General features: G+C 32.9%; 6 protein-coding genes and 1 long non-coding RNA gene across 7 annotated transcripts; 4 read left to right on the forward strand and 3 right to left on the reverse strand.

The window, feature by feature from the left end:
* The first annotated feature begins 271 nt into the window (after positions 1-271).
* LOC126750546 (vacuolar fusion protein MON1 homolog A) lies at positions 272-14,659 on the forward strand. The gene is made up of 4 exons (XM_050460187.1): positions 272-660; positions 720-908; positions 964-1,207; positions 13,870-14,659. The coding sequence occupies exons 1-4, from the start codon at positions 362-364 to the stop codon at positions 14,581-14,583; spliced, it is 1,446 nt and encodes a 481-aa protein (XP_050316144.1). The 5' UTR covers positions 272-361; the 3' UTR covers positions 14,584-14,659.
* Positions 14,660-19,890: 5,231 nt separating this feature from the next.
* LOC126750074 (WD repeat-containing protein on Y chromosome-like) lies at positions 19,891-24,846 on the forward strand. The gene is made up of 11 exons (XM_050459574.1): positions 19,891-20,028; positions 20,084-20,256; positions 20,309-20,475; positions 20,532-20,713; positions 20,854-21,160; positions 21,412-21,606; positions 21,661-21,849; positions 23,752-23,981; positions 24,084-24,281; positions 24,411-24,555; positions 24,607-24,846. Exons 1-11 carry the CDS (start codon positions 19,991-19,993, stop codon positions 24,844-24,846), a joined length of 2,064 nt encoding a protein of 687 aa, XP_050315531.1. The 5' UTR covers positions 19,891-19,990.
* Positions 24,847-24,869: 23 nt separating this feature from the next.
* LOC126750462 (neuronal acetylcholine receptor subunit beta-3-like) lies at positions 24,870-60,156 on the reverse strand. The gene is made up of 12 exons (XM_050460087.1): positions 59,994-60,156; positions 44,136-44,285; positions 43,904-44,071; positions 43,690-43,853; positions 43,508-43,639; positions 43,414-43,458; positions 43,253-43,359; positions 30,527-30,737; positions 30,312-30,468; positions 30,107-30,259; positions 29,890-30,056; positions 24,870-25,124 (listed from the first exon to the last, which is right to left on the reverse strand). Exons 1-12 carry the CDS (start codon positions 60,067-60,069, stop codon positions 24,888-24,890), a joined length of 1,767 nt encoding a protein of 588 aa, XP_050316044.1. The 5' UTR covers positions 60,070-60,156; the 3' UTR covers positions 24,870-24,887.
* A 656-nt stretch (positions 60,157-60,812) lies between these two features.
* On the forward strand, positions 60,813-95,476 carry LOC126750076 (phospholipase A1-like). Its single transcript, XM_050459576.1, has 5 exons — positions 60,813-60,977; positions 61,031-61,198; positions 91,783-91,986; positions 94,405-94,782; positions 94,844-95,476. The coding sequence occupies exons 1-5, from the start codon at positions 60,929-60,931 to the stop codon at positions 95,089-95,091; spliced, it is 1,047 nt and encodes a 348-aa protein (XP_050315533.1). The 5' UTR covers positions 60,813-60,928; the 3' UTR covers positions 95,092-95,476.
* LOC126750075 (uncharacterized protein K02A2.6-like) lies at positions 80,558-83,079 on the reverse strand. Its single transcript, XM_050459575.1, has 2 exons — positions 81,521-83,079; positions 80,558-81,014 (listed from the first exon to the last, which is right to left on the reverse strand). Exons 1-2 carry the CDS (start codon positions 82,554-82,556, stop codon positions 80,995-80,997), a joined length of 1,056 nt encoding a protein of 351 aa, XP_050315532.1. The 5' UTR covers positions 82,557-83,079; the 3' UTR covers positions 80,558-80,994.
* An 18,385-nt stretch (positions 95,477-113,861) lies between the features above and the next one.
* LOC126750117 (RNA 3'-terminal phosphate cyclase) lies at positions 113,862-115,131 on the forward strand. Its single transcript, XM_050459626.1, has one exon. It carries the CDS (start codon positions 113,928-113,930, stop codon positions 114,978-114,980), a length of 1,053 nt encoding a protein of 350 aa, XP_050315583.1. The 5' UTR covers positions 113,862-113,927; the 3' UTR covers positions 114,981-115,131.
* Positions 115,132-115,175: 44 nt separating this feature from the next.
* Positions 115,176-120,957, reverse strand: LOC126750118 (uncharacterized). The gene is made up of 3 exons (XR_007665628.1): positions 120,792-120,957; positions 120,530-120,723; positions 115,176-115,521 (listed from the first exon to the last, which is right to left on the reverse strand). It is a non-coding gene; the product is annotated as an uncharacterized LOC126750118 (long non-coding RNA).
* Between the last annotated feature and the right edge of the window lie 23,215 nt (positions 120,958-144,172).

Here is a 144,172-nt window from a genome sequence, read left to right on the forward strand (position 1 = left end):
TTGGCAGCGTCGCTTTATGTCAATTTCAGACTATTTTAAACCAATGAGCTTCCACCATCAATTGCTGCCTTAAAATATTTTGTTCGTAATGTGCATGGCGGCATCTAGACCTATGTTACAAAATCCCGAGTAAGAAATTCAAAATAATTCTCTATTTTATTTAGTTTATCATATGAATGACAGATGGCGCCGTAAACACACTTTGAAATTACAGGTTCCTTTTTAATTGACATGTCAAAAAATTAGAGCCAATAACCTAACTTTCGTCTTAATAAATAATAAAGAAGTAAACAAACATCCCCAAAAATCAAAGGGGAGGTTGTAAATCAGTAAATTTGAAAAGTCAACACTGAATACAACGATGTCGGAATTCGATGTGGAGCCGGGGGCCGCGAGGGACAGCGTTCTTGTAGCCTCAGGGTCTATTGATAATTTTGAGCAAATGAGTTCCAGTCTGGAAGAAATCAAAAACGAAAACTCTGTAGGATCTGGCGAGGATCCCAACACACTAACCAGCTCCAACGAGAACCAGGAGGACGGTGTGGATAAGCCAGAGAATGGGGCTACAGTCGAGGAGGATTATGAGGACTCTCTGGACTGGGCGGGCAAAAGGAAACATATATTTGTGTTAAGTAATGCAGGAAAACCCATTTACTCTAGGTATTCAGATTGGCATGTATATTATTTATAGGGACATACATACTATAATTTTTTTATAGACATGGTAATGAAGATAAGCTTGCCTGGCTTTTTGGAGTTATGTTAGGCTTATTTAAATACAGTCATGATAGTATCAAGAGTATCCATGCCGGAGATACAACTTATGTATTCTTGTCTAAAAAGCCTCTGATTCTTGTGGCTGTGTCAAAAACTGGAGAAAGTGTTAGTCAGCTTACAGTACAACTGAAGTAAGTGCTTAAGGGTCTTAAAGATTATTTTATAAAAAAACACTTTCTACTTTAGTTATGTATTCAACCAAATAGTTAGCATATTAACATTAAGAAGACTGACGAAAACTTATGAAGATCGAGCAAATTATGATCTCAGGAGGCTCCTACTCGGGGTGGATCGGCTAATTGACCATTTATTAGACTTTTCAGAGTATGAACCAGCTTTTATGTTGGGGGCCATTCAGTGCCTTCCTTTGGCCGCCTCAGAAAGAGACTCTATTAGTAAAACTATCAAAGATGCTTGTGGGAAGATTAAAGTAAGTTTTTCTCACTCTATTTAAAGTTCTTTGTGGTAACTTATTGGTAACTAATAGTCACATAATAATGCACCCTTATTTTGCCTTTTTCAATATGCTACTGCAAATACTGTTTAATCTCTCTTTTTTTATTTATTTATTTATTATTAATGTTCGGATAGCTGAATACATAATTTAACAATAGAATAGAATATTTATTTCCTTTGTAGGCTATTAAAAAGTAAACAATAATTGCAGAGTAGAAAAGCTACAACTAATTGGTGGTCTTCTGTCTTCTGTTAAACAGGACTTAAAGAGGTCATATTCAATATTTTTAATTCCAACATTTTTTAGTTTTTTCAATAAAATTGAATGGGATACATTATCAAATGCACATGCAAGATCAATAAAAAATACTCAAGGTTATATATTAACTGTTAACACGTTGACTGCCGCAATGCTGAAAACAAATCAGTTCTTCCAGCCAACTTTTCTTTTCTTTCAAAAGATAATTGTAGTGTTCTAGAACACTCATGAATATTTTATTTAAAAAAAAATGTTAATAGAAGCTTTTTGATAATTTTTTTATGAGACTCTTCATATGGTCATGCAGCCTCAACACATTAAACTTAAATCAATGGTCAGGTGCAACAAAGGTTGCGTCTCACTTCCACCTGTCTGAGGCTGTCATTTCGTGAAGCAGAGTCGTACGTAGCATCCGTATTAGGCATCCTTTTTTCTCCAAATGCACAATTTTGGAATAAAACTTTATAAGCTGTGCATCGAAAAAGGATATACTTACAGTATGTTGATTTATTGTGGGCAAGATCGGATAGAGGGCCAATGTTCATAACAAAAAGTAGTACTCACTCATGCAAATGACTTACTTGACAAAGGACATATTATTAACAACAACAAATCCTTTATTAAATCCATAAAACATGTAGTTACAACAATACACATTTTTTATTACCTATGTGAGGTGTGGATTTTGTCAGTAAAAAAATTCTAACTTAATTAAGTATACAATTAAAATATTTATAAAATTGAAAGCATTCAGTCACTTATCCATTCATACATCCATTCATGTCATGATTTATCAAAATATTAAATTTAAATATAAATAAAACGGCAAAACGCGAGTACACAAAAATTAAATAACAAGAAAATATAACATTTATTCACAAATTAACTCATGCACTAATACACAATACTAGATGAGAGTTTCATTTAAATTTTCAGCCATATACTCATGAAGAGAATAAAAGGTCTTTTCTTGCAGATATATTTTTAGATCTTTCTTTATCTGATTTTTCTCTGAAGTTTATTGGGAGTTTATTCCAGACATCTAAAATACTATGTAGCACATTTTTCTTAACAAATGTAAAATTTGGTTTATAATAGTAAAGTAATAAGTCTTGAAATTGTTTTTGAACCTAGTATTATGCGGATGTTGCCCTTTCAGATTCTCAGAAGATTTTATTGTCAAGGATAAACGAAACACATTCATAGATATAAATACAATAAAATGTTAGGATGTTATGATTAATAAAATATGGTTTACAGGATTCCTGATAGGGTAAATTGAATATAGTTCTCAAGCACCTTTTTTGCAAGATAAGAACTCTTTCAGAGTCCCCCGAATTCCCCCAAAGAATTATACCATATCTGACTCTGGACTGTATATAGGCATGATATGCTGAAAGGCAAGCCACTGTACCCACCTCCTGTGTTATTTGTCTCAAAGCGAAGCAATATCTGGACATATTTGCTGCCACCAACTAAACTTTAACCAACTGCCACCAGGCCGTTGTTTAAAGTTTAACATTTGCGTTTTGTTGACATTCAGCAGAAGATTATTTATGCTAAACCAGTCTTCTAGCAATCCAACAGTTTGGTCCACTTGATTTGCACACTCCTGATCTGTATTTTTGCTGCATATAAGACTTGTGTCATCAGCAAACATAACCATATCATCATAGACATTGGTGACATCATTGGTGTAGATTATATACAGCAATGGTCCCAGAACGGACCCCTGAGGCACACCTTTTTTTATTTCTTTGTAACCAGACTTGAACTGTCTACCATCACTCATTCTGTCAACTACACACTGCCTACGGTTTGACAAATAGGACTCTAGAAGTTTGAGGGCAACTCCTCTGATTCCATAGGCTTCTAGTTTTTTAAGCAGTATTGAATGGTCAACACTGTCAAAAGCCTTGGATAGGTCAAGAAAAATTGCCATTGTAGCTTTTCGATCATTCATTGATTTAATAATTTTCTGCAGTGCTTGATATATAGCCCTAACTGTTGATCTGCCTTTTCTAAACCCGTTCTGTAATTCTGTCAGTATTTGATGTTTTTCAAGATAAGTTTCAAGCCTGGTGTATATAATTTTTTCAAAAACCTTGTTTATATTGGGGAGCAGTGATATTGGACGGTAGTTTTTAGGTTCAGAGGGATTGTCTTTTTTGAAAACCGGTTTAACTAGAGCAATTTTGAGAAGTGCTGGATAGGTACCCTGTTGAATTGATAAGTTTATGACATGAGCTAGTGGCCTTGCCAATTGCCCTGAAGTCTGCTTTAAAAATGAAATAGGAATGTCATCATGACCTGTTGATCTCTTATTTTTTAGTTGTTTTATTGTGTTCTCTACTTCAGTTGGATTGGTAGGAGCCAAAAAAATGCTGTTTGGATGTCTCTTTATTTTGCTTAGATCAATATTACTGTTAAAGTTAATGTCAGGACAGATATTTAAGAAGTAGTCATTAACAGTGTCAAGAAAATCAGACTCACTATCAGATTTAGTATTTGAACATTCCAATAATGATTTTTTTTGAGACTTTTTGTTTGTAAATTTTTTAATTAAAGACCATGTAGCCTTCCCTTTATTCTCAGATTCAGCAATATATTTAAAGTTAATAATTGTTTTAGCCTCTCTAAATACTTTTTTTAAGACCGTACAATATTTTTTATAGTAATTTTTGCTAACATGTCCAGAGATCATTTGATGAAATAATTTGTGTTGTAGTGTGTCTTTTTTGATGAGATCTTGATACCTTGTGTTAACCAGAATCTATTCTTTGAGCTTTTTGATTTTATTTTTTTTATTGGAAATATATATTTGGGTGAGCTTAGTATCCAAAATACCTGCCAACTTATTAAAAGCTTTTTCAGCATCCGCCTCCCCCAGCACATCATCCCACACACAGCCAGTCATTTCAGAACATAAAGCCTGTAATTTAGATTTTTAAAATATTCTCCCCATTTTCCATGCACCAACTTCTTTGTTGGTGTTTAGACTTGTATTAATTGAGATCTGTATTGCATGGTGATCAGAAAGGGCTGTTTCCAATACTTTAGCATTGCTAAAATCTAAAAAGTTAATGAAAAAATTATCTATACATGATATTTTATTTAATAGATTTGGTCTTGTTGTATCAAATATTGTTTGATTAAAATTATAAGAGTGTAAAAGATCCAAAAATTTCTGCTTTTCCATCCCACTCTCATTTAGATTTTTTCTGGCGATAAATTGACATTAAAATCACCTGTCATAACTATCCTAAAATTCTTGAAAGCTGAACGTAAATTCTGACACAATTCCTCAAAGACATCAAGAAAAACATTAAAGTCACCAAGACATGACCTATATACACACAGAATCAATAATTTTTGATTTTTATTTAAAATTCCACATACTTCAATTTGTCCTTCAATGCTGTAGTTCTGTATATTAAGCATCTCACTATAATATTTTTTCTTCCCATCTTGGACAAGAATGCAAACACCTCCGTGCTGACTGTGTATTCTCGTATAACAAGTAAGCAGTTGGTACCCATCAATGTGGATGAAATTCTCCTCCCCTGGCCTGAGCCAGTGCTCGCTCAGCCATAAAATTTCATAATTTTTGTTAAGTTTATCTAGGGTGACTTCTAAGTTTTATTTCTTATACACTGGATATTTTGTGTAAATATTTGAACGTCTGGGTTTATTATTCCTGATATAGGTGGTTGTTTGGATCTCGTCTCAGGTGTAAAAAATGGTTCACCACTACACCTTTACCCCATAGCTGCGAGTTCATGATCTTTTTTTTGTCCTCAAGCTCCACTTCAACTTTAAAAGAGCTAAGAAATGTTTGCTTTTTTGTTTTCATTTTCTCACACTTACAAGAAACATTAGCATTTTCTTTCATGTACTTCTCAAGTTGTGCAAAGTCTACATCCACTCCTAGTCCAGATATGAAGATATATCCCTTTTTTGTGGCTACACTTAAGCTAAAAGTACAGTTTTCTCCAAGCACTGGCTCAGGTCTCGCCTGCTTTGGTCTCCTTTGTTTTCTATTTGTGACAAGTTGCCAGTTGTTGTTGCCCTCTTCTACATTACTTGCTGAACTCTCCTTTATTATGTTGTTTGCTCTTTATCTTAACAGATAATTATTATATAACTGTGGTTTTTGCATATGCTCTACTTGCTAGGAACACTCACTTAGTTGGCACCCTTCGATCAAATCGAAAAATGAATCCTAAGCAAATTGTTAACAAAAAGCTCAGGAAAGGAGAAACCGAGGCAGCTGAAAGCACCTAAGGTGTAATTGTCCAAAAGTGAAAGGACAAAAGAGATGTGCTTACCTTATCCACAAAACACACCGAAAACCTGCTGCGATTGTTGACTACAGTAAACATAAAGCCTACATTGATCTTTCGGATCAAATGAAGTCTTACACCACTTCATTACGCAGAGAGGTGAAGTGGTACCGTAAGCTTGCTATTGAGCTTCTTATTGGCAGTGCTTTGGTAAATGCATATATTTTGCATCAAGAAGTAGCGAATGAAAAACTGTCCATCACAAAGTTCAAGCAGGAGATCGTAAACAGTCTCTTAGGTCTTGATATTGAGCAACCCAGGCAAAAAGTTCCTTTGGAAGAGCGTCAACCTTAGAACATAGAAAGCCTTTCAATTTTCTAAGGCGTCAACATTCCTTGGAAGATGTTGGTAACAGACGTCGATGCGTTATTTGTTATCTTTGCTTTTGATTTTATGAAGGACTTATTTTTGAAACTATGAAGATCCACTTTCGAGTCTCAAATTCAAAAACCAAAACTAGGGTCAGACAGTTACAGCCGCGCTCTTTCAGTTCCATATAACTTATATAGGACTGAGACGCCCATCAAGGCTCACACGGCTATAGTACACAATTACCTCAGAGGCAGCACAGATGTCACGCGGCTATTATTGAAAGTAACATGAGACACCACATTTATGTCTCACGGCAGTTAACGTGTTAAAGGTATTTACTATATAATCTGTAAAATGTATTATTGCATCTTCTGTACTCACCCCAGGATGAAAACCATATTGAGAACTTGACAAAACATGTTTGTCCTTTAAGAACTATGCAGTCTAAAGCCGTCGTCCCACCAAAGATACACGACAGCGACGCCACATCTCCGCGATGTCGCCAGCGTGTATCTTTCGTGTCGAACCCATGTTTTAAAATCATTTTGTCCCCACCAACGCTGCGCCGAAGACACATCCAAATGCGTGTCGCCTTCGTGTTGCAGGGACACTGGACGTGTCAGTTGTGAAGCAACATTCAAGCTGTGTGTGTTGGCGTTTTTTTTTCATTTATCGAAGTTTTGTTTTTTAGTTTATTATGGCATAACAAAATGCTGAACTGGATTTTAATGAATGTCTGTGCAGCTCCTTAGCAGCAACAAACATTTTTTTTTAATTTTTCTCAATAAAAGGATGCACCCACCATTTTCTTTTTTTTGCCTTTTTATTTATTTTTTCTATTCCGCAAATACCAATACATTGCAACCACATCCTCGTCTTCACTCGATGACATTTTGAACTAAACTGAACAACTAAACGTAGGAAACACGAAACGCGTATCTTTGGTGGGGCAACTGCATGTCGTTTGAATGTGTCCAGGCGAAATCGTATCGTCTTCGCGTCGCCGTCGCGTATCTTTGGTGGGACGACGGCCTTAATTTTATGCATTTCCCCAAAAATGTGAACACACAACCTGTTATAGCTATTGACCTATAATTTCTAAACTGAAACAATGGTAGCCTGGGAAGGAATTGGAATGGTTTTAGTAAAGGCTTATGATTATTTTTTAATATCTTGGCTGTTGTTTCTGTACCTATTGACGTTTCTATACCTACAAAATTTTTCTTGAGCTTCAATATCATTTATATTTTTATCACCATATTTTTTAAAAGTGTTTTTTCTTTTTTATAAGTAGAATTTTTTGAACTTCCTGATTGTAAATAAAATGTTTGTTATTCATTTTGTACTCTCATATGCTCAATTCTCTTTGTGTGTTACGTCCATATTAGTATTTGTTTGTCTGAATTGCAGTTTTATTTGGGCTAATATGTAATATGATGAGATAGTAATCAATAAATCAACCCTGAGTTATTGCTAATTGTAGACTGCCACATTTTATTTTCTTGTGGACAAAAGAATGGTAAATGCATGATTTAGAGCTACCTTGCCTAGCAAGTAATTCCATTAATAAAACTAACATATGATATTCCAATGAAACAACTTAGGTAATTAGTCACAACAATAAACTTTTGAAAAAAATCCACATAATATTTTCATTTGGTTGAGGCCTAGTGAATGTTTTTTAATATCTGATTATGTTCCTATATCAAATTTTTGTCGTCAACAATCTATACATGGAGGAACCATGATCTTGGCTAGGCAAACAATTGAAACGATTTTTTGTAATATTGATAAGTATGATAATCTTCTGTTAGAGAATGTTTTTGAATTCTCTCTTTTTGTAAGCGTTTTAATTTATATATTCTTTGTGTTTATAGGCCACCTATAGAAGATATTGCTATGTTTCTGGACAAACTTGATTCTCTTTTATCCCAGTTGTCCCTACACTCTAAAGTTATATTGGCTGGTGACTTTAATATCAACTACACTGATGAAACATTGCCACGTACTTCTATTTTAAGTATTTTAAATTCTTACGACTTGAAAATGCACGTTCTTTCTCCCACACGAATAACTTCTTCATCTGCAACTACAATTGACTATTTCTGTACAAATTTTGACGACGTTTTATGCACAGTACACCCATCTGCTATTTCCGACCATGAAGCTATTTTTGCTAAAATGCCATATAATACTATATTATCTTCATCTCATTATATGGGAAGATTCTCATTATATTCAGCAGGAGAAATTTCAATGCTTTTTCTGCTGCTACAGCTTCGGTAAATTGGAATGCACTTGAAACGGCTTCTGACCCACTTACTTTATTTTTTCAAGTTCTGTGTGATAAGATCAATCAGTGCTTTCCTAAAATAAGGCTTAAAACTAAGAAACGAAAACCATGGGTTACAAGAGGCCTTAGAATTTCAGCTAAAAACCTCCGTTTTTTGACTAAATTGTGCAAATATACCACAAATGAAAATATCCTTGTATATCATCAGAAATACCGTAGTCTGTACAGAAAGACAATTAAAGCAGCAAAATCTAATTATTATAGGGATCGCTTAAATATGTCATCAAATAGGCAAAGAGAGTGTTGGTCGATTATTAATAATTTTAGACATTGCCATAGAAAAGTATCTGAACCGGAGTTAAGACCTGACATTTTAAACGACTATTATTGTGATATACCTAATATTTTGCTCAAGGGCATTCGTAGTAACATTGATCCCTTACACTATCTTCAACAAGTGTCGGTTGAGCATTCATTTTTCTTTCCTCCTGTCGATCTTACCGAAGTAAAAAATGAAATCAAACGCCTAAAAAACCATAAATCATCTGGAGCTGATGGGATATCTTCGAGGTTGCTACTCTTTTTGCCTGATTCAACCTTAAATGATTTAGTTTCTGCCATAAAGAATTCTTTACATATTGGCATTTTTCCTTCATGTTTAAAAGAGGCAGTGGTTATCCCTCTTCATAAGGGTGGAGATTTGAATCAGCTTTGTAATTTCCGTCCCATTTCTATTTTGTCTACCCTCTCTAAGATAGTTGAAAAACTTGCAAAAAACAGAATTTTGTCCTTTTTACATCATAATGGCATTTTGTCTACAAATCAGTTTGGATTTCAAGCCGGTACAGGGACTCATGATGCTGTTTTTAGCTTTTTGAAGAGCGTCTATGTGTCCTTGAATTCTGGAGAGTCATCGGCGGCAGTGTTTTGTGATCTATCCAAAGCATTTGACTGTGTGGATCATGGAATACTGTTATCTAAGCTCGATAAATATGCTTTTAGGGGCGTAGCGTTGCGATGGCTTGAGTCCTATCTATCAAATCGTACTCAGAAGGTTACAGTGTCTGGGCGTTTGTCTGCTTCTAGATCCCTAAAATGCGGCGTTCCCCAGGCTTCAGTGTTGGGACCACTGTTATTTTTACTGTATGTGGATGACTTGAGTTCATTGAAACTGCAGGGCAAGGTGGTTCAGTTTGCTGATGATACCACCATACTATGGAGCCATAAAAATTCTGATTATATTAAGACTTGTATCCTTGAAGACCTTCAGATTTTATCAGGGTGGTGTGCTTCCAACAGGTTCGTGTTTAATGTAAGAAAGACGTCTATTATGGGGTTTAAGTGCGATGTTCAGGGTCTGATGTTTGACGAAAATTCCCTCTTGCAGAATAAAGAGTGCTGAAAGTTCCTAGGAATTACCATTGATGGTCGCCTTCGGTTTGAAGATCATATTTTACATTTAGCTGGGAAATTATCTTCTGGATGTTTTGCAGTAAGAATGGCAAAACAAGAGCTGGGAGGGGTGGTTGCACGTTCAGTGTACTTTTCACTTATTGAATCTCTTATTCGGTATGGCTTGCCTTTTTGGGGTTTAACCAATAAGGAGCTACTTAACATTGTCTTTGTTATTCAAAAAAAAGCAGTTAGATACCTGTGTTCTGCTAAGTTAACAGATTCTTGCAAACCCCTCTTCATTTCTGAAAAAATCCTAACTCTTTTTTCACTCTTTATCTTAGAAACAGCTGCTCTTATTCACAAAATTCCCAAACTACCCTCTGACACTGGCCATTTGACTCGTCGTGTAAATGATGTTCCCCTACCTATTCCTACGTCTTCCCTTACCAAAAACTCATTAATTTACATAAGTAAAAAAATTTACAATCATGTTCCTCTATGTGTTAGACATATATCGGATGTTAAGGAATTTAAAAGAGAATTAAAGTCGCTTTTATTGGCTAGGGCATATTATAACCTGGATGACTTTTTTAATGATAGGTTTTAACCTTGGACATGTTGGAAAGTTTTTTTTTTCCTTTTTTCTTCTCTAGTTTTGTCAACAAGTTTACCTTTATTTAGTAATTGATTGTTTTATTTAGTTATCTTTAATTCAAGTATGTTCAAAAAGTTTTGTCTTCTTGTGTTTAAATTTGTTCATTGTTTTGTCAATTTTTGAAATTGTATTTTTGTTTTGTTTATTTAGCTTGTAGGATGCTTGTACACAAGATTATTCTTACGTAATATAGCACATTTTCTTTCTTTCATTGGTTATTTTAAATAAAGTATGCAAGTCATTCACAAACTCTATAGCACTTAATTAAAAATTTAATTAAATAATTAATAAATTACTATTATTGTCAAATATGTCATAACAATCAAGACAAAAGGATTATATTACACAATATTTGTTTTAGACAAAAACACAACTCCGAAGTGTCATAATTTTTTCTAATACTACTTATATTAAACTGTATAAAATTAATATTTAAATTTGAATCATTAAAAAAACTTAACTTAAGATTATCCAAAGTGCTACAAATCGATTGCATTAACAACTTGATTATCATCCATAATAGAATTCAGATCCATGGTTAAATTTAAATTAGCAATAACAATTCATTAATTCTATTAATTATCAAGTTTATCAATGTCTATTTCATTCTTTATTCTCAAGTAGTAAAGTCGAAATTATACCCATTTGTAATGACGTCATTTTTGTTTATCTTTGTTTAGCATATTCCAAACAGCGGCGACAACAAACTTTTGAAAAAAATTGGTGTCTGATTATTCATGTTTTATATACTAGGTTATGTGAAATATCCGTCACTGTCAATCAAAAATATTGGTTTGTTAACTTGTTCTTGAAAGTTAATTCGAAAAGTGTTAGATAATGCCTAAAAAAAGATATAATAGGTATAATGAACAATCGCAGCTGATGATTTTAAATATATTGGCTTTTTTTCAACTGGAAAAGGAACAAGTCCGAAACGGAATTGCACTTCAAATTGAGAATGTGATACAGCGAGCCGCAGATGCAACAAAATTGAGCACAGCAACGATCGCAAATATAAAGAAGAATGGGATAAAATCAGATCAGGATTACGCGCAGCCCGTATATCTTCCAAGCAAAAGACAGCAAAAACCAAAATTACAACATATTTGAAACATAGAATTCGGGACACAATTTATTGTACGCCAGAAAAGAATATGTAATATTGGCAACAATAAGAGAAAAGTTCAGGAAAGAAATTGAATATTTTGAGTTTTCTATTGACTCCTTAAGAAGATGGATCAATAGTATAGGCTTCAAGTGGAAAAAAATCAAATAACAGAAAATATTTGATGGACTTGCCAAATATTGTTCATAAAAGAATCAATTTTTTAAGGGAGTATATCAAAAATAGAAATGTAGGTCCAGAAGGTTTTAGCTGGCAAGATGACACCAAGCACACGGATTCAAGGAAAAACAGTGAAGGTAAAAATGATCTGGTTATTCGAAAACTGGTTTAAAACTCAGCTGGTTCCAAATCTTCCCCCAAAGTCATTTATAATCATGGACAATGCAAGTTACCATTCTGGTTTATTAGAAGAAATCCCGAGAAAATCTTGGACAAAGCAGAGACTGACCGAATGGTTTAAGAAAAAGAATATTGGCTTTCCAGAAAAAGCCATGAAAGATAAAATATGGAGTATTGCACGCAGAAACTGCCCTAGTGAAAAAAAGTACTTCCTTGATAAATATATTAAACCTTTAGGACACAAAATTTTGCGACTGCCACCATATCATTGCCAGTTTAATGCAATTGAAATGGTCTGGTCGGAATGTAAACGAAAACATGATCAATATATTTCCAATTTTAAGGGGTCACCTTCAGAAGTTCTGACTACATGGGAAAGGGTAATAAACGAAATTTCTATAGATCATTGCCAAAAATATGTTTTTCATACAGAAAAGGTGATTGAAAAGGCTTGGGAGGCAATACAAGTGTGTGATGCCTATGACATTCTGTCACTTGTGATTACGGCTGACGAAGACGACGATGACGAAGACAATATCTCTGATTTCAGTTCTGACTCTGACAATACTGACGAGATTGATTAAGCTTTTTTTGTTCTAGCAAATTTTATTTTATGATCGTCGTTTAAGTATTCAATCATATCGTTGTAAGTTTTATTTTTTGGAATGGTATTTTCATTTTTATGTGTTAACATATTCCTTCAAGCAGCATTTTTTTTCAGGAACAAGTAAATTAAATTGTCAGTATTTAAATTTTTCCCAGTGAGTTAAAATAATTTTATACCATTATTCACAATTTTTGTAAGCTCGGTTTTATTACGTCTATACTGCTCGTGTCGAATTCTACTTTTCAAATATGTTGTAGATTTGGTTTTTGCGGTCTTTTGGTTGTATATGAGCAGCGTAATCCTGATCTGATTTTATCCCATTCTTCTTTATATTTGCGATCGTTGTTGTGCTCAATTTTGTTGCATCTGCGGCTCGCTCTATCACATTCTCAATTTGAAGTGCAATTCCGTTTCGGACTTATTATTTATGATTAATTATAATAATATTTGTTAATTGTTAAGTTTGTTAATAATACAATAAATACTACAAGATTTTTTAATTTTTTTTGGGAATGAAGGCGATGGTAAAGTTTCTAACCTAATATTGATTGGCAAAAATATCTACGCCATACGTTTTTTCTCACCTGGATGACGTAACTACAAATGGGTATAATTTCGACTTTATCACGAAAATATTTTCCTTTTTTATCCAAACATATTTGTATCCTCTATCTTTAAGACCTTTTGCACTTTTAAATACTGCCCGCAACCTTTTGATAAATTGTTTGTTTTCATTTCTCTGAAAATCATTCTTTTTCCTCCATTTAACAATAACTGGGCAATTAGCCCTTTTTGGATTTAACAGTCTTACAACGACGTCACCCGTTTTTAAACCTGTAATAACCAAGGAAGAATTTTTTCAATGTATAGCAATGACAATATTGGCTTTTCGTTCCACTTCATTTTGCTCTGATACTATTTCTTTTATTTTAATAACTTTTCATTACTCGGTTGTTCTGCTTTAATTCGGCGTTTTCAAATGTTTAATTTTTTCTTTTGCTTTTCGTGTTGTTGGGCGTAAAACTTTACATCTCTTACTAGGTCTCGAATTTCCAGTTTTCTAGTCCTTTATAGATTGAATTAAATTATTAGGTCATCATAAGACTTCTTCAGAAATAAATGTTAAGTTTTGGGTATGAAAACAAACAGGCATCAACTCTTTATGACAAATGGAAAACTATTGACTTACAACATTGTTTATTGTTACATACCTACATATACAACAGTATTTGCATTGACTGTATTGTTTAAGCTTAATATTATCTAGGTGGATATCATTTATGTCTAAAACAAAACTTCTTTTTTAGAACTTAGTTTTTGCAATACTGCTTGGAAACAACCGCCTAATAACGTTAGTCCAAATGAAAAAATACCACTTGCATCCCGCAGATCTTCACTTAATCTTTAACTTGGTGGCGGCCACAGAAAGTCTCAAAAACTACGAAAATTGGACTCCGTTGTGCCTGCCACGGTTTGATAACAGTGGATTTCTTTACGCCCATGTGTCGTACTTAGCGGAAGATTGTCAGGCCTGTTTGATCTTACTAACGGTCGAAAAAGACATGTTTTATCCATTAAACAACGCCAAACAGAAGATAGTGGAAAAGCTGCGGGTCACCAACTGTTTGGAGCATATCAACACCTCTCTGTTAAAAATGGAGGAGAGTGCCATAGCCACAGGCTTTCCAGAGCTGAGACATTATTTATATAAATGCAAATCGACGGCTCAGTTTTACCAGCCGGCGATTTGTCCTCCGTATACAAAGGACAAAGTAAAATTGATGGAGTTGTACAAGAGGGCCCATCAGAAAATGCACTCGAGCACAAGACCTTTGAAATTGAGCTTCGAAAGGTCTTTAGAGGAGGCAGTTTTTTCTTGGGACACCAAAGGATTTGAATTGTATGCAGTCTTTGAGCCTCTAACTGAGACGGCCAGTGCAATAAATTGTGTGAGCAAACTGTTAAATTGGATTAAGAAAAAGGAGGACCGATTGTTTCATTTAAATGCTTACACTTTTTAATTTTTGTTGAGTAATTATTAAGGTTGTTAAGTATTAGATCTTATATTATAGGTTAACCAATAAATTTTTAAGAAGGTGTTTTAGTTTATATTGTTTGCGAGGTACAATGAAACACTTATTAAGTTCTATACTTTTAATGTGATAAAGTAAATTAGTGAAAATTAGAAGAAGTTATAAAAAGTTAATTTGATACGACCTAAGCCATTTTTTAGTGCATAGTTAGATGTCACACCAACACGAAGTTAGCTACGATTATTAAAAGACCCAATTTTTAAGCTGATTTTATACAGTATTTTTATTTTAAAACGAACCACCCTTAATAACTTCTTAAAAAAAAGTTCTGTCAATCACCTCCAGCAAACCTCACTTTGGTAGGTCAAATGGTTACCTCGTAGTGTCACACATTATTTTAAACGGCAAAAAGAGAGTAGTTTAATGGACACTTTCCAGGGATGTGGATTGGCAGGCGTGGTGCAATTGAATGGCCCGCGCCGTCGTCAGACTTAACACCACTAGATTTTTTCTTTTGGGGTATTTAAAAAGCAAAGTTTATAAAACCTCACCTGAAAATATCAATGATTTAAAGGATCGAATTACTCGCAATGTAGAGATTAGCGGGCAAACACTTGCCAATGTTCGTCAGGTATTTTAAAACAGACTTTATTATTGTCTCGCGAATAACGGAGCCCATTTTGAGCACTTAATAAAATAAATTCTATGAACTGATTAAATTGTTTATTTTTTTATAACCTTACTGTTTATAAGTCTATAAACTGAAAAGTTTTAGACATCGTTGGGATCTGATGTATCACAGTATAGGCCAGCCATTTGTTATTGTCCCCAGAGATTCATTATTCCCAGACATTTTTGGTCATTATTCGCTGGTACGTCAACCATTTAATTTTTTTTTGGCACTGTTGAATACACATTTTAATGCTTCTTACAATGATGTGTACAAGATGGGGGTTACCATTTGACATATCAAAGTGAGATTAGCTGGAGGTGAGGAAGTGATTGACAGAACTTTCTCAAATATAAAATTAAATGTCCTCTTGTATATCTAAATTGACATTTTAATTTTTTTTAATGTTATTAAGGATGAACGTTTTTAAATGAAAGCACTGTATAATAAGTCGGATTGCTACATGTTAACACCCTCCTTTAATCTTGCAATTATCATCATCAAACAACATTTATTACGTCTAAAACATTTAAACTTTACAGTTAGAATAGCTTTAGTTAACATCTGTAATTTGATCTGCAGTACTATTGTACTTTGAAATTAAATTCCTTTGAAGTGAATCTTTTAAAAATGATGTGTTACGTTTATCTATTACGTCGATCTATACGTTTTGTACGTTTCAAACGTGCTGGTCATGGACTGATTATCTTCAAAAATTTGAATTATAGATATTAATATTCGAAATTTCACCAATCAAAATAAAATAAAAATACATTTTGAAGTACAGCTAGAAAGAGATATATATTCAGCCTCTGCACTTGATAACGAAACTGTATTTTGTTTTTTGATTATTCAATAAATGATTTTTTTATAAACAGTTATGTAAAATCCAGATACACTTTTTCTATCTACCATATAATCTGCATCGGCAAATGCTGAGATAATATAATCATTATTTTTGCATTTGATACTTCAAACCTGTGTTAATTTAAAATATCTTAGCACTTGCTTTAAAAATACCCAATGCCCTTTTTTAAATTGACTAAAGTAGGCTTAGAACCTTGACAGACCTTTCAATGTTCTAAGAAAGTAGGTAATACTAAAACTTACACATGAGAACCAATCAATTCCCTATATAGTAGATAACTAGATAATTAGCTTTGTTACTGTAATTTGAATTAAAATCAATTATAGGTTGTATTCGAATAGGTAATTTTCTACATTCAAGCATCTAGACCATCTTACTTAAAAAATTTCTCTTTTTAAAAACTCTTTTTAGTGAATAAAAAGATATGACTCTTTTCTTATGATATTCAAACCTAAAAATTTCAAATAATAGTTCTTGTTATATGGATGAGTTCATTTTTACAGTCATTTATTGGCTTCTAAAAACCTATTCAACACTAAACCATCAACGTGAAGTACTAAAAACTTGCTCAAACCCCATAACAATCAAGTTTACATTCAATTTTTCATACCAACAATTAGGAGCTTCTCGGAGTCCATATAAAACTTTTTTTAACTTACACACAATTTTGAAGTTGTTATTCTCTACCCCCTTTGGTATTTTCATGGAGAGACTCTTTCACAATTCATAATTTCAAAAAAAAAACCAATTGTGACACAAATAAAGTCCTCAATATTTGAAGAGAAGAGTATTCTGCTTGTCATCGTCCCATGTTTATAGCCTCTTACAATTATTCGAGCTTTATTTACCCTTTAAACTAATAATATCTTTCTCCTTGAAAATCCACCCTAAAGAATCAATAATAGTTTGATTTGGTTGGATATGGCACAATTTCCCAAGTTCTATTCTTCACCAAGGCATCCACTTCGCTCTGTATTGCTTTAATTCAAACCATACCTACTCTTCAAGTTTCTTTAAGAGAAAAGTCCTTCTTGAACGTTTTCTTTGTTCAGGTGCAGTGACATCTATCTAACTCTATTTCGTCATAATTTTCATCACTATTTTCATCATTCAAATTTTCATGATTATCATCTTCCTCCTCATGAATATAGTTAATATTCTGATTTTTTGTCAAATTATCTTTCATATTTCTTATATATATTCGACAACTCATCAAAGACTATATTTCTTGCAGATCAAATCTTTTTATTCATAGGGATCCAGAATCGATAAACATTGACAATATAAACTACTAGATACATTGATACATTCTGGCTTCTTGCATCTGTCGGTTTCCCACTGAAATATGAACATATGAAGTGCACCCAAAAACTTTATTTAATTTTAACTAGGTTGGGCTTGTGACTATACCAAAGTTCAGGTGGTGTCATATTATTTATGAGCGTAGTTTACGTGTTTGTAAAGTATGTTGCAGATGACAGTTTCTATCCAAAATTCCCTTCTCATATCTGCTTCAAAGAACAAACAATATGTATGTTCTTTGAAGCTAGCAAAGGGGGATTGTATCTCTCTAGGATAACATAAGTTTTTAAATTTCCCTCCATTATCACATCGAATTCTCTCAGGAAAAAGAATAATCTGAAACTTTAATAAAGCCAAATATTCTTTAAATTTAACAAGTGCTTAACTTTTAGTATTCATGGAGGGCGGCAAATGTGGTCTTTATACCAAAACCGGGCAAGAAAGACTACCGTCAACCAAAGTCCTTTAGGGCAATAAGCCTGACTTCATTTCTACTAAAGACTATAGAAAGGCTTAAAGACAGGTATATACAGAGGAGATTCTAACAAAATCGCCACTACATAGGAATCAGCATGCCTACATTAAAGGGAAGTCGACGGAAACGGCACTTCACTCTGTAGTGAGCAGAGCTGAAAGCCATAGAGAACAAGGAAATAGCACTTGCTCTTTTCTTTGACGTGGAAGGAGCATTTGATAAGGCAAAAACAGACACTATCTGCCAAGCCCTCCTGACCAGGGGCACTCCGGCTCATCTTATCAGGTGGGTCAAAACGGCGCAGGAAGACCGGAAGATCAGTGCTGCACTGGGAGACTGTCGTGTCGAGGCCAGGGTGAAAGGCGGCTGCCGCAGTCTGGATTGAGAGGGAGGCCATGGCGGCGTATAAGAGGATGAGAATTGAGAGATAGCGGAGGGTGGCGCAATGTTTACTTAGGACAAGGCCATATGACGATTGTTCTCAGGATGTGTAAGAACATACTAATTCTGACATCCAGATACACTACAGAAAGTGGCAAACTAAGGTTAAAGAAGGGGTTTCAAGTCGAAATCCCGACAAGGGAAGAATGGTCGGCGAACCAAGTGGTTTCATTGGAAAGTAGGGGGGGGGGGATTTGCATCTACTCAAGTGGGTCATTCTGGGGTTGGCGAAAAGGGATTGCTCAGGCCTACTTGCCGAGCTCTAGCTCCCCCACCCTTACTACTACTACTACTACTTTAGTATTCATGAAGTATACAATGGCAAAGTGAAAAAAAAATGTCAATTAGAGTACTGAAATATCTTTTACAATCAATAGTTGCTGGTTTCATTGGTCCACATACATCACTTGACACCTTTAGGCATTCTCTTAGCCTTTAGCTCAGGTAGTAGGGTTTTAAAAGGCTGTCTTGACTGTTTCCCTTTCAGAAAAATTTCACAGACTTTAGAGTATGGAGGCTTTGATAAATGCCCCACTCTTTTAGGTATAGGAGATCCCCTTGCACTCTTATGAAGTTGGCGTCGATGTCTTCTTTAAAATATAAAATAAAAATTTAAGGCAAATCACGTTAATTGTCAGTTCTATATCATTCATGCTTTTGATGCTGATGGTTTTTCCCTCCAAAGACAACTCTAGAACCTCTTGCTTCAGTCTTATTCTTTACGAACAACAGATTGTGGATCAACCTTTTACACACTAACACATTTTCCAATCTTAGTTTTTCTCCCCTTTGAGTTTCCAGATGTAAAGTGCCCTTTGTGAGTGCTTGTATTGATTGACCCTTCTATGTAACCCTTGTATAGAATGACATTATGTCTTTTTGTTACTTAGATACTGCTCAAATTCACACTGTCACTAAATGATTTGTACAACCTGAGTCCACAATAAATTTTTATACGAGAACTGTTTGACAAATACCATTTAAATGGAAATTTAGCTTTATTAAATTTCTTATGAGTCACAAAAGCATCGCTTGGTTCTTGGCTTCCTTTAGTTCCACTATAAACCTTTCTTCTGCCTTTCTTCCTCTTGTAAAAGCTTTGACTTGACAAAATCCAAAGTTGTGGATAACAAGTGACGGGTAGTGATTTCAGTTTCACTGAGGGTTCCAGTTTTTTAAATCAGTGATCGATCGATGAGCCATTGTGATAGGATTTCACAAAGGTTCAAATACAAAAGGCATTCTTGTATACACCACAATGCATAATTCACTTTTTCCCACCAAATCCTTGAAAAACTTGCCTACTTTACCATCCAGACTTCCATAGTTATCAGGGCCCATAACCTGTTAAGGAGAACCAATGAAACACTTAAGTTCTACACTTTTAACGAGTTAAAGTAACTTAAATTAGTACAAATTTCAAGCTACACCACATACGCCATTTTTGATGCATGAGTCACAAGCCACACCAACACGAAGTTAGTTGCACTCAATTCTTAAGCTGACTTTACATAATAATAATTCGAATTGCTACATGTTAACACATATGTATTGTTATTGATTTAAAGGAGCTTGCCCCTTCTTTTTATTCCAAACTTGTTTGATCAATAACTTCTAATAAAAAATCTTCTTATAAATAATGAGTGTAATGGATAAATCTGAAATATACGACATAAGGTAAGTGAAACTATTATTTATAATTTATTATTTATATACTATATTATTTATATAGTTTAGATGCAGTGGAAGAAAATAGCAATCAAGCATGGCACAGTCTCCTTTATAATTTATCCAATTCAGACCTGGAAAGCCTTGAAAAAGTTTTCAAGAAAAAATTGAACAAAGACGGTCTGGAAAGTGGATTAACAAAAAACGAATTCTTAGAAGCTATAAGTGGTTCTTATGGTGCAAAATAATTCTAAATAATATCGCACATGTATATATAGTAATATTTTAGAAGGGCCTCAATATTCCTTGCAAGCAAGCCTGCTTTTTGACGAGATAAATCGAGAAACGGTAACTTGGAACGACTTGCTGGATTTCCTTATTAAAAATATGTACAATTTGCCTAAAACCCCTTTGCGTTTGGATGTGGGTGCTATAGAACACGTTGCACATGGAAAGGTACCGCATAAATTTAAAAAAAAAATAAAATTTGATCTTTTTCAAGTTGATTTTAGAACGAATCCATCGCCAAAATAGTCTTGATAGAGACCGAACAGTACTTTTGCTACGCCATTATTTTAAAACATGGACGAGTGGGCTTGTACGATGGCAATTTAAACTTTTTAACTTGTTATCATGCCATTATGACTAGGGAAGATCTTACGAGGCCTGAGGATGAACGACGAAGACGAAATAGGTATAGACAAAGCTCTCCTAAAGGTTTTGGTTGACCAATAACATGTTTTTGACTTTGAATTTTTAAGATTTTTTTATTCGGTCACTTCTGAAATAGAGCTTTCCCGAGATCACTCTTAATAAAATATTATGTTTTTTTAGGTGGATCACAGACGCCCTTTTTTGCCCCGACACTTTAATGTTTATTATAACCAATACGGCCCGGAGTCTTATGATCTACGAGGCGTCCGGATTAAATCATGTTCCTTATTGGTTGATCTTAAGCACCCCAAACATATTGGAGTGTTTGGCTTACGAGCCCTACGTAAAATTAGACAGCAATTACAGCTCTAGCACGTTGTACGCTGGAGATTGCTATGGACGAGTGCTGACTTTTACGTTTCGCCAGCCTAAAAGTTCGTTGCTGAGAAGGAAGAAAAACGATAGCATCACGTTGTTCTATTGGATGGTAAGATCAATTCAGCTGTCTGATAACAGTGTGTACAATGATAACAGCTTTTTGTTTTCATTGGATGTATTTATTAGAATATATCCACCATAATTCTTCCGCTCAAATATACTTAATTTTTTCTAAAATGCTAAATTTTCTGATACTAAAGATGCCTAACCCTGTTCTTCATATTTTTGGCGATTTCACCTTAACTGACAACTTTGTATTTTTTTTATATTCTATATGGTATGTTTATGGTTATTTTTAAGGACTTTTTAAAAGAAAAAGACTATGTGACAGTGAAAACTTACAATAAGGTGCACGAAGATTCGGTTAAAAGCATCAAATACTACAGAGACTTAAAGCTGCTGGTGACCTGTAGTAAAGACCCTAATAACTCCGTGATTCTTAAGCATATGACTGACTCAAAGGGTGGTAACAAGGTAGTTTATAAAATCCCCAGAGTGAGTAATTTAAAAAAAAAATTAAGAATTTTGAAAAAAAAAAAAAATCTTCAGGGTGTAAGTTGCTTCGCCTTAAGCCCCAAAAACAGATTGCTGATAACGGGAAGCGGTAACGGAATAATCCGGATTTGGAATATTTTCATATCGAAACCCGTTGCGCTTATTTCAGAATACGATTCTGAAGTTGTGGATATTCAGATAATCGAGGGTATGGATTTGTTCTTGAGTTGTTCGAGTAGTGCGGTAAGTTATATTCGACGCTACGGGGGCGGGTCAATAAGTCCGTGACTTTTTGGATAAAAGACAGGTTTTTATATAAAAAGATATTTTATTTTTTAACATAGTCTCCTTTAAGTTCTATACACTTAGTCCAACGTTTCTCCAATTTTCTTATCCCTTCGGAAAAATATAATTTGTCGAGGTCATCAAAATAGGCATTTGTTTGAGACATGATTTCGTCGTTGGAGTCAAATCTCTTTCCGCCGAGCCATTTCTTTAAGTTTGGAAATAGGAAATAGTCACTGGAGGCTAAATCTGGAGAACAGGGCGGATGAGGAAGTAATTCGTAACCTAATTAGATTTTTGTTATGGAAACTGCACATGTGTGGACCCTTGCATTGTCCTTGTGGAAAAGAACTTTTTTTTTGGCCAAATGTGGTCTTTTTTCTTTCAGTTCCTCATTTAATCTATCCAATAAGTTGGTATAATATTCTCCATTGATTGTTTTCCCCTTTTGAAGATAGTCAATGTGGATTATGCCGCGTGCATCCCAAAAAACGGTCGCCATGACTTTATTGGCTGACAAACCCACCTTTGCCTTCTTGGGCGCCGATTCACCCCGAGAAATCCACTGTTTTGACTGCTGTTTTGTCTCCGGCGTGTTGTGGTGGATCCACGTTTCGTCCACGGTGATGAAACGACGCAAAAATTCGTCCATATTGCGGTTGAATAACGCCAAACACTCCTGGGAAATTGTCACACGGTGGCGTTTGTGGTCGATTGTGAGCAAACGCGGCACCCATCTTGCGGAGAGCTTTCTCATACCCAAATGATCATTCAAAATTGAAACTACTGAACCATGTGAGATGCCTTTGGCTTCCACAATCTCTCTCATTTTCAATCTCCGATCGGCTAAAACCATATCGTGAATTTTTTCGATTGTTTTTGATGTAGAGACTTTGACTGGGCGTCCAGAACCTTCGGCATCTTCTGTGCTTGTACGGCCACATCGAAATTCAGTAAACCACTTTTTTACCATGGAAATGGATGGTGCAGAGTCCCCATAATATTTATCAAGCTTAGCCTTGGTTTGGGTGATGGTTTTTTTCCGTAAAAAATAATGCTTAATGAGCACACGAAATTCACTTTTTTCCATTTTCTTCTCAAAGCGAGTGGTAGTCTGCTATCAACAGCTGTCAAACACAAACTAAATGACGCAGCTTGTTCAAATTTTGACAGGCGTCTACTGACAGTTCTCTGTTGACAGGAGCAGAGTTGCCATTTCCATTTAAGGGCGGGAAATTCAAAAAGTCACGGACTTATTGACCCGCCCTCGTATTTTAGATTAAGGGGGTGCTGCAGATTTTTATGGTAATATGTGAACAAAATATTTTCAGATTTCCTAGGATAAACTTCGTAATTAACGGGATCAATTGGATGATTGAAGTAATAAGAAAATTTTATGCGAAAAAAATAGAATAGAAAAAAACATAAATTTTCATAAGAAGCTGAGCATCTATCCAAGTTTTTTTTCAGAAAACTTGAAGATTTGAAAATTTTATAAAAAAATGCGTAAATGTAATTTGATATTTTTAATTTTTTTTGATGTTTCCTTCGGTAGTAGAAAAAATTTTGTATGTTACACGTGTGTCAAATCCCCTTTTTTTATTCATGGGAATTGACAAGTTTCCCATTTATCAAGAAAGGCTTATTTTACACGCTTGTTACATAAATAGCTATTAAAAACAAAAAAAAAAGTTTTTTTTTACATTACTCTCAACTTTCCAAAAAGTTAAAATTTCTCCCCAAAAAAAAACGTTAAAAATTTCCCAAAATGCGCAGTGTAGTTAAAAACCGACAATATTTAATCAACAAAATTCGTATTATTTATTTCTCTTTCAAACAATTAATATATATCGCTTGTAGATATTCAAATTATGGGACCTTAAAGACCACACTTGTCTTCAAACGTTAAAGCTAAAATTCCCATCGTTTCGGGTCCAAGGGAAACTGATTGAATGGGGGAACGGTTGCATTTTTCCGGGTCCCAGGCGAAAACAACCGGAAGAATCCGGTTGCGATGGACCTGGAAAAACCTGCTTTGGCATCAGCGATATTAACGAAATGGTGCCAGAGCTTAATTCATCCAAGATAAGGTTTGTACGCTTCCTTCCATTTAATGTTTTCTTTCTTTGACTCGTTGACTCTCCCTGTACATTATTCCTGGTTATAGAAAAGAGTTTTGTATTACTTTTTAGAGACTCATTCAACGTTTGGCAACGTTCCTGCATACTGGTAACTTGTTGCAACTATGTGGCAAAATTAACAACATCCTTCAATGAAGCCTCACTGGAGCTGACCTTTTCCACCCCTATTTTACCTCCTCCTCCTTTACAAAACAGCGTATTGATCCCGATCAGCTGGAGGCTACAAGGTGACGCCTTGGATCAAAAAGAGTGAGTCTTATCTAAGATATTATCGCAGCACTTACCTTAATTAAGAATCAAAGTAGCATATTTATGCATTGATTTGGAACAAAAATAATTAACCATTTTTGCCCTGCTGGATTAATCGTTTTGTTGCAGTTTAAGGGAAGAAATGCCGGAGTTGAACATTGAAAAGCAACTTGAAGAGTTGAACTTTATTTTGAACAAGGAGATTTTAGAGGGGAACGGCGCCAGGAGCGATATTAATTACAAAATAGCTATTTTGGAATCAAAAAAGGAAAAAGTACAAATTTTTCCATCTTCTGACTCTAATATAAATGTATATCAATTTTAGATGCGCTCGAAAGTTGCTTTGGGGTCGCCATATTTGGCCCTGGACCTACACGATATTCCAGAGTTGCAACTCTCGCCCGACCTCAAACTCCATAACAAAAAAAAAGCGGAAAAATTCCGCAGTAAAATCGAGAAAATGCTTCAAAATGCCACCTATAAGGACGCAGTGTTTTCTTCTCCAGAACCTTCATCTAGTAGATCCAGGTCCAGCAAGAGTAGCATTATTGATTTGCCTTTTTAATGAAATCATTCGACAATGAAAACCTCGTTTAATTGATTTATTTAAATTCCTAACGTTATACACTTAATTACAACAAAAAGTACTATGATGGTACAAATCAGAAACATCACCCTATCAAGGGCAATCAAAAACATAATCCAAAAAGCGGAATTATTCCTGGAAACTTCCTCATTCCAGTCGTCGCCTTTTTGTTCAGGACTGGGAGTTGCGCGTTCCTCCCCTGGAGCCAAATTGGCGAACGACAGTGACACGCCCAAACCGCCATAATCTTCTGGCATCTAAAATGGATTATCTATTATACAGGGTGTTACAAAATTAGGTGCAAATATTTTAAGAGCGTATTGTTTGACTCAAAACGAGACTTTTTTTCCCTATAAGCATGTATCGTAAAATGCCTTCCTCAGAGCTACAGGACGCGCAAATTACTTGAAGAAAATTTATTAACGATAATTTAGAATCGTGACTATAGTTATGCATGAAATCTTCCGAAAATGTGCACGTCCCAATTTTTTTGAGTGTTCTTGAAATATCCCGTTTCAAAAATAGTGTAAACCGAATTTTAGGAAATGATTCAGGAGTGCTTACCTATGCTGTCACGGACCATTTTGTTTTTTATAGTTAGATAGTTTCATCGGGTTTATTAATGCTTCTCTTTAATTTACCAGCGATTTCGTGATTGACTTGCAAATGTTCACGAAATTTCACGCAAAACTGTTGTCACGGTTCCAAATAATTGATTTTCTTCAAGAAACTGTAGCTCTGAGGTGGGGCCTAACTCTTAAATCCATTTTCAGGAACTCCACTCTATTGATGCAAAAAATTATGAAAATATGTCAATTGAATCCCAAGTTATGCCCAAAAATTTGCGCTAATGAATAAAAATCTTGATATTTCAAAATGCGTTTTATAAACTTCAAATTCGGTGGTTCTTGGACTCTGGTGGACAAAACTGTCTCTAACTCAAAAAGTTTTTGAGGTACAAAAAATGCTCTTATACGAAAGTGTAGGGTAAAAAAACACTTTCTTTTGCTAAAGCTTTTTTAAAAATGTTCTTTTTATTTCGTATAAACTTTTCGAAAATAGTAAGAGTTTTGTAAAAAAAATTGGGGCAAAAAATTACTTTAGCAAAAACTACCGTAACTACCCAAAGTTTCATCCGAAAGTCACGTTTTTTTCCTCAAATCCATCCTCAGAAGCTTCACTATATTGATGCAAAAAATTATAAAAATGTTAATTAGATCCTAAGTTATATTCAATATTTATAAAAATCTTGATACTTCAATATGCCTTTCAAAAAATTTATTGGTTCTTGTGGATAATAAACTAGGGTTGACCTAGCCCAAAAGGTTTTTGAGATACAAAAAAAGTTCTTATATGAAATTGTTGGGTAAAAAATGCACTTTCGACGGCCGAAGCTTTTTAAAGAATATTTTAGTTATTTCATGAAAAATTTCTGAAAAATAGTAAAAATTTGTTAAGAATAATAACAAAAAATTAGCCTTGTAGAAACGATCCTAACTAGCCACATTTTTAACCGAGAGTCACGTTTTTTGCTTTAAATCTATCCTTGGGAACTCCACTATCTTAATGGAAAAAATTGTAAAAATATTTCAATTGCATCCTAAGTCAATACCTAAAAATGTAATGCTAACGAATAAAAATCTTGATATTGCAGTACGCAATATTTCAAAAACAAGACAAAATTGTCTCTAACTCTGAAATGTTTTTAAATTTGCCTTCTTATTGGCACAAATTGTATTCTGGTTTCAACATCCTGTTTTGTAAATGATTTTTGAATTAGATTTGCAATTCATTAAGCAATCTAAATAACCAGAATCATCTCTGTCTTTGTCTTCTAAAGTACATTTCTTTTTTCAAACTGTACATTTTAAAGGTTTTTCTTCATCTTTGGATTTATCAATACAACTCGTTTTTTTTATGGGCAGTAGATGAATTACTCTAATCAAGTTCATATTTCCTTAAAGGAACTCTTCTACATTCTTCAGTGGCTTTAGCACAATTATCTTTTTTACTGATAGATTCAATACAAGATCCACCTTTCCGAACTTTAGCAGAAGAAAATCTTTAGCTAAATTTGCTTTTCTTTTAAGGATAAGCTGATTGGTCAAAGGTATTAATGAATTTTTCAGACTTGCTTATCCAATCAATTTGTATAGATCCACATGGTAACTTTAGTTCCTTCCATAGTCTGATGATGGAAAAACACTTGCTGATATGCACGACTCCTAACATTGGAATTGGCATTTTATTTTTGCGTCATATTGTCACCACTTCCTTACTTAATAGTATTTTTAATCTTAGCTTGGTCAACGCAACAAAAAATTTCTTTATTCAGAATTTTCAAGTACTTGCATTGATCAGGATAGAAGAAGAAGATAAATTGTACTGACCTTTCATAAGATAAATTCAAAAGAGCTGTGTGAAGTCATGTGAAGAAAAGCCTTCAAAATGTGATTGTACAGTTTAAAAAAATAAATGTTCTGCAGAAGACGAATACAGACATGCTTTTGTACATTTAGATTGTTTAAGAATATGAAAACGCAATTCAAAGATATCATCTTCCAATTTATAACGAATAAGAATCTTGATATAACAATAATCATTATCATCAATAGCCGTTTTGAGTCCACTACTAGACATAGGCCTCCCTTAAATCATTCCATTGCTTATATTCTTCAGCACTTTGCATCCAGTTGTCGAACCATCTCATAGGAATTCAATATGCCACATATCTAGGTCTCCATACAAGGTTTTTGTTTATCTATCCTCCATGTCCATCTCTAGTAACATGGCTCACCTAGTTATATTTCAATGTTGTAATCCGCTCAACTACGTCCATAATACCAATTCTTTCCAATTTCTACTTATATGATTTAGATCATTGTCTCTGCTACTTAAATTTTATTTTATTACCCTCCTGGTAAGTGCTTCTGCTCCATATGTTACAGCCGGGAGCATACACTGATCAAAGACCTTCCTCTTCAGACACATGGGAATATCTGATTTTTATCCTTCAGTTTTTCGTAATCTGTCCATGTCAGTATTATTCTCCTGTTTAATTCTGCGGTCTGGCTGTCTCTTCCCAATGTCAAGGTACAAATATTTATAGCCATACACTTGTTCTTTTCTAAAGCAACGGAAAAGTAAATTTTTAGGCGAACTCATGATCTACCTGATCTGCAATAAGAACTATGTCACCTGCAAATCCTAATTCTTCAGATACTCCTCATTTATGTATTTCCATTTATGTTTTTAACATCCAACTGTTGTTCTTCGTGGCAGATATTATTATTCGGCAGCAGTATTTCCTTGCCTGATAACTTTCTCCAAAGTGAATTGACTTGACTTGATTGAAGTGACAAAGTGACTGCTGCTGTCGCATTTCTATGATCGATGCTGCACTCTGTAAGCGCCCTCAACTTGGAGGACTGAGTCAAAGGCCTTCTCGAACTCTACAAGCATCAGTATTAATGGCTTGTGGCATTCTATAGCTTTCTCTATCAGGGAATTTATTACTTGTAGGTAATGATCATTCGATCCAAAACTATTTTTAAATCCAGGTTCCAGTGGGTGGTGAAAATCTAGATTGGATCTCAGTCTATTAATAATTATTTTCATGAAGAGATTATAGGTTATAACAAGCTGATCGGTCGGTAGTTTGCATGTCTGTTCTGCCTCCCTTTTTATGCAATATATTCATTAAGATACACAAAATAAAATTCCAATCCTAATGATTTTAAGAATGGTGCATTTCGTTGAAGTACTTCATTATCATATCAAACTCAATGCTTTGATGATAACAACGATTTAGGATGATTAGTTACCTTTTCGAAATGCGTCACTCTTATAATTAGAATTGAAGTTTTCTTTTGTGGAGAAAGGAAAGAAAATATCTTCCGTATTTTTAGGCTTTTATTTTATTCTATGGTATTGTTTATTTCTTTAGTGTTAATGACCTTTGAGATGTCTTTGATTAATCTTCTTAGCTCTATCAGGTCCGTTCTGTGCTTTTTTTCATTTCCTGTCTTCTTTGTATTATAGAGGTTTCTTGTGTCGTCAGTAAGTTTATCATTTTTCCTTGTTTCCAATTTGAATTTGCATGATATTACCATATCAAACCTTTATCTAATGTAATACCAAAAAAATTTACAGACTTCTCCAAAGACTTTTGTTGAATATCAGCATTACGAACAGATGACTATCGTATGTGCAGACATCTGAAATTTTCGGTAGTATCATCAGCATACAAGTAAATAAAAGTATACGCAGCCCCAAGAATTAATTTCTGATCCAAACAGAGGAGCAAGTAGAATTCTACAATTCTACAGGGGAACTAAAAGTTCTTCATTGACATCTTTAGAGGTAGTGGCAGAGGTACTTACTTTACTTTACTTCTTAAAACTTTAACTAAATGTCGCGCTTTTACCCTTAAATCTATCCTCAAGAACTCATCTATATTTATGCAAAAAATTGTAACAATATTGCAGTTTCAAAGACTTCAAACTCGTTAAATCTTAGACCCTTCTGGATAAAACTATCTCTAACTAAGAAAGTTTTTGAGGTACACGAAATCTTCTTATATGAAATTGTTGGGTAAGAAATGCACTTTCTTCGGTTAAAGTTCTTTTAAGAATATTCTTTTTCTTTTCTGAAAAATTCTGAAAAATAGTAACATTTTAGTGAGAAAAGTAGCATAAAAAATTACTTTAGCAAAAACTGCTCTACCGACTCAAATCTTAACTGAGAGTCACGTTTTTACCCTCAAATCCATCCTCGTTTATATTAATGCAAAAATAAATTTGAAAATATTTCAATTGGATGCCAAGTTGTCTAAAAATATCCGCTAACGAAAAAAACTTGATATTGTGATATGCGTTTCAACCCTGAAACCTGATGCAAAATTGTCTCTAACTCAAAAACTTCTCCTTAAGTCAATGGGTAACAACCACTCCTTCCACACATTCTAAAAACATTCCCTCGACATTCAAAATATTGATAGATAATTGATCTCATATATCTTACTGATATGGCTGGTAAGCATAAAACTCTCCTAATAACTTTGGAGGTCACTATAAAGCAAATGACCCTGTGCAGTGGTCTCACTTGTTGCTGCCTGGATAAGTTAATTATTACCACCGCCATAGTTAATGATAAAATGGTCCCTAGGAGGCAGCAGCTGTAAATGATCACTAAAAACAAACTGAATGTTCCTTGGATTAATTATTGCTTCCTTAGTTACCTAATATGGGGACATCACCGGATCCAGGTGGAAGGAAATGAGCCAGAGATAGTAACATGATGATTTCCATAACTAACTGGGCGCCACCTAGTGAGAGCTTCATAGGTTTGTTGGGGGGGATCCAAAATGATAGCAGCAAACATATGGCAATTACTATAATAAGATGATGATCATTATGTCAGATTATTGTGCAATCTGGACTCACCAATAAAGGGGAGGAAGAACACTATATTATAAATAACCGAGGATCGTTGGATTTCGAAAAACAACTCAAACGCCCTTAAAAGTTCATCGGAATCGTTGTTATCAAAATGGTAAACGGCAGCATCCAAGATAACCCATTGGGAATCATCGTGTTGGTGCTAAAAATAAGAAGTTTTCCCGAATTTAGAATCTACAGTGTAGACTATTCCTACTTACCAAGCTGCTGCCATTATCCATCCATTGTAAGGAAACATTTTGTAGTTCAGGTGCTAGAGTAAAGACGACGAAGCAACGATGGATATCTCGAGGCCAGTGAATTATTTGGGAGTTTAAACATGGTTCCTGCACGTGTATCGAGGGTTGCCAGGTAATGTTACCTGTATGAGTCACTTCGAGTAGTGAGTCTTGAAAAAGGATTTGGGTTACACTAGAAAATCAAAACAGATTTGTCTGAAAATTGGTTCTTTAGGCAAACATCGCTGAAAATGAGCTTATTTCTAAGAAAGTTATGCCATCTTTTGAAAGGGGTTTGTAGTTACTGAATTGGAATGTTAGTATCATATTAGTTCGTCAAAAATAGCTGAATTATACCTATTACAATGTCGATATGAAAATTTGAATTCTTAGGAAATTTTTGTTATTCTTATTCAAAATTTTGACATGACGATTATTTTAGATGTTTTAATTTAACGGAGTCAAGCTTATCAAAAGCTGCGAATGACATTAAGAGTGAATATATATTTCGTATAATACGATAATTAAAATAATTAGTGGGTTCTTGCAACAAATTGAATCAACATTAAAGAAAATATTTTAATTTATTTACGGTCACTGTTGAATACGTCTATGATCATAAAAGAGTGACTAAATTAGAGATTTGCAGTAAATTTTAGCCATTTTTACAATTTTATTATATTTTAAAAACTGGTAAGGTACAAACTAACGTAAACGATTAAAATACAATATTAATGCTAAAGAGCTTTATTATACAAGTATATTGTATAAGGAATGTTTAAACAAAAAATAAATGGTTCAATATTAGAGTCTTACAGCCAAATGCACGCAAAATAAAAGATTGTATTAAAATAAATGCTATGTCTCCCTATTTTTTTTAGGCTGTAAAGCAATTTTAATAGGTATCTTACGGTTTATTCTGTATTTATATTAAATTAAAGAGTTGTAGATGTTTTATAATAAGAAAATCTCATCCATTTTTCACGAAGAGACCGACGTATACAACAGACGAAAAACAATGAAAAACACAAAGTCACGGTCTCACAACATTTACTTAAAGCTACACGTGTTTCGCTCTATTCAGAGCATCATCAGGCCTTAAAAAGCCACTACAAAAACAAAACACTAACGTTGGCAAAAACGTTTTGTTTTTGTAGTGGCTTTTTAAGGCCTGATGATGCTCTGAATAGAGCGAAACACGTGTAGCTTTAAGTAAATGTTGTGAGACCGTGACTTTGTGTTTTTCATTGTTTTTAAACTGTTTTATTTAAAAAGTGCTGTAAATCTGTAATTAATTTTAACGAAAAGTAATATTTAATAGAGACTTTAAACACCAGAATAATTTTTAACCTTTCAGTGGTCGCGCGCGGACTCTCGCTTCATTTTAAAATGTTTTTGGTTATTGACTAAAAGTTACTGCGCACCTCGGGCTGCGGTTCTCAGTACCTAATGAAATAGCATTTTTAGTGTCACATAACACATAAGAATTATGTGTGTATTATGTGCGTACATTCTTATGGGTTATGTGATTAGTGTACCGCTAAACTCGGGAGCGTTCAGTCGTAGTGCGTTAGAGAGATATTTATATTTGCAGAGTATCAGTCCGCAGCGACTAGCGGCGTGTCGAAAATCGTTTTTAGTAAATAATTATTTTATTGCTAAAAGGTATCTAAATATTGCCTATTTTCGATCTATTTACTAATAGTTTACTTTTGTTTAACCTTTAAAATGGCTTTGTATGAAAAGGAGCAAAACAGACTAGAAAAATTAATGCAGGAATGTTTGGAAAATGACTTTGAAGAAGAATTGCCTCTGGATGAATCTGATGATGAAGAAGAACGCGTAGTCGAAACAGAGGTTTATGATCCTGATAGTGAACAGGATATTTCGGATACTGAAATTGAAGTAAATTACTACAATGAATTTTTATAGGCAAAGACAAGACCACAAAGTGGCGAAAGCATTATCCAAAAACCGGCCGAAAATTTGGTTACGCATTTGCCTGGTCCCAAAGGAGATTTAAAAAATCAAAAATCTCCAATAAAAATATGGAAGCACTTTTTTTCTGAAGAGATAGTGAATACCATTGTCCAGTATACAAATCAGCATATTGAATCCGTCCGTGGCAATTATTCACGCGAAAGAGATGCTAAACCCACAGATTCTGTTGAATTGCTTGCTTTGATAGGTCTCGTTTATTTAGGTGGATTGTTAAAAAGCAGTCATTTAAATGCTGAAGATTTGTGGAAAATCGATGGCACTGGTATTGAAATTTTTAGGCTTACAATGTCCTTACAAAGATTTCGCTTTTTATTAAGACATTTACGTTTTGACGATATGGAGAGACGTGAAACTCGTAGAGCCATAGACAAGTTGGAGCCAATAAGTGCTGTTTTTGATAACTTCGTGCAAGAATGTAAATCTGGATTTACTCCATTTCACTATGTTACTGTGGATGAAAAACTAGAAGCCTTTCGCGGTCGGTGCAGTTTTCTCCAATACATACCAAGCAAACCGAATAAATATGGACTAAAAGTGTTCGCTATGTGTGACTCAAAGGTGTTTTATACATGTAGTATAGAAGTGTATGTGGGTAAACAACCTGAAGGCCCTTTTCAAGCTAGCAATTCTCCAGATGCTGTTGTACAAAGATTGTGTGAACCAATTAGAGGTACTGGTAGGAATGTAACAACTGATACAGCCTTATAGAGAATTTAAAGCAAAATTTTAGAGTAACTTTAATAGGAACAGTAAGAAAAAATAAAAGAGAACTTTTGATCGAATTTTTACAACCCATAAATCGTCGAGAAAAATCATCAATATTTGGATTTAATGAAACCTGTACACTTGTATCCTATATACCCAAGAGGAGTAAAAATGTTTTGTTAATGTCCAGTTTACACAAGGATGATGCTTTGGATTCTGAAAATGGAAAACCGGAGATCATTACAATGTACAATCAAACTAAAGGAGGGGTCGATACGGTGGATAAGTTATCTTCAGTTTATAATTGTGCCCGTGCTACTCGAAGATGGCCAATGGTCATATTTTATAGTATGTTAAATGTTGCCGGAATAAATTCATTAGTTGTGTACAAAGCTAATGATCCAGATGCAAAAATAAAGCGTAAAGAATTTTTACGTTAACCTTCATTCAAGCTTATTAAAGCTCAACTTAAAGCTCGTGTAGAGATTCCAAGTATATCAAAAGTTACCAAACTTAGAATCCACGAGATCCTTGGAACAGAGACTTCAGAAAATCCAGTTGAAAATGTACCAAATCGATGCGGACGTTGTGTTTTATGCGACAGAAAAAAAATACCCGATATTTTTGCAAAAAATGCAATGCAGCTGTATGCTTAGAGCATGCTATCACCACATGTCCAGATTGCTTTGAAACAGCTCAGTGGGAAATTGTACCTTTTAGTTTTAGGTTTTTTTAATCTCGTTTATTTTTTTTCTCTTGTATAATTACTCGCCAATTATGTTAAAATAAAAAACAAACAGTTGAAATAAATGTTACTAACGTTAAAATGTATTTTTTATTCAAACCAAAAATATTTTTAGTTTTTATTTTAAAAGAAATGATCTTTTTAGCTACAAGTGGTTGTTGAGGACTGAGTCCGCAGCGACCACTATTTTTTTGAAAATCGGTAGCGCCGAAACCTAAAAGGTTAAGTCTTAATTCAAGACTTAAAAATTAGCAATAGCCATTAGCAATATCCCTGCCATTCGCAGGGATATTGCCGACGAATAAAAGAGCCGTACAACCAAATAAGTTTGTCTATTAACGTTAACGTTAACTTTAGCATTTAAAGAAAACTAATTCAAATTAAAATATCAAATTCTTCTTCCTTTTTTCTATTCCTAACGTTAATCCCGTTAATATTCTCCAAATTCAAACGCAATTTTTATATAAAAAAATTTCTTCTTTTTTTTTCTTCTTTCTCTTCTTCGAAGTTTTTTATATAAAGATTTGTTTTTCCAAAAACATTAAGCCGAGGTATAATGGACAATTGTTTAATGGATACGTTAATTTAACGTAATTTGTAAGGAACAAATTATGAATAAAACCAATATAAGAAACGTCTTATTTTAAAAAATGCTATAAATCTTAAATTAATGTTAACGAGAACTGATTTTTAATAAACACTTTAAGCATCATAATAATTTTCAAGTCTTGAATTAGAGAGATATTTCCGATATTTAATATTATAGACAAATTAAAGAGCCGAAAAACCTATTAAGTTTGTCTTCTAACATTACCGTTAATTTTAGCATTTAAAAGAGTCTAGATTAAAATATCAAATTCTTCTTTTTTTCTTGTTTTATTCAAAACGTTAATCATGTTAATTTTTCTCAAAGTCAAACCCAATTTTTTTAAGGTTACTTTGTTAAATCCATAACTTTGAGAGGTTTATGTAAGCTATCCTTTTCTTTTTCTTCTTCTCCTTTTTTTTTCCTTTTCTTCTTTGATATTTTTTATATCAAAAGTCTTTTTGTTTTAAACAATAAGGCAAGTCCTAATCGAAAATTATTTAATGAACTGTCAATTCCATTAAATTCCAATGAACTCCAATCCAGATTAAAATGTCAAATTTTTAGAGTAGAGGTGTTTTTCTATCTTCCCTTTTTAATTTCTAACGTGAATGCCGTTAATTTGCATAAAAACAATTTTGTTAAGGTAACTACAGCTCACCCTCGCTTAATGAACGTTATCACGTTGTTAAATCCAGAACATTAAGAAGTTTACTGAAGCTATCTTTTTCTTCTTTATCTCTTTCTTCTTCTTTTTTAAAGTATTTTTCTCCATATATATGCTTGAGAAAGACAAGAAAAAGCAGCTTTAGCAAGTGTTTATCTGAAAATCTTCTTCTTAATTATATTGTCCTTTAGGCCCTCTTCTTTAACTTGTTTCTGTATTTTCATCTTTCTTCATATTATGGCTAATATTTCTTTGCCATAACTTTATATTCTTCTATTTCAGTCAGACGTGGTTTAAAGATTTTCGACTTTTACTCCATCTCTTTTTATTTAATATTTATGTTAGGAAAGGAAATCCAATAGCGTTGCCTCTTTTCAGGCCAAAGTACTACTAGTATTCGATCTGCTTAGAGCTCTTTCTTTTTTTCCATCACTTCTCCTTCTTCTTCTGATTGATAGTCCTAAGTGCCTTATTAGAAATTATTAATTTCCTATAACAACATAATTAAAATAATCAATGAGCTTTTGCAACAAATTTAATTAACATTAAGGTTAATATTTTAATTTATTTACGGTGACTGTTGAATACCCCTATGATCATATATAGGGTAACTAAATTAGAGACTTACAGCAACCATTTCTACAATTTAAATATGTTTAATATATGGATAAGATACAAACTAACGTCAACTATTAAAATACACTATCAATGCTATAAAGCTCTAATATATAAGGAATATTTACATAAATAATAAATGGTTTAATATTAGAGTCTTACAGCTAAATGCAGAATAAAAGATTTTTGTTAAATAAATGCTATAAGTATCTCTGTTTTTCTCATAGGCTGGAAAGCAAATAGTGATTTAACGCATTATTCGGAATTAGAGATATATTGCTGATATTTAATAGCATTCAAGTAAAGTACAAATTAAAGAACTATCTAATCAATTAAGTTTATCTTTTAACGTTTACGTTAACTTTGTTCTTTAAAAGAGACTGATTAAAATGTCAAATTTCTACATTATAGGTGTTTTTTCTATCTTCCTCAAAATCAAACGCAATTTTTTTAAGGTAACTTCAGCTGACCCTCGTTATCACGTTGTTAAATTCAGAGCTTTGGGAGGTTTATGTAAACAATCCTCTTTGTCTTCTTCTTATTTTTCTTCTTCTTTCTTTTTGATATTTTTTATATAAAAATTGATGATTGATGATAATCAATGTGGACATGGCCATAATCTTAGGCGTTTTACGTTAAGGGTGTCAAACTTAAATGTCTATTATAACACTGAGATTTAATGGTCATTTTTTATTTCCTATAATAACATAATTAAAGTAATTAGTGAGCTCTTGCAGCAAATTTTAACCATTTCTACAATTTAAATATATTTCATATAACGATAAGGGACAACTGACGTCACTATTTAAATACAGTATTAATGCGAAGGAACTCTAATGTATAAGGAATATTTAAATAAACAATTAATGGTTCAGTATTAGAGTCTTAAAACCAAATTAAAAATTAAAGGTTTCATTAAAATAACTGCTAACTCTCTATTGTTTTTTTAAACTGGCAAGCAGTTTTAATAGGGATCTAACGCTTTATTCGGTATTTATAATAATTTAAGAAGTTGTAAATGAATTTTTTTTTTCTTTTGGTTCTGAAATTTGTTTAATGGATACATTAATTAAATGTAACTTTTAACAAACACATTATGAATAAAAGCAATATTAAAGAGTTATAGCATTACACGAAATAAACTGTTTTATTTTAAAAAAAATGCTGTAAATTTTCAATTAAATTTAACGAGAAGTAATTTCTAATATACACTTTAAGCACCATAATAATTTTCAACTCTTTAATTAGAGAGATATTGCCGATATTTAATATTTTTTAAGTAACGGAGAAATCAAAGCCATATAACCAATTAAGTTTGTGTTTTAACATTAACGTTAACTCTGACACTTACAAAAGACTAATCCTAATTAAAATATCAAATTCTTCTTTTTCTCTTTTTTATTCCTAACGTTAGTCCCGTTAATTTTCCCCAAAATCAAATGCAATTTTTTTAAGGTTATGTTGTTAAATCTAGACCTTTGAGAGGTTTAACTATCCTCTCCTTCTTCTTCTTTTATATAAAAAATATTTTTTTCCAAAAATATTAAGGTAAGGTATAATCGAAATTTTTTAATGAATACGTTGATTTAACGTAACTTGTAAACAATACATTAACAATAAAACCAATATTAAAGACTTATGGCAGTAAATCAATTAAACTGTTTTATTTGTATAAATGGTCCCTAATTAATTTGTCTCTTAACTGTAATTTTAATAGAGACTTTAAGCACCACAATAATTTTCCAGCCTTAAATTAGATAAATATTGTCGATATTTAATATCATTCAATTGTTATTTACTTTTAGGCCTGATGATGCTCCGATAGGAGCGAAACATGTGTAGCTTTTTAAGAAATTATATATACATATGTTTAATGAGACCCTGACTTGGAGTTCTTTACTTGTTTTGTTTTGTTTTTTTTTTGTGTGGTCTCATGGAGAAAGATTGGATAATGTGTTTGAATTTTAACGTTAACGTTAACTTTGACATTTAAAGAAGTCTTATCCAGTCTTATCTTCTCATTTTTTATTTCTAAGGTCAATGCCGTTAATATTCACCAAAATTAAACACAATTTTTTTAAGATAACTACAGCTCACCCTCGCTTAATGAACGTTATCACGTTGTTAAACCCAGGTGTTTAGAAGCTTTATGAAAACTATCTTCGTTTTCTTCTTCTTCTTCTTTCAAGTATTTTCCACCTACCTTCAAAGAAGCCTAACCTAAAAAGTATCTTCAGCAAGTGTTCGTCTAAATAGTCCTCTTCTTCATTTTATTGTGGTTCAGGCTCTCTTTCTTCAATTTCTTTCTTTATCTTCGTCTATTAATATGTCTTTTCCATAATCTTCTACTTCAGTCAGACGTGATTTAAAGATTTGCGTCTTTCACTCCATCTCTTTTAATTTAATATTTATGTTAGAGAAGGAAATCGAATAGCGTTGCCTCTTTTCAGGCCAAAGTACTACTAGTATTTGATCTCTTAATAGCGCTATCTTTTTTTCTTACACTTCTACACCTTCTTCTGATTTATGGCCTTAAGTGCCTCCGTCTTTTTCTTTTTCTTCATCTCTGTACCAATTTCCTTTCATGTAAGCTGATTTTTCTTACAAATTAAAAGAGAATGAACTTAATTAAAGCCCAAAGTTTTATAGAATCAAATAAGCCTTCAAGAGTAAAGACTCATTACCTGGACAGAATGTCTGGAGAGTCTCCTTACAGGTAAAAAATCATATTCCGGGAATTTTTGATAAAAGTAACTAGAATTACATTTTTTGGGTTTTATCAGGTAGTTACGGTCTTGAATTGCCTTGAAGATGACAAAACTAGTTTTCTTCCAGAAAGTTAATGAATTTTTTTTCAAGGTCTTCAATACATTAATACTGTTCTGGAAGAATGCGAAAAGTTGAAATCTAGTTATTTCACTTCAACTTACAAAAAACATTTTTGTTTTCAGGTAATTAATATTATTTTTAATTTTCCTCTAGTCAAAGTAATAGTCTTTAATTAAAGAAATATTGCCGATATTCAATATCATTCAAGTAACGTACAAATTAAAGAACCGTATAACCCATTAAGTTTATCTTTTAACGTTAATGTTCACCAAAATGAAACACAATTTTTTTAAGGTCTTTTTTTCATCTTCTCCTTATTCTTCTTCTATTTCTCCTACTTTTTTTTCTTCTTCTTTGAAATATTTTTTATGCACCTTAATATCTTTAGGCGTAGAAAAAGCAGCTTCAGCAAGTGTTTGTCCTCTTCTTCATTTTATTGTGCTTCAAGCCTTCTTTATTCAATTTCTTTCTTCATCTTCATCTCCGCTATTATTACTTTGCCATATCTTTATATTCTTCTACTTTAGTCAGATTGTTCTGACATTTTACATAGTTTGAAAATAGCGCCCATGCTTTATCTAGAGCTATTAGCTCTATTAGAACAATCTAGAGTCATACAATAAAAAAGACGCATGAAGTGTCTTAATAAATTCAAAGTTCTTACTAACCTAAAACCGAAGAATAAAAAAGAAATAGTTTCGAATGCCTGGAATAAAATTCGAAATGACTCAAAATATCTTGAGCATATAAGAAAAGAATGACATTTATGGCCACATAAATGTCATGGCATACAAGAGATGACTTACAAATCCAAAAGAACTGACATAAAATAACTTTATATGTCTGGGATATGGTTAGAAATTTTTCCAAACATCTGGAGCATAGAAGAAATGTCTGTCAACTCAACAGCAAACATAGCATGACTTAGCAGCTCGAAGGACCTGTCTTTAAATGCAAGGCAGAAACTTAGAATAACTTCAGAATAACTTCAAAATCATTTTCTATCTAATACGTGATGAACTCAACTAAGAACCAAAGTTTACTAAAGTTTCACCCAAATAAATACGTCCGCAAGAGTAAAGACTTGAACAGGATAGATAGTAGGGGAGCGTGGGAGAATAGAAGCCAGCGGGTAATGGGAGCCACTTTGTTATTTACGCCATGGTGTGCGTAATGTAATCTTGGAATGCAGCTAACATTTAACCTTGATTTTTTCAAACTACTTTGAACGGTTACATCAGTACATCTAAATCAGTTCACTTTCGGCAGTCTTCCGACACGTTTGTCGGTATTCGCAAATTATACTCTAAAGACACGCAATACAAAATTTGAAGGTAAGTTTTGAATTATTATGAGTTATTATGCTTTCTCCTTTGGTTGTATTACTTAGAGATACATTTAGATTCAAGAAACGTGTTTGTTTTGCTGTTAGCATTAACTGTTTTTAAATTAGAAAACTAAAATCAAGATGGCGTTAGTTGGGGTAATTGGAGCCACGATATGGCTCCAATTACCCCCATGGCTCTAATTACCCCAATTTTTTTGAAATTAAAAATTTATTGTAGGAAATGCCTCGAAATTGGAAAAGGAAAACTGAGAAGGCGGCTTGGACCCTGGAAGACCTACAAAAAGCGGCACAATTGGTCGGCGAAGGATTAGCTATCAGAAAAGCAGCCGTGCGTTGTGGAATTCCATACCAAACATTGCAGAGACAATTGAAAAAAGGACAACTACAAAGTTCAGGAAAACTTGGTAGACACCCCATCTTTACCCTTCAGCAAGAAATGGAAATGGCACAACATTTAGTTACCCTTGCAAATATGTTTTATGGGCTAACTAGATGGCAATTTTGTCGCTTACAGATGTGCTGAAAATTTAAGAATTAATCACCCCTTTAATAAACAGAAGCAGTTAGCTGGAAGAGACTGGCTAGATGGATTATTAAGACGGAATTCCACGATCAGCATTCGTAAACCTGAGGCCACGAGTTTAAACCGCATCAAGAGTTTTAACAAGGACGAGGTAACGCGCTTTTTCGACAATCTTCACACGGTTTTGTCTAAACAGAAATTCAAGAAGTCCAATATTTTTAATATGGATGAAATGGGAATAACGACGTTTCAAGAACCTGGAACTATATTGGTTAGAAAAGGTCAAAAAAGGGTAGGTTCGGCAACTAGTTAGGAGCGTGGCAAAAACATTACTGTAATTTGTTGCATGAGCGCTGCCGGATCGTTTGTGCCCCTATTTTTTATATTACCCAGAAGACGATTTTCTCCACTACTTGCTAAGGATGGGCCTCCAGATGCGGAATATCAGGTTACTTTTAACGGCTAGACTAATGAGGAAATGTTTGAATTATGGCTTAGGCATTTTGTAAAATTTGTTAAGCCCAATCGTGATGAACCAGTATTACTTATTCTAGATAATCATTCTAGTCATGCAACGCTTGAAAGTTATAATTACTGCAAAGAAAAATCATTACGATACTGTCCCTTCCACCACATTCATCACATCGTATGCAGCCGTTAGATGTAACATTTTATGGTCCACTAAAGAAGTCCTACTATAAAGAATATGACAATTACATGACGTCAAATAACCTCACACAAATCACTCCATGTGATGTTGCAAGTCTTTTTAATAAAGCTTATTCCAAAGTTGCTTCTTTGGAAAAGGGAATATTTTTTCTATACCAGCCAGATATCTTTACTGATGCTGATTTTGTCTATAATTGTGTGCCACCAGCTTGCGTGGATACTAATGAGAAGACAACGGGATCACTGGTAAGTAGCTCTAAAATAACAGAAGCAAACAGCAAAAACAATGCCCAAAATCAGACACGGTCTCCTGTAATTCATAAAACACCAACAAAAGATGAAAGTAGTCGATCATGCGATCCCGTACCAGGTTGTTCGACATGGCAAGATGAATCTGATCAGTCCATTAATACGTCGTCCATTTCTGATCTCCTTTCTATAATATTCCCATTGCCAAGTCAAGAAGACGATAATAAAAGCAAGAACTTAAGACAAACACGAAAACAGCATTCCGAAATTTTTACCCAGACACCTATGAAGATATTTTTTGAAGAAAAAAAGCAAAAGAAACAAGAACGTGATGAAAAAAAAAGAACATGTAAAGGCATGAAAACAGAGAACATAAACAAAACTAAAAAGAACAGCAAAATAGAAAGTGCTAAACGACAAGTAGGAGCAGACGAATTGTGGTCATCAGAAGATGAAGAACCTTTGAAGAAAACAGTTATTAGCAAATATGTGTCCAATATGTGTCCAACGGAGTCAAAACCAGTTAATAAATATATTAAATATGTAAAAGGAAAAGTTGTTTACAAAAAAGGCACGAACAAAAAACAAGTTGCTGAAGAATCGTCATCTTCAGAAGACGAAGAGATAAGTGAAAAAGATATTTGTGACGACGACGAGTGCGATGATCTTAGCGACAGCGCCGCTCATGTTAAATGCATTATTTGTGACGACGTTGGAAAAAATAATGAACTGTGGTACCGTTGTACGAATTGTGGCAGTTGGGCATACTCTGAATGTTCAGGCGTAGAAGATGCAGAGGGCTATATTTGTGATTTTTGTTTACGACGGTAGTTATATTTTAGCATGTAGGTATTTTTGCTTAAGAATTTATGTTACGTTTGTTACATTTTCAAATAAAGTCCATTTTTTATGAGAACTAGCTTAATACTTATTAAAAAGATCTTAAAAACTACAATAATAAATTTGGCTCCCATTACCCAATCGTTGTGGAAAATGAGAGCCAAACGCACTTTTTTAAAAAGTTTTTTTATAAAAAGAAATAAATTCATTTTTTCCACAACTGTTATTAAAATGTAACGTTAAAAAATTCTTTTAAATGCTGGTATGTTTGAAAGAACTTGAAAGTTTTTTTTTATATTTCTATTGACAATAATGCATTAAGTGGCTCCAATTCCCCCCCGCTCCCCTACACTGGATCAAAATTACGAATAATGCTGCAAGCTGGATTGGTCTTCTTGGAGGTAAAAAATCAAAATCCAGGAATTTTTTATGGTATTAACTAGAATCACATTTTGGGTTTTTTTCAGATAGTTACGGTCTTCAACTGCCTTGAAGATGACAAAACTTGCTTTTTCCAGGGAGTTAATGATTTTTTTTTCAATACATTAAGGTTTTTCTTTTAGGTAGTTGAGACCTAATTATTTCATTTCAATTTATGGCAAAACTGTTGGTTTTTTAGGTAGTTAAAATTATTTTTTATTTTCCTTTACTCAAGGTATGAAAGAAAGAGAAACTTCGGAAATAAATTTAGTTTGATCAATGTAGCTAAGGAATACATTTGTTTTTATTCCAGGCAGTTGACGTCAAGCTTTTAGTGACTTCATCTGCTCAAAAGTGGAAAAAAACATGAAAGTTGATTATTGAAATCTAAATTATGACTTGATCATCATTTTAGTTAGTCAAAAGTAGCTGAAAATTAGTACCATATCGAAAAAAATATTTATGGCAGTTGATTATTACTTTAGTAATCCTGGAGAGCACCACTACGTACCTTCCAGACTTAAACTCAGGTTTCCAAATTTCATTTTTTCCCATATGGATAACACTAATATTATTGTAGTCTCTAGGGTTCCATTGCAGCTTCTCATCGATCCACCTCTATAAGGATATAATGCACAATAAATCTTGCTATCAATAGCAGTTTTAGCTTACCATTAGAGCGGTCCCACGCAGTTCAACCAAGGACTTATAGTCATCCTAAAAAGCAGCTTTAGTCCGCAAAAAAACTTTTTTTTTAATAGCTTACCAGGTCCAAATGTTGCAGATCCAGAGCCATGTAGACGTCGGTCGAGTTTTTGGTAGGACTTACCATTGGATCATATAATTTTAGTAAGTCACGCCTAAGTTTCTGTAATGGACTGATCCTTTTGGCAATTTCCTGTCAAAAAAAAACTCTTTAGATTTGTCTTTTGACGATTTCACTCGTACTTCTTCATCCTCACTGCGGTCACAGTTAAAATACCACTTGGCTTCGATGCCATTCCAGGTACTAAAACTGATGTATTTCACCGGTAAAAGTTGGTCATCGTACCAGTCTATAAATGACTTATTTTCGCCCTCTCTCCCGACCTCAAGCTGTCCCCCGGTACCATCTAAAAACGAATATTTTATTACCAATATGATTAATTAATAATAGACTCACTTCGGACAATATGGAGCCAAAAGAACTGCGGATCCAGAGCCGATAAAAGGTTCTTGATTCGAACCGAGTGTCTCACATCGGATTTTTGCATACGCCTGATATCTGAAAAAGTGTTTCCTCCCGCTCCGATAACGATTTCATATGCAGGGTCACTCTTATTGATATTTTCTAAAATAGAGAAAAGGATTCAATGATTCTGTGATTCATCGATGCTCGGGAAAACTTTCCTTACCTGATTCTGCCAGTAGAATGTGGGCGTCACTTTGGGCAAGAACAGCAAAATGGAAGTCCAAGAATAGTCCGGATTTTTTGGTGTAGATCGGGTAGAAGTCTTTATAGGTGCTGCCAGTACGTGAGTAGGACACATTGCATTTGGATAAATCTGAAAAATGGATCCGTTTATTAACATTCTGATTTTACCATTATTCTAATTAGACAAAAATAGATGAAAATTACTACCATGTACCATTTTGGATATTTAACCAGTGTCAATTCAGTCAGCGTTGTTTCAGCTTTTATTACACATTTTTCCAAAGCAAGAAAGTAAAATGGTGAAAACGAGTCCTAATATTATTAATATATATAATGAAAAACAATGTTCCCAAATGGGACCTTACCAAAAACAACATCATACGTCCTGGATAAAATCCAGTTCAGAGATCTATTAGAATCTTCGATGTATTGCAGATGCCGCACTAAATAGTCCGTGCGCCTATGTCGTATTTATTGTCGCATGATATACATTTTTAAATGGCAACATTTTATATAGTTTATCTATGAAATCATTTTAACTATACGTAAAACCCCATGTTTTACACTATTTTTTTATTTTTCTTTCGAAAATGTCAATTTTTAGAAAAAAAATAATATCAGAAAATTGACCGCGGACTAAAATCCAACTTTTGTTAAAAATGTTTTGCATCTTACAAAACATTTTAAACACTTCCAGCACTCACAGACTTCTCATCTCTTTTTTGCCAGTCTATTAAACAAAGATAAAACTAAACTACTTTTTTTACTAAAGCAGCACAGGTTATTGGAGATGAAAATAATAAAATAGGAGTGGATACAGACAGGATCAATGACAGCCGACTAAACAGTCCAATAATTCAATTAGAATAGCTGACAGGACCAAGTATATTAATAAGAGAAATCAGACAAGTGAAGCTTATCAGACAAGTGAAGCTTACATCCACAAAACACCGGGTCCTGTTAATATGTTTTCTGACAGGTTCCAATTTATTAATGAACAAAACATAAATATAATTTCCAAACTCTTTTCAAACTCCAATAGTTTGGTACAAAATTGTCAGGACCAAAGAAAGGATGTTTTCATCATGTGTTTCAATAATTATGAGAAGGCCTTTGACAATGTAAAACATCATCTTCTAATATCGTACTTTAAAGACCTGGGTCTAGATGGAAAAAACATTTGATTAATTACCAATGTAATGGAACCAGAAAGCAGATATTCAATTAAGCAACTTCTCAGCAAGCAAGAATTGAGGTAAATGAGTAGAATATTGAGCAAGTGAAGCAATTTAAGTAGCTAGGATATATGCTAAACCAAAATTTGGACCCAGAACAAGAAATTATATGTAGAATAGATCAATCAAGAGCAACCTTCCTTAAACTCAAAAAAATCCTCACGAATAAAAATCTAAACTTATATGAAACTGAGATATAAAATTCTCATATGTTACCTTTTGTCAGTTTTTTTGAGGTTGTAGCCTGGAGATTAAAAGTAAGTTCCATAAATATATTGAAAGCATTCGAGATATGGTATCTGAGTTTTGAGAATAAGGTCGACCACATAAGAAATGAAAAAGTTCTTCAAATTGTAAATATGCTAGTGAAGTGTTAAAAAATGCAGATATTGATTCTATTCAAACTGTATATGCTACAAGAAGAAGAAAGCACAAGAAAAACCTAAAGCACATACCCAGTATTTATAGCCACAGTTAGTGAAACCCATATAACTGAAGACTTGGATGAAGCTGAATGAAGGGATATTCAGCTCTTGTATCCTATTCAAATAGCTGGCATACTAGCAGATTTACCATTTATATCCAAAGTGGTGTTGGTTTTACTACTCTTTTGCATTTCTGAAGACTTTTGTTACTGCAGTTAAAATACAGGTGCAGAAAAGTTTTATTGCAGAGAGTATATTATACTGATCACCAAACAGTGTGTTATATTTAGTATTATTGTGAAGCGGGCTTAAGATCTTCCAAGGTTGCTTTAGTGTTCCAATGTACTAAGAAGTCAATGTTGACAAATGTACGGCGCATGTCTTGTAACATTTCTATAACTGAAAAAATGAATATGAGCACGTTTTATTTCTTTTACCTAATCCATCGTAATTATACTAAAATGTTCTTAAAGTAAAAAGTATTTAAATAAAAGCAATATAAAAACATACATATAAGTATATACATATACATATAAATAAACAAATACATTCAAGTAACAAGTGAAAACATAATGAGTACTAGAACAATATTTATGGGTGATCTAAATGTCGATTATTTAAACAGTAACACAGATCCAAACAAAATGGTATTCAAAATGTAGGTTTTAAACAAATTGTAATGAAGGTGACTTAAGTGAATAAATGATAGATCTGCAACTTTTATAGATCACATAACAAATAACTTTACTCTCATTGAAACTCCCAGAATATATCCTATAATAAGCGATCATAAAATCATTAGGACGAAAGTTGGTTTCATAGAAAAATAGAGTACACTTGAAGATATTTACATTAGAAACCTAAATGAATTAATACAACTGCTCAAAAACTAATAAGACTGGAATTACACTTAGGCAAACTTTGACGTTTTATATTCGGATTTTATTGCCACAAGTTAATGGTATAGTTCATGTTTACTATAAATCCTTATATAGCTCAAAATATCCTTGAATAACAACAACATGGTCGATCAAAAATGTTTACTTACTAAAAATAATAACGATATTCATTGAACGGATTACAAAAACAAAAAAATAGAGCCATACGAATTCAACAAAAGAAAAAAAAACATTTTAGTTTAACAAACATATTGATAAAAATGAGGAAAATGGGAAAAAAAAATTCAAAAGAGGTAAAAAACAATATAATGAATTTTCAAATTTAAACTGAATAATTTCGCGGACAGTCGTGAGGAAGTACGTTAAAGCATAGAAAAACGATACTGGTCACCGAGTTTTATTGCAACTCCCTCTAGCTTCAAAACTATAATTAAGTTTTTCAAAATTAAATAAATTTGTATGCGCCTTAAAAACTAAAATTTCTAGTGACAAAATAGTAAACATAAAACATGTAAAGGATTTGTTTTTCGTGATAGGTTATCCTTTTTTAAACATAAGTGATTTAAAAAAGGATAACCTATTTAAAATTTTAATATCACCATTATTCTAAGTAGACAAAAATAGCTGAAAATGCCACGTTGATAAAAATATTTTCATTTTTAAAAGCTTTTCTATTTATAAAAGCTTTTTTATTATGAATTAATGTTACCTATACTCTTACGAGTAAGTCAATATTCTATGGGACTTACAATTTGAGCATATCTTTAATTATATTGTAAAACAATTGGAAAATGACGTTAGGTATTTAGGAAAAAACATTTCATTTCCTGAGATTGACTGTAATAATACTGCTTTTGTAGAATTAACAACTGAATTGGAAGTAAATGAAATCATACTAACACTAATGAAAAATTCTGCAGCGGGACATGATGGCATTTCGGTATACGACATTGTTAATCTGAAAGAGAGTATTTCTGGGGCTCTGGTAAGGTTAACAAATAATATTTTTACTACTGGAACCTTTCCAGAGAACTTAAAATAACTAGAATTTCTTCAATCTTTAAGTCAGGTACCGTAAAATGGGGTGAATAGAAACAGTTTTGGACCTTTCCTAATCTGTTAAATTGGTCAAATTTGCTATTCTACCCACCCGAGGGCGAATAGGAACACCTGAGAAAAATTGATAAAAAAATATAAATACACAAAAAAAACTGGCAAAAACACCAATTTTACAAAAAAAAAATATTTCTATAGAAATGTGACAAGTTTAAACATATTATTTAAATTAAACAACTTCGATGCAAAATGAATTTTAAAATGTCTCTTCTTGACGTAGATGCTGACGTAGATCTCGTCATGAACTGGGAAAACCTCTCCAACAACCTGGCTAAAATGAAAGGTGGAAACATCCGGAACTTCTGGAAATCCATAAATATATCCCGACGAGTGTTTGGTGGGGCGACTTCTTAAGAAAGTGCTTAAGAAAGAAGCTTCAATGTCATTTTCTGTAATATTAATGACTTGTCCGATAAAATATTTATTTCTTTGTCTATTTCGATATTTTGTTGGAAAACACACCAGAAGCCAAGTTCCTTTATTAAATCAAGCGAAATAGGAGAAACACATCGGAACAATTTACCCTCGAAGCAGACTGATGCTGATGAATTATTTGTATCCAACTTATTCTCGGACTTATCGGTGAAACTTGGTAGTGAAGTGTCCATTTCTGAGTCTGCATCTGAAGAATGATCTTGATCTTTTTCCATTTCAAAGTCTTCACTTAAAGAATGATCTTGAGCTTTTTCCATTATTGGCATGAAATTACTAAGGGGCAAATTCATTTCCGGGTCTGAATCTTCATCTAACGTTTTCATACGTCTTTCCAAGTCATTATCCTCTTGATCATCTTTATCCAACGTGCTTTCAAAATCTGCACTTGTAACGCTTTTGCCAGCAGGAACTTGAATTTTACGACGTCGACTCTTCACATTTTGACCATCGCCATATTTCATTGTTCTTAGAAGGTTTACCAAAGAGTTATTAACTCCTTCTTCAATGTTCTGATTCTCATCATTTGTCTCGTCAAGATTTTGCTACGGAAGGCGTCCCAAGACTTGATCCCTATCTAGTGGAAAAAATTCCACACTTTCTAAACTTAGATTGTATGTTTTTTCCAGCATTAGGCTCAATAGCCTTTGACAAGTCATATAGCAAGAAAAGGAATCTGTCCTTTGGAACCGTGCAATGCTTTGAACCCGCCCTCATTTTTCATTTTTCGAGGATCTGTCGCCAAGCTGTCTAAAAGGGCGAAAAAATGGTAGATGCAGAGGCTGGGTCAGATGAGTAGAGTTAGCCGGGAGGAAGATAAGTGAAATATTATTTTCTTCGCAAAGAGATACCGTACTTGCAGAAAAATGTGAACTCAGATTGTCGCCAATTAAGTACTTTTTTCCCGGTAGATCTTTTACTGCAGGTATGACTACGACCAGTTCTCTCTACCCAATCTGAAAAGGAAATCGCATCAAACCAACCTGATGGACTTCTATTAAATCTGACGTCCTTTGGTTCTCCAACTGTCTAAGATGTATACAAATTTTTAGCTTTCTAAACCACGTATGGTGGGAACAATTTTCCATCAGCTGAAGCAGCGTACATAATAGAAACGGATGACTTCGACGTATTACAAATATGTTCTGGATAGCGACAGCCCCTTTTCGAGATTACTTTCTTTCTACCCGGATCGTCAGTTAAATTTGTTTCGTCGTAATTTGTTACGTTTGATGGCGGTACATTTTTCAACTCCGTGGCTAAATTGTCAAAATAAGCATTGATAGTATCGGGAGAAACAGCAGCTCTTGAGCGCTTGATGTTTTGGCAGATTCTAGATCTTAATTCATTTTTGTGACGTTTTAAAAAAGAATAGACAAAGTCTCTGCCAGGGATATTATCTTTAAATCTCGTTATTGTTTTACCTCTACTGTCTAGGTAATTTTTTATCATCATCCTGACGTCCAAATGGTCAAGTGGATACCCCCAATCGCAACAAGCTATTAGTTGATAGACTAAAATATCTTCTTCTTGTTTGGTTAGGGCTGTCCTCCATGACGCTTTAGATTTCGGTTTTTGTATTGCCGATAAAGCACAGAATAATGAATGTTGTATGTTTCGTGAGCCACTCTATAACTCATCCCGTTGTCAATTGAAGCAAGGGCTATTTTTAGAGTTTTTTCATCAATTTTCTTATATATTTTACCTCGAGGGTCTGGTTTATAAACGCGAGGCATTTTTCTGCAAAAGAAAAAACAATTATGGGGTGGATAGAAACAGCGGGTGAATAGAAAACACGTGTTTCTATTAACCCCAAAATTACTTAAAAGTGGCGTTATGTATTATATTACATCATAGCAAAAAAAATAAGCAAGACAAGCAATTTCTGAAATAGGCAATGTAAACCAGACACCTTACATCAGCTACTTTAACCAAAAACTCAATGTCTTACCTGTTTTTAGCTAACCACTGTGAATAAAGTTTTACTAGTGATAAAAAAAGCACATGTGTTCACTCCGACGGGTGGTTGGTATTGCAATCAGGGCTGCCAACATAAAACATCTTTGGCCTGTTAAAGTAGTTATGGCGACATCTGTTGACCGTTTGAGAACAAATTTGAAGCGTTGGGAGGTTTAATTCCGATGTTGATTTTTTTTAAAAGAAGTTTCCCGTTTTTGTTGCTATTCACCCAGTAGTTTCTATTCACCCCATTTTACGGTAATAATAGTCTTCGATGAATAACTACAGACCAATTTCGGTAATAAGTGTTTTTTCTAAAATTATTTAAAAAATAATTAAACAAAAAAATAACGTCTTTTATTAATAAATATTTACCACTTGGTGATTACCAATCATCATGGGTACCAAACATGGGTTTGTTGAGAACAGTAATACTCTTAGCGCAACAATTAATTCTGTAGCTTCCATATTGCAAGCATTGGATAGGAAAAAATTAGTTGTGGCCGTATTTGTCGACTTGTAAAGAGCATTTGATGTTGTGAGTACCGATATACTTTTAAATAATGTCGAAAAAATGGGATTCAGAGGAGTACTTTTTAATTTACTTAAAACATATCTCGAAAATAGAAAAAAATATGTAAAATTAAATGATATACGTAGTTCAGTGTTAGTTAATTCTTATTGCGTCCCACAAGGTTCCGTACTCGGACCATTGTTTTATTCCTTGTATGTATTAAACTTGAAGCTTGCTAATCTCACTGCGCGTTATTTCACTTTTGCCGACGATACTGTGTTAGTTTATACAGGTAGTAGCAAGGTTGTTCTAGAGAATAACATCAATGGCGATCTCAAAATATATAAGGAATAGTTGCATTTTAATAAATTAAAAATTAATTCTAATAAAACAAAATACATGTTATTTAAACAAAAAAATGCACAACTTGATGACTTCAATATTGGTATATATGATTTTCACATTCAAAAAGGTGAAAAAATTCGGTATCTGGGCTTTAATAAATAATTGATGAAGCATTAACTTGGCGGGAAAATATCTGCAGTGTTGTTGAAAGAGTAATGCGAATGATTGCAGTTATCTACAGATGTCGTGATTATTTAACTACAAAAACTAAAAATTGATGTCTCACCTTAGGTATTTACTCCTTGTTTGGGAAGTGTGTGCTCAAACTAATTTTACTACTGTTGAAACTCTTGAAAATAAATTTATTAAAGTTCTTTTTAATTACGATAGGCTTACTCATACAGATACACTTTATCAAGAATTACATCTTAATAAGTTAAATAAAATACTAAAAATGCAATGTAAACTAGTATATAAAATTATCTACAAAAAGCAAAAATCTAATATAAACATTACTTTTACTAATATGATACATAATTATCCAACAAGAAATGTAAATAACATTTATCAGAACTATACAAGAACTAACATAGGCTTAGGAAATCCTCGTGCAAAAGCTTTTAAGGTATTTCATGAATTGCCAGAAAATATAATTATTCCAAAAAAATTAAAATATTCTTTGATACTTAGTTTGTTTTTTTAGACATAGGCTTACTGTATAGAAGTAAAATAGTTACTCTCGTGACCAATACTTGCATGCATTGATTAGGGAGTTTTAATTGTAATATACACATGTAAACATTATTGGAGATAATAAAGATGTTTTCAAAAAATTCCTGCATAAATCCTCTTTGGTTAGTTCTATATAAAGTAAATGAGATATTAATCGTGATCCCCAAGACGTAAACATGTTGGCTAAAACAATAAATAATTATATAAGTTAATTACATAATTATTCGAAAAAACCACATTTGATAACCTTTTAAACCTGGAAATGCTCTGGAGTTCGGCCTTAATACTCAGTGAAAACTTTTTTTTTTAAATTCAATTACCTAGAATAGAAAATCTGATAGTAGAACATTTTTACCCTGAAAATATAGGTAGAGGAGACAAAAATAGCTGCATAAAAGTAGCATGTCCATGGGAATATTTGAATTTTTAACAAAGGGATATGATTTTGTTATAGTAACTATAACTATCGAAGTTTTGGTTTCTTCATTATTATAATGAAACAAATTACCATCGGCCTCTCTTAAATTTGAATGGTGTTAATATAAACACAGACGATGGATATTTTTTTTGGCTTTCTTGTCTTAAATAGTAAGTTCCTTTAGAACCGTTTTCAATAAAAGATAAAACAATCTGCGTGTTTTATTTCGTACCCATCCTATTATATTTTAATAGGTTATGGGCTCAGATTAACGTGAATATGTACGTGTAAATAATCGGTATAAAATAGTGCAATAACATTCGTGAATTAATTACTCGCATTTTTTGTTAAATTTTTTTTTAGTGCGGCAAATTAAAATGGAAAATAAAAATTCCAAACGAAATATTGCACAATTTAATGGTGAACGATATAGTGTCTGGAAGTTTCGTGTAAAATCTTTGTTGGCAGAGTTAGAAGTACTTCATGTGATTGATAACGTTACTCCAGAAAATCCTAACCAAGAATGGAAGAAGAAAAACTTAATTGCCAAAAGTACCATTATAGACTACTTGGGAGATTCATTTTTAAGTTTTGCTAAAGAACCTGACACGGCAAAACAAATTTTTGGGAATTTGGATGCCATATATAAAAGAAAAAGCCTAGCAACACAACTGGCTTTACGTAAACGACTACTGTCTTTTAAATTAGTGGGAGATATGACATTGTTGAAGCACCTCACTCGATTTGATAAAATCATTGATGAGCTTATTGCTGCAGGAGCTAAGCTGGATGAAATGGATAAAGTTTCACATCTATTACTTACATTGCCCTCATCATATGATGGTGTAATAACGGCCTTAGAAACTTTAAGTGAAGATAATATAACCTTGGCATTTGTAAAAACTCGTCTCCTGGATCATGAAGTCAAACTAATGCAAGAAACATATTCTACAAGTTTTAAAGTTTTAAACATGCCACCACCATTACGAAATTTTCACAGTAAGCACAAACCAACATTTATGCAAAAGCCCGAAAAGCATTTCAGGATCAAAAAGGCAATAAAGAAAAATCAGCTTTAAAATCCTCAAATATGAAATGTAATCATTGTGGTCGGAATAATCACATCAAAAAGGATTGTTTTATTATAAAAAAATAATAGGCAGTGGCAAAAATCAACACGACCGTAACCGCCGTCAAAAGGGGGACAGTCTCAGTTGTTACAAATCTAGGGGTTGAAGGCCAGTTAGCAAATGTGCTTTTTATACCTAATGTGCCATATAATCTTTTGTCTGTGCGTCGCATGCAAGAAAAATGTTTTTCGGTAATCTTTTATCCACCTGGTTTGGAAATTAAAAAGGGGGATGATGTTATAATAACAGGTAAGCCTTTAAATGACCTAATAGGTATACATTTTAAAATACCTAATTTAAAATATATTAATTTGATTAATACCTCTCACTATCAACTTTGGCATAAACGGCTCGGTCACATTTCAAGTGATAAATTTCAAAAATTGAAATTACATGATGTCAAGTTTTGTATTATTTTAATCATGTAATTTATCATACTGCCTAAAAGCAGTAGAGTAACCTCTACTGCTTTTCGACAGTATATGATTATATTTTCTCTCCGTCACACCTAGCCACCTCGTGCGTTGTGCGGGAGAGACGACTCGCGACAGACGGTGATCAGGACTTGACATTAATGAGACAGAACGTTTACGTATCGTTCAGAAGAGATGTCTCGTTGATCCTTTGTAACAAGTAGCAATAACTTTCTTCACTTTATTTTTATAGATTAAAGTTGTAAAATTGAACTTTAGTTTGAGCTGATTTTATAAGACATAAAACGACCGTGTATTTTATACATCCCGACTTTGTGGAATAAATAAATTCAGTTGAATAAAACCAGGGTGCTTGTAGTATGTTCCCGGTATGTTATTGAACTTTTCCCGTGCTGCAGTGAAGCCGTCACCCACCCTGAGAGTATAAACATAAATACGTCTCAAGTTTTCCTCAACCCCAACATAATTTCTAGTCCTTCGTGCTCGGATACCGTCCAAAGTAGTGCAGATTTCGCCCTGAAATCTCTGAAACCCAAGCAACCTGTGTGTGCAGAACGGCATCGCGTCCGACGACATTGTGAAGAGAATTTGTTTATATGCTTAAGCCCGGTAATATTGTAGCCTCTAGCAATATTTGATACCCGTTTGATGGTAATTTGGATAATTACCATCAAAATACTTACAAATCCCTCGACAAGTAACAATTAAGAATGCTGTATTTATTAAGCTTCCCGGATTCAGTGATTCTTCTATAAATGCCTTTGGCGCGTGCACATACGTAAGATCAATAGACTCCTGGAAACATTGCTGCTAACCTTCTATGTGCTAAGGGCCGTGTAGCCCCCTTAAAGGCTGTTACTCTACCTCACCTTGAACTTTGCGGCGCCTTAGTCCTTTCTCGATTAATGAGAAAAATTTTAACTGCTTTAAATTTAAATATAAGCAAAACAAACTACTACACAGACTCAACCATTGTCCTTTGTTGGCTTTCTTTAGAGCCACGCCAATTAAAAACCTGCGTATGTAATCGAGTTTCTGAAATTCAAAACCTCACTAATGTCAACAGTTGGCATCACATCACGAATCCAGCTGACATTATTTCCAGAGGAATAAGACCCGTAGACTTGAAAACTTGTCATTTATGGTGGCATGGTCCATCGTTTCTATCACAACCTTTGGAATTTTGGCCCAATGAAACTTATATCTCTAACTATCAACGCAAGAATTTTGATCCTGACGTATTAGAACTAAATCTCAAATCGATAATTCTTATTTCAGCAATTATTGCCCGAAACCCAATCTTTGAAAAATTCTCAAATTACAATAAACTAATTAATATAATTGCTTATTGCTTTAGATTTTTTCAGAATTTAAAAACTCCTAAATCACAGTGTGAACTTGGAATTTTAACTCCCTCTGAACGCAACAAAGCATTAACTATCTTAGTTAAATTAGTCCAAAACGAATCTTTCTCTACTGATATAAAACACTTACAATCTAAACATGGTTTACATAATCAAAGCAATTTAAAATTCCTTAACCCTTTTATTGATTTCAATGGAATCCTACGAGTTGAAGGACGACTTGAAAATTCAAATTTAAACTTTCAAGCTAAACATCCTATCCTTTTGAACCATCCCTTTACCCGCTTGGTGATAACCTATGAACATTTAAGAAATTTTCATTCTGGCATCCATTCAACCTTGTCTTTTGTAACGCAAACATTTTGGTCAATTCATGGCAAGTCAGCAGTCAGAGCAGTTATTCTTAAATGTCTATCTTGCTATAAAATTAAACCTCATTCCCTATCTACCCTCATGCGAGACCTTCCAGCACCAAGAGTACATCCTTCCAGACCTTTCCTCCATACTGGTATAGACTTTGCAGGATTTTTCCTTATCAAAAACTCAAAATTGAGAAATCGACAATTAGTCAAAGCCTACCTGTGTGTCTTTGTATGCTTAGCCGCCAAGGCAGTTCATCTAGAACTGGTGAGTGATCTCACTTCTCAAGGTTTTTTATCTATCCTCAAACGTTTTGTGTCAAGACGTGGTTTATGTTAACATCGTTATTGCGATAACGGAACCAATTTCGTTGGAGCTGACGCCGAGCTACGCGATTTATACAAGTTATATAAAACACCCGCACTTCAAAATTACTTTAAATCTCATATGATACAATTTTATTTTAACCCCGCGCGTTCACCACATTTTGGAGGATTATGGGAAGGAGTTGTCAAATCTTTCAAACATCATTTACGTCGTGTAATCTCTGATAAGAATCCTCTTACATATGAGGAATTTTATACTTTTATTGTTCAAGTTGAAGCGATATTGAATTCTCGTCCCCTAATTCCTATCAGCAATGATCCTAAAGACCTAGAAACCCTAACCCCTGGACATTTCCTTATTGGACATCCACTAGATATGGTCCCGGATCCAGACCTTCAGCAAGTTCCAGCCAACAGACTAAGCAGATACCAAATGTTGCAGTCCATGGTCCAACAGTTTTGGAATACATGGTCTAAGCAGTATCTTCACACACTTCATGAACGCTCCAAGTGGCGGTTTAAGGGAGACAATCAGAATCTTCTGGGATCCCTGGTGCTGCTTAAGGGTGAAAATAGCCCACCAGCCAAATGGACTACCGCCAGAGTTGTGGACACTCATCCAGGCAATGACGGTCATATTCGAGTGATTAGTGTGCGCACTTCCAATGGTACTATGTTAAAGCGAAGTATCGTGAAAGTGTGTATTCTGCCCATTGACGATAAACCTGGAACTCCCACGAGTAGGGAGCCTTTACTTCTAGATTAAATCTAAGACTTTATACATTTCTATGGACTTTAAGTTTTATTTAAATCATAATTTCTATTCTTATATTCAAGTTAACTCATCTTCATGCTAACTGAAACTCTGATGTGTTTTCAAATATTTATTAATTTTAATTTAATCCATTAATGTAATTTCAATATTTAATTTTATTGAATGGTACTTGCCTCCCGCAGTACTTTCAAGGGCGGCGGTATGTCAACTTTTGTATTATTTTAATCATGTAATCTATGTTACTCTACTGCTTTTAGACAGTATATGATAATATTTTCTCTCCGTCACACCTAGCCACCTCGTGCGTTGTGCGAGAGAGACGACTCGCGACAGACGGTGGTCAGGCCGGACTTGACATTAATGAGACAGAACGTTTACGTATCGTTCAGAAGAAGTATCTCGTTGATCCTTTGTAACAAGTAGCAATAACTTTCTTCACTTTGTTTTTATAGATTAAAGTTGTAAAATTGAACTTTAGTTTTCCTCAACCCCAACACATGATATGTTTAGAGGATATTAATCAAATAAATAATATAAAACCAACTAGTGATTTATGCGAGGCATGGTAAGCAAACAAGAATTCCTTTTTTCAAAAGCAAAAGTAAAAGAACATATTCAGGATCAGAACGATTTAAGACTATTATTTATTGTTCATTCTGATATTTGTGGACCCATTACTTCACCTACAATTAACGATAAAAACTATTTTGCTACTTTTATATTCTCATTACACCGTCACTTTTAATAAACATATAACATCACTAATTTATTAACATACAAATCAGATGTGCTAATCGTTTTTAAAGATTATGTTGCAAAAAGCGAGGCGCATTTTAATTTAAAAATTACAAATTTGTATTGTGATAACGGTAGAGAATATTTATCTAATGAGTTTAAAGAATTTTGTGTTCAAAAGGGTATCACTTTCCATTTAACTATTCCTTATACCTCCCAACAAAATGGAGTAGCCGAATCGCACAATTACAGAAAAAGCTCGAACAATGTTAATTGGTGCAGATTTAGATAAAATGTTTTGGGGCGAAGCAGTTCTAACTGTTACTTATCTTATAAATTTGTTACCTACATCGGCAATAAATGAATTTGAAACTACATATAAATTGTGGCATAATAAAAAGCCCAAACTACAATATTTAAGGGTATTTGGTTCTACAGCCTATGTTCACAATAAAGTCAGAAAACATAAATTTGATGATAAATCATTTAAAGGGATATTAGTAGGCTATGAACCAAATGGGTATGAAATATGGAATGTTGAAATGGAAAAGTTTATAACTGCTCGTAATATCATCTTTGACGAAATAAATTTAAAAAAAAACTAGACCAGTAAAAGTCTTGCAACCAACTAATATAACTGACTCAAACTCAAATAAATTAGCAAAATTTGAACACGATAATTTTTTTCCAGAAACTAGGGAAATAAACCTCAGAAGAAGTGAGAGAATTAAAAACTTTCCTACAACCTCCTATAATGAAGATTTAGAATACGATATTAATACAATTTTAATATCATATAAAATCCCTAATAATACAATTCCTAAAAATTATACCGAAATTAAAAATAGGGATGATCGAAATCAGTGGGAGGATGCAATAAAGGAAGAAATTAACTCTCTACTGGAAAATAAAACTTGGGTTTTAGTAAATAAACCAAAAAATAGGAATATTGTTGATTGTAAATGGGTGTTTATAATTAAAGTAAATAAAAATGGGCAACCAATAAAGTATAAAGCCAGATTGGTAGCAAGAGGTTTTAGTCAACAATATTTATTTGACTATAACGAAACTTTTGCACCAGTCGCTCGCATAAATACTTTTAGAATTTTATTAGCTTTTGCCAATCAGTTTAATTTATTAGTTCATTATATGGACATTAAAACCCGGAGGAAAATTCCGGAAGGTTTAGAAGCCGGAAATAATTTAGTTTGTAAATTGCAAAATTCACTATATGGCCTAAAACAATCTTCAAGATGTTGGTTTGAAATGTTTGATAACATAATTTTAAAAATTCTAAAGTTGATCCATGTTTATATTATCTAGATAAGGGTTCTATACATAATATTATATACGTTGTCTTGTACGTCGACGATATTTTAATTTGTACAAACGATACAAATGTAATAAATAATTTTAAGTCATCTTTAAATGCTAAATTCAAAATGACAGATTTAAAAGAAGTTTTATTATTTTTAGGTATAACAATTAAAAGATATCAAATTAAAATAATATTGGATCAAACTATTTATTTAAATTCTTTATTAACAAAATTTAATATGGCTGAATGTAAAGCTGTAGATACCCCACTTTCAACTAAATTAGATTTTGAAGCATTAAACAGTGATGAACATTGCAATGCACCTTCAGAAATTTAATAGGTTGCCTAATGTATGCAATGTTATGTACGCGTTCTGATTTATGCTTACCTATAAACTTGTTAAGTAGGTATCAAAATAAAAATAACCCAGAATTGTGGAAACATTTAAAAAGGATATTAAGATACATAAAAGGTTCTCTTGATTTAAAACTTATGTATGAAAGTTAATTATGGTAATGTTATGAAAGTTAGTTATGGTAATTACGTCAATATGTTATATGGTTTTATTGATTCCGATTGGGGAGGCAATGATCATGAAAGAAAAAGTAAAGTGGCTATTTATTTACGGCTTTTAGTAATTGTACAGTATCATGGAACTCAAAGAAACAAAATTCAGTTGTCACATCCTCCACGGAAGCTGAATATATAGCTCTTTATGAAGGAGTCAAAGAAGCCATATGGCTAAAATCTTAGTCTAAAAAGTATAGGCTTAATAATTTCAAGCCCAATTACTATAAGTAATAAAAGATCAAAACACATGACATAAAATATCATTTTTCAAGAAAACAGATTATTCAGAATAATATAATCCTTAAATATATTTCCACAAGTAAACAACTGGCAAATGCATTCACAAAGCCATTGTCTACTACTAAGTTTGTAGATATTAGATTCAAACTGGGATTAAAATAAGTTTTTTTTTAAATTTTTTTTTGTATTTGTTTTGTCTTCTTAATTTTATTATAGTGCTCTCGGTATAATCTGTCATTACATTTTTTGAGTGTTAAATATATCAAATAAGTCGAAGCAAAAATTGTAATTCGACACCGTAGAGACCGCACTTTAATTATCTAATTTATTACCATTGGCCTCTCTTTAATTTGAATGGTGTTAATATAAACATATATTATATTTTTCTTGGCTTTCTTGTCTTAAATAGTTAGTTCCTTTAGAACCGTCTTCAATAGAAGATAAAACAATATGCGTGTTTTATTTCGTACCCATCTTATTATATTTTAATAGACGACTTAAACATATTTACCTGTGACATTCGATTTGTAAAACATACAATCACCAAAATCAGAAAAGATTACGAAGAAAATTAGCAAACCGAACATTTCTCTTCAGTCAATGTACTGGAAGTTAATCTGAACTAAACTGCCACTGAGGTTGTCCCTGATGGCGCTTATAACTCCGATAAAATAACAGCGATATTCCTATCAACAATAAATTGTTTTGTTCTGGACTTCCTTTGCAGATATCGCCCATGCATTTTATCACTGAGAGTATTAAAAATATATAAAAAAATACATATATATAAATTTGGCTTTTTCCTTGTTAAGCCCCCCTGGTATACTTATAAAAATCAAAAGCATCATGTATATGTTAAGGTATTTTAGGAAAATTTTGTTTGGTATGTATAACCTGTTTTTAACATTATAATAACATATTATTTTAATAAATAAAATGAGACCCATTTGGTGCATTAAATCTCTTATAAGGTGTATTATAGGTAAGTAATGTATTTTTGTTTTTCAATATTGCGTCACGCTATATACTAATTATGTCTCATGCTACAAAAATAAAACTTTTTTGGTCTTTTGAAGTGTTAATTAGGTTGTTTATAAGCAATAAGAATTTATTATATAATTGCACATACGTGCTTAATAATATTCAGAACAGGCAAAAGTGTGGTTTTTCAACTAATTCTTAATTCATAATTGGCCTGCGACCGGTGGGTAATTTAGTTAACGGGGGGGGCTTAAAAAGTGGTTCTCTGTATAGTTCTTACTATGAACTTATGACATTTTACTTATCGGTTTGCCCTGGTATACACATAAAAAATACTTGTTTAGAATATTAAATATCAACATAGAACGTAAACACACAAGATAAAATCTGTGTATATAGGCTTAAAAAAATAACTGGTGGCATTTATTGCCTTTAAGATTAATAGTTCTGCTGGCGAAGATCAACATGATTTGCTATTTAAAGAGTGTATTTCTCGTGGCATGTCTAATCCAAGGTAAGGCTAAAATATGCAATTTTTTAACTTAGTTTTTTAAACGGAATTACTAGTCGTCGAACTGGCCGTTGAGGACCGACTAAAGGACGATTTTTTCCATATCTATAAAAATGCCGCCATCGAAACGAGGGATATTCAGAACAACCCCGTTACGGAGGATAAGGTGACTTTTTACCTATATACTAGCGAAAATCCCGAAGAATTTACCGCAATTGACAAAGGTAGGCGAGAAATTGTGTATTTTAACCCTACAATGCATGATTTTTTAAATTTATTTCAAAAAAATATTTTTGGTTAGGTATTAGTGCTGTGAATGGGTAAAAAATATTTTAAAAAATCTTTTGTTTTTTTATTATATATTTTTTTAGTTTTGTTTAAATGTATCACATATGCTACAACACGCACTTATGATACAAAAAAAAGGAAAAATGGTCTTAACAGTTTATTGATGGAAGTTACCAAAACAATTTTTATTTTTATTCAAACATAGGTGAACTTTGCATTTTTCACAAAAAATAAAAGAAAATCCTTTGCAGCCGGGTATTTTACATCGTTGCCTGGTATTACTCCAGTTCGGAATGTGACCAAAGTTGTCAGTTCTTACATCTTTTGGAGGAATTGCGGTTGAAGATGATTTTTTCTTTTTCTGTTCTAAATTTCGGTCAAGTGTTTTGAATCATTCTGCCCAACGTTGCACAGACAATTGGCGATTTCAGCACGAAATTTTTCCATTGACATTGTGGCTGTGGTTCCTATTTGCCTCTCTACCCTCCGATAGAGAAGCCATGCGTTGATGATGGTAATGTCAACTAAATGATAAAAAATTCTGCAGTACCATTTTCTGGTTCTCATTGAGATTTTGTAACGCCCTAAAATACTATCTAAAAGATCCACTCCGCCCATATGTTTGTTATATTCTAACACTAAGTTTGGACATGGTACTTCCACTCGTTTTTTCTCTTTTTTATCAAACCTTTTCACTTCTTGAACTGGAGAAGAACCCATGTATGTAGAAAGTAATGTGACTTAGTGAAAGTAGTGTGCTTTATTATCCAGCCATAAAACTGAGGCAAAAGGAGTATTTTGAAAAGAAGTTACATATTCTTCGAAAGAACCTCGCGTTTTTTTTTTGAAAACAGTATCACTAGAAAATTTGCAGTTGGGCAAACGATTCCTTCTCACTGTTCCTAGCGAAAGAATGCCATTTGAGAATAAATATGACATCAGAGGAATTCCTGTATAATAATTATCAAAATAGACAATGTAATTGCAGTTTTTGGGAATTGACCGGCACAAGCGTATAACAACGTTTGCTGAAGCCCCAAGGTCAGGCTCATTTGGAAAACGGTATTTCTCAGAATTTTCTTGGCCCGAGTATATTTCAAATTGGTACGCATATCCCGTAACACCAGATAAAACATATAATTTATAGCCCCACTTGTGAAGCTTTAGTGGCATGTACTGTTTCATGTAGTGTCTACCTTTGTTGCACACATTTGCTCATCTACAGATAGACACTTTTCAAATGGAACATTTTTTGGAACGTTTTGTTCAAAGAGTCGATAACTGGCCTCAATTTATGCAGACGATCATGATCCGCATGATCTTTAGGAAGCATTTTCGTGTTATCATTGAAGTGTAGCATTTCACGAATTTTTTCAAATCGATTGATACTCATGGTGTTTTTTATTTTTTCGAATCCATATTCCTCAGACCAGTATCTTCTGATATTTGACATATTTATTACCGACATATAAATGCAGATACAAATGTACTTCTTTTTTTCTCCAGTCGTTATATTTGCCGGTTTCGAAATATTTTTTTGATTGCTGTAGAGGTTCGATTCTTCAGTGATTTTCTCAAATAGCTCATCGGTAAAAAAGTATCTGAAAAAAAAATCAACAAATTGCTGTCAATCAACTGCAAAAGGAATAATTGACTTATTAGGTTTTACCTGAAGAACTGATAGGGTGTTGATAACTCCATTATATTTGTTGGAAGATTTTCATCACCTCTAAATGTTGTACCTTGAACGCATTCAAATAGATTTGAATGCGTCTTTATCCAGTGTAAATATATTTTCTTCTGTACCGTTCGCGTCTTCATTCTCAGGTATTATTTCGTCGACAATATCTGCCTCATTATTATTTTCAACGTTCGAATTGGTTAGTTCTACACCATCTAGTTCATGCTCAAAAATAATTGGAGTATTTTCAATGTCCAAATTGGCGTAATCCACAGGATCTTGAAACTTTTGAGCAGCCAATTCTAAGCAATTATCAACGTTTTCACTTAAATTATCTTCGTCCAATTCTTCCAGATCATCGTCACTTTCAAGAAAACGTTCTGCCAACTTTTCCAACTCCTGGATTGTCAAAGGTTTTCGAAAATCCCTTTTTTTGTCCATCGCCCTGAGATTAAAAAAAAAATCATAAAATGCATGTTGTAGCATATTTGCTACATTTTATTAGAATACCCGGTAATTTATTTTTATGAATTCTGGATACGCACTGATATAACAAATAATTTGAATACTTACCTAATTTACCAAATTTATCGAGTTTGTCTGCCAAAACCGCTTCAAATGTTCAAAAAAACACAAATTTACTACGTCAGACACACACACCAACCGCCAAAACAACACAGCTGACATTAGAATTAAAATTCTGTACTTGCTGCGCCATCTATTGCCAGCAAAGCGAAACCCGATTTAAAGTGTGTATATAGTATGCTACACTATGCATTTAGGTGTATCATAAAACATTTAATGAAAATAGAATTCTTCAATATTTTATATGTAGCAGATACGCTACATGATGCATTGTAGGGTTAACTTATATATTTAAAAAAAAATATAGTTTTATGGTAGTTTTTGGGATATAACCGTTTTTGTGAATGTGAATAGGATGAAAATACGAATATTTCGAGTTCTATTAGTTTATGTGGGTAAATAAACATTATAATATTAACACCTTAAATAATATGCCCGTATCAAATTAAATGTTTGGATATATTTTAATCTACATAACCAAATGATCACCTTATGACTAACTTTCCTTCAGCCTCGAATAAACATCCTGAGACCCAAAAATTTAAATCTACTTATTAAGCATAACATATTCCACACTTCGCCTATTGATGAAGTGGAGAAATACTGGCCAACATAAAGATTGCTTACAGTCGGCCAATGCTACCAAAGGCTCGTCTCAACAAATAAACAATATTAATAACCTAATCTTTTAAAATTACCCAGCGAGACTTATTCTTTGCTGAGTGTTTTATAACTAATTTTAGCCTAAGATCCTCTTTGAGATGAGCATCTGCAATCAAAGCACTTTTGCTTTGATCGCCTGGTTCTTTCCAAAAAATCCAAATCCTTACTAAGGGACTTTTCTCTTAGCAATGTACCAAAGTCTTTGGTAGTGTCTATCCCTTGGCATGTATTGCCTTTAAGCGCCTTTTTGCTTATCGCTTTAGCACCGTCTTGCTGAAACGCCCTACTTGGAGACTTTTCTCTATTCTTGGAACTTTTGTCCCCAGATAACTTTTCATCCACCACATTTCCATTTCTAATGGTAAGCGACTGTTGCTTAATGACTTTTCGCAACAATCATCAACTACTTTTAACCTAGATGAGAAAGAACGACTTTCCGTCCTATCACATTCATTTCCAAAGTCCTCTTCAGAAGGAAGATCGTTATCTTGTTCCTTTCGAATATTATAAGGATTAATCTTATCAACTGCCCAAATTCCAACGTAACTTTTCCTAAATCCATCATCTCTAAGTAGATTTTCTACCACATAACGTTCGTGATCTAAGATTTTCTTGATCTTGTAAGGACCATCATACTTCGGTAATAATTTTTTACTTTTGTTATTATATTGAGTATTTCTTTTTGAAGAAGAACTAAATCATGGACTTCAAAGCAAAGTGGGTTTCGTTTGCCGCTAAACTAGCGTTTTGTTTCTGTTGTTTTATTTCAATAGCTTCAGCTGCTTCTCGTCTGTTCTAAGTTAAATCGATATCTGGATTCGCGACACTTGTTTGTTGCCTGTTAGGAATCCATCTTTACCTCCTCTCAGTCTATACCCAAAAAGCAATTCACGAGGACTCTTTCCTGTGGTCTTATTAATTGATGAATTAATTCCAAATTTGATTTGCTGCTGACAAAATGGTACGGTTGTAACGCTCAACCTGTCCATTTGCCCTGGGTATGACGCTGTGGCATTATACATAACTTTTATTTCCATTTCCGATAAGTACTTTTTAATTTCTTGCTGGTAAAAGCCGTTCCTTGATCACAAATAATGAGCCGAGAAACACCAAAAATACTTAACATGTCTTTGAGAAATTTAATAACAGGCAAGCTCTTGATACTCTTTACTGCTTTCATGAAAACATATTTTGTGAAGACGCCAACGGCTAATATAAGCAAAGTATATAGATTTCAAATTGTTAGACTGTGCTATAAGGTACATGTTTCCTTGCTTATTTTTTTACAAATGGTCCTAAATGGTCTAGGTATATGGTGTCTATTGGAGTCTTTATTTTTGACATAGGGTGTAAAAAGCCTGGCTGTTTTCTTCCACTGCATTTGTTATAAAGACCAATCACCGACAACGTTCATCTTGAAGTTGAGCTGTTAAAACCCAATCACTTTAATTGCATTTAATAGGATTTCGACTAAGTGCTAAAATCTATTATAAAATGAAGTTCTTGCGTTATCATCCACCAACATCCAAGAAATACGTCTTCTAGGAATAAGATCTCTCTTGGCCATAGTCAGTCGGAGAGCATTGTAATCCATTACAACTTTAAACGATAAACCCAATAAGTATACTCGAAATCTTTAAATAGATACAGCCATTGCTTCAAGTTCAAAAGAATGATATCGTTGCTCTTCTTTACTGTTTTGTTTGCTGAAATATAAAATAGAAATAGAATAGGAAACTTATTGTCTGGCTGCTTTTGAAGCAATATTCCTGCAACTCCGAATTTTTATGCGTCAGTGTGAAGTGCAGGTCTTGTGCACAAAATATCATTAAAGAAATTAAAGGCTTGTTGCTGTTGATCTTCCCAAGAAAACTCTATATTATTTTTAGTCAATTGTGTAAGTGGTCTAGCAATGAGAGCGAAGTCCTTAACAGATTTACGTAAATAAACGGATAACCCTAGGAATAGTCGGACTTCGTGAACATTTTTAGGAATAGGGAAATTCTTAGTTGCTGAAGTTTTTCCATTTGCTAGGCATTCTTTACAAATTTAATGACCCAAGTACTCAATAGATTGTTTAAAGAAATGACACTTTGATAAACATAATATTAATTCCACATTTTCAAACACTTTTAGAATTGTCTCTAGAGCCTTAAGACCAGAAGAAACATCTACCGAAGGAATTAAAATATCATCCAAATATACTAAGGCCATAGCATATTGTAAAGATCCTAATATTTGGTTCACTGAACTTTGAAAAACTGAAGGGGCATTAGCTAATCCAAATGGCATCCTTAAGTATTCATAGTGGCCATTAGAGATGAGCGATCCGGTGATTTATTAGGAACGGCGTGATTAGCGACCGTGATTCGGCAGTCACCGTTCTTTTAAACGGTGACCGTGATCACTGTATTTTTAATATTTACATTTAAGGAGTCGCCTGGTGGCGGGCCAACTGGCCGGGCTGTGGTTAAAAGCTGTAAAAATATCAGTCATCACTCATACGTCATACGCATTTAGCTTGAAGTCGTTCCATGACAATATACACTAGTGGAACGGTAACAGGTATCTCGAAATAACGGGTCGCCGTGATATGAATCTTTCAGTCACCGCCGTTATTGGCGATTTACAAATCACGGTGACAAAATCACTGATAGTGAAATATCGCTCAACTCTAGTGGCCATCTGCTGAAATGAAGGCGGTTCTTGCTATGGATTCTTTTTCCATAGGAATTTGCTGGTAACCTTAGAACATTGAAAGGCCTTTCAATAACTTTCTGGTAACCACTGGCCATATCAAGCGTTATAACATAAGAGCAATTCTTTAATCGTTTCAGGTGATCATTAACTCAGGGAAGGGGATAGCAATCGTTAATAGTTTTTACTTTTAAAAGATCTTGAACAATGTGACGAACTAAGTCTCGCTCCTGCAAGGAGTATATGTACGGAGATACAAATTTAAAGCGATTTATTATTTTAATACTTTTATTCATTTTTCTGATGATAATAATTTTCCGTCCGAATTTAGTTAGAATTTTATTAGGCTGGGACGGGTTAGGCCTTGTTTCCTATGCGTTAGTAATTTATTCCCAGAATGTAAAATCATTTAATGCTGGAATATTGATTGCTTTATCAAATCGAATTAGACACGCAGCGTTGCTTATTGGGATTGCTTGAATAATGTCCTTAAGGAGTTGAAATTTATTTATATTTTCTTTTTATAAGGAGAATCCTTTGATAATATTTATTACGATTTTTATTGTTATAGCTGCAATCACAAAAAGTGCACAAATTCCATTTTCTTCTTGACTTCTGGCAGCTATGGCTGCTCCAACTCCAGTATCTTCTCTTGTGCATTCTTCTACTTCAGTCACAGCAGGAGTTTACCTTCTTATTCACTCAAAAGAGGGATTTTCTTAATCTTTAATAATAATTTTACTTTATGGCTCATTATTAACTATATTTATAGCAGGGGCTGGGGCGAATTTTGAGTTTGATTTAAAAAAAATTATTGCCCTATCTACTTTAAGTCAATTAGGTATAATGATTACTATTTTATGTGTTGGAAGAACCAAATTAGCTATTTTTGGTTTATTAATTCATACTTTATTTAAGGCTCTTTTATGTGTTGGAACCATTATTCATAACCAAGATATTCGGTTTATAGGCGGTATTTCATATTTTATACCGTTAACTTGTGTTTGTATAAATATTTCTTATAAAGCTTTATGTAGCCTTTCATTTTTATCAGGGTTTTATTCTAAGGATTTGATTGCCGAATTTTTAAGATAAACTGGTGTTTTTGTTTATACCTTATTTTTTATTTCTGTGGATTAACTGTTTCTTACTCAGTTCGACTATCTTATTATTTGTTTTGGTCGGATTTAAGTTTACTTACTTTAAGAGATAATAACTTCTCATAAGAGATAATAATGGTAAAATTATATTAAAGTGAATATTAAGGTTAGTTTTTTTTGTAAATTTTAAGGGAAGGGTCCTTTCTTGGTTGTTATTTGAAAACCCAATTTCTATTTTACTATTCTTATTTTACCATTTTTAATGAAATTAGGCACAGTTTTTATCATTTTAATTGGAGCCTTTTTAGGATACAAAGTATCTCAGATAAAATATTTGTATTCTTCTAAGTCTATAAAATTTATTTTGATGTCCCATTTTTTTGCTAATATGTGCAATTTTCATATTTTATCTACTTTTGCAATAAATCCTTATTTTTTAAATATGGAAAAATTATACTTTAAAACTTTTGATTCAGGCTGAATAGAGTATTATAGTAAAAAAAATATTTACTAGATGGAAATCTTTAGCCCGGGTTTCTCCTCTAGATTTCCTGCCATACCGACAATAATTACTGTCGCTTTCAGGGGTATTGCAACTTGTTGTTCGACACCTTTTATTTTTCTTGCCCATATTTTGTAAAATACTTAAACCACAGAAACAGTAATAACTATTAAACAAACAATTATTGTGTAAGAAAAATACCCGGTAGGTTGATTAAAATTATATTTATTTAAATTGGTACAAAACAGAATCTTAGCTTTAAGTTACTTACACGGTCTTTTCTTGACTGCCTAAAAAACTAGGTACCTACCAAGCCTATTCAAAAGGCTCAATGGGATATCACTGTAATATGATATCTACAAACATACTCTTATTTATTGGTTCTTAGAATTAGCCGGTTCACTTGTGAAGAGTGTTTTGCTTAGGCATGAACATATAAATATAATAACACTCGGCCATCCTGACAAATAGGTCTGTCCTCAGACCCTATACATACTTAATTAAAATAATAATTCATATTATATGTATCAATGAAATTTCCCTAAATACTTATCTGAAGTTCCCTAGTACACATATACTTTTCTTATATTTTATTTGCAATAATGAATTCTTCAACTAGAAATAAAACGCATGGAAATATATATGTTTTTGTTTCCTCTTACTCTAATAATTATGTCTAATAATGTATTATCAAAACCTAAAAAAAGAAAACAAATAAGTCATATAATTATGATTACTTAAGAGTTTCTTCTTTAGTAATCAGGATCTGCAACTTTTGCCATAATTAAACACTTTTTTACCCATAACCAAATACAACTTTTACTATGATAATGACACTAGTTTGGCCATAATAAATGCAACTTTTGCTATAATAGTGCAACTTTTGCCATAAGAAACGCTACTTTTACAATAACAGTGCAACTCTTACCATACGAAATGCAAGTTTTGCTGTAACAGTGCAACTTTTGCTATAGGAAATGAAACTTTTACAATAATAGTGCAACTTTGCTATACGAAATGCAATTTTTGCTATAACAGGGCAACTTTTGCCATAAGAAACGCAACTATTACAATACCAGTGCAACTCTTACCATACGAAATGCAACTTTTGCCATAAGAAACGCAACTTTTACAATAAGAGTGCAACTTTTGCTATAAGAAATGCAACTTTTGCAATAACAGGGCAACTTTTGCCATAAGAAATGCAACTTTTGTTATAACAGGGCAACTTTTGCCATACGAAATGCAACTTTTGTTATAACAGGGCAACTTTTGCCATACGGAATGCAACTTATGCTATAACAGGGCAACTTTTGACATACGAAATGCAACTTTTGCTATAACGGGGCAACTTTTGCCATACGAAATGCAACTTTTGCTATACGAAATGCAACATTTGCTATAACAGGGCAACTTTTGCCATACGAAATGTAACTTTTGCTATAAAAAATTCAACTTTTGCTATAATTTATACTTATAACTTAAGATCTATTAACTTGACCTATTTTATAAATTTCGACAGAACCACTTCAATTTTCATGTTGGATAGATATCCATTTTTTGAGACGGTCTGCTGCAACAACCGTATGACTTCTTCTACCTAAATATTCGATGTTTGTTTGAAAAAATACACATTTACTTATCTTAAGGGAAAGTTTGTGTTTACGAAGTTGAATTAAAACTTTTTGCAAGCGTTCCAAGCCCTGTTCGATTGTATGTGATGGTATAATAATTGTCATCGATATATGGATAGGCAAATTTGTTGCGTAATGGTCCCAACGTTTTATTTATCAAACATTGAAAGTCTGCCGGAGCATTGGTTAAGTCAAAAGACACGCGCAAAAACTCGTAGTGTCCGTCCGGAGTTACAAAGTCTGTTTTTTCTATTGAATTGGCAGTCATTGGAACTTAGTAAAACCCAGATGCTAAGTCTAACGTAGAAAAAAAATTCGTTATCCCCTCATTTATCGATTTAGTCTTCAATATGCGGAATTATTCCGTGATTTTTACAGTAATTGCATTAAGTTGACGGTAGTCCACGCACATTCTGGCTGAACCATCCTTTTTCTTAACTAACGTAATGGGGCTTGCATAGGGAGAAGAGGATGCCCGAGTAATATTATTTTCAAGTAGTTCCTCAATAATACCTCGTACAATTTTTCTTTCTATATCAGGCATACGATATGGATATCGAACAACTGGTGTGTCAGATATTCACTTAATTTCCGTTTCAACAGTATTAGTTTTTCCTAAATTTCTTATCGAGGATGATATACAATCGGAAAATGTGCTTAATAGATTAAAACATTGTTCTTTAAATTCCGATGATAATTTACCCAAACGAATTAAATAAATATCAAAAGAACTATAATAAATATCGATTAAGTTTATAAAGCATTTCTCAGATGCAGTTAAATTCTGAAACGACAATTGATTTTTCCGTTTTATCATAATTGCGCGTTCCTGATTAATGAAGTCTCGCCCCACTAATAAGCAGCGCTTACTGGTGCTGAAACACCCTGTATAGTAATATAAATTTCACAGAATAACTTACTATTTACAGATGTACCCATAAAGCTGTTTAAAGTTAAACTTTTTAAATTCTTAATAAAAGATCCATTCTTTTGGCCACCGAATACTTAACAAGGGTGTTTGAATTACCTAACTACCTCTATTAGGCACTTGAGCTTTCGCCCTGCTATTATTTAATAAAGTGCGCAACTACTTGCTTAACTGCTGAACTTCCTGAAATCCGCCGTTTTTAAATGGGCATTCATTTTTCATAAGACCTAATCTTTTACAATATCTACATTCTAGATTAAATTAGCACCTCTGATACTACCATCGGGCATATCACCCATCATATTTAGATAAGCATATAAAATATTCACATCGTCATGTCGTGCGGCCCTAATGATGCGAGCGATATTTTTATCCTTTAATCCACCTATGACAGCGTCAATCAGATAAACGTCAGGAATTTCCAAATTTAGGGCTCTTAATTTCGACAGTTTTTGAAAACAATAATCATCTAACTTTTGACCTGGCATAGCCTCATAATTTGCTGCTTCTCTTAATAAATTTGAAAATGGAACAAACTTACAGAACTACTTGTTTATCGTTGACTTCATTTTCTTCCAAGACGTATCGTATTTAATATTCTCGTCATACCACTGCCTAGCGTTACCCCTTAAATGTCCAGAGATGATTCTTATGATTGTATCATCATCCCACTGGTATTTTTTCGCCACACAATCCACTTTTCCACATTAATTTCATCACGACTCGGATCTAATATCAGAACTAGCAGCTCATCTCCTGCCCGAATTGTTGTTTGACGCCGTAAATTAATCAGTTCGTCTTTAATTGCATCGAGTCCCTCGACTTAGACAAGATCGATCGATTCAAACCGGAGGAACTATCACTGCTCGTAGAAATATTACGTTTTCGTTTAGACACTTTTCGGGCACGACACGGCGAAACCTAGTAATCGGTTTTCTTTTTACTTTTCTAGCTTCTAATTTTCGCACTTAAGTCACTAAACTTAGATTTCCCCATTTTACTATCAAAATAACCCGGCGCACAAGGGTTTTAAATATCCCACCGCTGCTTTGTAAGAAAAACACCCGGTAGGTTGATTAAAATTATATTTATTTAAATTAGTACAAAACAGAATCTTAGGCTTAAGTTACTTTCACGGTCTTTTCTTGACTGCCTAAAAAACTACCTACCAAGCCTATTCAAAAGGCTCAACGGGATATCACTGTAATATCTACAAACATACTCTTATTTATTGGTTCTTAGAATTAGCCGGTCCACTTGTGAAGAGTGTTTTGCTTAGGCATGAACATATAAATTCAATAATTATAACAATTGTCTAATAAACTTGCAATGTTTTTAGGCAACTAATAAATTCCGTCGGTAAAATAAAGCAAACAAACATTTATGCACTTATGCCCGTCTAGTCTCTTCGAATTGAGTGTTATTACCTTAACCTTAAATAATACGCCCGTGTCAAATTCAATGTTCTGATATATTTTAATCTACTTAAACCGAATGATTACGAGTGCACCTTATGACTAACTTTTCTTGAGCCTCGAATAAACCCGAGACCCAAAACTTTAAATCTACTAATTACGAATAACCACACGCACATATATCCCACCCCACAATGCGTCTATTGATGAAGCGGAGAAATACTGATGGTCAACATAAAGATTGCTTACAATAAGAAATGTGGATCTCAATCAACTCTACAAACAAACAAAATCTATATTTAATATTTTTATTGCAGACACGATAGTCTTTAAGATATGTCTGTTTAAAGAACAAAACCACGAATGTCTCGAGTTCTGGGAGAAGATAATTATTACAAGAAATGTAGACCTCAATCAGCTCAACGAAATTTTATTTAGTGTTTTTCCTGTATATAGACTTGGTACTTTTTAAGATATGGCTATGTATAGAGTGTAACTACACATATGTTGAAGTTTATGGGTTTTTGGGAGTATAAGAAAACCAAGAGGATGACAATAATAAGTTTAAGGAAAGGAACAATTCTATGTAGATAAAATAAATTCTCAAGCAAATATTTAATTTATTGGAAGAAATAAAATAATTAAAGGAACAGATTAAACATGATGCATCGCAGCATAAAAACCACCAGAGGAAATAGAAGCTTTAAATAATAAAATTAGTATCGAACACAATTTAGTGAAAATAAACGAAAATAAACAAAACATTAAATCAAACTCTCAAAGGAAAGAATAACCTAAAGGTGGATCTAAATAACGATAATAAAAATGTGGTATATATAATAAGGATATTTGAAGAGGAGAACATGAAGCTACAAGAACAACTAGATGAAATAAAGAAACACGTAAGGTTCATACTGTAATTTAAAAAATGACCATAGCAATTATTCCATACAAAAACATTGAGAGTATGTGAAAGCCAATTTGAAATAGTCTCAGAAGGTATTAATTGTATGTGATTAGTTTAGACATAACTTACTACCACTTACTACCAAAATACTTATCCCTTTTTTATCGGTTATAATAAACAAACTATAATTAAGCCAGGAAAAGTACAATGTACTTCAGGGTATTAAGAAAGTTGTGGAGGATATTACATTATTGACGATATGTAATTATTATACTAGGTGTAAATGACTTTCTAACTTTGCCATACCAAGATCAAAAGCATCTAGATTCAATTGAAAAATTGCACATATGCAAATATAATTATTTGGTCTTGTCTAATAAAAGCTAAAGTTCGAAATATATTGTAAAAGAAAATTGCACAGTAGATTGGCACAATAAAATTAACTTCTATCTTGAAAAGTTCTTTTTGCGAATCAATTAGGTTTTTCAAGGGACTTGTCTGTTTATTAATATAAACAAAGAAAACGATGTTAGTATTAATTACAAAATATATTATCAAAATTGTCGCGGCAACAAGTGTATATTGAAATATCTCATAATTATTATTAAATAAAGCTAGCTAAATGATTCTATCCAGAGTGAGGAATTATTTCCAAGTAAATATATAGTTTATGTAAAAGATAGACATCCAGTTAATTAAGGGAAAACTAGAGGTAGTGCTGATACTATAGCAGTTAAAAGTTTTTATCAATCAGTTTTGTATAATGTACCAAAAACGCCTGTAGATGAAATTTATGCTAAAGTCTTATTCGTTGAAACTACTACCAAGTTCAAGAAAGTATTTTTATAAAAATCATGTAAGTTCGATTAATTAGTTCTTTGTGGCTAGTGACTTTAATTTGCGTAACTACTTGATACCATTTGTGTTCGTTTGAGAGACACGTGACCCTTATGATAAATATGTGAATCTCCTTAATAGTAGTAGTAATGATGTTGTGTGTATATTGCATGATCAGTATGAAAAGATGTGATATGATTGCCTTAGTTTTCATGACCTCATACAGTACAATCAAGTATCCAACATAATTAATGTACTCTTAGCAGTGAAGTGATTAGGACAGCATCAAATTTAGTTAAGGACTTTACGAAAGAAAATTTTTTAATAGTAATGTTAAATGGAATTTGTTCTTCATCTGATGTTTAAAAAAATTTAATTTAAAATCATGTTGATACAAACACTTTAGTGATGACAAGCCCTTATACTTATTTAAACCAAAATGTTATCTATAATAGTAATAAGGCCCTTTATCGTACTTTTCATGCAAATAATATTAATCTGTATGGGATTTTAGAGTCTAATTACGCTAGTAACTTTGGTTCAGTCTTGGCATCATTATTACATGCACATATTTTCAAATATTTTAAAATTAATATTTCATCAAATAAATTGTCTTTGAATCATCAAATTAATGAGTCTGAACAGATTACTGATCGTGAATTGAATTCTTCTTTTTTATAGACATGTCCACGAAGGTTGAATCTCATTCATGTTCATATTCTACTAGTAAGATTGAAATTAGCTCTTCGAAAAGCTTAAGTATCTTTATTCTTAATGTACAATCCCTGGGAAATAAGATGGATGAGCTTCATCTTTTGCTGGACACATGTAATTTTCCTGATATTGTACTTCTGACTGAGCACTGGTTGAGGCCTAGTGAATGTTTTTTAATATCTGATTATGTTCCTATATCAAATTTTTGTCGTCAACAATCTATACATGGAGGAACCATGATCTAGGCTAGGCAAACAATTGAAATGATTTTTTGTAATATTGATAAGTATGATAATTTTCTGTTAGAGAATGTTTTTGAATTCTCTCTTTCTTTTTGTAAGCGTTTTAATTTATATATTCTTTGTGTTTATAGGCCACCTACAGGAGATATTGCTATGTTTCTGGACAAACTTGATTCTCTTTTATCCCAGTTGTCCCTACAATCTAAGGTTATATTGGCTGGCGACTTTAATATCAACTACACTGATGAAACCTCGCCACGTACTTCTCTTTTAAGTATTTTAAATTTTTACGACTTGAAAATGCACGTTCTTTCTCCCACACGAATAACTTCTTCATCTGCAACTACAATTGACTATTTCTGTACAAATTTTGATGACGTTTTATGCACAGTACTCCCATCTGGTATTTCCGACCATGAAGCTATTCTTGCTAAAATGCCATATAATACTGTATTATCTTCATCTCATTATATGGGAAGAATTTTCAGCAGGAGAAATTTCAATGCTTTTTCTGCTGCTACAGCTTCGGTAAATTGAAATGCACTTGAAACGGCTTCTGACAGACTTACTTTATTTTTTTAAGTTCTGTGTGATAAGATTAATCAGTGCTTTCCTAAAATGAGGCTTAAAACTAAGAAACGAAAACCATGGGCCTCTTGTAGCCTTAGAATTTCAGCTAAAAACCTCCGTTTTTTGACTAAATTGTGTAAATATACCACAAATGAAAATATCCTTGTATATCATCAGAAATACCGTAGTCTGTACAGAAAGACAATTAAAGCAGCAAAAATCTAATTATTATAGGGATCGCTTAAATATGTCATCAAATAGGCAAAGAGTGTGTTGGTCGATTATTAATGATTTTAGACATTGTTATAAAAAACTATCTGAACTGGAGTTAAGACCTGACATTTTAAACGACTATTATTGTGATATACCTAATATCTTGCTCAAGGGCATTCGTAGTAACATTGATCTCTTACACTATCTTCAACAAGTGTCGGTTGAGCATTCATTTTTCTTTCATCCTGTTGATCGTACCGAAGTAAAAAATGAAATCAAACGCCTAAAAAACCATAAATCATCTGGAGCTGATGGAATATCTTCGAGGTTGTTATTCTTTTTGCCTGATTCAGCCTTAAATGCTTTAGTTTCTGCCATAAACAATTCTTTACATATTGGCATTTTTCCTTCATGTTTAAAAGAGGCAGTGGTTATCCCTCTTCATAAGGGTGGATATTTGGATCAGCCTTGTAATTTCCGTCCCATTTCTATTTTGTCTACCCTCTCTAAGATAGTTGAAAAACTTGCCAAAAGCAGATTTTTGTCCTTACATCATAATGGCATTTTGTCTGCAAATCAGTTTAGGTTTCAAGCCGGTAAAGAGACTCATGATGCTGTTTTTAGCTTTATGAAGAGCGTCTATGTGTCCTTGAATTCTGGAGAGTCATCGGCGGCAGTGTTTTGTGATCTATCCAAAGCATTTGACTGTGTGGATCATGGAATACTGAAAAGAAAAGAAGTCTATTATGGGGTTTAAGTGCGATGTTCAGGGTCAGATGTTTGACGAAAATTCCCTCTTGCAGAATAAAGGGTGCTGCAAGTTCCTAGGAATTACCATGGATGGTCGCCTTCGGTTTGAAGATCATATTTTACATTTAGCTGGGAAATTATCTTCTGGATGTTTTGCAGTAAGAATGGCAAAACAAGAGCTGGGAAGGGTGGTTGCACGTTCAGTGTACTTTTCACTTATTGAATCTCATATTCGGTATGACTTGCCTTTTTGGGGTTTAACCAGTAAGGGACTACTTAACATTATCTTTGTTATTCAAAAAAAAGCAGTTAGATACCTGTGTTCTGCTAAGTTAAGAGATTCTTGCAAACCCCTCTTCATTCTTCTTCAACTCTTTTTTCACTCTTTATCTTAGAAACAGCTGCTCTTATTCACAAAATTCCCAAACTACCCTCTGACACTGGCCATTTGACTCGTCGTGTAAATGATGTTCCCCTACCTATTCCTACGTCTTCCCTTACCAAAAACTCATTAATTTACATAAGTAAAAAAATTTACAATCATGTTCCTCTATGTGTTAGACATATATCGGATGTTAAGAAATTTAAAAGAGAATTAAAGACGCTTTTATTGGCTAAGGCATATTATAACCTGGATGACTTTTTTAATGATAGGTTTTAACCTTGGATATTTTGGATTTTTTTTTTTCCTTTTTTCTTCTCTAGTTTTGTCAACAAGTTTACCTTTATTTAGTAATTGATTGTTTCATTTAGTTATCTTTAATTCAAGTATGTTCAAAAAGTTTTGTCTTCTTGTGTTTAATTTTGTTCATTGTTTTGTCAATTTTTGAAATTGTATTTTTGATTTGTTTTTTTAGCTTGTAGGATGCTTGTACACAAGATTATTCTTACGTAATATAGCACATTTTCTTTCTTTCTTCTTTTTTTCTTAGATTTTATATTTTCAAATATAAAGAATATCATAGTAAGTGAACGAAAGTCACCAAAAAAATTAATAAATAGCTTTCAAAATAATTTTGCCAATGAACAGTGATTTCTCTATAGATTTGGAGGATGATCACTTAAATTATAACTTTCACAAAGCAAACTACGAACTTCTAAATTATTATTTCAAAAGTGTTGACTGGAGTATTCTGTAAATTTTTAGGATCGGAATAGTGTGGTAGAGAGGTTTTATGCAATATTATATGCAGTTATAAACCTGATAGTGCCGAAGAGACGGAATATAAAATTTTATTTATATTTTTCACATAAAACACAATAAAATATAATAGAATAGAATAAAATAAAATATATAATAGAACAAAAATAAAATATATAATAAACCCTCGAAGTATAAAAGTTAAATATCTTTTTCAAAAGCATCTGTTGATTGCAATTACGAACATTATTTAACATTCACTTAACATAATATTTTGAAGAACGTCAAATGCTTTCGGTCTTTTAGAAAATTAAGATGTTATGTGCTAGGAAACCCTGAGCACATAAAATTTGCAGATGTTTGCATTAAGGATCCTAAAGGACAGAAAAAGGTGTTTAAGATATGTTAAAGATTCTTCAAAAGATGATCAATCTAAAGGCAAATAAAGGTTGTATGACTATAAGATTCCAACTCTATTTTTTATAAATTGTAGTCCGACATTATCTAAAATTAAACTGAAATCGACTTTAAACTAAAATTACTCGCGATAGATGTGATGAGATAGATCTCATATTACAATTTACAGGCCAATCTCCGATCTAAATATTATGGGCAAAATATTTGACTGAGTTATGAATTATGAATTGATGGCAGTCTTTTACAATACAATCTAAGATGGTAAATCAGAATGGTTTTTATAAGGGTCGATCTTGCCAAACAAATTTGATAATCCTTTCAAGCTATATCTTCAATTATGCTAATGCGTTAGATGATAAGGTTGACATAAGTTATTTTGATTTTAAAAAGGCCTTTGACAAAGTCGAACACACTATCTTGCTACGTACTCTTAAGTGAAAATAGTTGTCATATTAAACAAAATAGTTAGAACTTACCTCTGGTGTACCCTAAGGATCGCGTATGGTTTTATTTCTCTTTAAGTTGTTTGTTAATGATATTCCAACCTATTTTAAAACTTCGTTATTTTAAGCATAATTTGCAGACAATCTAAAAAATTTTAAAAGGATATCCAATGAATCAGCGGAAAGAACTGCAGGCAGATATTTCTAAATTGAATAATGTTGAGCTAATAAGGGTAAATCTCCTAAAATATCTTGGTGTGTTGTTTGATTCTGAATCTAGGTTCACTCATCATATGAGTCATACAACTGGCAAAGCTTTAAAAAAATTCAAAATTTGTAGGAATTTCAAAATTTTTTAAAAATTAATTTTTTCCTATTTAGGAGCTACTTGGATTACTGCTGTTTAGTGTGGTCACCTTACTATTAATATCATGTAAAAAGGTTTGGAAAAGTTCAACCTAAATTTATAAACTTTCTTAAATCTAAATGAAATATTGATAAGTCAACATTGACTTATAAAGAGCGACTTAATGTCACATGTAGCAGTGCATCATTTAGATATAGATTGGACCTAATATGACTGCACCATATAAATTTTAGGTATCTTAATTTTAGTGTGTTCGGAGTTATTTTATTTTTACTGCAGACTTGGTAGTTTTTAAGATATATTTGTTTATAAAATAAAACCACGAATATCTCAAGTTTTATTAGTTTCTAGGGTAAATGTGGTACAATAATATAATAGTGATATATGTTACTTATTTTCAAGTATCATACTGTATATTAATTTGTTATACAATGAATTATTATTATTGTTAAATATTTATGCAATACTATTGCACACGTATGCACGACAATTATGTAGAACACTGTTTTTAAATAACTACTAATATACCAGATATCATCGAAGAGAATAATATACAATGGTGTAAGCGCATTTGGCATTCTTATTTATAATTCCTAAATCGAACCTTCACATGGCGACCCTGCCAGTGCCAAACACCATTTTTTAGTGCATTTTTCAGTAAGAGTAGTAATTGTTCTATATGTATATAGTACAAAAAGAAAAATGTTTATAGTAAAACCGTGGTAAAAGTATGGGAGCTAGTTGCTGTAAAGTGTGCTAATGTACAGTAACATACAGTGTGAGTCAATATGGGTACTACTAACACCAAGCATGCTGAAGTTACGGACACAGGTGTTGTAAACTCCAATTTTATAGTGGAAGAACAAGCTATAAATGTCCCTATGGATATCCGTATTCTGCTGTATATAATCACTGTGGCTGTTGTAACCTTGGTGTTACTAAAAATTAGGAAGGCTTACCGCAGAAATATGAAAAGAGACTTGTCAAGAAGTCTTATGCTGAAAGCTCCAGTTGGTGATGTCTAAGTAAGACTATTACATAGTGGTTTGTGTTTGTGAGTCCGTGTTAGTGAAAGAAGAAGCAATGTGTTGGTGTAGAAAAACATTTTAGTAAAACCTGAAAGGAGTGACATTAAGGACGAGCGATTAAACGCCACCTGTTTATTGGAAGATAAAAGAAGGAGATTTTGGATCCGTCCCAGGACATGGACCACACAAATGTTATATTATAGTTGGTATGTAATTTTATTTATTTGTGTATTATTAGAATAAGATTTTTTGGCTATTTAGCAGTTTTAAAATATTTTTGGGGGTAAAACTATTTTTTTTATTAGTTCATAAAGTAATCGAAAATTATAATATTATAATATATTAAATAATATATTATAAAGTTACATATTACATATATATAGCTGTTAGAAATTAATATAGTTTTTATAAAAAAAAATACAAATGTTGACAACAATATCTACCACGTAAGGCGTGTCGTCTCTCAAGGCGGATATCATCGAATCTGCCCCGGAGCGGTACTCGCACGCAATCCTCCGCCGTACCCCCCACTCTTGAGAGCCCGTGCCTTCCGTGGATATTCTTTACGTAGCTAATTTTTAAGAAAATGCTAACACGGCCAGACTGACCTGTATTTCGCTCTCGAAATACCTCCAATGCTTACCAACAATTCTTTTTGAGTCATATAAAATAAAAACAGCATGAATTGCCACTGTAAAAAGTATAATCAAAATATTACGAGGTTAAAATATACAATGAATGTCTTACTTATTATGATATAATGCCACAATATAAAATACTTTTTTTTTTTTAGCAATAACAAACTACTTCTAAATAGCTACTAAATCGAAAAGGCGTGATGTTTAGGCGTAGACAACGCAGTAACAACACCGCTTAGAACATCGCAACTCGCACACAGCTACTGTTGGGTCTCATTTTCTGTAACAACGAAAGAAAACCTTTTTAAACCCCAGTTTTCAAGTGTGCCCATGCAGCATTAAAATCTTGCCAATTTTTTTTTTTTTTTTTTTATTTTTAAACTACGTTTCTCAATCTTTAGTAAAGTTTCCACCTTTTGTACTTGAAACAATAAGATTGTTTATGTTCCTCGGATTTCAACAATATCCGTCCAACATTTTAACAAAAGTAATTAATTAAAATTTTGTTCATGTTCCTCGGATTTCAACAATATCCGTCCAACATTTTAGCAAAAGTAATTAATTAAAATTCCGTTCATGTTCCTCGGATTTCAACAATATCCGTCCAACATTTTAGCAAAAGTAATTAATTAAAATTCTGTTCATGTTCCTCGGATTTCAACAATATCCGTCCAACATTTAACAAAATTAATAAAATAGCAAATCCCCAGTATTGTGCAAAATAAATGCTAACACTGGCTCATCCATACACAAAAGAGACAAAAAAAAAAACAATACAAGGCTTACCATTTTCGTTCTCAGAAACAAATTCATCAGTCCACTCTCCAGGCCAAAGTTTGAGATGATCTTTGGCGATTATCAGGGGACCGCGTTTAAAACGCTTATTCTCGACTTTAAATCGATCACCAGGTAAGATTTCAACAATCTTGTAGGGGCCTCGAAATTCAGGCTCTAATTTTGCTGCCCTCGCGTTTGATTTTGGAACGAATACAAAATCGTTCATTAGAAATGTATGGTTATTACGGCGATGTTCGTCAAACCTTTTCTTCTGAGCAGCCGCATTTTGCTGTAGCCTGCTGTATGCAAGAGCTCTATCACTAGCAATATCAAGATTACAATGAACCCCTCCACCTATAGAGTCAATTAATCCCTGTATAGGAGCGTTATTTGCGTTGACACCTATTAGTAATCTTAATGGTGAAAACCCTGTAGATTTTTGTATAGAACTGTTTAAAGTAAGCTGTATTTTTGGAACTGCTCTCGTCCATTCTGACCCGTTGTTTATTTCCGCTCTGAGCATAGTAGTAACAGTAGCCACATATCGCTCTACCTGTCCGTTTGCTCTTGACGCTCCTGTTGCTACCAAGTGGTGCTCTATTTTAAAAGATTTTATCAACTGTGTTACATTTTTATCCGTAAAATTTGTGCCCCTGTCAGTTATTATTAACGAAGGCGTTCCAAATAAAGTTAAATACAATTCTAATTTATCACGCATTTCGACACCAGTTAATGACTTTAAAGGAATTAAGAAAATGTATTTGGTGAAGCCATCCATAAGTAACAAAATGTGTTTGTAACCGTCAGACGTAGTCTTAAAGGGTCCAACACAATCTGCGTGAATTATATGGAAAGGAATTGGTTTCTTATCGATTGAGTGAAGAAAACCTTGCTTAGGGCCAGGTAACTTTTTATTAGAGACACAGTTTAAGCAATGTGAAATGTATTTTCGTACGAAAGCGTTCATTCGAGGAAACCAAAATTGCTCTCTAATTTTGCTTATTGTTTTATCCACCCCAATATGACAAAGTTCATCATGATACATGCGGACTAACCCAAAGCGAGAGCCCTTTGGGACAAAATATCGTAACTCATTTTTATCAATTTTTCTGCAGAGCAACGAATCTTTAATATCATAATCCGAAACTACTCCCGGTTCCCCTGTATTCAACTTAATAATTAAATCCTGAGCTTCGTTGTCTTTAGTCTGTTCGACTTCAAGCCACGAACTTTGATGTATAATATTTACACAATGACCTTCAGATGGTGGATTCCTGCTAAAATAATCGGCATGCTGAACATATTTACCCTTACGATACTCAACGCTAAAATCAAAATCCTGCAAATAAATCCACCATCTTGCAACGCGTGGAAGAAGGTCCTTCTTATGAGCTGTAGCTTTTATAGCGTTACAGTCTGTAATGACCTTAAATTTAATGCCTAATAGATAAACACGAAAATGTTTAATCGCGTTAACAAGGGCTAACGTCTCCAGCTCATAAGAATGGTACCGAGATTCTTCCGGGGTGGTTCTCTTACTAAAATACGCAACAACACGAGATTCGGAGTTATGTTTTTGAAATAACACTGCTCCATATCGGATGGAGCTGGCGTCAGTATGTAATTCCGTTGGTAAAGTAGGATCAAAGACAGTTAACAACGGTTCGCTGCTTAGATGGTTAATAATGTAATTTCGTGCCACATTTTGTTCTTCACCCCATTCCCAGCTAACGCTATTTTTAGTCAATTTTGTAATACATGCGGTCCTGCTTGCAAATTCAGGGACAAACTTACGAAAATAGCTGGCAAGTCCCATCATTTGTCTAACCTCCTTAACGTTAGTAGGTAAAGGGGAATTTATTAAAGCTAATATTTTGCTTTTACCAGGTCTAATACCATCAGCTGATACATTTCGACCCAAATAATCAACGCTTTTTTCAAAGAAACGGCATTTTTTAATATTTAGAGAAAAACCCGCTTTGGCAAAAGCTTCTAGCACTTGTTCTAAGAAATTCAAACCCTCATTAATATTGGGGCAGGGGATCAGTATGTCATCGAGGTACACAAGGGCAATAGAGTCTTTAAGAGGCCCTAAAGCCTGGTTTATAGCTTTTTGAAATACAGCTGGTGCATTAGCTAGGCCAAAGGTTACCCTTAAGTACTCGTAGTGCCCATCGGGAGTAACGAAGGCAGTTTTTGGAATCGAATCCTCGGCTATTGGTATCTGGTGAAAACCAGATGCCATGTCGAGGGTTATAAAGAATTTACCCTTACCTAAGCGGTCTAACTGGTCTTCAATTAGTGGTAATGGATATCTTATTTTTTGAGTATTACGGTTAAGGGCCCTAAAATCTACACACAGCCTATCTCCCCCGTCTTTCTTTTTAACTAAAATAACAGGGCTTGCAAAAGAAGAATTACTTTCCCGAATGATATTGTTCCGTAATAAATCTTTCACTAAATTTCTGACCTTTTCTCGTTCAATTATAGATAATCTGTACGGGCGATAATTTATAATACAATCATTTTTTAGATCAATTTTAAATTCTGTCGTATTAATACAACGTACAGCATTTCCAAAAGTAATAATCTCTCTATACTTTTCAAGCAATTTAAATAATTTATTACGTTCTTCACCTTCAAGAGTACCCATGATAATATCGTTTAAGATATCGCCGGCGCCGTCACCCAGCTCAGACAAAATATAAACATAATTTGGACCAGATTTATTACGGACTATGTCAATTCCGTCTTTGTCAACCGAAATAGTTATATCATTGTAATGTACCGCGTCTCTACCTATTATCGCTTCATATTCTAATTGATGATTTCGCACAAGGAAGAAACAAATCTCGATTGAAACATTCTCGCATTCTACAGTAACCACAGTTTTACCATAAGTTGATACTTGACCACCCCCTAATCCTTTTAACGACGTAACATAATATTCAACGTTACAGCCAATTAAATTTGCCGTTTTTTCTGACATTAGGGAGCAGGTGGACCCGGTATCAATCAAACAATGTAGTGGGGTGCCTTTAATCACGGTTAGCGTTAAATTATTAAATGAATTTACACCCTTACAACAATTTACGTGTGATAATTTATTTTTATCGATACGCTGTTTTGCCCAACATGAATCAGAGTCGTGACCCATTTTCTTACAAAACCCGCACTGCTTAGTAGTATTTGGTTTTAATTCTCGATTAAAATTTAATTTTTCCGACAATTTACATTCGGCTTTTAAATGACCCACTTTATTACAGTTAAAACAACGTTTAAGATTTGGACGTTTGTTTGATGGTCCAGCGGTACTTGAAGGAGACTCGGGCAATTCCAAAATACGCTTACGCGTGTTTTTAAAATAACCAGAAAGCAGAGTAATCAATTCGCTTGTTGTTTTTACGTTGCTATTTAACGCTCCCATTTTAACAGAGACATCTTTTATCTCACCGATTACAAGCTCAATTAATTCTAACTCAGTAAAATTGATTTTAGTGCGTTCGAATAAAATTAATTTTTCTCTTGCATACTCACAGTACGTAGCAAACGGCTCGCTTGTAAGCAAAACAGCATTTTTCAATTTTTCGGCCAAATTTCTCTTTGGTGGAAACAGATCCACTATCGTGGATTGAAAGGTCTTCCAATCACGTTGGTCCGGTTGCCAGTTTTCGAACCACTTGCGGGCTTCTCCCCGAAGTGCTTTCCCAGCCCGTGCAACCATTTCTCTTGGATTCCATTTAAGTTCAGCACTGATTTCCATAATTTCACTACACCAATTCGAAGCACCCGAATCTACTCGGTCAGGATCAAATACCGGTAGCGCGACGTCGTCATTGGCGCGTCGCGGTGCCTGCAGCGAATCTTGCAGTTTTTGAAAAAGTTCTAGCAACGCGTCGGCACTCATCTTTGAAATTTAAGTCTTAAATGTGTTTGTGGGCCGATCCCACTTCTGATGTTAGAAATTAATATAGTTTTTATTAAAAAAATACAAATGTTGACAACAATATCTACCACGTAAGGCGTGTCGTCTCTCAAGGCGGATATCATCGAATCTGCCCCGGAGCGGTACTCGCACGCAATCCTCCGCCGTACCCCCCACTCTTGAGAGCCCGTGCCTTCCGTGGATATTCTTTACGTAGCTAATTTTTAAGAAAATGCTAACATAGCTGAATAATAATTTTTATGTTGGATTTTTGTTTACATTTTTCATGTACTACTATTATGTTAGATTTTTTTTTACCGTAATTTAGGCTAAATTTAGTTATTTTTATGTCATCAACTTGGGAAGAACTTTATGCCAAGTTATCAAATTTAAAAATATTAATTACTAACGAATAAAAAAGAGTCTTAAAGAAAAAAATATCTAAATTAGAGGAAATTAAAAAAGAAGTTGGGGGATAATTTACTTAAATACTATAATACCTTTGTGCAACTTGTATTACATGATTACAAAAATTTAAGTGAAGAACAGTATTTTGCTATTAAAAAACTTTTTTCCGTCTCAAGAGATAGGTCAGAGAGTCAGGGTATATCAAGTATTAAATGTTTCGTATAAAATACCTACATCGTGCACTGAACTAATTGATTCAAACGTGATTGAGGAGGATATTATTGACAGTGAAAACTCTTCAGAGGGTTCAGACGAAGAAAATACAAACACTGAAATTAAAATTGAAACTGGCAAAATGGCGATGACTAAAATGGATTTTTTTAATTTCACCAGCAGGGTTTTGTGCAATGATTTTAATGGCTCAGCGGATAACCTTCGATCTTTTATTGACGCACTAACTTTAATCCAAGAAAATTACGAAGGGCATGAAGCAAATGCCGTGGCTCTTATTAAAACTAAATTAGTTGGTAAAGCAAGAGACCTTGTTGGCGATAATGATACCATACCAATTATAATTCAAAAACTAACAAGCAATATTAAGGGTGAAAGTTCGCAGTTAGTTTCGGCAAAGTTATTAGCTCTTAAACAAGGATCCAGCGATACATCAAAATATGCATCTGACATAGAAGCTTTAGCAACAAGCTTAAAAAGAGCTTACATAAATGAAGGTGTACCAGTAAATGTAGCAGAGGGTTATACAACTAATATTGCAGTTAAAGCCCTAAAATCGAATGCAACCTCAGAAAGATCCAGGTTGATAATGGAAGCAGGCACATTCAACACAACTCAAGACGCTTTGACAAAGTTTGTTAGCGTCGAAACTGAATCAAAAAATTCTACAGTCCTTTTTACACAAAATCGATTCAACAATAGAGGAAATCCAAATTATACAGGTCATTATCCTAGGGCGTAAGGACAATGGAAAAGAGGAGGATTTAATAGAAATCCTAAAGTTTCTATCCATAATAATTATCATGGTGGCCATAGCAGATATAGAGGTCACAGGGGCTATTCTCAACGAGGCAGAGGAAACTATTCTGTGCGCAGCTTTGAGACAGATAATTCGGGAAACGAATTATCACCCCAACCAGGTCCATTGGGGGAGCAATAAATATTTTTAACATAGACCTATCGTTGTCAAATTTTATCGTCGTTCAGACCCAAATGACACAAAATGAAACAATAACATTAATCGTATATACTGGTGCCGATATTTCTTTAATTAAGCGAACAAAAATTGATAAAAACCAAATAGTTGACAGAGCAAATGCTAGCAGGATAAACGGTGTTACAGAAGGACATATAACTTCCATAGGTACTACTAAAACTGTAATGTTTATTGACAATGTTTCTTTAAAACAAAATTTTCACATAGTTGAGGATAATTTTCCCATACCAGCAGATAGAATTCTTGGTAGAGATTTTATTACACAATATCAATGTCAATTGGACTACTCTAATTGGACAATGCAAATAAGACTGCATAATAATTTAATCTCTATACCAATTCATCACAGCCCTGCAAAAGATATGTTAATTATCCCCCCGAGATGTGAAATAATTAAAAAAGTAGAAAAGTTAAAATATCTTAAAGAAGATTCGGTTGTATTAAATAACGAAATATCCCCTGGCGTTTTCATAGCATCAACCATAATTTCTAGGTCAAGTCCAATAATTAAAATTCTAAATACAACGTGCGAAACCATAACCATAAATAATCCTAAAATTGTAACCGAACCCCTAAAAAACTTTTTGTGTTATCAATTGCATTGTAATCAAAATAACCGATCCTAGATCAACTATTAAAGGAATTAAATAAAAACATCCCGGAATGCGCGAAAATGGAAACCACCGAATTATGCATGGAATTTGCTGATATATTTGGGTTAAAATGTGATAAATTAACAACAAACAATTTTTATAAACAAAAAAGTAAATTAGCTGATGAGCAACCTTTCTATATAAAAAATTATTGAACACCGCTTTCCCAATCTAAAGAAATAAATGCGCAGGTAAGTAAAATGTTAGAGGAAAACATAATAGAGGAATCTAATGCTGTTTACAATAGTCCAATCCTTTTGGTACCTAAGAAATCTAAGGGTCATGATAAAAAATGGCGACTAGTAGTGGATTTTAGAGAGGCAAATAAGAAAATTATCCCTGATAAATTTCCATTGCCTCGAATTGACGATATTTTAGACCAACTAGGCCGTGCTAAATGGTTTTCAACCCTAGATTTAAAGGCGGGCTTTCATCAAATACCACTTGCAGAAGAATCTAGAGATTTCACAACTTTTAGTACAAGTACAGGTAGCTACAGATTTACAAGATTACCATTTGGCCTCAGAATAAGCCCAAACAGTTTCCAGAGGATGATGAATATAGCATTTGCTGGAATAACACCTGAAAAGGCTTTCTTGTACATGGATGACGTAATTGTAATTGGTTGTTCAAAAAATCATCATTTACAAAATTTACGTAGTGTATTTGAAACGTGCAGAAAATACAATTTAAAATTAAATCCCGAAAAATGCAATTTTTTTTCGCAAGAAGTTACTTACCTAGGTCACAGGATTACTAGTAATGGAATTTTGCCTGATGAGTCAAAATACGACATTATTAATAAATACCCAGAGCCTAGAAATGCTGATGAAGCAAAACGCTTTATAGGATTTTGTAACTATTATCGCAGGTTTATTCGAAACTTTGCAGAAATTGCAAAACCTCTTAATATGTTAACAAGAAAAAATACGCAATTCGAATGGAGTGAAAAATGTAAACAAGCTTTTATTTATCTTAAAAATTCGTTGTTGCAACCCGAAATTTTGCAATACCCAGACTTTAATAAACAATTTATTTTAACAACAGACGCATCAAAAAATGCTTGTGGCGCTATATTATCACAAAACTTTAATGGGCAAGAATTGCCAATAGCTTACGCTTCAAAATCATTCACTAAAGGAGAATCTAATAAAGCGACTATAGAACAAGAATTAGTAGCCATCCACTGGGCGATTCAGTATTTTAGGCCATATTTGTACAGAAATAAATTTTTGGTAAAATCTGACCATAAGCCTTTAGTGTATCTCTTTTCTATGAAAGACCCATCTTCAAAACTTACCAGGATTCGATTAGATTTAGAAGAATATAATTTTGAAATTGAATATATTAAAGGAAAGGACAATGTAGGAGCAGATGCATTATCGAGAATTTGTATTAGCGAATTAAGCGATTTGGCGATAAATAACAAAACAGTCAACGTATTTGCAGTAACACGGGCAATGGCAAAAAAGGATACTACCTTAACAGAAGATAATAGCAAGAATGCTAGCATGCCGTTTACGGTTAAACCAAAAGTCCTAGAGACTTTAGAAAATAGTAATGTTTTAAAATTAGCTTATGTAAAATTTAAAATTCAGCATAAATATCTATGGATACTTATGGGTAAGAATAAAGATTTTATGATCGAGGATAAAATGTTAATCAGTAATGACAAAACATTCTTAGGAACAGTTTTGTCTAAGCTGGAAAAAATGGCTGCTGATTGCAACATTAAGGAACTAAAGCTAAAAATAACAGATGAAATATTTAAATTGTGCACAATAGACGAATTAAAAAATATTGCTTTAAGTAAATTAAAAAATCTTACTATTTTTCTGTATGAAGAGCCCAAAATTATTAAAAATAATGATGACAAGTTAGCGTTAGTACAGGAATATCATGATAATCCACTTACCGGAGGTCACTGTGGACAGAAAAAATTGCTTAAGAAGCTAAGAGCAAATTACCGATGGAAAGGAATGTCCCGCGATGTCAACAAATACGTTAAAAAATGTCAAAAATGTCAAATTAATAAGAGAAAAATAACTCATTCAGAGCCAATGGTAATAACACCTACACCACAAAAAGCATTTGACATCACATGTATCGACACGATTGGACCATTCAGAAAAACTCCTAACAACAATATGTATGCAATAAAAATCCAGTGCGAGTTAACTAAATTTATCAAAATTATCCCTATTCCGAATAAAGAAGCTAAAACTATAGCTAGGGCAATGTTTAATGAATTTATTCTTAATTATGGCCCAATGCAGGAAATCAGAACCGATATGGGCACTGAGTATAAAAACGACGTACTTACATCACTTTCTGAACTTCTAAAAATTAAACATTCTATTTCGACAGCCTACCATAGTCAAACTATAGGTGGTTGCGAAAGAAATCATAGAGTCTTAAATGAGTTTCTTAGAATGTACATAAACGAAATGCAAGACGATTGGGATGAATGGACAAACTATTTCAGCTTTTGTTATAACACAACTCCCAGTGTATATCACGAATATACGCCATTTGAATTAGTTTTTGCACGTAAGGTTGATTTTTCTAATATTTTAAATGGTACTTTGATAGACCCTGTATATAATAACGACGCATATTATCAAGAAGTCAGATATCGCTTACAAATTGCAAATAGACGAGCCAATGATTTTATTCAAAAAGCAAAAGTTCAGCGAAAATTAGAATACGATAAACAGTCTAAAGAAATATATTTAAAACCCGGTGACTCAGTACTTTTAAATAATGAAAATAGAACGAAATTTGACCCTTGGTATAAAGGCCCTTTCGTAGTAGAGGAGGTAGAAGGTGTAAATTGTATATTAAGTAATAGTAAAAGTGACGCTAAAATGAAAGTGCATAAAAATAGATTCCAGCATTTTTATAAGTGATTAAAGTGAAAAAGCCATTTTCAGTGTTTATCGTAGAAAAATTAAAAGAAAAACAATTAATTATGTCAATTATAGCAGTTGTACCGAAAAGAAAACATGTACTAGTTTTAATTTACTAACCTTGTAACCTAATATTTTATAATACATATTATGTACTCATAAGTCAATGCAAAGCTTCGCAAAAATTGAGGTTCATAATTTAATAACTTAACACGTATTGTTTAGGCTTCGAAATAGTTAAGAATTATGTAACATTATTTAAATTAAATAACTTAAGTACATGTGTACTTTAATTATAGTAATAAGTTTATTTAGGTAATAAGTTTGTTTAAGTAAAATCAGGGTTAACATTTTAGGTTTCATTTTTAAATAAAAAAAAATATATATTTAAATGTATATTCGATCGATAAATACTTTTCTTTTCTATCCTTTCTTTCTTATTTATTTTCTTTCTATTATTCCTCTTATCTTTTTCTTAACACTTTCCTTAAACCTCTAATAATTTTATTTTTATTGTAAAATAGAAGTGTAAAATGTAGTAAAAAAGCGCATATACCTTATGAATATTTATTTTTGTACGAAAGTATTCCATTTTTATTTCATTAAAAATGTAGTTCATTCTTTCAAAAGGGGGAGATGTGGTACAATAATATAATAGTGATATATGTTATTTATTTTCAAGTATCATACTGTATATTAATTTGTTATACAATGAATTATTATTATTGTTAAATATTTATGCAATACTATTGCACACGTATGCACGACAATTATGTAGAACACTGTTTTTAAATAACTACTAATATACCAGATATCATCGAAGAGAGTAATATACAATGGTGTAAGCGCATTTGGCATTCTTATTTATAATTCCTAAATCGAACCTTCACATAAATGATAACTACAAGAAAAATAGAGATCTCAATTAGTCCTACAAATCATATATTAGGTATTTTTACTATAGACATTATAGTTTTTAAGATATAGCTGTTTATAAAATAAAACTACGATTATATCTCCAGTTCTTTTAAAAAATTAAGCCCTCTAATATGTCTACAAACAAGAACTTAAGTAAATTTTGTGTAGACTCAGTTGTTCTGGATATATAGCTGAACGTACAATCTTTTTTTTACCAATTTTCTTTTTAGACAATCTGGAGAGATTTCGAAATACGACAAACGAAATCGTCTTCCTGATCCACGGCTGGACAAACAGCAGAGATAGTCCGTGGCTGAATGACATGAAAAATGCATTTTTAATCCGCAATAAAGACTGTTACGTCATCATCGTGGACTGGCAAGAGCCCGCCAATCAGTTTTATTACGTTTCGTCCATAAACACTTATGACGTCAGTAAGTACAGCGATATCTAGCGATCCATCTCTAAGCACTTCAATGACATTTCTAATCTATGACAACTGTAACTGTCATTTGTACTGTATCGTGTATTTTAGGGTATGTACCGTTTTCAACTGTCTGTACAGGATTGTACTGTGCTGATTTTACTGTAATTTGTAAAAATTGTGTATACCTACATTACTCATGAAAAAAGTAAATTTCATACACTCGTGTAAATTTCAAAAACATCACCACTTGAGTGAAAAATATCACTTTCTTCACTAGTAATGTAATATACTATATTATCTTTTGAATTTGTACCTAGGTACCTGAAATGCATCCTAAATTCCTCTTCGGAATATAGGTTTATCACGTTTTCCAAATAATTTGGAACGCGAATACGGGCCTGTTTTTAAGCCTGTAATTGGGCAATATAAAAGTCTTCTTGGTCCAGTTTATCTTCCTCATCATCAGTTAATAATAAAATGGAAACGGTGTTTGCCACTATCATGGCTGCTACATTATTGGGGTTCATAGCCATAGTTTTTATTTTGAACAATTTATGTTTTGAACTTGGAAAATAATTCCCACAACGTAAACAAGAAGATTCAAGAAATCAACATCAACAACACCTTTGACAGTTTTGACATTCCCCCACTATTTTACTGTACCTACAGTAGCTTTTATCCCCAGTCAATCCAGTAAAGATTAATGACGTCACTGACGCATTTATGACGTCATTCAGTACTGAACAGGGCCGTATCTAGGGGGGAGGGAGGGGGTTCAAACCCCCCCCCCGAAAATCTTATAACGTAAAATAAAATTGAAACGACTGGTAACTATAACTCTTTTTTTTAAATTTACTTTTTGAAGTTTTAAAGGTGTCCAGACTATAATTAGAGAAAAATATCCAGCAGCAATATATGGGTACTGTAGTGCTCATTCTTTAAATTTAGCTCTTGCCCATTCCTGTAAGGTTCAGAGTATCAGAAATTGTATTGGAACAATAAAATCTATTGCAAATTTTATAAAAATATCAGCTATGCGCACTGAGATGTTAAAAAATAAAATTAAAGAACATGTTCCAAATAGTAAATGGAGTAAGTTAACATCCATGTGTGAAACTCGGTGGGTGGAAAATCATGATGGACTAATTAGGTTTACTGAAGTTTTTAAACCCATTATTGAAACATTAGAAGAACTAAAACAAGTAAGAGACATCGAAACTTCTCTTCAAAAACTTTGCAGTTCTTTCGAGCTATTATGACCAGTGAGTTTATTATCAGTATGTTAACAGCGTCCACTTTATTTGCTTTCCTCTACCGTTATGCAGAATTCTCCAGACTGTGGATTTTGATCTATTTAGCGCTGTTGAGCATGTGAATACTGTTATTAGTCAGGTCAGGAATATGAGACTGAATATAGATCAAGAATTCAAAAATATTTGTAAAAAATCTGAAGCTATTATAAAGTCTATAGATGATGAAGAATGCATAAAAATACCTAGAATAGCTTCACGACAGCAGAATCGTTCTAATGCCATGGCAGCTACTGCAGAGGAATATTTTCGAATCACAGTTGCAATTCCTTTTTTTGATCAATTTATAGAAGAACTGATGAAAATCTGCAAGATTTGCAAATCACGAAAAATCACTTTCATTGTTATATTGTCTAGTACCAAATATGTGCGAAGCACACATAGTAAAAATGGAAGACTTGTTACTATATGAGGAATTTTTGGACCTAGATACGTTATCTGCAGAACTACAGTAATTGTGGAAACAAAAATGGATTAAGCTGCCTCAAGCAGAAAGGCCAAAAAATGCTCTTGATGCATTATCAGCATGTAATCCTTTTTTGTTTCCCAATATTCATACTCTGTTGTAAATTCTGGCTACGTTACCTGTATCTACAGCCTCATCAGAACGATCATTTTCATCGCTAAGGCGTTTAAAAGACTATTTGCGCAATTCAACTGGTCAGGAGCGGCTAACAGAACTTGCCCTTTTAAGCGTGCATAGAAATATTATAATTGATACCGCAGAGGTCTTAAATCGTTTTGCGAGGGAAAAGCAAAGAAATATTCAGTTGTTATTATAATTACTATTTTTAAAATTTTAACGTTGTTAAATGTGTTTTTTAGTTTAAACTGGTATTTTCTTTTAGTAAATCCTATTTATAAATTAAAGTTTTTTTTATCCCTAATATCTCAAATGTCACTGGCCTAACCCCCCCAAAATTTTGGTCCAGATATGGCCCTGGTACTGAATCAGTAAACTGAAATAAATATCGGAACGACGTCCAGTAAATTCAGTACTGACAGTTGATAACGGTACATACCCTTAGTTAGAACTATCATAGGTTGAAATGTAGCTTATTCGCCGCTAGGTGCACTATGATCGTTGATAATGTGTCTTATATACTAATTTTTAGGTAAATTTATAACAAACTTATTGACAAATCTATACAAAAATTACGGAGTGGATAAGAAGCAGTTCCTGCTGGTGGGACACTCGCTTGGTGGCCAAATTACCGGTTTTGTGGGAAAATTATTTAAAAAAGCGACGCTGGAAACGTTACCGAGGATAATCGCCCTTGATCCGGCAGGCCCCTTATTTACCAGCCGACCGGTTGACAAGCGACTTAACAAAAATGACGCGGACGTAGTTGAGGTGATCCATACAGATGGCGGCACTTTCGGTTTCGACGACGCATGCGGAACTATAGATTTCTTTGTGAACGGAGGTAGTAGTCAACCTGGATGCAAAAAAATCGACTTGGCCGACCCCTTGGGTAGTTTCAAGGATCCTTGTAAGTGTATCACCCTTTTAAATAAATGACGATTTCTGTTAAATATTTATTTTCCATGTAGTAATGTGTGACCACCAGAGAGCGTATGCGTACTTTATCGAAGCACTTCTGAACCCTACTGATCTGGTGGCGCAGAAATGCAGCAACTGGGCACAGTTTAAGGTTAATTATTGCGACAAGGAAACCGTTCCTTTGGGTGACTTGAATACCACTTTGACTGGCAGATTTTATTTGGAAACCAATAAGGAAAAACCTTATACTAGAAAAACTGGAGGGGGCTTCAGTTTATCCAGACTGTTGCATGTTTAATTTTTGTGTCAAAAATGCTTAAGATTATATTGAAATTAAGAATTAAGTGCTATTTATAATATTTGAAAAATAACATAGGATTTTTTTTTCATTACAAAAAAGAGCAAAAATAATAATGAACTCCAAAAAATTTCTAAGCATGTCTAAGCTCAACATAAATTCGACCAATTTGATAAAACCGCGAAAGTTGTATTTACATATCGAGAATTTCAACTTAAGATAAAATAAAAAATATGGAGCATATCGCCAAATACAGATTAATTGTCTTGATATAGAGCTTATGATATATCTAAGCGTGCTACGGCAGATTCTTCTTTAATTTCTTTATTTGAACAGTGTGTTAATAAGTGGATAATATTAATAATAATAATAATAATAATAATAATGACTTTTATTTTCCCATATAATACAAAGATATAAACTTATTGCTAAGGTCTATTACGGCGCAGTCTAGCTTATAGCTACTCTACTGAACCCTATACCTTAAGCTAAAACTAACTACATAACAATTTACATTGGTACTATAATTTATATAAAAAAAAAGCAAGTTATATGTAAATTCGTGAGTTTAGTATTTCATATCAATAAGTACTACACCCTAAACATTATTGCAATCAGATTAGCCACTATAAAACATCATAATATACTACATCAAATATTTAATGTAAGACCTAATTTTTCTTTTAAAAGATACTTCCGGCAAATGTTTCAAATTATTTGGAATCCTGTTGTAAAGCTTCGCTATATTATAAATAAAAGATCTCTCAAAGATAGACGTGGAGTGACGTGGTATGGTTATAGAGCCTTTGTCGCGAAGATCTAAGTTATGTATTTCAGTGCGAAACTTAATTTTTTTGTATAAATATTCTGGACATTTCCTTGCTATTATTTTATAAACTAAAACTATTGAGTGATAAATACGCCTCTCGTCCATTCTAAGCCAGTTCAACTCTCTTAATTTAGCCGATACTCCCTGTTCCCTGCCCCGCAGACCCCCAATTAACCTTACGCAATGATTCTGTTTTAGTTGGATACGGTATTTATCTCTTTCTAGCAAACATGGTCCATATACTACATCTGCAAAATTAAAATAAGAAAGCACTAAAGAGTCACAGAGCATCCTTTTCATTGCAGTTGTTAATAAGTGTCTTTGCTTAAATATAAGTTTTAAATTGATAAAGGCTTTCTTTATACACATATTAATGTGTTGAGTGAACCTTAAACTGCTATCTAAAATTAGGCCCAAATTCTTAGCAAAATCGGTGACAATAAGACTTTCGTCATTTAACGTTAATTTAATATTAGGTAATTGTGAATTTTGTGCCCTGTTTCTACCAAAAAGTAAGACTTGAGATTTAGAAGGATTGAGCTCTAAACAATGTTTCTGTGAGATTGATAGAAGCGTACTTAAATCTTCATTTAATTGATTTATGGTTTGTAGCAATTGGTGTAACTTACAGGATTTATACATTTGTGTATCATCTGCGTAAAAATGAAGAAGTGCAAATGTAATGTATTTGGCCTTCTGTGAAGTATACAATGTAAACAGAAGAGGTCCCAAAATGGATCCCTGTGGAACACCAAATAAAAGCTGTTTTGCATTGGACAATTTACTATTCAATTTTACCCTTTGACTTCTACCTTGCAAATAACTAGCAATTAAGGTGCATGAATGTATATTAAAACCCAGATATTTTAAAATTGCCAAAAGAAGAGTGTGATTTATCCTGTCAAACGCTTTTGAATAGTCTAGAAGAATAAAGACAGTTAGTTCGTCATTTTCGATAGCTTGAATAATATCATCTGTGACCTTCAAAAGCGCCGTCGAGCAACTGTATCCTGGTCGAAATCCAGACTGTACTTCCGGTAGTAAATTATATTTTTGTACATATTCCCTTATCTGGATATTAAGAATTCTTTCTAAGACCTTAGAAAGAGTAGGAAGTATACTAACCGGGCGTAAGTCCTTCAATTCTACAGGATTATTTACTTTAGGAAAAGGTGTTACCAAAGAGCATTTCCATTTATCAGGAAAAGATGATCTTTCTATACTATAGTTTACTAAATGTGTTATTACAGGGAGAATTATAGGACAGCAAAGTAGCAACATATCAATACCAATATCATCATCTCCAATGGCTTTTGATTTAATTTGAAAAAGAGCATCTTTAACTTCTTGATCCGTAGCTAATCTGAAATGAAAAACATTGGCCTTTGATAATTTATTATTAAGGTAAAAATTTAACAAATCCGCATCAGGATTAACTTGTGGTATATTAACAAAATAGTTGTTAATATCCTCTGCAGACCAACGCCCCGGAATCGCACTATTCTTTGATGACCCATAAATATCTAAGTCACGCATCATTTTCCAATTTTCTCTAGATCCGTTAATTCTGATTTGATTTTCAAAATACCCCCTCTGTTCCCTCTTAAAAGTTGCACTTACATAATTTCTTAACTCTTTATAAGATTCCCAGTCATCACGCAACTTACTCCTCTTATACTTAGTTAGAGCTTTATTTCTAAGTGACATTAAATATTTTAAATTAGGTGTTATCCAAGGAATTTTTTTCTTAGTAATGCGTACAGTTCTTTTTGGAGCGTAAATATCAAAAAGTTCTACTAAACAGTTGGTAAATGCATCGATCTTAGCGTTTAAATTTGTCAAATAAAAAATTACATCAAATGGAATGGTCTCTAGTTGCCTAGTGAAATCCTCCTTGTTAAAATTTTTAAAATCTCTATAAGTATGAAAAAAAGCCTCCGGCTTTGCTACTTTTAAGATTAAGTCACATGTTAGAAAATAGTGATCTGAAAAGTTAGAATTTAAATCTATATTTACCGAACTAATAAATTCTTCATGCGAGCAAATAAATAAATCCAAAATTGTTTCACCTGAGAGTCCTTGATGAGTAGGTTCATCCACCATTTGCTTTAAACTTAAAGACTCTAGAATGGATAAGAAGAGTTCAACAACATTAGATTGCAGATTAGACATATTTACATTAAAGTCGCCCATACACAAGAAAAGGTCACATTCTGTTAGTAAAGTGGAAACATTTACCTCAAATTCATCATAAAAATTATTAATATTACTATTGGGCGGCCTATAATAACATCCTACTATAAATATCTTGTTTTCAATTTTAATTTTTAACCATAATTGTTCTGCATAATTCCCAGTTAAACAATTAATTATTTGAAAATTAATAAAACTCTTTACATAAAACATTACCCCCCCTCCTCGACCAGTAGAGCGATCTTGCCTAACTAAATTATAGCCTGGAATTCGAAGAAACTCATCCGTCGTGTAATTAGTTAACCAGGTTTCAGATAACCCTACTATATCTACATTATTATCTAATACATAAGATTTAAAATTAATAAACTTTGGCAACAAGGAACGAATATTAATTTGACCTATTTTTAGTTTGTCCGTCATATTCTTTAAATGATTTTATAATAGGTAAATTAAAAATAAATAAACAAAAAAGTATATACTCAAAATATGATAACAAGAAGTATTAAGCAGTAATTTCATCTAAGTCCATATCATTCCTAATTACTAAGTACCTTTCACCATCAGCTTTTCGAACTAAAATGTTGCCATTTCTGTGCCAAATATATTTATACGAGTCCTTTAAATGCTGCTTGGTCCTCTTAAGAAGTAGATAAGTTTCTTTTGTGAGCTCCCCTTCTATATAAATCGGTGTTGCTGAATCTCCCATACCTGAATTGCTTGCAGTGATTTTCTCCTTGGTGGCCCTGGATCGTAGGAGGCGCTGCTTTAAATTCTCAGATTTCAAGGTAATTATGGTTTTAACCCCATTTTTAACCGGTATGTGTTGCATCTTGTCCACATCACTTTCTTTGACGTCTGGACACACCCTATGTAGCAATTTTAATACACAAGTATCTTTATTTTCCACTTTAACAGAAGCTAGAAGTCCAGTAACACAAACATTATTTTTTATTTTAGCAGTCTCGTTCATATTTATGGCTGATTTCAGTTTTTGTACCTCCTTTTTTAATTCTTGGTTATCTCTTGCGATCTCAGAAACCATCTCCGACAGAACTTTGGTGCGTTTTAATTCATCCTCGTACTTCTCATTTAAAAAATCCATAGATTTTCTCATTTCTCTGACCTCACTCTGTAGCTCCTGAATTAAAACTTTTAATTCAGTATCACGCGATGTAAGAGTCTCAGACTGTGGAACAAAGAGGGAAGAACTCCTTCTGTTTTGATTCATAAATGACGCGTCCTTGTCTCGAATTGAAGTAGTTGGCTGTGAAAAATGACTCGATGATCTACGAACACAAGTACTGCAGTTCCAGGGTGTCCTATCCTCCTGCATAATTCGTGTCTCAACCTCCGATACATTCCCACATATTAAGTGGTAAAGACCTTTACATATGCCACATTGCAATTTTATTTTCTTGCCTATTCCTTTCCCACAATGGCGGCAACTTCTTGGAAGCGTCATCTTTATTCAGTCGCGGGAAAATTAACAGACAACGGCAACCCCGCTTTGAGCCTGTGAGCAAGTACCACGTACTACTGCACGGAGCTTAATCGTTTAGAGTCCGGTTGGCGGATTACGGCTTATAATAACGGCAATACAATACAATAAAAAAATAGTATTCAGGGACTATTTACCATCAAAATCCATAATACTCGATGCACTCGACAGCTCTCAACAGAAAAATGATGTTTTTTAGTACACTAAAGGCTTAATTTACAAAATTTTAACGAGAACACTTTATAAACAAACTTATCGAATCTAGTACAACGTTGCCAACTCTATTAAACAATAATTTTATGAGTTCCGTAACATGATTGTGGGATTTATAACACATATTGACTTTAATGTGGAAGACAATATTCGTACAACATTAACATTTCGATCAACATTATTTTCTTACTTCCAGCCAATACAGTACTTTATGAATCAAAATGAAGCTCTCAGGCAAATATTCATGCATTAAAAATTCTTTTGTCTAATATTTAATTACTTTAGTTCAGATCTTACATAGATATGCATGAATTGGAATAATTCTAGATTATCGGATATTGAAAAATTTAATTATTAATTACATTTTTTAAAGGGACCTGCTTAGCAACTAGTAAAAACTTTACCACTGACATCAGAAAATTATCGAATTGCTTATGATACCTTCCTTAAGGGTTAGAATAATATTCGCATTATTGCAACTTCTGATTGGTCTACTATCATTAATTAGTCGCTATTAACACCATTTTCGGCTTTATTTTGATGGGTAAAGTGTCGTCAGGGTTTTTGCCTCATGCTTTACAGTCTCTCGTTTGCTTTAATACGTTTATTAATGATACAACGCAAAAGTTTTGGGAAGTTGAGGAGGTACCTCACGTCAAGACTTTATCTCCAGAGGATCGAAAATACGAGGAAATCTTTGCTAATTCTACCTATCGCAACGAAAATGGGAGATTCGTAGTTTCCTTGCCCTTTCAAAGCCAGGACGCTGAGTTTACTAGCAGTAGAGAATTAGCTGTGCGAAACTTTTTATCGTTAGAGCGCAGACTCGAAAGGAATCCGAAGCTCTACTGTGATTATTTTGCTTTTATGCAGGAATACCTTACTCAAAATCACATGGAATTACTACCTGCAGGGGACATACCACAATGGTCATTTTATATCCCACATCATTGTGTGTTAAAGGATTCCAGTCCCACCACTAAACTTCGCGTAGTACTTAACGCTTCAGCAAAATCTCCCGGGGACATGTCGCTTAATGAGTGTCTTCTCCCTGGACCCAAATTACAAACTGATATTTTCGAGTTACTTCTTGGCTTCAGAATTCATCGTTTTGTTTTTACAGCCGATGTTCGTCAAATGTTTAGGCAAATTTTAATAAACCCAGCACACGCCGATTATCAAAGAATCGTGTGGCGCTTCTCCAAAGATCAACCTATCGCTGATTATCGCCTTCTTACAGTTACTTATGGGCTAACTTGTGCACCTTATCTTGCCATTAGATCGTTATTAGCTTTAGCAGAAGAGGAAAAGATTAATTTTCCTGAAACTTCCCAAATTATTTTATCATCTTATGTTGACGACATCAACGGTGGCTCTGAAACCATTGAGGGAGCGAAAAATCTTCAATGGGATTTGATATCTCTTCTTCAGAAAGGTGGTTTTGAACTTCGAAAATGGTGTAGTAATGATCCTCGTTTGTTAGCTGATTTTCAACCATCTTTTCTTTATAATGAAAGTCTTTTACTTAATTTCGATTCAGATAGCCCTTTGAAAGTTTTAGGTCTTCAGTGGAATCATTCTCTTGATGTTTTCCAGTTTTCAGTTAGTTCAATTGATAAAGGATGCACAAAACGAATACTTTTGTCTAATTTAGAAAAGATTTTTGATCCTTTGGGATTAATTTCTCCCCTAACTTTTTTTGTTAAGCACTTAATTCAGCAGTTATGGTACTTAAAGCTAGGTTGGGATGAAACGCCTTCAAACGAGATCGTTTTTCTTTGAAATAAATATTATTCGGAGATATCTTCTATATCGGAATGTAAAATTTCTCGTTGTTTGTTCCCTCTCAGTTATAAGACCATAGAAATTCACGGGTTTTGCGATAGCTCCGCAAAGGGCTATTGCGCTGTAATTTACCTACTCAATTTGTATGTGCTAAGTCGAACGTTGCACCGCTAAAAACTCTTTCGATTACACGCTTAGAACTATGCGCAGCCGTGCTTTTATCTCGTTTGCTGTCACATGTTTACAAAATTTATACCTCATCTTTCGCAATTCATAAGATTTTCGCCTAGAGTGACTCAACAATTGCCCTTTCGTGGATCAAAGCGTCTCCACATCGTTGGAATACTTTTGTTAGTAATAGGGTCTCCTTTATCCAAGAAAGGTTACCCGTTTCTTATTGGTATCATGTCTCCTCTGAAAACAATCCTGCGGATTTAGGTTCTAGAGGCCTGTTTCCGGTAGAGTTAAAAAATAGTTCGCTTTGGTGGGCAGGCCCGAGTTTTTTACTTAATTCAAACCGCAACTGGATCCCTTTTGTAAATGTTTCTTCAAATGTCGCTTCTTTACCTGAAGAAAATAAAACCTGCTTATTGGTTCCCGATTCAGAAGATTTTTTGAAAGCCTCATTTTGAAGTTTTTATCATTTGATAAAATAACGCGCATTCTTGCTTATATCTTTCGCTACAAAAATAACATTTGTTTCCCACTTAAAAAACTTACAGGCGCTCTTACGTCTTTTCAACTTCATGCCGCCACAATGGTTTTGGTTAAGCATGTTCAGTCACGGGCCCCTTTGCTTCAGACATAAGGCTAATTCAAAGCAATCAATTGCCTTCGAAGCCGCTTAGAAGGTTAAGCTTTTTTATGGATAGTGACAATATCTTGGGCGTGGGTAGTCGCTTAAAACACTCATTGAGTTTTAATCACAATTATCCTGCCCTTTTACCTGGTACTCACGAGTTTACAAAACTTGTAGTAACTTGTTTTCATTTAAAATATTTTTATGCAGGTGTCCAAAGCGTTCAGTTTCTTATCATGCAAGAATTCTGGATAGTATCTTCCAAAAGGGTCATTCGTCAAATTATTTCAAAATGTGTACGCTGCTTTAGGTGTAGACCCCAGTCTATTCAGCCCCCAATGGGTGATTTGCCTGCTGTGCGCGTCTTCCAAGTAAAGCCTTTTCTTCGCACCGGAGTGGACTACGCCGGGCCTTTTAATGTAATGATGTCACGCTACCGTGGTAGTCGCACCACTAAGGCTTACTTGTGCCTATTCGTTTGCTTTACCAGCAAGGCTTTACATCTTGAATTGGTCTCTAACCTCTCTACCGAGGCCTTTTTAGCTGCTTTACGTAGATTTATCGCTCGCCGTGGCCGTTGTCAGCACTTATATAGCGATTGCCACCAATTTTACTGGTGCGTCTAAACAATTGAATGGTTTTAAGGTTAATTCTGCCTCGACTAAGGGCATATCATGGCACTTCAATCCACCTTCCACTCCTCATTTTGGAGGGCTGTGGGAGGCGGGGGTAAAATCTGTTAAAATTCATTTATATCGCGTGATTGGTAACCAGTGTTTAACTTATGAAGAATTAAACACAGTTTTAATTCAAATTGAAGCCTTTTTGAATTCACGTCCTCTTACACCCTTTAGTAACGATCCAAACGACCTGACCGCTTTGACACCCGGGCATTTATTAGTAGTAGGAGCCTCTGACTGCTCTCCCCGAAACTGACTTGACCTCGTTACGTGTAAATCATTTAGATCGCTGGCAGATGCTCCAAAAAATGCATCAAGATTTCTGGCGCCGTTGGTCTAGTGAGTATTTGCACACGCTACATCAACGTGCCAAATGGCATAAGCCTATTGTTAACCTCTCTCCTGGAACTCTAGTACTAATTCGCAGTGACTTAGCACCGCCTCTGCAGTTGCATATGGGTCGAGTTAAGGAGGTACATCCGGGTTCGGATGGAGTTGTCAGAGTCGCTACTGTTCAAACCAGTAATGGCACCTTAAAGCGACCTGTAGTCAAGCTATGTCCTTTGCCGCTTTCAAGCCACTGAAAAATGCAATGCATTTTTGGTGGGCGGTATGTTCAGTTTTCTTAAATTTTACACCAGTTTGAATCAAGTAGTTCATTCTTCATTCTATTTCAAATTTTCATTAAACTTTAAACTTTAACTCAATTTCGCTTAGCTCACTGTGTAGAAATAGTTAGTTAAAGTATTTCTATTCAAATGCATCCAAAAGAATGTTTTGAGGCCTTATAAAAAGGTGCGCGTCCAACATACTGAACCAGTTCGTCGAAACCTATTATCAGAAGAAGTAAATTCGCTAAACCGCATCGCTTATGCATCTAGTACCATCCGATACAATCCCGTGTTTATGGGATAAACCGCATTTCATACTGAGAAAAAGCTGGCCAGCTAACGCGAGTGAAAAACTGTAATTGAGAGAAAACCAGGTAAGGACTCACAACCATTAATTGTCAATAAAAAACAATAAATACAGTCCACTTTTCTCAACAGTGAGCTTTCGATACAGTACTTTCTTAACAAAAATAAAAATCAAACTAGACAATTATTAATTACATTTTTTAAAGGGACCTGCTTAGCAACTAGTAAAAACTTTACCACTGACATCAGAAAATGATCGAATTGCTTATGATACCTTCCTTAAGGGTTAGAATAATATTCGCATTATTGAAACTTCGGATTGGTCTACTATCATTAATTAGTTCTCAAGCTGCCACCAATATGGAAAAAAAATCACACATATCCACTATATCCAACCTGAAACCTACTGGTATCATTCTGTCTTCTAGCGATTTTATTTCATCTTCGGTCTATGGCCTCGTCGCATAATCTTTCACAAACATTACTTGCCACTGCTAAAGTGGATGTTAAAGATTTCTGGGATACCTAATTTTCAAGCTGTGCGTTGCTTAATTGCCACCGGTAGTATGGTTTCACTTATTCAAAAAATAAGCAATAACCGTTTGTACCTACAGCCTTATAAATCTACTGTTTCTATTCAAGACATCGGTTTAACTAATTCTTTGGCCAAAGATGGTGAGGTTTCTTTATGTCCACGCCCTGTAAGAAGATCGCACCCTATTTTACTTATTGAGGCTATTGTTATCCGTCAAATATTGTTGTCACATGTTACATCCGGTAGATGAAAAGGCTTGGATCTCAGGATATCCTCTTGATTCCAAAATTGTGATCCTAGCAAGCTTATACCGCACTTATATGGTATTTCTAATTAACTAGGTGTATCAATAAAGAATATTTGCTTGTTTTGGCACGTTTGTTGTGCTTTTATTTTGGTGCTAGTAGGAATAGCTAGAACATATTGCTGATTTATAGGATAATAAGTGTAGTTACGTTAACTTTAAGCAGCTTGCAGTTTAAGTTTTCTCCTTTTCTTATAAGGGACGTAGTACAGTCATCCACTTGGGGCCTAGGGCATTTTGACAGACGTATAGGTCTTCAATCAATGGGCAGGCCTCTTCTTGATATTGGTGTAGATCAGTGCCAATTATAAGGTAAGGAAGTTTGGGAATTATAATGGTTTGGTTTGTTGGAATAGCAAACAAGTGGAAAAGTTCGAAAGTTTCTTTTATAAATATAGGGAAATGAATAGCAAAAATTATTTTATCATTTGAAAAAGTTCTTGTGAAATGAAATTTCTTGGGCCAGATGGCTTAAAATGATTATTGGGGCGAATGTTAGAATTTGTTGGCATTGTATAAGATGTTCTGGTTGACATTGGCTCAGGTTTATCAAGGGGTGTTCGACCTGTGGGTTTGAAAACATTCTTTGGGGTACCGAAAACTTGTCGATTGGTTGGAAGAGGTCTCTGACGAATTGGCCTAGGTTGTATTGGAACTGGACCTCGTGGGAAATTTGAATTTTGATTGAAATTCTGATAACTAGGTGGAATAAAATTCTGTCTATAGTTTTGTTGTTGATAAAAATTATTATTTGGGGTTTTAAAATTATTTTGATTTGGATATTGTATTTTATTATTATTATGATTTTTGTGTTGCGAGTTATTCTGTGAATATGCTGGGGTATTTGTGCATTAATGTTGGTTGTTTGTTATGGTTTATCGGTATAAATGGTTTGTGTAAATTTTGTGTACAATGGAAGTTTTCTTCCTCTGATATCATTGTCATTGCGGTTTCTATGCAATCTGGATTTTTTAATCGAATAATACTTTGTAAGGGGTTGTTTAATCCTCTTATAAATGTTCTTAAACATATAGTATTGTATTGTCTAAGATGAATAAGTTTTGTTTCAGCTGTCATAAGATTATCATCAAAACTATTAATTTTTTGAGCTAAAGCACTACGCAATACTTGTAGTCTTTTTGCAAAATCTAACGGTTGTTCATTTTTATTTGGGATAGCTACAAACAAATCTTGTTCAAGGCATTCTATACTACGTTTATCGCCAAAACAATCTAATAAAGCATTTCTAATATGTGCCTAGGATAATAATTCCATACGGCTATCTACTAATATTAGTGCAAGGTCAATTAATTTCATTCTAATTGTTCTAATCAGATAATTTTTTAAAATAGGATCTTCTTGGATATCATATGTTTCAAATAGAAAATCTGCGGCAGAGATGAAATTGTTAAGAGTGTTAGAATGACCATTGTAAGGGTGAATTGTATCAACATACATTTTTAGAAGAGTGTAATTTATAGAATTTGATCGTGTAGTAGTCATTGTATTAGATAATTCGGATTGTTCAGTGATTGTTTCTAAATGTGAATTTTGTTGATGTAATTTAAGAGTTCTGAAAAATTCTTCAGCTAATGCGTCAACGTTTGGTTCACTCATAGAGTAAAAAAAAAATAAAATAATGTTATTAATTAAATAACATAAACTCAATTCTAAAATTAATTAAAATACTAAATTATTTGAATCTTTCTTCCTTTACGATAAAGAGTATATTCCAATAGGATTTGCTCAAAAGAAAGTTCAATGGTAATTTCAATAATGTTCAATTGATAAAGATAAATTCAAATTAAGTTTTTCAAATATTGTGGGAAACAAATCCAACAACCTTTTATTTGTATATATTTTTTAATTATGTTAGTATTTGTAAGTAATGTGCACGCCTATGACGCGACGCTACGCCAGTGATTTGATTTTAGTGACAAGTGATTGATGTGACATTGACTTAGGGCGCGTAAGCCGCGTTGTTAGTTAGTGCATTCTAAAAGTCCGCAAGAAGCGCACTGAAATCTTTTTTTACTTTTCTATTTTATATTTTAAGTCAGCAAAATGCTGAATCTTATACATAAAACGTGTAAATTGCTGTAAATAGTGTATTATAGAAATTTTCTCATCGGCAGTGTCTTTTTTCCCGACTCCAGCGCTTCCTGAAAATACAGTCCACCTTTTTTTATATTGAAGAAGTTACATCGCCGAATATGTGTACCAGTAAAAAGGGTTTGCACATATTTATGGTCCTTCGAGCCGGATATTGGAGAAAAGCCTACGAGAAGCAGTTTTGGTGAGAAAAAATCCCATTTGTTGCGCCTGTACCTTTTTCCACAGCCTTAGAAGCTGTTAGTTCCCAAGAAACTCAACCCAAAAAAGATAAATCCCACATACATTTAACAACCCAACCTGAAATACAGAAAAATAAATCAAAATGTCCTTATTGTTCCCTAACAAATCATAAACTTTTTTTATTGTAAAAAATTTAGGGCGACTAGTGTAACAGATAGAATCAATTTTATTGACAGGCATAAGTTTTGTAAGTTGTGTCTAAGTAGCCATTTAGGTAAGTGTAAAATGACATTTAAATGCACAAAATGTCAGAGAAGCCACAATGTCCTGTTGCATTTGGATCAGCCTCATGAAGTTTTATCTAGTAGTTCTCCCGAAGGGGAACAAAGAGTTGTTACTCTCGGTTCGGTTGATCAGTGCTATCAAAATGTCCTGCTTCCTACTGCTGTTATTCAGGTAAAGGGAAAAAATAATAAATTTGTTTTGGTAAAATGTTTAATAGACACTGGGTCTCAAATAAATTTAGTAACAAGTAACCTAGTGAAAAAGTTAAAGTTAAAAACATTTGATAATTATTTAAGTGTAATTGGAATTACTCGAAATTCCGCAGAAATACAAAAATCTGTTAATTTAAATATTAGGTCTTGTTCATATAATTTTGACCTAGATGCAAAGTGTTCTGTGGTGGACAAAATTACACATAATTTGCCACAAACCAATTTTAATCTCTCAAATTTAAAAATTCCTGAAAATATTAAGTTATCAGACCCCAATTTTAATAAGTCAAGTCCAATTGATATTTTGCTTTCTTCATATATATTTTTTAAAATATTGCTTTCTGAGAAAATTGAAACTGAAAATTTAATCTTTCAAAATACTCTTTTTGGCTTTATTGTGAGTGGTGTAATCCCTAATTCGCAAAGAGTGTGCAATTTGACCTCTCTAACATGTATTCAAAATGTTGAAAATGTCATTTCGAAATTTTGGAAAACCGAAAAGGTTCCAGAAGTCTTTAAAGAATATAATAGCGAGCAAGAAGCTTGTGAAAATCTCTATATAAACTCAATTGAAGTTACCAACAATAAATATCAAGTCAAATTACCTTTAAAGCAAGAGATGACTGATTTAAATTTGGGCGATTCATTTTCAGTTGCTTTGAAGAGGTTCGAAAATCTTGAAAAACGATTTAAGGCCAATTCAAATCAGTTTATTCAATATCAAAAATTTATTCATGAATATTTGGAACTGAACCATGCCAAAATTGTTGATTTAAATTCATATGATCTTAATAGTGGCTCTGTTTACTTCATGGCTCATCACCCAGTAATTCGTGAAGATAAGAAAACTACAAAGTTAAGGGTAGTTTTTGATGGGTCCATGAGGTCAAAAAATAAAAAATGTATAAATGATTTTCTTTACAATGGTGCCGTGGTACAGAGTGAACTTTTTGACATTCTTGTGCTTTTTAGAACATATAAATATGTTATCCTTTGTGACATTAAACAAATGTACAGAATTATTTTAATACATCCAGAACATCGTTGCTTACAGAATATTTTGTGGCGAGAACCAAATGGTCCTCTTTTACGTTTACAGTTACAAACTGTTACTTATGGTTTAAAAAGCTCATCTTTTTTAGCGACAAGATGTCTAGTTGAATTGGCTAACAAGGAAGGTCGGGATTTTCCTCTAGCATCACGAGCAATCTTAAACGAAACCTATGTGGATGATATTCTCACTGGCCATGATACTTTAGATGGTTTATTTGCCTTAAAAAATGAATTAATTTCTTTATTAGAAAAAAGGTCTTTTGAATTACACAAATGGTGTGCAAATAATTCAGAAATTTTAAGGGACATTCCTAAAGAAAAGCAAAATTTTGATGATGTCGACATAAGCAAAAGTAATTTTGTTGTCAAGACTTTAGGATGATCTTATGACACAAAAACTGACAATTTCAAACTTCAATCTCCATCAGTTCTTGATGCAAAGCTAATTCTAACAAAGAGGCAAGTCCTCAGTTTTATATCACAATTTTATGACCCACTTGGTCTAGCCGCTCCAGTTTTGGTAACTGCCAAAATATTTATGCAAAAAATTTGGATAAGTAAAATTAAGTGGGATGATGTTTTGCCAGGTGAACTATTTGATGAGTGGCAAGAATTTTTAAATAATTTTCTCGACATGCCTACCTTAAATATATCAAGAAATTTGTATTTTACAAATGCCGAGTGCATAGAAATTGTTGGTTACTGTGATGCCTCTACAATTGCCTATGGCGCTGTTCTTTATTCAAGAACGATTTTCCTTGATAGAATTCATGTCAATCTTATTTGTTCGAAATCTCGAATTGTTCCAATTGATAAAAAATTAACTGTCCCTAGACTGGAGCTTAATGCTGCTGTTTTGCTTTCAACTTTATCCAAGAGAGTCTATGATCTTTTAAAGTCCAAAGTAAATAAAATGTTTTTATATTCCGACTCAACTATTGTCTTGGCTTGGATAAAATCAACTCCAGTCAAACTTAATCCATATGTAGGAAATAGAGTTTTAAAAATTCATGAACTTTCATCCCAATTTAAATGGCTTTATGTTAATACAAAAGATAACCCAGCTGACATGTTGTCTAGAGATCTTCAACCTCAAGAGCTTGAGTTCAATAAAATATGGTTGTATGGTCCAACCATACTACAAAATAAAAGTTTTGTTCATTCAGAAACTTTGGCTCCTGTTGTTGAAATTTTGCCTGAACAAAAGGTACTTACTTTAATAAAAAAGACAAGGTCAGAACCATCATTTTTTGAAAACTATTCTTCAATTTCTAAACTTGAGAAAATTGTAGCTTATATGCTAAGATTTTTCAATTGTCTTAAACATAAAACAAAAGCTTCAGGTTATATAACTATTCCTGAATTAGATAATGCATTCAAAATAATTCTCAAATGCGAACAAGCTCACCACTTTGCCCAAGAACTAAAATGTCTTCAATCAAACTTGCCAATAAAAGGCTCTATTAATTCTCTCTTCCCTTTTTTAGATTTTGATGGAATATTGAGAGTTGGCGGGAGGTTGCAAAATGCAAAAATATCTTATAATCAAAAACATCCCATAATCCTTCCTAAAAATAGTCACATTACTGACCTTGTTATTCAAAGGGAACATCTCAGATTAATGCATGCTGGCCCACGCCATGTACTTAGTTCCCTTAATTTAAAATATTGGGTAATAAATGGGAATCGAGAAGTAAAAAAGATTTTGCATAAATGTGTGACCTGCTTCAAACACAAGGCAAGGTGTTCAGAACAACTAATGGGTTCCTTACCTGAAAAAAGAGTATGTTCTTCTCGGATTTTTGAAAATGTTGGAGTGGATTTTTGTGGTCCATTCTTAATAAAACAATCTCGAATTCGTAAATCAATTGAGACTAAATCTTATATTGCTCTTTTTGTATGCTTTTCAGTAAAAGCCATCCACATGGAGCTTTTATCTGACTTAACAACCGAAAATTTTTTAGCTTGTTTTAAACGGTTTATTAGCCGAAGAGGTAAACCTTCAAATGTTTTTTGTGACAACGGATCAACTTTTAAAGGTGCAAATAATGCTATAAAGGACATGTTTTCCAAATTTTCTAAGGATCCAAAAGATATTATTAATTTTTCCATTGAGGAAAAAATTAAATTTAATTTTATTCCTAGCTACTCGCCTGTATTTGGGGGTCTTTGGGAAGCTGGAGTCAAAAGTACCAAGTTTCACCTTAAAAGAGTAATGGGCAATTCTGTTCTTACATATGAAGAGCTAAACACTTTAATTATTCAAGTGGAAGGTATTTTAAATTCAAGGCCGTTAATGCCTATGTCCAATGATCTTACAGTCCTTGAATATTTAACCCCTGGACATTTTTTGGTTGGGGCGCCAATAACTAGCTTTCCTGAACATGATTTGACCGAAATTCCTCAAAATCGATTAAAATTCTGGAGGCTATGCATTCAAATGCAACAGCATTTTTGGGAGAAGTGGCACAAGGACTACTTGGCTCAACTTCAAAGCAGACCAAAATGGCGCACTGAGCAATCAAATCTCAAAGAAGGCATGCTCGTGCTTTTAAAGGAAGACAATGTTCCTTCCTACAAATGGCCTGTGGGCAGAGTCATTAGGGTTGTTCCTGGTAGGGACAACAAAGTAAGGGTTTGCGAGGTAAAAACCAAGACAGGAATTTATTTGCGTTCTGTTACCAAAATTGCTGTTCTGCCCATAAATTAAAAATTTATTCTTTTATTCCATTCTTTAATAAATCATTTTGATTTGAAATAATAATTTTTCAGACTTATTTGAAGTCAACCAAATATAGTTTATATTTTTAAGACACTTATGTTGTCAATAATTTTAAGACTAGATGACTAGTCCAAATATTTTTAAGGGTTCCTAAGAGACCTAATTTTTTAGTCAAATAATTTTTTAGATGGCTTATACAGTCACATCTTTTAAATGACTTATTTGGTCAACATTTTTTAAGACTCATTTGTAGTCAAATATTTTTAATGCTGATGACAGCTAAATAAATTTTTAAGGCTCTTAATAAGCCAGATATTTTAAAGACTCATTTAATAACATAGTCAAAAAATTTTTAGGCTTTAATTTAGCCAATCTTTTTCTAAGACTATGAAGTCGAATAATTTTTAAGGTTTCTAAATGACCAATCATTTTTTTTGAGACTATTTTGTAGTCCAATTTTTTAATGACTAATTTTAGTCAAAATATTTTAATAGCATTATTGCTTACTTTTTCTTGCTTGGGACTGGGACTGTCTTTCTTTTGCTAAGGCCCCCAGCAACAACAAATCCAACAACCTTTTATTTGTATGTATTTTTTAATTATGTTAGTATTTGTAAGTAATGTGCACGCCTATGACGCGACGCTACGCCAGTGATTTGATTTTAGTGACAAGTGATTGATGTGACATTGACTTAGGGCGCGTAAGCCGCGTTGTTAGTTAGTGCATTCTAAAAGTCCGCAAGAAGCGCACTGAAATCTTTTTTTACTTTTCTATTTTATATTTTAGGTCAGCAAAATGCTAAATCTTATACATAAAACGTGTAAATTGCTGTAAATAGTGTATTATAGGAATTTTCTCATCGGCAGTGTCTTTTTTCCCGACTCCAGCGCTTCCTGAAAATACAGTCCGCCTTTTTTTATATTGAAGAAGTTACATCGCCGAATATGTGTACCAGTAAAAAGGGTTTGCACAAATATATGTTTCAATAAAATATTTTAAAATAACAATAATCTTAAAACTAACTTGCCACTCGCTCAATCCAAAGTAAGGGAAAGGGTTTGAAAGGAAATTGGCACTTACCTTTTTCCAATCAGATGAATCCCCGTGTTGCTAAGGTGCTGGGTACGTGCTGCCAAATGGTGTTTCCACTGATCTCTCGTCTCAGAGCGATTCTGATAAGGTTTGATCTCAGCTTCCACGTTCGTATCAGGACCGAAGAGTTAAAACTCACGTTCATACGATTGATCGTCTCGATGACGTGCAAATCTCAGCCGAAAACTGCCCTGATCTACCCGACTGCGCCAGTTATGTTTCCTATCACGTTAATAACGTTTTAAAAACTTTTATTTTGACAAGCCGCGATACAGTGTACTCTAAGCAAGAACGAAGATTACCTTAACTTAATATTACAAGTGATTATATAGACTAAATAATGCAAATAAACCATGAAATACAATATAACTGAGTAAGCATATACATAAGCAAATATTATATATAGGGTGGCATAATTGTGTACATAACTGTTGCCAATTATAAGTATTTTTTGAATACAAAAAATACCGTAAATTCCGAAGTGTTGGTTGTTTAAAAGTGTTTTGTGCCGCCTTGCTGCTTGTCAAACCGTTTGGGTCTGCTTATCTGACATGGAAAAAAAATAGGGTAAGCAATTTCTCTGTGAGAGAAGAAAATGTTCTTATTACTTTAATAAAGAAATACAAGGAAAGCATAGAATGTAAGAAAACGGATCACAACAATAATGAAATTAAAGCGGAGGCCTTGGCGAAAATTTGTCAGGAATTTAACAGTATTCTCGGAGAACCCCTTAGAATTGTTACGTTTCTAAAAAATAAGTATGAGAATATAAAAAAAGGAATAAGCAAAAATTTATAACAATAACTGCAAGCGAGAGTGATATCCATGAAGTATTAGGGAGCCAACTTACAGGACTAACATCAAAATATGACATTGATGCTACTGCAGGTTTTTTTAACTTGTTTTAAATCATTTTCAATCTTAAATATTGTAGAATTTTTAGAATCAATTGTTATTCAGATTGAAAGCAAAAATGCTGACGATATTCTGTCTAAAATCTAAAACTATTTTTAAAGTCTATAAATAGTATAATTGAACTAATACAAATCATCATACTTGTCCGTAACCGATCAAATTTGTTCAGCAATTCTATCTACTATGAATCTTACAGCTTGCTTTTCCAACCTAAATCTAGCCCTAAATTCTTTATCATCCCAAATGTTCAAATGATCCAGTCTATCCCTGTACACCTGTGATGATACAGGAGATCTTTATGAACTGTTGTTGAACGCCCATTGTACAACCGGGCCTTAATCGTGTATACCATTTTGAAACATTGATTATTTAACTTTCTATCACGACGCGGCAACATTGTCACGTCATACGTCAAATGTCTAAAGACATTTGACGGTGACATAACCTCATAATAAAATCGATAATTTTTTGGTTATATTTTGAAAAACATATTCTTCAAATTAAGATGACCGACCCTATAGGCATAGATGGTTCCCTTTTAGAGGGCGGAGGACAAATTTTAAGAATAGCCCTAACCCTTAGCTGCATAAAAAAAATACCGATCCGGATTTACAACATTAGGGCAGGTCGTGGTAAACCGGGTTTAATGGAGCAACATTTAAAGGGCGTTGAACTGCTTAGAGACATCTGCGATGCCCAGGTTAAAGGGGCCACCATAGGATCTACTGAAATAACCTTCTGTCCCGCAGAAATCCGTGGTGGAACTTATAACGCCTTCATAAAGACTGCTGGCAGTATCAGTTTACTGTTACAAGTAGCTTTGCCCTGTTGCATCTTTGCAAAAAGTGATGTAATATTAAAGTTGCGCGGTGGCACCAATGCAGAAATGGCCCCTCAAGTGGATTATATGACCGAAGTATTTCGGCCAGTGCTAGAGAAGTTTGGGGCCACTTTTGACTTTGATTTAGTGAGAAGAGGGTATTTTCCTAAAGGTGGAGGTGAAGTTATAGTAACTATTCAGCCTGTAAAAGAATTACATGGGATTAAGCTTTTGAATCAAGGTAAAGTAATGTCTATACAGGGCTGGAGCTTTGTGGCAGGTGTAATACCGGCTTTTATAGCTGACAAAATAGCTGCAGGGGCCAAAAAAACATTATCACAAGTTTGCCGTAATGTTCATATAGAAAGCTATAAGGAGGACAAAGATATTGCTCCAGATAATGCATCTGGAATCATTTTGCAAGCCACCACAGACACAGGATGTATTTTAGGGGCAAGTGCTTTGGGGAAAAGAACTGAGAATGCAGAAGTAACTGGTGAACGAGCTGGGGAAATTTTATTAAAAAGTGTTTATGAAGGTGCATGTGTAGACGAACATTGTCAAGATCAAATTATTGTTTTTATGGCATTGGCTGTGGGACCTTCAAGTGTAAGGGTCGGTGAAATAACTCTTCATACTAAAACTGCCATTTTTGTTGTTGAACTATTATGTAAAGTAGAATTTAATATTGAAGCTTTAGAAGAAGGTGGAAATATTATACATTGTACTGGTCAGTAAAAGTTTTATTATTTTGAATTTGTGATATGTATATTTATTATAAGTAATATTAACATTTGGACACAAGATGCTTGTTTGTTTTATCATTTTAATACCATTATTTATATACTCATTCTTTATAGCATAATATATTTAATAGACATTTACCAAATGTGTTTCACTTGGTTATTAAACACAATAAATAGCCATAAAAAATTTGTTAGTTATCCATAATTGACTTATAATCAGTATTAAATACAAAAACTGAAATTATACACACACTGAAACACTGGTTCTTCATGATAAGATTAATTAAAATCATGCACATTACTTTAATAATTCCACACAGTTATCTGGTGCCAAACCGCTGCAATTTGATTGCAAAATCTCTTTAAATCTGTCATCAAAAGTTTTCAGAAAACTGCTCATATTTTCTCGAACTATTTTCATACATTCATCATAGGCAGTTTGTGAGGCATTTCCTGGTAGCAGTGTTTGACAGCCATCCAAAGTAATACTATTGTTTGCATAGTAATACATATTCTGGCTGTACATTTCATATCTGAAAATAAATAATTAAGTCAGAAAATGTTTTTTTATTGTCGAGTAAGTGTGTGCCAACTGCATGGAGTAGGTATACTTTTAAATGTAGATTAATAATTTATTTATTTAATTATTCATCTATTATTTTTAACAAGCAAGGCACTCTTACACAAGTCAGGAACTGTAAAATGTATACACATATATCTAAAAAATACAATAAAGCATATAACTTAAAATTAAAAATGGCCATTGGATACAACTTAAAATTGAAGCAAGGAAACAAGAGGTCAAAGTTGAACCAGATGTACTTCTCAATTGAGTGAAAAGTATTTTTAATTAAATGTTCAATTAGGTCCATCCTTGAAACATCCAATATACTTTACTAAAAGAATTATCAAAATTCTTTGAGCCTTTTTGAATACCTACTACTCAAAAGTGTCAGATAAGGTGAGTTTTTTTTAAATGCTAATTTTTTACTTCCTTATGTCCTCCTTTGTAAATTTGAATCTAACTGAAAAAGTTATTGACTTATAAGAATTCTTCATATATGAAATTGTTCCGGAGGAATTTTCGAAACTTTGAGTGAAATCCTTCAAAAAATTCCAGTAATATTTTTTTAATTATAATGGATGAAAGTTAAATTTTTGAGGAAAAAAGAGTTGTAGTATAATACATTTTTCACTTAAAGAATTATTTTATAGATAGAATTTATCCCAAATCCCTCTACACTCCTAAAATTAGCATAAAAATTTGTCAAGACGTTCTTGAGTAACAATCACTGGTGTCCTCATATTCCTGTTTTGGTCCTCCTAGGAGCATCCCTCGTATATCTGAGCCTAATTCAAAAAGTTCTCTAGCCACAGAAATTCTTTATCTATAAAAGTGTTTGTTGAGAATGTAAACTTTGAGTGAAAACCTCATAAGAATGTGATAATTATTAAACTATCTTTCATTTAAGTAAAATTTTTATCAAATTGATAACGCTTATTAAATATTTTACTTAAAATAATGTTTTATATATCAAGTCCATCTTTAAGATATTCCATACACTTTAATAAAAGAAGTATCAATATTCTTCATGTCGTTTTTGAATACTACTCAAAAGTGTTAGATATGGTAAAGGTTTTCTTTTTCTAATATTCCAATTGTGGACTTCTTTAGGTCCCTCCCTCTTAACCATTATGCTCCCGAGTCTACTTTTTTTAGAATTTTGAGACAAAACTTTACGCCAATGCTTATTATGACCTCATTAGAAATCCTAATTTTTTTCAGAAAAAAAAATCACATTTGATAAGATTTTAGGGACTCTCACGATTGTGTTGGATAGGAGTCAAAATGATACTGGCACAAATATGAAAAAAACGAAAAATACATTAAAAATGTTTATTTCTACGAAAATACATTACTTAACATGAAATGTTTTGAAGCAATTTTGGTTTTTTTGTAAACATTACACTTAATACATTTGATTCTTGATCTACTTTGACAGGATTCCAGGCGACAAGTGTTGGGATTTTTTTGATCCTCGTGTACTGGCCAATGATCAAACCCATCGAATCTTTTATCTTCACAAGGTAGAGGTGTATATCTTACCTTCTTGGCAGAAGGTTCTTCATTTTCATTCGTTTGAGCGTGTTCATAGTTTAGATTTCTTTTTTTTGTTCCACAAACCATAAATTCTCCTAATGCTAGTCGAAACTGCAAAAAATCTAAGATTTGCTTTGAGCTATATCCATTTTTTTTTACAGTCATTTCGATATTCCATCCACCTATTCACAATAGCTATGTCAAATAAGTGTAGAATGGTTTTAAATGTCCATTTTCGGGTTTTAAAGTATGTTCGATAAGCCTCAGTCATTTGATCACAAATATCAACTACGCTTATCTTTTCATTATAAACTTTAATTACATTTGGACAGGATACTTCTATATGTTTTTTTGTATTTTTATCTCATCTCTGAATAGTTTTTACTGGTTCTATTCCAAAAGCCGTAGATGCCATGACGACTGGTTTGTTATCTTTCCATTTTGTCAAACATACTTTCGTATCCTTTTTTACGTGCACTTCTGCGTCGCCTCTTTTCATAGTAGCATCTTTCTGAAATACACATCCTTTTACTCTGTTTATCATTATGGTTCCCGTTCCTTCCATTTATAATTCTTTTAATTTTTTATAATGGTATTGTGGAAAAATATCGGTGAAAAAAAAAGCTTCCAGGTGGCAAGGTTTATATTAAACGAAGAATAACTGATTGCCCTAAACCAAGTTGTTTATCTGGCAATGGCGTCAAGGAACCCTGGTATATTTCGAAGTTCAATATTGTACCACAAGACGTTGTAATGACAAAATTCTTAAGTCCAACCGGCCTTAACAGGACAGACGTATACATCGTCCTAAAAAGGGTATCATTTGCTCATCAATTGAAAAATAACCATTCTCTGGCCTGTGAATTTAAGACATCTTTGTCGAACTCGGTCTATCATTGATTGAAAATTCGTTCGAAGTTTATAAAATCTGTCACGCGCCATAACATTAGCTATCAGAGGTAATCGATATTTGATACTCCAGTAAAGGTGGATTCTAGGAAACTTGAAACATCCCATAATTGCATGCATACCAAAAAATTGCCTAATTTCTTCATCAGTCAATTTTGGAGTGATTTCCCTACCATGTTGTTGCAAGTAATACTGAGAAGTGAACGCTGCCCCCATTTCAAAAAACTCATCATTGAAATATCTACTAAAATAACCCCATGGACTCAAAACTGGCTCAGGTTTATGGTTATCAAACAAAATAGGGATTTCTTTGCCTTCAAATGGCTGCTTTACCCATGTTGGAGCAGAATACTTTTTTTGGCTGGTACTAGGTCTAGGCGCGTCCTCGTCACTGCTGCTGCTGCTTTCGGACTCTTTATCTTCCGATAAAACGCGTTCCGGTGGAGCAAAAAATTCATCATCATTATCGCTTTCCACCTCGAAATCGGACTCAAGGTCATCAAGGAATTCATACACGTCATCTGGATTGGCTGCGAGCCTCTCCAAGTTCAATAATCTCTTGGATCCTAGAAAAAATCATAACTATTGAAAAACGGTACCGAATTTTTTTTGTATTGGTTGGCTCCCAGGCGTTACAATTGTGATGCAGCGACATAGTACGCACTTCTAAAAATGGCCGCAAAATATTTTGAAATATTTTTGAGCCTATTAGGGAAAATAATGCATTACTTAAATAATTTGACATTAAAAACACGGTTTAAATTAATTTTAGTTAAAACTTACCATTATTCGCCATCACAAATCACAAGAATTCGAAAAAGCAAAAAAAAACGGTAATTCATGCTCCTCTGCCGAAGTCAAAATGGCTACTAAATCCAGCCCGTGCGTTATAAGCATAAAGAGGTGCCTTGCACAATCGTGTCGTATCGTTTTGGACAGTTAAAATATCATTTTGATGTTTATATCCCATGTTAATAAGACTCACATAATTTTATTGTGACATGCTGGAGCGTAAGGGTTAAATGTGAGTCTCAGAAAGTTGTTGAGGAACTAGAACTCTTCATATATGAAATTGTTCTTTAGGTATTTTGCAAAGTTAACGTAAAAACCTCAAATAAATGCCTGGAATACTTTTTTTAATTATCATATATGAAAGTTACAATTTGTGTTGCAACGTCATTAGACTCGGCTTGACCAAAACTCTTGTAGTATGTTCACTTAAAGGCACATTTGGTTGATAGAATCTGTCTCAAGCAATCCCTCTACACTCTCTTAAGGGATTTTTATTTTTAAGTAACAATCATAAGTGTCCTCATATGCCTGGTCTATCACTCCTAAATCTTAGTCTCTGTCAAAAAGTTCTTTAGCCGTCGGAAAGCGTTCGTTTTAAGGTAGAAGGTCAAATAAATGAACTCATTAAAACGAATCATTTATTTGACCTGGTGACGTCTCTTCCACATTCGTTCCCCACCCGTTTGAGACGCATTACTGGCTTCATTTATAAATATATCATTTGCCACTGTTTTTATCAAGTCAAATTTTCCTTAGATACTCAACATACACTAGGTGGGGATATTTCTGCCTTAAAAAGGAAAATTTATCCCTCGAACTATTTTGATGACCGTGATTTTCTAGCTGTGTTAACCGATTTGGATTTTAACTCAAATGAACAAAGGTAGACATCAACAATGGCACAAAAAATGTGATAGACTGATGATATTCATATCAAAACGATACATATGATCTCAATTCTACTAGTCTCTACTACTGATCTGTAGACATGAAGTAAACTCAAGTCTGTTACAGAACGATAGCAGCATCACCCATTCCTAGCTGATTTGACTATCACCAACACTGGCTACATATAAAGATTTGGAAATATTTATGAAGACATTACCCAAGGAATCCCAACCCCTGGTGGCCGCCTTAATTGCAAATCAAATCCCAAAACTGGGGAAAAGCTCAACAACTCGACCCTTGTCTAGGTTAAATTTTAACAGTGATAATGTATTTATTAGGAATTGTTAAGCTGCTTAGAAAATATTTCAACCTAACAAGGAAGTTTATAGATTGAGATCGATAATATGATATATATCTGAAACTGACCATACTTAATCCCAGGAGCCTTAAAGTCTCAACTCACACACAACTCCTATAGGATCACACTTGGCTTATTCATGAGCAAATATACACATCCCCCCATGTGTTCTATCTGCTCTACATATAACGTAGAAATAAGATTCACTTATGTGCGACACTTTTCTCTATTTTAGATAGTGCTCATTGAGACAGAATTCTAATCATATGAATGGTTTTAGGGAATATCTCCAATGGTACCTTTGAACGTACGATGTTTGGAATAGTAAGAAAGCTCTGAAAGATATCCAACTTTTTAAAAACTTGTTTAGGAAGAATATTATTAATTTAGCACGTCATGCTTGGAAAGTGCAAGTACACTTCATAGACATTTTTCCTACATAGGTGTCCTTCAGTTAAATTAAAAGTTTGTGGGAGATTTTTTGAATACATACCGAACATCCCAAACTATAGTTCCATTGGAATTAATGGTACATTCCGTCAAAGGTTCTTCTAGATCACTACATTCGATTCCTTGGATGGTATGATTTGGTGTTAAATTGCTTAGTCCAGTGTAATCTAGCAGATCTAACAATAGTTTCTGAACCTCCGGATTGTCTGTTTCGTTAAATGATGATAGTATAAAGGGCTGATAAAATAATAAAATGTTATTGTTGTGAAATTGTAATACATTTATGCATGGTGCATGGTACTTACTAAGGATATAACACAAAGGAACCAGCTTAATTTGTAAAAAGCCATTGCAGAAGTATTAAGGTGTTGCAATTTAATGCGAAAATGTATATGTGTGTGTGTGGTGGGAATCTATTATCTTATCATCTTTATGATACTGATTAGAAAATCTCGTTAATTACTCATTATATCAATATGGGATAATCAATTTATTGTTTATTTATCTATAGTAGTTGTCAAAAAAAAATCATGATTAGGTGGTTTTGATTTTTTTAAAAACTTTTAGATAATTTAACTACATTAAAACGTAATTTGATTTAATGAGTATAGATACCAAGTGCGGCTTTTTCTCCTTTTTTTTCACAGTACAATGAATCTGATAGAAGTGAACTTATGACGAGAACCTTGTGTCCAACAGAAAGGGGCTACACTATTTTAATTGTGTGATTTTTTTGTTTAAAGAGTGTCAAAAAATTATATTAATTTTTTCTTACAGTTTATTATTGACTGACTCTCCTGCTTTAACACTTATGGGCAAAGTTATTTTATTTAAATTATAATGTGTAAGACGGAAAAGGTTATATATTCAGAAAACCGTATCAACTCATCTTTCACTCCAAGAAACCACCTTGAGCACAGTTGCAACAACTTTAGGTGTTCACGACTGAAGAATCCAAGTGCCATTGGTCAGTTTACTAAATCTGCAGTTGCTTTCAAGAAAACTTTCATTGAACTGTGCAGCAACTGTGATATCAGAACCAATTGTTAATAAATAAATTAATAATAAAAAAGTTTATTTCAAAAAATAAAAAATGTTACAAAGTTATAGTTTAACAGGTAAATGAAATAAACAGATAAGACACTGAAGCAACATAGACGCCGCCACCTACCTACCATTTTAATACCTACTCTTATTTTTTTAAATACCCATGATCTCTAGGAAAAAACATAAGTATCATCTTATTTGAAGAATGACGCGTTATTGAAATCTTTATTTCCAACAAAAAGTGAAAGGAGAAATTTTTCTAGTATCAAAAATATTACAGTATAACATAATCCTATCTGATCTTGTTCAACGGTTTAGAATCAGGTCGTATCAGAAGCCTCTGACAAATCAAAATAAGTATGGTTGATATACTTATATAGATATCTTTATCTTCTCTGGGTTTTTTCTCGCAAAACATAAAGAAGTTGTACATCAGACCTCGTCTCTTTTACCGTTTTTACGATGATTGCCATGACTCATCAACAACATGATCCTCTTCATTACCTCAAGGTACTTTAAGTACTGAATATTTTTGGAGGTCTTAAGGCATTGCATTTAGCCATTGAATATTTTTTTTACCTCCAAAGAGTTGATAAATGGTTGTATATAAATTGATGGTTGTATACACTCATAAGGCCGATCATGTCTCAAATCAAAAGAATCCTTTTCACCAGTCTGAAGTGATTGAGGTAATTAAACTTTTTGAGATCTATAGGTATTGCGATCTAGGACACAACAAGGTTTTAGCTCCTTTCATTGAATCTTCTTGGGATCTTAAGACAGTTGATTCTATCCAAGTTTTTCTTAATGAAATTTTAAAGTTGATGATGGCCAACGAAAGCCGAAACCTCGCCTTCATTAAAACGAAATGAAACACGATCAATTAACTTCGTAAATGATTTATTTTCATCATTTTATCGATACAGTGGGTGTGTGTGTGTGTATAATACATTGATAGTTTTTGTTTTTTTTATTTGTTTTAAAATAATTTCGTAACAAGCAGGCCCATATTTATAATATATATATATACGCGAACTTCTCGGCCGTTGTTTGATATGTCAGCTGACCAAGTTCACAACCAATCACTTAATCACATTTTTTTTTTAACGGCAAATAATGATCGTTAGAATACTATAGATTTAGAACGAAATATACGGAGTGCCTTCAAATAACGTCAATCACTCTGTAATTCGGAAACTAAGAAAGATTTTACAAAATATAGTTTCCCAATGAATGGTGGAATACGCTCTTTGAGACACCCCGTATAAGAAGAAACTTTAGTATCTTAGAACTCATTATATACCGTTTTCTTTCAGGCGTGTCCAATTATAATAGTATAAAATAAGTTTAAGTAATTTTTTTTAAATTAAAATATACAGGGTGGTTTATCAACGATCCATGATGGCATATCTGAAGTTTGGTTTGTCATTGCTTCCCGCTGCTATAAGCTTTTAATTTTTTTATGTAGAAAAATAAATTTTGCAACACTGTATGCACATAGTAAGTTTCACCTTATTCCGACAATTTCACATTTTTCGATTATTAATAAATTTCAAATAAGCCACTCCCTTCATTTGGTAACGCCCTATAGTATTCGTCACGACACTCTATCACACAGACCTAAATAGCAGTACTTTAGTCCGGGCGTTTTATTAAAATAATTCATTTGTCGAGGCATGTATTTCCGTCTAGTGCGATTTCGAATTCGATATATTAATGTCGAGGTTAAAAATTTCGTTTAAGTACTAAACAAAAAGTAGTATTTGACAGGCAATCATAGTCATCATATATTTTTTTTACTTAAATAACATTTTCAATTTAATGAAATAAAATATTTGAAAAAGCCAACAAGTAATTTGTGTAGTAAGCTCCTGTTGGTAATCCCTTAGGATTTCCTCTTCTTTTTCCTTAAATTTTTTGGTTGCCCTGCCTGAAGAATCTAAAAAGCAGAAACGCCTATTCTCAGGTTCCATCATTGTATCTTTCTTTTTACACCAAAGTCATCCTTTTATCATTTAACTCTACGTGCTAACTTTCGTTACTTAGTTTTTCGAACTCTAACGAGCTGTGACTCATTAAATCGTAAATGGACTTCCTAGAATATTTTTAAAATTAATTTAGTGAAACTTTAAGAGTGATTCAGTGAAAACCGGGAGTCATTTTAATGAATCAGAATGATACAATAAATCATTTAGTAAATATAGAGTCACTACTTAGCCCACATTTTTAACGTCAACTTTGACGTTCTCTGACTTATTAAATCATGACTGAATTGCCTAAAATCATACTGCAATTAAATTTTTAATTTAACAGTATATGCAAAATTTCAAAAAACTTGACATTTAAAATTTGTAGGTTTTGTCGAACTAGAAGCCATGGATGCCTACACAATTGACTCTGCAATTGATAATTTTATAATAGAAGCATAACTTGATCGCATCAAATTCAAGAGACAAGGATATGATGTTCGGGAAAAAAAACCATAATCAAGTTTTGTACTTTTATTAGGTTAGTCACAAGTTTAGTTGTTAACTATTTGAATGAAATTTTGTAGTGGCATTTCAAAAACCGTAGTGGCATTTAAAGAGATCAGTAATTTTCATCGACATTCTTTCAAAAGAACAAAATATGTCCATAACGTACCTGCTTTCTGTGAAACAAGATGGTTGGACTTAAGTATTGCAATTTTTAAAAAACATTTTGTCAATATTTTTGATAAATTGAACGTACTATTTACAGAAGAGAACAGTGCAACTAAAACGACTGCCTTCTAGCTGTAATACATACAATTTTTATCATGTGTCTTTCTCTAATATCAATTGTCATGTTGTCAATAAATTGCAATTAAAGAGGCTAGACCTTCTTGGTTGCACAAAACCAATTCATAAAATTATTAAATTGGCAAAAGATAATCGAGAAAATTTAGGTATTAAAATAAAAGAATCTTTGACCGATTCCAACTTAATTAAGCAGAAAAGTTAGGATTGGGACCGCGAAGAGTTATAAATGTAAAACGTCAAGAACATCGCTCGAATATACTGCATCTGATGACGTTTACTTTCGGAAAATGCTCGTTTCTGATCCCTTAATTAGATTCATTCATTCATAGCTTCCCAAAGATAACTTTTCAGCATATTCTTTATTTCACTTCCATCCACCTAACATGTTTAAAGTTTTAATTAGCCTAACATGCATGAACTTTTTAGATGTTTCTAAAAGAGTCAGTGAACTTTTACCTGTCTTGGAAGCTTCACAGGAAAGGCCGAATTATGGTATTATGATTGGAAAGACAAAAATTCGAACACTGACGATGTTAAGAAGTTAGACTTGTGTGATATAGTCCGAGAAGCAACAGTGCTTTTTCTAGCTTCGAGGTCACTTCTACACGTTGCCATTGCATTACCTTCTACAAGATGTTCGTTCGAAAGGACATTCATTACAAATCGTTTGAATGGTAAATGGATAATTCTAACCGAGAATATGCTTTATTTGTTCATACTATACTATTTTTTTCAGGATTATTTATTGTACAGAGAAATGGTTAAGGAAAATGGAAAAGATTTAATGAAGATAGTATTAAACAGATTTGAGGAAGACCCACAGCGTTTGGCATTTGTATAAATATATAAAAACACTGTGTGTTTGGTTGATGTACACATAATGCTTATTGAATAAAATCCGAATTTGATATATTTTGGATGCAAAATAAGTTCGTACCTCTCTACTCGATTTAAAATAAATGATACCTGCCTACGCCTTTGCCCAAAACTATTATAAATCTTCCAGAGCCATTATAGAATATTCTTCGAATATTTAAAAATTCAATTTTTTGACATGAATGCCCGCACTATCAAGCCACTCCTTTTACAACATTTGGTAACGTTCCTATTATAGGTTAATGCACTCTATCACAAAGGTTTAAACGTTCGGCAACACTTTAGTCCGGGCGTTTTAATAAATTAATTCAGTTGTCGAGGCATGTTTTTTGTGACTACTTTTGTGACTTGTGTGTTGTATGGGTATCCGATTTTTTTTTAAGGGAAATAAGATTCTTAATAATTTTTGGATACAACTTTGAAGTGGACTGCATTTAATTTAGGAGAAGCCGGTTCTTAAAATTTATTCTGAATGATTAGTGTGCCTCCTTATAACATTTAATGAATGTAAAGAAATAAAATATAAAATATTCAATGAAAAGGAAGAAACTCCACTATTGTAGGAGAGGTATCAGGGGAAAAGCACTATATTTTTTGGTACCGGTACTGTTCCATCTATATGCTGTACTGCACTGCCCAAATCCTTACTTAGCCAGTCGATATTCTCACCTTTTTGATCTTCGTATGTGTAGGTGCGCAGAATAGGTTCATGCACATGTATGAACATTATACTTGCAGGGATAGTCGGTTGTGTGAAAGGATATAATCAAATAGGAGCAATTAGCGAATCAAGAAAGTCAGAGTTATGGTGTAATATATAAGTGTTAAATTAATTTAAATCGCGCAAAACGAAATTAATGCAAATAGCATCGGAGCCATAAAAAAAGAAAAACATAAAATAATACAATTTCTTGCAATAATAAACTGGTTCGTAATTATTCAAAAACCCATTAAATTAATAACAAACAAATGAAAAATAATATAATAACAGCGGGGACGCATCAGAGGTGAAAAGCTTAGTTTCTTTAACCAAAAGTAGCATATTATAGGCAGTGATAGTTACCCGATTATTATTTAACTAAAATAAAATTTTCTATTTAATAAAATATTAAATTTCAATTAAAAAAAAATAATTATATTCAATATTTCAAAAAGCGCACAACTGATTTGTTGAGCAGCTCCTCCTATCGGTAATCTCTTAGGTTTCCTTTTTCTTTTTTCCTTAAGTTTTCTGGTTGTCCTACCAAGATGAAGCCAAAAAGCAAAAACACGTATGGGCAGATACCATCCATTGTTTCTTCTGCAAGGAAGAATGCACCGACAGGCAAGGCAGGATAAGGAAAAGCGTCAGTATTCTTAGGATCATGTTCTCTGAAGAACGACTAAATAATTACAACTAAAACATTGAACACATCAATATCACTTCCAAGGAAATTTTGTGTTTCGTACATGATATAAACAGTAGAAAACTGTAGTTTATTAGTTCTGGTTTTCGACAGGGAAAGGGATAATCTTCGACGTGAACGTGTACGAGGTTCTATGATCTTGCAAGGTCACAGGAGAGTCTGGATCATTGGAAAAACAAAAATTCTAAAATTGAACATCTTCAGAAGTTGACTGGTGTGATATTGTCCGACAGACAACAGTGTTTTTTTCAGCAATACCTTGTAAAAGAAGTTCGATCGAAAGGACATTCAGTACATTGAGGAGGGGAAAGACTTATGTTTTAAAATCTTCTAGAATTATTAATAATTTGAGAGTCTAGAATAATTTCAAAGGATCTAGTTGCTCTAGCAGAGGAGAAAACTCTAGGCTTTTTCTAAAAAATTTTAATGATTCAAATTTTTGTCATATATGCCCGAACTATCAAGCAACTCCTTTTACAACATTTAGTAAGCTCCCTTAATATAAGCCATTAATTGCGCTTTATTACACATGTGTAAATGTTCATCAGCACTTAAGTCCGGGCGTTTTAATGAATAAATTCATTTGCCGAGGAATGTTTTTTCGTCTATGATGAAATTTGAAGTTCGATATTTGGATTTGGAGGTAAAAAGTTTAGTCTCTTCAGCAACAACTAGTATTTGGCAGACAATAATAGTTATCAGATTATTTATAACTAACTAAATATAACATTTTCAATTTAACAAAATATGAGATATTTCGTTCGAGAGTCTAAATCATTGCAACAGAACCGTTGCAACAAAACCAACACATCAAAATCTCTGCCAAGGAGATTATGTGTTTCGCACATGATATAAACAGGATAAAACTGTAGTTTATTAGTTCTGGCTTTCGACAGAGAAATGGATAAGCTTCGAAGTGAATGTGTACGAGGATATTTCGTCCGAGAGTCCAAATTATTGCAGCCGAACCATTGCAACAAAACCAACACATCAAAGTCTCTGCCAAGGAGATTATGTGTTTCGCACATGATATAAACAGGATAAAACTGTAGTTCATTAGTTCTGGCTTTCGACAGGGAAAGGGATAAGCTTCGAAGTGAACGTGTACGATGAACACAAAAGTTAATTTTACTTAAGATATCAGGGCAGTCAATAAGATTGTTGAGTTTCTTCCTAACTGAAGGGAGTGCATGTCAAACATTCAAAGCAAGTTTTTGTCAGGAAATCCTTAAGAGGGATAGGAACTAAAAATTTTAAAGTATAGCAAATTCAAGAACGTACATTACAATCTCTCCTGACTCTCCGCATGCACATTATACTCTAGCGGCCATACATTATATCATCAATATACTGAAATTCACGGCTTAGTCTGGTAATGAGTTCCAGAGTTCTAGATGTTTCACTAATTATGTTTACCCCAATATCCCCAAAATATTCATAAAAAGTTAAAGAAATTTGAGGTCATCTGCATACAGAAGAACCAAAGAGTTGAGCTGCTTACACACACCATTAATAAAGATGCCAAACAAAAGAGGGGCAAGGAATGACCCTTGAGGAACTTCTAAAGTGCAATAGTAATCCTGAGAAACAACTCCATTTATATCCACAAACTTATTCCAATCAGATAATCAGGCATGTGTTAATGTGTGATTAATTTACCAGAAAAGCCAAATATTTTTTAATCTTCCAAGTAGAAAAACATAGTCCAGTTTCTCAAAGGCTTTGGACAGATCTATGTAAATAACTTTCACTTGGGAAAAACTATCAAGGGATTCAGCCTAAAACTGTAGAAATTCTGTTTTTCATAATACATTTAATTTTGAACTTTGAGACCTTTAGACCTCGCCTTCTAAAAAAAATGTTTTGTCAATGATCGTATGGTTCATAGTATTCGTTCATAGTATAAGTCGAAGAAAGCATCAACAATGTGCATGATTATATACCATAGCATTTGGGATTTGAGAAGAACCTGATCATTTAGTGCTTAAATATAGCCAAAATTTGTGAAGATTAATAATAATTTGAGTTATTTGATCACATTGAAGTCACCTAGAATTAAGACATTTTTTTTCATATAAAGTATCTTGCACTATTAAGAATTCATAAAATGACTCAAGGGCGTTTACAGAGCAAGGAGAGGCATATAGATCACAAATATAAAAACATAATAATTGTGCAATAAGTCTTTGGAGGCGATGATGTTAAGATGGTCAGGTACAAGAGATCGTAAACCAATAAGTTTTAAGAAGAAAGGATGACAATTTATTATTTATAGCGTAGATTACACCTCCACCTCTCTCCAGTGGCAATTTGATTACGATTATACCCATAAATCTCAAAATCAATTGGAATGAATTCACTGGAATGGATAGTTCTAGCCAGCTTTCAGTGAACGCTAAATTTCCATAATCACAAGGTGTGGAAGAGTGGAAAATGTTTATTAATTTAGTGTGAATACCATTTGGGTTTTGATAATACATATTAAATGCAGGTTGTGGATCAGGAGTGTCGGGAGTATAATTGATTTTACTAAAATTAGATGCTGTCAGTGAATTTACAGAGTTATTTATAGCTTGAGAATTATTTTGAATGTGAATATTATTAGAAGAATTTATGTTATATCCTGGGAGTATGTCCGATTCCAAAGACACTCTTGAACTAGAATAGGTGCTTAATTGTGATTGTTAACCCACTTTGGCCTTAAATTATGCTATAAGTAACCTTATCATTTAACTTTCCGTGTTAACTTTCGTTATTTAATTCTTCAAATTTTTGTTACATATGCCCGGACTATTGGGCCACTCCTTTTACAACATTTGGTAACGCCCTATAATATTCGCCATTGCACTCTATCACACAGGTGTAAATGTTTAACAGCACTTTAATCCGGGCGTTTTAAAGAATTAATTCATTTTCGTCCAGACATTTTTTGTTTATAAACGGATTGTGAGAATAAAAATAGAGTTTTTTAACAAAAAGTAATTTTTGACAGACAGTAGTACTTATCACCATATTTTTGATCCATCATAAGATTTTTAATTTAACAGAATATAAAACATTTCAAAAATGTTTGACAATTGATAGAATAAACCCGTATGCAGGGGATGGTAGGAGGAGGCAATTGTACCTACATTTTATTCTCATGAGTGATGAAAATCGAGATATAGCGGAAAAGGAACAACTATCAATAGATATTCGATTTTTTATCAAGAAAAGGGAGTTATCCAAGAAGAATTCATAGGTTTTGCCAAATTAGAAGTTAAGGATGCACACACAATCGCCTCCTCAATTGATATTTTTATAATAGAAGCAGAACTGGATCCCATAAAATTCAAGGGGCAAAACTATGATGAAAGCTATCACACTATGTCTTTTTGAGAAACATTATCATTTTAAGAAACGATTATCGTCAAGTTTGTTAATGATTTTAATGAAGTTCAACATTTATGTCTCTTTTTACCTAATTTTAATTGCCTGGAATCGTGAAAGACATAATAGCAATTGTGCGGGCAATTGAGTCTTTCTTTGGTCTCTTTGTATCTTATTTCTGCAGCCTCGAAGAATAAAATTATGACATTTTTCCATGTAGTCGAGGCCATTCATGTCTCTTTTTAACTAATTCCAACTGTCTGGAATAGTGAGAGACATAATGGCAATTTAAAAGCAATTTTCCTGGCAGCTGAGAATATTTTTGTCTCTTGCTAACTAATTCCAAGTGCCTGGCAGAGTGAGGGAAATTATAACAATTGTTCAGGCAGTTGACGTAACTTTTGTTTGTGTTGAATTAATTAAGCTGCCTGCAAGAGGGACATAATGGCAATTCAAAGGCAAGTTTCCAGACAGGTGAGGAGGATACACAACTTTAAGTTGTTCCGCAAATTCGCAATACTATATCAACAATTAAAGACGCTATCAATTTTTATCGATATTCTCCCAAAAGAAGGAAATAGGTTTCTAACATTTCTGCTTTTCGTGAAACAAAATAGTTAAAAAAGTACAAAAGAATTACACTTTTTAAAGAATATTTTGTCAATATTTTCAATGTATTGAAAGCACTATCTACAGAAGTCCAATTTTGGAAAAGGTCCTTCTTATTTAGATTCATTGATAGCTAATAAGATGTCCCGAAAAGAACTTGCAAGCATATTCTTTACTTCACTTACATCGAGCTAACATACTGAAAATAGAACTCTCTAAAAATTTTAAGTTCTACGATCTCTTGAAAGCTTCACCGGAGAGTCTGGGTCATTGGAAAGACAAAAATTTGAAAACAGATTAAGACCTTCAGTAGTTAGACTGGTGCGATTTTGTCCGACAGACAACAGTGTTTTTCCAGGTACGAGGTTAGCTCTATACATAACCATCGCAATATCTTCTACAACAGGTTCGATCGAGAGGATATTCAATACATTGAAGAGGCGAAAGACTTATTATTATAAATCTTCCAGAGTCATTATAGAATAATTTTAAAGGACCTAGTTGCAGAGGAGGAAACTCACTTTAATCTACCTTCAAGGCTTTTTCTGAAAATTTTTAATTCTTTAAATTGTTGTCATATCTGCCTTAATATCAAGTCAGTCCTTTTACAACGTTTGGTAGTGCCCCTTAAGTTCAACAACGTACGTTACACTCTCTGCAGACCCTTTGCATGCACATTATACTCTGGCGAATAGATGACTGAGGCACATTCAAGTTTTGGCCTTACAAAACCACAGAATAGATTTTTAAGTATATTAGCATTTTAAAATTGACTGCTCAGTCTGGTAATGAACCCACGAGTTCATTTAGTTATATTTACGCTAAGATGTCTAAAATATTCACACCTACGTAGCGACTTATTTTTTTTATGGAAAGAATGACAATTTATTGTTTATAGCTAGAATTACACCTCCACCGCTCTCCAAACCAGTAGGAATTTGATTACGATCACACCTATAAACCTCAGCAACTTTAGTTGAGATGAATTCACTTGTTGGACTGGATAGATGTAGCCAGCTTTCAGTGAAACCTATAATTCCATATTCACAGTATGTGGAAAAGTAAAGAATATTTATTAATTTAGTGTGGATGCCATCTGTATTTTAATAATATACATTAAGTGGAGGTAGTGGATCAGGAGTGTCGGGAGTATAAGTAATTTTACTAATATTAGATGGTGTCAGTGGATTTACAGCGTTACTTATGGCTTGAGAATTATTTTGAATGTCAATCATATTACAAGAATTTCGTTATATCCTGAGAGTATGTCCGATTTCAAAAACCCTTGAACTGGAATAGGTGCTTGATTGTGATTGTTAACCCACTTTGGCCTTAAATTATGCTACATGGGATTTAAATTGGCAAGGTAAATATAAGTAACCTTTATCACTTAACTTTCCGTGTTAACTTTCGTTATTTAATTCTTCAAATTTTTGTCACATATGCCCGGACTATTAAGCCACTCCTTTTACAACAAATTGGTAACGCCCTATAATAATCGCCATTGCACTTTACCACTCAGGTGTAAATGTTTCACAGCACTTTAGTCCGGGCGTTTTAAAGAATTAATTCATTTTCGTCGAGACATATTTTTTGTTTATAAATGGATTTTGAGGTTAAAAACTGAGTCACATTAAGTAATTAAATGTGCCAGTGCGAACAGTGTTGCGAAATTTAATTCCTTTACTTGCTATTGGGCTGGTTGAAATTTGATGCAGTTCTGTGTTGATCCCCCTGTATAATGTTTCTTTTTTTTAATTAATCGATTAATTAATTAACAAGAGTTATTTATATGCAATTGCTCAAAAAAGCTTTTTTTTAAATCGGAATAGTATAATCAATATATTTACAAGAAAAGAAGCGCATTTTGCGCACAAGTGTAGCCATCGAATTAATTGCGGAACATATGAATCTGGTGATTATTAATAACATTTTTAATATTTATAGCGTATTATAATATCTTACAATAAACGGTTTTTTTATAATGGTTTTGTACACAAACATAAATTAATTTTTTTATAATATTTTAGCAGTAGCAGAGCAAACACGTCAACGTACGCCATGTTTACACACAATACGACCATTAAAGTGGAATTTTCCTAATTACTAACTGGAAATTCCTATTTATTCCTCCATTTTCCCAAATATATTGTTTTTGCCAAACCGAAAATATTATAAAAAATATGCTCTTGTGCGTTATATAAGAACAGTGGAATATATTAGGCACAACAAATATGTATATAACTATTGTGCCAATATACATAAAATACAAAACGTCAACATATACATAATTATAAACTTACAATGCTTCACAGACGGAAATATTATTAACAAGCATTTACTACCTAAACTGGCTAATAACAATAATAATGATAATAATAATAATAAGTCTTTAATAACAATTTGAAATAAGTCTAATATATTTTAAATGTTTTAAGATATTTGGTCTTTATATTTCTTTTGTACTTAAAACCGACTTAATGATGATTTATAGTTGATTTTATAGTTGATTAATACTGTTATTTTGTTATTATTTTTATTTTAATAGTATATATAGCATTTACAGTAAAGATATGGTAACGAAGTCAAGCAGTATGGGTAACCATAGAAGCTTTTTGAACACCATGTGTTTCATTTTAGCGTCACGCCTATATTATGTTGGAAATATGTTTAAATAATCTTTCTAATTTAAAATGGGATACCCTATGTATTAATGTGTTTGGATTTATTGGAAAATTATGACAAATTTTATAGGTGAAATGTATAATATATAATTTCGTTCAGCGATTTTCGAAATATAAACAAAAGAAAATGGCGTCTCTTTTGAAGATTGTGAAGATTAAAAGATCCACATGTTAGGTTGAATTTTATTAATGAAAATTGTAAATTGTAATTTTAAATTAAGGACTCTCATTCAAAAATTTCTTCATTATTATCTGAAAAAATTCTATATCTTAGAATTTTTAGTTATTCTCTTAAAACGTCTATTTATTATACTGGAATTTATATTTATTATTCGAACATTTGTACTTGGAATTTTCTCTCATACCTGAAATTTTTAATTATTATCTATCCAAAAATTTTCACTTAATATTTGGTTTCACATTTATAAATTTTCAATTTATTGTCTTAGAATTTTCAGTTATAACTGTAATACGTTTACTGATTATCTTCGAAATATCAGTTGTTATAGTTAAAATAGCTCTTATCGTGCGGGTGTATCGGATTATCAACGACGAACTTTTGTAGTTACGTTTTATTTCAATTTGCGCAACAACGTTTTTTTAACTACAACGCGTCAGATAAACGAAACAGATATATGCAGCGTTAATGTATCAAAAGAAGATAAAATGATAAATGTCAGTGGTTCTAAAACAATTACTTTCATAACAAAAAAAAATTTCGAACATGCCTGTCTCGTTTCGATTGATGGATGACATTATTTGTCAGAAGATAATTTTAATTTCAAATTCAAAAGAAAAAGCCTTTTTGTGGATTTCTAAATCCTCAAGCCAAAAAAATCCTACTTAATGTTATTAATTACTTCGAGAACGAAAAAGAAAATAAAGGGTTGCCTAAGAATTGTACAAGAAGAAGTAGCTAAAGCGCTTGGAATTAGTTTAAGAATGGTGCAAAAGGTTGTATATGAAAACAAGAATAATCTTATTCCCAAGAAGGAAAAAAAGTGTAAAAGGAAGAAGCCGAAAACTGAAGATTTACGTGAATGTGTAAAAATGGAAGTAAGGGATAGGATTTATGAACTATATAGGCTAAAAACAAATATAAAGCTGCCATTTCTGAGGGATGTTTTAAAGCAACGCGGCACTTTGGAAATTGGACTTTCTGCTTTATCAAAATTAATTAAAAGCATAGGTTTTCGCTATAAAAAAGACTGCAATAGAAGATATTTGTGTAAACTACCAAATATTGTGAGCCAACGAATAGGATTTTTAAGACAATATACACAAAATGAAAAATCAAAGTTAAGGAAAGTGGTATTCTTAGATGAAACTTGGATATTTTCAAACGGGAGTGGAATAAAATCTTAGCAAGATGAATCTGTCAAAAGCGTGAAAAGAAAAAAAGAATGTGGTCAGGGAAAACGATTTATTATTTTACATGCCGGGTCTTCAACGGGATTCGTTCCAGGTGCAAGTTTAATTTTTTCTTCTAAGTCTAAAAGTATGGATTATCATGACAATATGAATTGCGAAATGTTTGAAAAATGGTTAAAGGAACAGTTAATACCGAACTTGCAAGAACCTTCCTTAATAGTATTAGACAATGCGTCGTATCATTCAAGAATTTTGAATAAACAACCAAATGGAAGTTAAAGAAAAAGCGAAATTTATGAATGGTTAGTAAAAGAAAATCGGAATCCCTTGCCATATATGCTAAAATCCGAACTTCTTTCAATTGCAAAATCACTGAAAAGACCAAAAATATATGCTGTTGATGAAATAGTACGTGAATATGGCCATGAAGTTTTAAGATTGCCACCATACCATTGTCAGTTTAATGCCATTGAGCTTATATGGGCAGGGTCAAAATCTTATTATGAGAAGCATGTGGGTGCTGGACTTAGATCTGACCAGGTTGAAGCTGTTTGGAATGAGGCATTGAATCACATCACAAAGGAGTATTGGCAGAAATCAGTGGATCACACAGAAAAGATTATTAGAACCTGGTGGAAGAGAGAAAAAGTACTCGATATCCAAGTTGAACCATTGATCATTGCTCCATTTGAAGAAGATTCGGAAAAGAGTTTTCCGACTCTGTTAGTGATAATGATAGTTATAATTAGTTTCTTTTTTTAGTCAAATTTGTTACTTCATTTTTACAGATTCACTTAAATCTTTAGTCTTCGGCTTCTTCCTTTTACACTTTGTTTCCTGCTTGGAAATAAGATTGTTCTTGTTTTCATATACAACCCTTTGCACCATTCTTAAACTAACTCCAAGCGCTTTAGCTACTTCTTCTTGTACATTCTAAGCAATCCCTTATTTTCTTTTTCGTTATTAAAATAATTTGTTTTCTTTTTGCATTTCGTTTATTATTTAGGTATGATTAAAAAGTACAACATTTTTTTTTAAACAAAGCTAAGTAAATAAATTAGTGAATGCGCTGGGAGATAGATATGCCCGGCGCATTCTCCATTTTTTTAATAGTTAGTTTCAATCTTTTTGTGCCTTGTAATGTGTAAATAAATAAATATTCATAAGAAAACGACATTTTAAAGAACTGTCGTAGCTCCCCTCGTATTTATCTTTTTTAAAAAAGCTAAGTAAATAAATTGGTGAATGCCCTGGGAGATAGAAATGCCCGCCGCATTCACCAGTTTTTTTTTAGTTATTTTTTATCTTTTTTTGACTTTTAACTGATATAAAAGAAAAGATAACACAACTTTTTTAATTTTCTGTGCATCAACGTATAGATTGGGTCGAACGACAAATAATATATCATAAAATTAAAATATCATTTTAAAAGTGAGATTGTAACATGAACTTGCCTTTAAACAAAGAAAGTAGTTTTCTGGTCTCTGACTGCACTGCATCACACAAAATACAAATTAGTTGTTTGTCATTATACCAAAATGTATAGTTTCCTAATAAAATAAATTAGATGCTGTGCCCTGAAATCGACAAATTAGTATGTTATGCACATACATAGGGTCATGCTAAATCGTATACCCAACGGGCTTTATACTTATGGGCTTTTTCACGTCATAAAAGGAAATAATCAACGTATGTTTTACATGTCGAATCTCGGATACGTAGTATTCCGCAGACATTTTCACGGCGTTAAAGGCATCACGTCGGTTAAGAATTATGATCCAAGGTGTATACGCGGCTTTAATATGTCACATGACGGCGTTCAATGTATTATCAAACTCTCAGGGAAATAACATTTTGGTAGCCACTGATTTTTCAATTTGATTCATATTACGTGGTGACCTTTGAACCCGCACAATAAGAGCGAAGGCGACTATATCTGAACATTTCTAGTTAATATTTGAAAATTTAGATCTTCTACTTTCAGTTCTTTTTATTATTCTAGGATTTTCAGTATTACCCGAAAATGTTTTGGGTTTTTTTACGTAAAATTTTTAGTTATTATACGAAAACGTCTACTCATTATATTGGAATTTCTATTTATTATTTGAGAATTTCGACTTTTTCTAAGTAGTTTCTTAAGATTTTTGACTTCTACCCAGAAATTTTTCTGAGCAAATATTCTTAAATTATTTATTACATCTCAAATTTTAAATTTAGAAAGTTTTCTTCAAAATAATGAAATATTTATCTTAGCAGTGATTTATATGGCTGTGGATCAAAAACCTGTAAAATATATATTTTTTTATTTAAAAATTATAAAATATTTATCTGGTTATTAATTTTAAGCATTTTTTAATAATTTTAGTAAGATATTTTAGATAAAATGTTTTCTTTAGCAGTATAGCATAATTATACTTAGTATTTAAAAAATTGAGATTTTCTACTTATTTATTAATTTAAAATTTTCAATCATTGCCGGAAAATGTTTACTTATTATTTTGGAAATGTCAATTATTATATGAGAATTTGTATCTTTATTCTCCATCTATAAATGTCTATTTAGTATCTGAAAGTTTTTGATTTTCAACTTATTATCTCAGAATTTCCGGTTATTTTCTCAAAATGTCTTCTTTTTATCTTGGAATTTCTATTTAATCTTTCGGAAATTTGAATTTAAATTTTTACTCTTTTTTTTATTTCAGATTTTCTATTTATTATTATAGAATTCTTAGTTATTACTTGAAAGTTTTTATTTATTACCTTGAAAATCTCAGTTGATATCTAAACATTTCTTGTCTTAAATCTGAAATTTTCGGTTTTTCTACGTACTATCTTAGAATTTCCAGTTACTCCTATTTATAATTTTGGAATTTTTATTGATTGTTTGATAGTTTCAACTTATACCCTAGAAATGTGAAAAAAAAAATAAAAACATATTTTTAACTAAAAAATTTTAAATTCTGCAAACAATGGAATATGTTTATTCATATTATATAGAATAACGCTAAAATTTAAAAAAAAATACTTTTTTTGTTTTAATTTTAAATTTTTAATCCTATAATTTTTTTCTTAATTATTCCTATTAATTATAATAAAAAATTAATTATTAAATATTTTTTTATTTTATTTAAAGTAAAAAAAGTAAATAAATAAAAAATCCGTAATTCCTATACAGGGTGGTCCGGTTTCGATGGCGGAAAATTAAATGGCCGACGGAGAACGAAAAAATAATAATTTTGCTATTATAAATAATATTCGAAAAATGATTCATTAAAAAATTACAGAGTGTCAAAATTCTAATTAAAAAAATCATTTTTTTAAATTTTTCTTAAACCACTTTAGATATTTTAATGAAATTTGGCACGTTTAGACAGTTAATCAAAACGCATCTTTTTGTGCAAAAATTATTAATTTTATTTACCAGTGGCGTGTGTGCGGGTCGATCTTCATACAATTTTAATTAAAAAAATTATGCGCCACTGTTTTTTTTTATTTCCTTTTTTTTATGAAATCCTTGTTTAATTTAAAATAAAAATTATCTCTTTACTTTTTGTCATACGACACACCGTTTGCGAGTAAAAATGCTGATTTATAAAAACACATAAGAAGATAACACATTTAATTGGTTTAAAAACAATTAATAATTAAAGAAGTTGTTCAAAATGCAGCCCACCGACCTCAATACATTTTTTACACCGAGTTATTAGGGAGTTTATTGCAGCCAGTACTACAAAATTTTGATTTTGCATGTCATTACATGCTTCCTGAATTATAAGATTAATTCCTCTCTGTTAAATACGGGATTAGCGTGAACTTTATCCTTAATGTTTCCCCAAACGTAAAAATCTAGTGGATTAAGATCCGGTGACCTGGGTGGCCAGGGTATTGGTGCAATACCATTTTGATCATTAATATTATTCCTCCCTAGCCGGCCAATCCACCTTCGAGGGTAATTATTATTAAGCCAGTTTCTTACACCTATTCCAAAATGTTGGGGGGCTCCATCCAGTTGTATCCAACTTTCATGTCTCAAATTATTGGGTAAATAATTGTATGTAGTCCGGCAGACTAATATTTAAAAATTCCAGAAATAGTTGTGAGTTTAGCCTTGGAGGTAGGAAATGTGGACCACAAACATTAGCACGAATAACGCCCAACCAAACATTAACGGAAAATTCATTTTGAAACGATCTTGGCCGAATTGCATGAGGATTCTGTTGTGCTCAAACATGAATGTTATGAAAATTTATCACCCCGCGTCTTGTAAAACAAGACTCATCCGTCCAAAGTATCTTGTGTAAAAAGTCGGGATTTTCCTCTGTTAAGTTTAAAAGCCACTGACAAAATCTTACTCTCTTTTCAGCATCACCAGGGTGTAAACCCTGAACAGGCTGTAGGTGATTTGCATGCCTGTGGTCAGCGTGTAAGGTTCGCAATATTTGAGATTTAGGAATTTGTAGTTGTTGAGCTGCCTTGCGTGAGCTCAGCCTTGGATTATTATCAAAAGTGCGCAGTGCAATTTTCATTATTATTTCTCTGGTTTCGGTATTGTTCATTATTACCACGTAGACCAAAGTTCCTAAAATTTTGATGTGTTCTAATGAACACGCGAGCATCTGGAATTCTTCTATTTGGATACCGTCTTCGATATTCATGAACTGCCGCTTCCGCATTTCCATCACAAAATCCATAACAAAAATGAATATCAGCGTATTCATTACTTGAAAAACGCATTTTTCACAATACTTTTAACAACACTGTTAACAATAGCAAAATTAATAAGGTAACCAACGCAATAATTTGACTTACTTAAATAATTAACTGTCATAATCAAATCCAAAGAAACCGCCTTTTATTTTATGCATGCATTGCCTTCTTGCCGGTATTATTATATTCATTATTTATTTGAATTTCGGAATACAGATTCTTGTGTCTTTTTTAGAACCCAACAGAATAATTTAGTCTTAAATTAAGTATTTTCATATTTTTTGTTTAAAAAAAATCAGCATTTATAAAAAATTATTTTTTTACTCGCAAACAGTGTGTCGTACGACAAAAAGTAAAGAGATGTTTTTTATTTTAAATTAAACAAGGATTTCATAAAAAAAAATTAAAAAAAAAATAGTGGCGCATAATTTTTTTAATTAAAATTGTATGAAGATCGGCCTCCACACACGCCACTGGTAAATAAAATTAATAATTTTTGCACAAAAAGATGCGTTTTGATTAACTGTCTAAACGTGCCAAATTTCATTAAAATATCTAAAGTGGTTTAAGAAAAATTTAAAAAATTTTTTTTAATTAGAATTTTGACACCCTGTAATTTTTTAACGAATCATTTTTCGAATATTATTTATAATAGCCAACTTATTATTTTTTCGTTCTCCGTCGGCCATTTAATTTTCCGCCATCGAAACCAGACCACCCTGTATATCATGATCAATTTAAATTAATTTTCCAAATTAATATTTCTTTATGGCAATTAAATTTTTAAAAACAAAGTATACTATTATTACTACATATTAAAAAAAAAACATTTTTTTTACAAAAATCAAAATTCCGAATTTTGTTTTGTTCCCAAAAAATCCAAAATTTTGAAAGTGTATGTTAAACATGGACCTTAAAAATTCCACAGTTTAATTTAAGAAGTAGAGTACGTTTTTCCGAAATATAAATTATTATTTTGGAAATTTGAAATTTTTTATCGGAATCAAAATCTCCAAAAACACCTTAATTATAAATTAAAAAAAAAAACAAATAAAGTTTTGTATTAATAAAACAATCGACTAAAAAATTTTGTTTTCGAAAACTCAAAATTTAGAATTTTGTTTCACCTTCAAAACATTTACCAAAATATTATATTAAAAAAATTCCAAAATTGCGTATTAAAAAACAATTGACTGATTTTTTTCTCAGAAATCAAATTAAAAATTTTGCTTCGTCTTTAAAAATTCAAAATGTTGAAAAAGAATGTGGAAAGTGGACAGTGCATATAAAAATTCAACAACTTAATTTAAGCAGCAACCATTTTTAATTTTTTTTTTTAATATTAAATTAATTTTCTAAATTTAAATTTTATTTATCGTAATAAAAATGTAAAAAAAATTTTAATAATTTCGAGAATACAGATAGTTTATACTGAAGAATTATAGAATACAGAAGGAAAACAGAAGAATTTTTCAAAAATTCGAGATTCCAAATTTTGCTCCGTCTTCAGAATGTATGTGAAAAAGTGGACCTTAAAATTTCCACATCTCAATTTAAGAAGAAACTCATCATTTTCAAGAATATTCTAAGATATTGGATTTATTTTATTATATCGTAATTAACTCTCTCAAATTTCTTAAAATTTCACGAATAATTCAAACTTATAACACTATATAAGGTATCCCATTGGAAATATAAATAAACAAGCTTATACAAATTTCTATTACAATTAGGTTCATTTTAAACATATCCAACAACCTTTAATAAACAACGTAAAATATGCCTTAATAACATTATTATAAATAGAAAAAAGATCTTTCTTCAGTCATTATACATAAATATTAAATTTGTGTAAAGGAGATATTAAGGTACATCTAGGTAATCTCATATCCGACACACTTTTTAATCATATTCCTTGAATTTTTCACTACTCTCCCTAGATAACCCGATTATAATTGATTATAAATATTTATATATAAGTATTAAAAGCTAAACATGCTACATGGGTCTGTACAGGTCATGTAAAAAACGATTTAGCAAAAAAATTAAATAGGGTCGTTTTTTGGCACATCCTGTACGTTTGAATTGCTTTACAGAACATCCTGAATATCTATTTAGAACATTTAGATTATAGGTTAGTCTGTAGTTGAGTAAAGAAACCATGTCATGTGATTTTTTTTTGAAAATAAGATCTATCCTACCTACTTATACATTAGGGGTGTAATAAAAATGTTGCGTTTATATTTACAGTGATTTTTACAATTTTTTTTTCTTTTTTTTTTAAATAATTAATGGTCGATATTATGTACATTTAATTCAATCTAATCGTTTTGTTTTATTGACAGAGTAAAATATGGACTTTGTACAACACTTTAAGGTAGACAAAGGGTCTGTACAATATTATTGTCAATATATCTCTTTTTTTTATTTGTATGAATGTACCGAGTGTGAACAAATAACAAGATTATTTTTCGTAAGAACATTCACTTGAAAAAAGTTTGTCAGCTGTCAAAATGTCGAAAAATCTAAAAATAAAGTTCGGTAAACTATCGATTAAAAAATGTTTTTAAAATTGGAATTTATTGTTTTAAAAATTTGTTGTCAGCTTCAAAAATACTGATAAGATAAAATTAAATAAATTTTTATATTAAAGTAATTCTTATTTTTTAAATAAAGGCCGAAAGAAGATTAAATTAATTTTTCTTTTATTTTATTATTATTAGTTTTAAAAGTAATTAAGTTATTAAAAACAACAAAAATTTTTCAAAAATTACAGAATTTTGAATTCAACAATCGAATATAAAGTATTTTCAAAATTAGAAATTTGGAAGAATGATGTTTTATAAAAAAAAAATTCCGTCTTAAAAGATGTCAAGACAAATTTTAATTACAGTGTTACAGTAAAACCTCCCGACACGGACACCTCCAATAGACGGACAACTCCCTTGAGCGGACAGTTTTTTTGATCCCATTGAAAATACACTAAATTCCCATATGCTTTAACGGACACTCTCTTTAAAAGTGGTCCGAAGAACCGCTTAACCTTCTCTTGAGCGGACACAGAAAAAATGTAAACATGCAATCAGGGGTTGCATTGGCGCCAGAGCCTGGGTTTTCCCCGATACGACGGTACTCCTCCCATGGCGCCGATTTGTCGGGATGTTTTTGTGTTTTGACTGTTTTGTTAATGCATTTGGCTTTAGTTTATTGTCGTATCTTCTAGCGTTATTAGCGTAACAACCGATATGTCGTCGAAACATAAAGTGCTAACTCTTAAAGAAAAAGTTGACGTAATTGAGATTTTTAAGACAAACTAAGCGTACGCGACTTAGCAAAACGGTTTGGAATAGGAAAAGCGCAGCTGAGATAATTAAAAATAAGGATGTTTTATTAAGTAACTTCCACTCAAATATAAATGTGAATGAAAAAAGAAGCTTCCTAAGAGAAGAGGGCAAAAATATTGACAGACAGTGCTATGAGTGGTTCATTAGAGTTCGAAGCAAAAATATTCCATTATCAGGTAACATACTTCAATTATTACACATATTACTGTATATTTTACATGTGCCTATTATCTTTTTAGGTACAACTGTTAAAACAAAAGCCAAAGAAATCGCTGATGGTTTGGGGTATAGAACTTTCAGTGCATCAGAAGGTTGGCTGCAAAAGTTTCGTACCCGGCACAACATTGCTTTTAGAACTATCAGTGGGGAGGCCGCAAGTGTCAACTCTGCCGATGTCACGACATATTGGGAGAAAGTACCATCTGTAATTAAGAACTATGCTCCCAAAAATATCTATAATGCTGATGACACTGGACACTGGGCTATTTTTTCCTAGCAGTGCCAAACAGGACTCTACATTTGAAGCGAGAAAGATGTATTGGAGGTAAATTTTCAAAAGAGAGACTGACTATACTTTTTTGTGTAAATATGGACGGACAAAAAGAAAAACCTCTAGTGATCGGAAAAACGGCCAAACCAAGAGCATTTAAAAATATTATTGTGAAAGAATTGCCAGTCACTTATAGGTGGAATAAAAAAGCTTGGATGACCGGTGAACTAATGGCCGAATGGTTAAATCAATTTGTTCAAAAAATGATGCGTGAAAAACGAGAAATTTTATTATTTCTCGACAATGCATGTTGTCTCCCAAAGGATATAAGATTGAAAAATATTAAATTGATTTTTTTGCCTCCAAACTGCACTTCTATTGTACAGCCTTTAGATCACGTCCATTATTAAAAAACTTTTATTAGCCATAAATACTGCTGAATTACTGCACGTCCTAGATGCAATTTACTTTATAAACATCGCATGGGACCAAGTGACAAAGAAAACGGTTCAAAATTGCTTTATTAAGTCTGGCATTACACACTCTAATAATTCAGAAAATAGAGCAGAAAACCTGGAAATCTGGGAAAATGAAGACGACATTCCATTGTCACTTTTAGCTCAAATGTTGAGGAATAAGGATAATTTTGGAATGATAAACAATAATGATATCAACGAATTTTTTAATGTAGACAATGATTTATTATTGGAGCAAATTGATGACCTTCCTCTGGAGGTTTGGAATCAAGAGGAAATAGTGGTATCATCCGATGAGTCAGAAGAGGAACACGTTGAGGAAGAAGAGAAATTGACTACCTATCAACAGGCTTTTAATATGACGCAACAGTTAAAACGCTTCACTCAGGCTAGGGGTGACCTATCTGCTATAGATTTACTATCTAAGCTATCTACTATCATTTCTAAGATACTTTGCTCAACAAAAAGAATCGACAAACGTCTTTATTAAAATATTTTAAACATAAACAATGATCTTAATTTGTACA

Source organism: Anthonomus grandis, chromosome 2 (assembly GCF_022605725.1).
Source record: "Anthonomus grandis grandis chromosome 2, icAntGran1.3, whole genome shotgun sequence".
NCBI lineage: Eukaryota > Metazoa > Arthropoda > Insecta > Coleoptera > Curculionidae > Anthonomus > Anthonomus grandis.

Bases quoted from the DNA above. Each gene is read 5' to 3' on its own strand.
- LOC126750546 (XM_050460187.1), top strand. From the start codon at position 362: ATGTCGGAATTCGATGTGGAGCCGGGGGCCGCGAGGGACAGCGTTCTT. The intron at 661-719 runs GTATTCAGATTG...ATTTTTTTATAG, and splicing joins GGAAAACCCATTTACTCTAG to ACATGGTAATGAAGATAAGC. The intron at 1,208-13,869 runs GTAAGTTTTTCT...CTTCTTTTTTAG, and splicing joins ATGCTTGTGGGAAGATTAAA to AACTTAGTTTTTGCAATACT.
- LOC126750074 (XM_050459574.1), top strand. From the start codon at position 19,991: ATGAGTGTAATGGATAAATCTGAAATATACGACATAAG. The intron at 20,257-20,308 runs GTGCAAAATAAT...GTAATATTTTAG, and splicing joins AGCTATAAGTGGTTCTTATG to AAGGGCCTCAATATTCCTTG. The intron at 21,850-23,751 runs GTAAGTTATATT...TATCGCTTGTAG, and splicing joins TGAGTTGTTCGAGTAGTGCG to ATATTCAAATTATGGGACCT.
- LOC126750462 (XM_050460087.1), bottom strand. From the start codon at position 60,069: ATGTTCGGTTTGCTAATTTTCTTCGTAATCTTTTCTGATTTTGGTGAT. The intron at 30,057-30,106 runs GTAACTAAGGAA...GTTTGTTTTTAG, and splicing joins CGGTGATGTCCCCATATTAG to TGATCATTTACAGCTGCTGC. The intron at 25,125-29,889 runs GTAAGATATATG...AATCCATTTTAG, and splicing joins TATGCTTACCAGCCATATCA to ATGCCAGAAGATTATGGCGG.
- LOC126750076 (XM_050459576.1), top strand. From the start codon at position 60,929: ATGATTTGCTATTTAAAGAGTGTATTTCTCGTGGCATGTCTAATCCAA. The intron at 61,199-91,782 runs GTAGGCGAGAAA...TTTTCTTTTTAG, and splicing joins ATTTACCGCAATTGACAAAG to ACAATCTGGAGAGATTTCGA. The intron at 91,987-94,404 runs GTAAGTACAGCG...ACTAATTTTTAG, and splicing joins CATAAACACTTATGACGTCA to GTAAATTTATAACAAACTTA.
- LOC126750075 (XM_050459575.1), bottom strand. From the start codon at position 82,556: ATGTATCATGATGAACTTTGTCATATTGGGGTGGATAAAACAATAAGC. The intron at 81,015-81,520 runs GTAAGCCTTGTA...TCGTTGTTACAG, and splicing joins TGTTTCTGAGAACGAAAATG to AAAATGAGACCCAACAGTAG.
- LOC126750117 (XM_050459626.1), top strand. From the start codon at position 113,928: ATGACCGACCCTATAGGCATAGATGGTTCCCTTTTAGAGGGCGGAGGA.